This window comes from Sturnus vulgaris, chromosome 8 (genome assembly GCF_052056855.1).
Source record: "Sturnus vulgaris isolate bStuVul1 chromosome 8, bStuVul1.hap1, whole genome shotgun sequence".
In the NCBI taxonomy this organism is placed as follows: Eukaryota; Metazoa; Chordata; class Aves; order Passeriformes; family Sturnidae; genus Sturnus; species Sturnus vulgaris.
In genome coordinates, this window is record NC_142250.1 from 22,420,369 (window position 1) to 22,556,285 (window position 135,917).

General features: G+C 37.0%; 2 protein-coding genes across 2 annotated transcripts; one reads left to right on the forward strand and one right to left on the reverse strand.

Moving 5' to 3' along the window:
- Positions 1-3,821: 3,821 nt before the first annotated feature.
- Positions 3,822-16,820, reverse strand: CEP55 (centrosomal protein 55). The gene is made up of 8 exons (XM_014875388.2): positions 16,503-16,820; positions 14,413-14,700; positions 12,132-12,176; positions 11,227-11,365; positions 8,981-9,294; positions 7,929-8,000; positions 7,163-7,288; positions 3,822-6,703 (listed from the first exon to the last, which is right to left on the reverse strand). The coding sequence occupies exons 1-8, from the start codon at positions 16,683-16,685 to the stop codon at positions 6,497-6,499; spliced, it is 1,374 nt and encodes a 457-aa protein (XP_014730874.2). The 5' UTR covers positions 16,686-16,820; the 3' UTR covers positions 3,822-6,496.
- A 2,158-nt stretch (positions 16,821-18,978) lies between these two features.
- On the forward strand, positions 18,979-81,202 carry MYOF (myoferlin). Its single transcript, XM_014875337.2, has 54 exons — positions 18,979-19,186; positions 24,934-24,989; positions 25,856-25,947; positions 31,844-31,952; positions 33,164-33,248; positions 35,307-35,467; positions 35,928-36,056; positions 37,512-37,574; positions 37,687-37,737; positions 39,263-39,293; positions 39,692-39,807; positions 40,958-41,084; positions 41,582-41,685; positions 42,618-42,686; positions 42,804-42,847; positions 43,168-43,250; positions 45,424-45,462; positions 47,150-47,274; positions 47,734-47,850; positions 48,209-48,386; positions 49,198-49,322; positions 49,810-49,916; positions 52,184-52,376; positions 53,447-53,602; positions 54,940-55,071; positions 56,337-56,500; positions 57,832-57,946; positions 58,065-58,170; positions 59,722-59,864; positions 60,172-60,345; positions 61,570-61,681; positions 62,947-63,024; positions 64,768-64,949; positions 65,043-65,201; positions 65,354-65,452; positions 65,752-65,913; positions 66,429-66,594; positions 67,195-67,271; positions 70,747-70,758; positions 71,462-71,560; positions 72,193-72,318; positions 73,064-73,219; positions 73,329-73,420; positions 74,348-74,518; positions 75,048-75,196; positions 75,416-75,555; positions 75,834-75,922; positions 76,003-76,098; positions 76,669-76,810; positions 77,125-77,224; positions 78,090-78,283; positions 79,528-79,637; positions 79,961-80,108; positions 80,545-81,202. Exons 1-54 carry the CDS (start codon positions 19,099-19,101, stop codon positions 80,578-80,580), a joined length of 6,177 nt encoding a protein of 2,058 aa, XP_014730823.2. The 5' UTR covers positions 18,979-19,098; the 3' UTR covers positions 80,581-81,202.
- The last annotated feature ends 54,715 nt before the right edge of the window (positions 81,203-135,917 follow it).

Genomic DNA, 135,917 nt, shown 5'->3' on the forward strand with positions numbered 1-135,917 from the left:
TTAAAGCTGCAGAGACCTCTGTGGAACTCATTTGCCTAACCTAGCAGGGAAAAATCGTGTTCCTTTTTTCATGTGTGTTTTCTTCATCCCTAATGAAAGCCCAAGGTTTGACCTTCCCTGTTTCAGATAAGGGCTGTGTTACCTGATACCATTAGTCAAGCTCTGCTTTTCAGATTGTTCCCCTGGCAACCATGATCTGTCGTGACAGATGGGGATTGATCAGTTTATTTATATCTTGAGCATTAAGAAATATTCCCAGAGAGAGGGACCACTTGGGTAGATGACTCTGGGAGGTGGAAGTTCTTGTTCCATTTGGACATCATCTCTAGTAAAGGTTTTTGCCTTATTTATGCATCTTCTTGCCTGTAGATCGGTGGTTTAAGTCTTTGGGTGTATTTTTGTGCACCCGTATCACACTGGGTAAATAGCACTGACTTCTGTAACAGATGTATTGCACATTTAATATTTGCTAAGTGATATAAATTCATTTCATTAGAAATGTTGTCTCTGTCTTCACAAGAGAGGTTGCAAGCTTGTAGATGACTCATGTGTCTGCACAAGAAGATTTTTATCATAAGTTTCAACCAACATTAGCTTTCTATTTTCATTTTTGCTCTTACAGATCACGTTGCAGCTGTTCTGCTTCTAGATACTATGAATCCTGTGCTTAGAAGATGCTATACCATTGTAAAGTATGTCTCAATACAAGTCTGTTTTGATTTATTTTGGTTTTTAGGAAGTTTTCTAACTGCTCACCCATTTTATATTTTTCATATTTTCAGTGAGCTGAAGCACTTACACCGATGTGTGAGGGACATTTTTAAACTTTTAGTGCAAATATAAATGCATCTGTTTGTTTCAATATAGTAGCAAGCTCACACATTCCTGTGTCCACTGAAAATAGCTAGATGCTTCACTTATGTCATCATGTCAAAAACTAATCCCTGTTTCTTCTGGGACATGAGCAAGTCATTGCTTCTTCTGGGAAGTCTCATTTTGCTGTGGGCAGTACCCATCAGAAGCTGGCATGCTTCCTGGGATAAGTGCCAGTGGCGCTGTAGTTTCAAGCTGTAGGAGCAGCATTATTGACCAAGGCCTCAGCCAAAAGGAGAGCTGCCAATAATACTGTCAGATGTGCTTTCTAAGAAAAGCTGGGTCAGCTTTTAGTCCTCAAGACCACCAGAAGTTTTGCCAACATCAGCATTGTGGCTTGCAGTAAGAAAGGGATTTCTCTCTGAACCAAGTGCAAATTAAGAACATAATCTGCAACATAGACTTCCTCTGGATGGTCACATTTTCTGATTTGCTGCATGTTAACCAAGTTTCACCAGAGTCACTCAGCTCCAGTTAAACTCTTATAACTAAATGAGGTTGTTTCTTAACAGTTTTAGAAACTGTATTACACTTTACACATCTAGCCCATGGGTTTAGGGAATTTATCAGTGAACACAGAGTATCAGAGTGATTTGTTTGGACATTGCAGGACCTGGTAGAACACTATTCCAAGGAACTGAGACCCTGAGTGAGTTTTATACAGAGTCAGATGTGAAAGTACCACTGGATCTTTACTTAACTTTCAGGTGTGCATAAAGTTGCTTACATTCCTGCTAATGAGTTTTGATGCAGAGGCATCAAAACAAAAGCTGTGGTGAACGTCTGAAAGATTTACAAACTAATTTGTTACCAGCCTCTCATGCTCAGATGTACTCAGACATTCTCTGAACACATTGGTCTGTACGCTGTGCAGAGATCATAGATACCATTATTTCCTCTCATAGTCATGAACCCAGTGATTACAGAATGCTCTTATTCGTGAAGTTTAAGGAGAATCAGTCCTTTTCTTTCCCTAATGTCATCTTTGAAGAGTAACTTCTTGGGAGCAACAGGGATTCTTCAGCTCCAAATTGGGATAGCAGCTTTACTTTTAATATCCACATATTTCTGAAGAAAGGTCTACAGTGCCTGTCTGCTGCAAAGATTGTCTATATTGTCAGTGTTCTCCTTAGCCCTCCTTAGCTTTAAGCTAGGGCTGGAGAAACAGAAAAATCAATCTTGCAAAAGCAATGAAAGTTCAAATAATGCTTTAAATTCTGCTGTAAACCCTTCTGGATTCCCTAATGTAATGCTAATCATGTTATTTCCCACACTGTTTATGGTTTTCATTATCAGTGGCCATTTGAGATGACTGATAAGATGTGACTTTGGAGCTTCCTATAAACTGAGTCTGGAAAGCATGTATGCCTTAATTAGGCTGTAGAGTTTTTTGTAGTTGCATAAGATAATACTGACCCTATCAAGCTTGTTACATGGATAAAACTATCACTTTCACTGGCACCAGTTTTGAATAGATGAGGGAAATTAAACTTGGTTGCACTTCCATCAAGAGGCCAGCCAGATATCATCATGATAAGGTCCCAGGCTTCTTTCTTACAGGATATTTTGAAGCACCTTATCTTGGTGTATCTTTTTAGAACTATTAATTCAGTATAAAATACTGAAAATTTTGGTTGGTCATAGAGACCACCAAATGAGTACCTGTCCCTGACTGCTGGTGAGGAGCTCTGTTCCAGGTCATATGGGGGACTGGGTGTGAGGGGAGGTCTCACTTCATGGATACATGTCCTGTTTGTCAATGTCAAATGCATCTCTTACAAAAAAAAAAAGACTTCAATGTTAGAAGAGAATTTACATCTGTGACTCCTCTAGAGCAGTCATGTTTCTCACTGGCCAGCTTGGCCAGCTCCCACTAAGGACACCAGCTTTCTTAATCTTCCTGGAGCACCTTATGGAGGGGAGCCTAAATGCCCCAAATACCAAAGAACCGTGGCGCTGTTTCTTAAAACAATGTGGGAATGTTTCACTCACCAATAATCAAGTGAAATCAAGTTGTGCTTGTGTCATTTATCTTGTTTTTCAGCAGGATAGTGATGCATGAGTGCAAATACTGATTTGAAGCAGTATTCTAGGGTATTCCGTGTCTGCTTAGACTAGAAGTTCATACAGACGTAGGAATACCAGTAATTTTCCAGTTGAGAAACATGAGATTAAACTGTTTTAATGACTTCTGATGCAGTAGCTACTAATTTAGCATGTAGTTTAATAACACTACAGGCTAAAGAAGATGAAGTCTGTGCAGAGAACCATTATGGCTTTTTTATTTCAATCTTCTCGTGCCTTTTTTTCTTGCAGGTCTTTATAGGCCATCAAAAACAGGGCTTCAAGGCACTGTGGGAAATGAGTGGCTGATGTCCCTGAACCAAGGCAGCCTCACCTGTCACGGATGGTTTAGGTAGTTACAGAAGTGTCCCCATAGATCTCCAGTGGTGGAGATTTTACAGCCTCCGTAAGCAATGTGCTTCACTGCTCATCTACTCCAACCACCAGAAAGATTTTCCTTATCTTTGCAATTTTGAATGTGACTCTTCTCATTGAGCATTGGAAGATTATTTTTCTTTCCTCTATATGAAATCTTGTCATTTTTCATGTTTTTTTCTAGACTGGATAAGCCTGGTTCTTCCATGAATTTGATCAGAAATCTGAAAGACTTCTACTACGTTCATGTTGGTCTGAATTGTTCTTGAAGTACAATACTCAAAATCAACATAACCATGTGAAAGATGGTTAATAAAACTGAGACTAAAAGCTACACAAGCAAGTAGAGTATTAGAAGTTAATTCATGGATCTAAGAAAAACAACAGAGCCATCTTTCGGTTTTTATTTCACAAGCAGCTTTCCTTATAGAAAAAAGAAAATATGGAGTTTTAGCTGTCTTTCCAGCCACCCAACATTGCATCAAAACCATTTAATTTGCTGTTTAAAAAGAACAGCGTGAAAGCTAGAATTTATAAATATGCTGCTATTGGTAAACCATTGGATTAGCCTCAAAGCTTCCCTAGATCACCAACCTCAAATAATGCAGTCTTTCTGGTAGGTTGAAATTCAATTACTTGAAAGGGATATAACAGAAAAAGACTCCTGAAATTGTAAAGCCAAAGTGTTTGAAGTAATGAAAACGTTGCTTTTTTTTTCAATTTAAACATGGCATTGTTGCTTCCTGCCTTGCAAAGAACTATACTTACAGCTAATTAATTTTTATCAGGAAGGTGAGCACGTGAGGCACAAACTTCTCTTTTCCACATATAACTAAAGAGAGGAGCAGCAGATCTCCTTCATTAACTTTCAGAAGAAAGTAAATAATTCTGAGATTTCTTAAGCTTCTAAGGAATGGAAAAAAAGCAGTGATATGATTTGCATACTTTATGAAGCTGGAGTTTTATACTTGGTTTTAATTACATGTAGGTGATGACAATAGTATTTGTGGGTCTGCTTTCAAAGTGTTTTATTTCACTGGAATGTCACTTTGCTATTTTGCAACATATACCACAATAATGACCTGTAAAAATTTATCAGCAAGGGGCTTTTTGTGCCTAGGTGTAGTATTTATCAGGTTAAATCCATTGTTAAAGTTCAGAAAAAGTGGAATGAACAAAACTTTTTAACCATTACCGCGTTATGAACTTTCCAAGTCTCCCTCTACAGTACCAGGTTCTAATGTGGAAGTGTTTTATGCTAATTTAAGAAAGCCTCAGAATAACTGAAGAGTGCTGACATGTAGTAGGCAAGCCTATTTCATTTATAATACATACAAGATCAGGATTTCCTTTTACAGAAACTATGCTGAGTATGCAGCTGGGAATAGAATACTAGCTGATAAAGGTGTTAAAAGACAAACTTTCAAAAGTAATTTAATTAGAGATTAAAATTATTAGGCTGCAATGAAAAGCATAGTTATTATCCTGAACTATAAGATTTTTTAAAATATATGAAATTAAGACAATTTCCCTCATGGCAAAACCTTGAGATTCTGAAGCACAATTTCTATTTTACTCATTAGTTTATCATATCTTTGGTCAGAAAACCTGTTGCTAGCAATTGAGCAAATTGTCAGATACAAAGAGTAGCCTGAGACATAGTGAAATTGAAAAGTGGATAGAGAGTGGCTAATACAATACATCTGGCAGAGATATTTCAGATATAAAGATAATACCTTTTAATATTTTCTGTCTTATGAGAACTGGATTTAATTGAGCATAACATCACTTAATACTATCAGTTATTTTCAATAACTTGGAAAGCACCTTCATATTTAAGAATAAGATTTAACCATCAGCGATTAAGGTGAACATTATGGGGTAAAGGCACAAAGCACGTTGCAGCAAAGTACGATGGAGAAAAGCTGGTACCAGCTAGCAATCAGAATCAGCAGGCCAGAGAAAGATACACCTTGGGTGCTTGTGTGTCCTCAGCAAACCACAAACTTGTAAAATGCACAAATTTATTCCTAACTAGTGTATCTTTGTAAAATTTCCTAATTTTAATAAATTCCACAGAAGTAACTTCTTGTTGGGACTTCACTATATATGCGAGGAACAAAATGCTCACAACACGTTCAAGTTTACAGTAGGTGCTAGAGAAAAGTAACACTGCAATTGCAAATTCATTAGGGATTTTTTTTTGCCAGTTTCTAATTTGTTGCCAGACTTTGTCATTAACTTTGGTATTGATACATTGTTTTGTGTTAATACCAAAATACAGTGACACTTCAAACCCACTAGAGCAATTTGTTAAAAACTGCACTTTGGGACATTTGTCAGATCTAGGGTTGAATAACTGTCATTTCCCAACTTAAACCTCTAAAATACAGATGCAAAACAAGTTTAATTCAGCATAATTCTATATCCAAGTTTCAAAAATGGCCTCTGACATTGTCTGAAATACAAACTTTCTTTGGCACCAAGGAAGTTTATGTTTGCTAGGAAGTTGGTTTTTCTGAGATTAAACCTTGGTCAGCATTTTAGTTACCCCTGATGGTGGTTCAGGATAATCAGCTCCTTAAGATCGATGTTTTGAACATCGATCTTAAGCAGCAAAGATCTAACATGGCCCTCCTGAGTTTTTATGTATCAAGATGTTGATACATTCCACATATATATGATATATAATACGTGTATGTATATACTATACACACTACACATATATACACACACCATGTATAAATAAATATTTATATATAGTGCACCTACGAGGGCCAAAAATATTTTGCAGCTATTCTTGTCAGTTAAGGTACAAGCACAATCATCAGGATTCAACAACCAAGAACTGGGTATGCCAAAACTAAAATATAGTCTGATACAGTAATTGTGCTTTTACTATCCTTACATTTAATAGTGCAAAAAGAAAAAGTCAGTAGTTTACTGTTTAAAATCTTCCTAATTCTGAAAATATTTCTGTTTGCAACTAGAAAATGCAGTAGCTGTTTTGCAAAAACATGAGGTAAAATACTGAGGCCAAATGATAATGTTAATACTGTTTTTGTGGAACTGAATTATAAAATCAGCAGTCGTTTATTCAACTGAAAGAAAAAAGCTTTAAAAGGTCTTTTGCCAAGCTTATTGGCTGCATATATGAAGCTAAGATAGTAAGTCCATTTGGAGCTCAAGCTGTACAGAAGTCAATGTGTGCTAGTAATTCTCTGTGCTGGCTCGTTGGATATGGCACTTTACACTTGGGACACTCGAGAAAACTTTCATCAAGGCAGCTGGAATGTTTCAGGGGAGGACTTCTGTCATATGTGGTCAGCTTCTTGTCAAATACAGCTTGCAAATCTTCTTGTGATTCCGTATGTCCAGGTTCCCGGAGTTTCTGGAAAAGGAGGAGCTTCACTGTAACACTGGGGCATACATGCACTGATCAAATACTGTAGAAAAATATATTAAGGCTTGATGGCACACAAGCCTTGGGTGTGTTACAGCACTAAGGATTGTGCCCTGTTCACCAGCAACAAATCTGAGTGGAAGCACATTGCAGCTTTGTCATGGTGCAACAGACAAACCTGGGTCACACACTGTGATACAAATACAGAGTGCTCCCTGCTCAGCACCCTGACTGTTCTGGAGCTCCTGCTGCAGTGCTCCTGCTCCATGCTTGCTGCAGAGAAAAGCACTGCCTGCCTGCCTGGCACAGGGCTCTGCACCTTGGGGAAACAGACATAAAGGATGGAGGGACACTTACTCAATGCTTGAAATAAGATCCCAAAGCAAGAAGATGTATGTTTATGCAAAATGCCTGACTAAATTCACCTGCAAGTTATTCAGTACATACCAGAGGTTCCAGACGAGTTATTTTCTCCTTGGCCTTGCGCAGCTCCTTGAGAACATGGTTTAACTCATGCTTCAAGTTCTGGCGATCAAGCTTTCCATTCTCTAAGTCTGTGGTGCATATCTGGATCTGGCAGCCCAACAAAGTGAAAAATTAAAGTCAAAGTTAGTACGAATTGGGAGGAATATTTCCTACTTACATATTTAAAGTCAGATTTGCTCTGTGATACTATCTTAAAATGAGATTAAAAGGAAAATTTAAATGCAAAATTAAAAATTGCTGTTGCTTTCATTATAGTGAAATTCACACATACTCTGTTATTAAAATCTCCCTTAGCAGAGGTGCAGTTTAAAGTTATTTTGGTTGGAGGGTGTTTCAATTTCAAATAAAGAAAATAGAAAATTCGGTAATGCAATTATTTCTGTAACAGTATCAAAAATATAATACAAAAATTTAATTAGGTGATTACTTTTAGGATGTTACCTGTGCCTTATCTGAGGCTTTACCTGTTGAACAAGTGATTGTGGAGAAAACAGCATCAGGTTTGATCATACCCTCTTATCAGTACAAGGTTACAGATTTTCTCCTGACACATCCTGACAGATGTGTCAAAATTTTTGAAAGTATCAAGAGATTATGCACAGTTGAATAAACATGACTAGCATTACTTTATTTAATATACTAATCATTCTGAAATGTGAAGTTAGTCTGGAAAGATTTTGTGCCTAACAGAGATTAAATATCAGCACTTTAGCACATAATTGCGTACCTGTTGTTCCAACAAAGTTATTCTTGTGTGTTCTGCCTCCTGTCTGAGCAGGGATTTACGGAGAAGTTGCACCTTCAAGGTAGATGAACACTTGTAACAAACAACTTCCATATACAATAGTTCATAAGCTTAAAAAGAATTCATTTATAATAGGATAGAAGCAAACTCTTACATTCCAATGCCAACAGAAAATGTATGCCTGTTATGGAAGAGCCAAACTTAATTCAAATCACTACTTCCCCAAGGAAAAATATAGTGAAAAATTATTATTGCACTGAAAAGGGGGAATGCAGGATGATGTTATTGTTAAAAAAAGAAACCAAAAACAGAAGCCTCCTAAGTGACTGCCAGAATGCTGACAACAATATACTCACAAAACCTATATTTGCACTCACATGATATGATCTTCATAAAAACAAACAATGCAATTTTTTTTAATATAAGAGAACAAGTTTAAGGGTCAGAAAGTACTATAAATAAAGTAAATGCATGCATCAAAATATCCTCTGCTTTCAGCATGTATCAACTTTTATGATAATGCTGTTGCTCAGCTTCAAAAAACAAAATAAAAGAAACATATTTTCATCATTATTAACCAGTGAGAACCAGCCTATCTTTAGAGAGCTTAACTGTTGTTCTGGTTTTGGCCTACTTTGGTGTCCAGTAAATTTTATTCTCTTATTTCAAATATCAGTTGTATTTTAACTGCCAGGTGACAGCAAATATTAGTGGTATTCCATAGTTGGGAGCGCATGATAAAATGAATTTTTAGCTTTCTTGTTCTCATTTACTATCAATCTCAAGGATGAACTATATTAGAATAAACTTAATATTTTCTCCCTTCTCTTTTGTGTCCCTTAAGACCAGGGAAATAAATGAACAAAGAAGTTTCTTGTTTAAACAATTCAGTTTTAACCACAAGGATGTGAGTCCACATCTATGTGAAGAAAAATTAGCAGAGAGAGAGGGATGGTCCATTCTGATTAACTATGAATTTTAATCTCTCTTGATTCTTTGCTAATGATCTCAAACCTCCAAATCCATCCACATACCTGACATAAAAGATCTTCAGACTTTTCTTTTTCTTCTCTGAGCTGTTCTTTGATAGCTTCATTTTCTTGTTTTAGTCTTTGTGCTTTTTCTTTCATTTTATTTTCATTTTCTTGAGTCTTCATTTCAGCAACCCGTTGTGACTGCAGTAAGGCACTTAAACTCATCATTTCCCCTTGTGTTTCTTCATATGTCTTTTTAAGTTCATCAAGTTCAGATCTCAGCTGGGTTATCGTGCGTCTTTCAGTCACAGGATCACTCTTAGCAGTTAGTAACATCTGGTCATAGTATTCTTGCTTTTCTTCTTGTAGATGACCTTAATGAGTCAAAAATAATTGAATTAGTAATGTGAAAAAAAAAAACACTTAAAAATCAGAGCACTAAACCTTTAACAGCATTTTAAGGCTTATTGATACAAATTGACAAGGTAGGCTATTGCACAGCTCAGATTAGAACTGAACTTTGGTTGAAACAGCTTTCAGTGTTTATAATACATTAAGTCTCCTTACGAATATACTTACTGGAAAACACAGTTCTTCTAAGGCCTCATGCATTATACTGACCCATGGGAATCCAAAGACACTGGATTCCTACTTGCACTTTTAGGCTCTTTAGCCAAGCTGCTGGCCTTACTCCCTCCCCAGAGATACCCTTGGGCATGTGACAGATTCTGCTTCAACCTTGCTGACCAAAGTCAGACCTTCCAGTGTTTTTTGCAGACCATCTTTTCTAAATAATATGCCATAATTTACTTCTAAATAGCAAATAGAAAGGACTAGGATAGTTCTTCTGATTAAAAATGCTTGCTTCTTGGGTAGCAACTATTACTTAAACCAGGGTTAGAAGATTTCTGTTTGTTGACCCAAGAAAAGTATATTAAGGAGGAAAAAATTAAGAGGCAGACTGCAAAATTTCAGGAGCAATACAAAATACATCTAGAAGCAGAATGAGGGATGCAGAATTCCATGGGCTTTGCTGATTTTTGGCACTGTAAGTTTTATGACTTTGATACTTTTCCTATTGAAGACTTAGTCTAATTCTTCAAAGTGTAATTTATTAGGGAGAGTTTCCTGCTTGACTGCTCTCCACTCCCTCAGCTATGAACTAAGCCCCACCTTTTCATTAGCAATACTCCTTTATAGGGCAGTGACATCCTTAGAGATAGGCCAAGTTTTTCCTTGAAAAAAGTTTTCATGTATACTTTCAACTTGTATAGCTAGGTTCTTAGAAACTTGGGGTTCTGCTGCTGCCTATCTGCTTGAAGAGAGGTGTAATTTCTTACACCCTGACTTCAAGTCTCCTGGCTGCTCTTGGGGCAAAGCTTTGACTGCAGTAACTCTGGGGTACATTTCCTGGTGAGCTGAGTCTGCCTCCCTCTAAAAATACTGTTCATAGATTTCTGAACAGCATCAAAACAAGATTATGATGATATTTCACTGTTTTCCAGAAAGGTTCAAACAGCAATACAGAAACCAAGCCACTGCCCATTAATTACTAATGGCAAGGCTGTGGGTATGCTCATACTTCACACAATGCCAGTTCTGTTTAGTTAATTTACCTTGCAGGTCAGTTGCAGCATCAATGAAATTAATAAGTTGATAATAAGAAAAGTAAGTCAATACCTTCTGGTTCTTCTGCTCAATATGATTTTAATTTTATTAATACTTGAGAGGGAGTGCCTTATTGAGGAACTGCACAGCAAGGAAGTGAGCTGGAGGTGGCCAGATCCTTATTGTGAAACACTGCTTTGGAGAGATGCCAAAACCTATCACAGGCTTTCTTGCCCTGTAACAACTGCTCAGGTGAGTAAAGAACATGGCAATCTTGAGTCATTTTTATAATATTTATTTTGAAAAAAGTAAATTTAAAAAAATCTGATCCACACCTAGCTAGTAAATCCTTAATGCTTCCATTATGTCGACTGAAAGTGTACTTTGAAGGATGGGAGATGTACATCTATTTGCCTCAACACTTTCCACAAACAGAGAGGTTGCTAATAGAGTGTCAAGGCTGTTAAAAACCATCTTTGAAGTGGATAAGAACAGGAAGTACTGTTGGTCAAGTGACATAGGACAAGTAATATAAAAGGAAGCAGAGAAATATTATTTAATCAAATTTTACCATTAAGCAGCCAAAGTGTTGACAAAAAAGCCTTGATTTTAAGTGTGCTATAATTCATTTTCAGAAAATTTATTCTATAGATAATTATGGCTTGGGTCACTTGTGGGGGTAAAAATAAAGTTGATACCTTCTGAATTTGATTTAGATTCTTGCTGGTTAACTATTTCTGCCTTCTGTTCAAGTTCAAAGATCCTTCCAAGCAATCCCCTGACATATGCTTCCCGTTGCTGGTCATACAGTAGCCACTGCTGGTTTTTCTCAAGAGCCTTCATAAAAGGAAACAGAAGAACAACAAAAAAGTCTCTGGTAATTATTCAGCTTTGAAAATTATTTGTCTTATGTCTTCAAAATATTAGAAGTTCTATATTAGGCGCTTTAAAGATAAGCTAATTAAGTCTGTTGCAAACTGTAGTAATCTGTACAATAAATAAATTAATCCATCTTCATTTGGAAAGTTAATTCAACTTATGCTGAGCATAAGTTAAAACTGCAGCAATGGGAAAATTACTTAAAGAACAAAGGCTTTCATGAGTCATGCCTAGATTATGAAGAATTAACTTTGCAATCTCAAATATAAAATAAAATATAAAATAACGGACTTTGAAAATGGAATAAAATAAAACTGTATCACTGCAATTTAGTTTGTAAGAACACGGACATGGATTTTTTAGCTGCTTGGCTCATAGGCTTATTCAGCTTAGAAGGGACCTCAGGAGGTTTCTGATCCAACCTCATGCTATCCCAGGCAGTGACAGGTTTCTAGAGGCTCCTCATTTGTCAGCAACCACTTTGTTTGGATGTTCCAAACAAGATTTTTCAAAGTTGATGGAAATCTTAATTTTTTCTTTTGCAAGTTTTTGGGTTTTTAAATTTAAATTATTGCCTTGTCACAAAATAATTTTAGGGCTTATATTTTAGAGAGAAACATACCCCCTGAGGTCCCATACTACACAAAAATGTACATGATGATAATTTACATTCTTCTGCATCTCAATACACATGGTATGTGTTTGAAATTTACAGGAAACTTACATCTTTCAATTGTCTTTCAATTTCAGTGCTGTTTGTTGCAGCTTCCTATGGACAAAGAACAACTGGTTAGTGTTGTTGAAAATAGATGGCTGAAACATCAAAGCTACTCTTGTACAACTATTTATCTCACATAAATAGCAAAAGAGTATTTTTAAAATAAAAACATAAATGCCTTTTGTGTTTAAAGATCTTTATAGTTGGTTGCTGGAGTTTTTTTGAAGGATCTAAGTTATGTAGAAAGCCATTTCATATATTTAAAAAAACTCTTCTGCAAAATATGGGACAAAGATTTACATGGAATTTATTCCGTAAGTCTGCAACTCATAGTTACATTAAAATATTTCCTAAGGAAACCATAATGTATTTTCTGCTGAACTGCTGTATTGGATGTCCTGAAGGGTGTTCCACAAAGAGCTTTTGAAAAATGAAGATATTTAAGGGTATAATTTAAGTAGACAAGGAGAGGTAAATGTTTCTTTTATTTTTGTATCGTCATCCATTTGACAGTGACCCAGACATACAGGAGTTGCTGGGCAAAGCCAGAGACCTCGGTGCTTCCCTGGGAGAACAGGAAGACTGTAAACATCTGGGAAGTCATGCAGGGCTGTCTGGAAGCATAAGGACAAACTGCCTCATTTTATGTGACCTGATCCCCAGCACAGTGAGCATGACTTATGTACATGTATGAATAGGAGAGTTTTTGAGACCCATTTGAAACTGGAGAGCAATTACAGAGTCATATTTCTTCCACTCTGACATGTATCTTCTCTGCATGATACAAAGTGGTTATGAAATTGTGTAGGTATAAGCCAGAGGGAACTTCAATGAGAAAAAAAAAAGTGTAGATTACTACCCAAATCAAAAGTACATTTTTTCCAGCATTTTTCTATGGCTCTTGGAACATTATTTACAACAGAATTTATGGCTGAAAAATACAGAACTTTGAATGCAATTATTAAACTTAAACACTTCCTAACAAAAATAGGATTCACAGACACTGAACTTGTTTCTATGAACATCAGAGTCCTGCCTCAGTAAAAACTTTCCCAAAATTGTGTCATGAAACTGTTGTTTCCATTTCAGAGCTCCTATGCCACCTAGCAGTTTCAAGCAGCACTGCTAGACTTGTTTTCAAATTCTCCAAGACATCCAGTCAAAACATCATTGTCCTCTGTTGATAAATCAGTTAAAAATTTAAAAGAAAACTGTGGTTTTAAAGTAATACATATTTTTGGTGGTTTATTGACAAAAATATGAAAATCTGTTGACTTAATATAATCATTTTAACACCTCTAGTGAAGTTCAAAGTGTCTTAAAATTTAAAATAAATACGTTGCATTTAAAGTGGCATTTCTCAATAAGCTGCATTATTAGAAGTACTGTATATACATATGTTATCATTCAAAAGTAGTAGATGAAGATATTCTGCTATGTATCTGGGCTATAGCAGAATTTCTAGAAATTGCTCAACTCCCTTGCAGAGTGCAGGGAACCAGCACCATCTGCAGGTCAAAAGCTGGAAAAGAAAGACTTACCGCCACCTATTTTTGGGCATCTGTGCCTAAACAACTTCCCTATGCTCCCCATAGAGATATTACTGCATTTTCCAAAGAACATTAGAACGGGGCAGGGGGGGAAAACAACTGTAGAATCCTTAATGGACTTGTAAACACTGCCAAGGATAGGCACCATACCTCCTGACCACTTCACATGAGAGGAGAAACTCATTATTCCTGTTCTATCCTGTGTCACATTGAAGAATTTACCACGTGTGATGCCATATCAAGTAAAGAAATTAGTTTTAACAACTGAGACACAAATGAGGATTCCTAAGAGCAGAGAGAAGAAAGATATTGTCATGACTGAAGCTGAATTAGGTGAGGAGCTTAGTGTGTCTTTATTAGTGCCCCACATCTCTTATCACTGCTGCCTTCCCACTGTGTCTAATCACTGAGCACACAAGTCTGAGAAGGGCACAGTGCTTGCCTAAGCAACAGTGGATCATCCCATGTAGTATCACAAGTCACACTACCCGTGTGTGAACTTGAACAAGGCACCTTGCAAAACAGCAGGAGAGAATTCCCTCCCCAGTTGTGTTGCCTGAAGTGTGCTCTGTGACTGTTCCTCATTTAGAATTCAATGTGGATACCATCTCGCTTCATACAAGAATATTTCAGCATGCAACACAGCTTGTAAGAAAATTAAAAAAACATTCTATTTTATAACAGGCATTGTTGTGTACTGGGCACAATTCCAATTGCAATATTTCTTCAGTGCTTACCTGGGATGCCTGAGAAGTACTACTGGCTTTGTTCTCAAGATCAGAGCATTTTTCCATGACTGAAGATAAATTACATTTTAATCGGTTAATTTCTTCTGATAGAGAACACAGTAATCGTTCTCTCCTTTCTGCTTCCTTTGTTTTTTCCTCTAGCTGATTTTGTAGTAAGGAGACTTCATTATTCTTGCTTTTGGACCTAAGCTTGTCTTTCAGGTTTTGGATTTCTCTGTCCTTCTCTCCAAGAAGATGGTTGTATTTTTCTTTTTCCTTCTCAAGGGAAAGTATTTTCTAAATGAAACAGAATAAAAAATAGTAAGTGTTAGTCTATGCACCAAATGCATTAGCATGGTTACAGCAGTTTGAGATGATCTGAGCAGCATGGTCTAGTGGAAGGTGTCCCTGCCCATGGCAGAGGGGTTAGAACTAGGTGATCTTTAAGGTCTCTTCCTACCCAACCCATTCTATGACCTTATGATTCTATGATGCTCACTTTCAAAATTGTCTCTTAGCCTTTAATTAGCTGAGAAAATTACTTTTAACTCAAAGCAGATAATACTGGTGTGATAATCTAAAACATTTCAAGTGATAGTAAAACCAGTCTGAAATAGATGAAACAAAGAGAGAATGCAAAGAACCAACTTTCACAGGCTTGGTAGGTACTCTGTTTTGCATATGAATAAAGATCACTACAGCATATAAGCCTTAAAACAAAAGCAGTACAAGAACTCCAAAACACTTCCAGCACAGAGGTTGGTGCTACATTTCTTTGTACATTTCTTAGTATATTTGGTAGCTTCTGGGAAGCAGCAGAGCCTTCTTGCAAACTTCATGACAGTGAATTACAAAAGAGCTATAATAAAGCATTCAGGAGAAGGATCCTGTTTTCCATATTATCTGGCCCTGTATTTTCAAAATGTGCTTTACTAGATATTTTCAACACGCACTCTTTTTCCAGTAGGCCTCCAGCACAGGTAATCATTAGACAGAATTATTACTGCATTTAAGATGCCATGGGGCTCTGCATGAACTTCAGATGTGAGAGCATTTAATTCTGCTGAGAAAGGCTGATGTTGAAATCCTGCATGTTGACATCAAGTCATTAGAAAGAGAAACTGAAAGAAAGTGAATTTGAATCAGCCTCATTTAGGGAGTAGTTGAACATCATTGCTCACTAAAATCAGTGACACCAAAGAGTGTCTGGTATATCAGACACAACAGTGATTTTCCACCTGTTTTTCCTAGTTTATAGGAAAAGTATTAAGTAACCAATACCAGCAAACAGCAAACACCAACAGACTCAGCAGATACACTAAGGAATTTAGCCAAAACTGTGCATAAGCTGCCCAGCCACAGCTCATCCTTGGCTTAGGACTTTTCAATTGATGTTGTGGCACAGACACATGACAAGCCCTTTTGTTAAAAAGAGAAGTGACCTGGAAATATTAGTATGCCTAATCTACATTAGTTGTATCCTTTTCTAGAGACTATCTAAAGTTTCCCCATCCTTCTGGGAAGAGTGACAGCTTGTGACTAGGTCACCTATGAAGTCTTGAACATCTGTCTTTGCAACCACAGGTTTACCTCAAGTGGAACAGTCATACAGACATACAGATGCTTCAATACCTTGCAGTGTTTTAGTTTCTGCTCTTTAGCTGCAATGGAAGAATAACATAGCGACCCAATTACAGTTCAATTTACCTATAGCTAAATGGAAGTTTGACAATTCAATTCAAACAAACACTGCACTTTTTGGCATGTTCTTAATCAAATGTTTGCAAACGTAAAGTTCTTTGCAGGAAGTGCTTAAAATACTTCTCTGAGATGTGTTCTATTGAACACATGAGGACAGGTCTTAATGGATTAACTGGCACTTCTGGCCTGAAGTCTTTGTATTTACCAGCCTTGTCAGATGAATGCGATTTTATTAGCTCAGCTGTCATTGAAAAATATCTGAGAATGAGTGTGAAACTAAAAGTTTGTCTAAACTGTCTAACACTAATAAACTAGTCGTGACATCAAAAGGAAATGTGGGGCTCCTGTTCCCGAGGCCGAGTGCCGTATCCATGGGACACGGGGAGAGCCCAGCTCACCTGGAGGAGCCCGCTCCTCTCCGGGTCCGTCATTTTGCCTTTGCCTGTGACCACTTCTTCCATGGATTTCCGCGGGGCAGCGCTCTCCACCTTCCCCTTCTCGAGCCCACTGTCAGCTCTGGAGTTGTCCGACTTTAGGCTCCCCTTGCCAATAATTCGACCTATGGCGGTCTTGGCGTTCATCTTTAGGCGCCTGTACAAATCAAACGAGGAGCTACGGACCAGCGATCCCTTCTAGCGGGCAGGACGACGCTTCCGACAGCTGGAGTCGAGCGCAGGCTGCGCGGGCCTTCCCCGATCCCGCGGGGCTCAGAGGGCCGCGAGTCACGGTGCAGGGACACGGCCCGGAGCGGGACACGGTCCGGTGCGAGGACACGGTGCGGAGACACGGTGTCCAGTGCGGAGACACGGTGTCCGGTGCGGAGACACGGTGTCCGGTGCGGAGACACGGTGTCCGGTGCGGGACACGGCCCGGCGGCGGCTCCGTCCGGCCCCGGCCCGTGCCGCTTCCGGGAGTTTGAATCCCGCGGCTCCGGGCCGTCACTTCCGGGGTTTCCGGATGGTCCCCGCGGGGCGGTGGCGGCAAGGGCGGTGTCCCCTCGTGTGGCCGCCCCCTGGTGTCACCGCCCGGGCGGTGCCGTGCCTAGGCGGGGCTCCCAGCCGGGGGTGAGCGGCAGCGCTTGGCCAGCAGCGGGGCGCGGGAGGGCGGAGCGGTGCGCCCGGGTGCTTGGGACGGGTCTGCAGGGCCCGCTCAGTGCTGTCTCTTCCGTGTCTGTGTCCTCGTTCCTCCATCTACCACAAATCTAATAGTTTTACAAATTACAAAGTAAGCTAGCATAGGCGTCATTCGACCACTAGGCTGAACTGCGCTCACTTGTGTTATGGTGTTCTATTTTTCCAATTTATCAAGCAACAAGATTAAATGTAGCAGCGAATTTTTAGTAGTAACAATTATAAATGCAATTAAAGTATTGGAGATTAATACAATCAAAGTGCATATATTTGAGAATATACAAAATTTGGCAGTAAGTAATTTAGTATAATTGAGGCTCGCATAAAGCATAAGCAAAACCGACCGGGGAGGGGCTCCCCCTCCGACCGGGAATGCGGGGACGGACTCGCCTCTTCTCACGTACCAAAGCATCAAGGCCAAAAATCCTGCTTACATACTATATGCTAGTACAGAACTTTCTGGAAAACTCCTCCTACTTTCTAGTCCTAAAATCTACGTTACTATGTTGTATGGCGCATGCTCTACTAATGGGTTTGGGGTCTCTCATTCTTTTGAGGATCTTACTTCCGATGAAGGCTCATCGCACTATGTGACTGAGCAGATGTAATAAGACTTTTATTAAATTCCATGCCTGGAATCGTCCCATTTTGGCCCATTTCAAGGTTGAAACTCTATTTCTCGATGCTACATATCAGATCTACGTCCTTCTACTATTCCCTTCCAACATCCTTGTTCGACTCTCTTCCAACATCTTTCTTCGACTGGCAACATCTGGAAGATGTCCTTTGCCCTGTCTCACTCCTCTCCCCCCTCACTCTGTAACAATTGTCTTCTATTGATCTAAATACAATTTTGCTAATACAGTTACAATTTAATTAGCACGAATCACATTTCTCACACTTGTGACTCATTTTGCTCCATCTTGCTGGCTTCTCTCCTCCCTCCTTGGGGACACGTGTGGCAGTGGCCGCGTGAACCTCTCGGGTTTTTTCATCTGTTCACAGCTGAGAAAAACTAACGCTGGGCACGGAGGACCTCAGCGCTCCTGTGCTTGACATGTAAGTGTTACCTGCTTCATGTTACCGGAGTGTTGGTGCACGTGTTTGTGTTAAGACAAAACATTCATATACCTGCAAAAAATACAGAGGGTCTTGGCACTTTTAATTATTTTTTTTTTTGCCCGCATTCCCTTAATACTTCTAAAATTTTAGTTGTGGATACATATTTCAAGAATTCCTCAAGAAATCTACTATATCCGAGATGTTGCGTGGGGAAGCTGTAGTGTCGTTCCAGAATACAACAGGAGGGGGAGGACTTACACTGTGTTTTTTGGGATCATCGCCAGTTTGTAACTATGCTGGCACGGAGACAAACTAAAAGCATTTGCGAACAATGAAGTTCTAAAATTTAGGGGGAAAAAATAAAAGCCATCGTGAAATTTCATGCCTTTGTATACCGAGAGGCAGATGTGGTTTAGCTCGAGTTTTAGAGTCGTGCTTAATGTTCATGTTGCTTAATGCTTATTCTTGCCTTGGTATCTGACGAGAGATTTATCATGCATAATAAAAGCAGCAACAATAAATCCGAGTTTTTGCAGCGTGCCCTTTCTGTTAGAGGATTTCAATAGCGAGAGCTCTCTCTGAGCAGCAAGACAGAACCTGGTGTCAATTTACAGGACTCTTTTTTTCCCAGAGCTTTGAGTAGCTAGTCCGTCATAGATCCACCCATAGACCTCCTTTGCTGTAAACCAGTAATTCCCTGCCTCCTCTTCCTGCTAGCATTTCAGTCCAGAAGTTAAGGACTGTGAAACTGAAGATTTAATTCCTTCGGTAGCAGTCAACATTTAGGCAAAGACAGGAAACAATGCTTCGGGTGATTGTGGAATCTGCTACCAATATCCCTAAAACCAAGTTTGGGAAACCAGATCCTATCGTTTCTGTTATTTTTAAAGGTAAGCAAAACTGTCATAAATGTAGTCAGGGAAGAAGATTTTTAAAAGATAGTGCCCTTTGTAAGTATTTGAAAATCTGGGAAAACATGTTTTCCTGAAATTACATCTGATGTCATTTTAGGGAAGACTTTTTAATTAAGACAGGAGTTACCTGAATGAAGTTTGAACTGGGTGGAGCACATTGGTCTGTTCTGACCAGCTGTACTTCTGTTTCAGGATCCACATTTTACAAGCTTTTCCAAAGGATTAGCCTGTTGCTTTTAAAACAAATCTAATTGTGTAAATGAACCCACTTTTAATTCTGATATTGAAGATTACCTTGTTTTCCATCTGAAAACTCATTACTGTCTTGATTACTTTGAACAGGCACTGCTCACTGTCACACATTTACAATAAAAACGTGATTTATTGTTGTTACAAGTAGTATATTGAAAAACAGTAGTACTATTTCTGAAGGTATTTGATTTTGTTTTAGTTTGGTTTGGGGTTTTTTGGTGGTGGTGGTGGCTTTTTTTCCACAAACAGAATTGCGTATCAAACTTTTGCCTGTTGAGATTATTAAATTACAAGATTTTGGAAAGAAACTGGGTTTTTTTCCACTTTCATTGCTCACAATTATATATGGGAGAAGGAGAAGACGGTGATAAAATTAGCATTTTTATGTAAAGCTAATTATGTTTTACAGTGTACTTTACCTGTTGCCATCATTATTTCACTTGGCTAGACTAGAGGAACTTGATTACTAGTATTGATTTATCTTTAAGGTGTGAAAACCTTTAAGCAATTTTGGACCATGTAATACATCAAACCAAACTGTGACAAACAGGCATTTTACCTCCTGGTGACCTGGTTTCCTGACTGTGCACTGAAATCCAAATGGCATTTTAAAGTGTGAAAAATCCTTCCAGGAGTTTGTCACCTTTTGAAACCTAATCTAAAATCATGACAGCTGTAGGAAAAGGACAAAACACTGCACATGCAGAATCTTTACTTTCAAAGTAACAAGTTTTCAGATACATTTATTTCAGCATCAGAAAGATGTGAAATAGTTCCATTTCCTTTAGTTTCCTCCTTTTTTTCAAGGAGGTTGTTTTTTTTTAACTACCCTGTGTGTTAGAACAAGTGGCAGAGCCTGTCTCTGTAGCTTTTGGAACTTAATGATTCTTAAAATATGATTTTACTTGCCATGAAAAAAGTGAATATACTGCAATTTCCCTGGTTCATTTCACATTCTGCTGCTTCTTAAGTATCCATTTTCTCTTTCCAGTTCCTTGTCTTTCTTTGCTTTCCTGCCAGTTTTGCCTTTCTGTGTTGCCTCTATTCCTGCAGTTTCAGGCTCCAGAGCTGGTTATGCCTTCCATACTTTATGCTTAAGTATCTGTTTAATCCCTCCTTGTAACCTTTTTTCGATGTGCTCTAATGCAGTTCACTTTTAGCTGGTTACAGATGTTTTTTTCTTCATTGCTGGATTTGTTTTTCAGTCATTCAGTTATCCAAACACAGGAATTGGACAACAGACATTCAAGGAATTATTTTATATTTATCCTTTATGTACTATAATTGGGATTTTTAATGTTCCCAAACATGCTTAACCAGTGTCAGCTTCATAATTGTGACAGATTTTTAGTAGGAGATTTAATTTCTCATTATCCTGCCACTTCTATTTAGGTGATTTTACTGCATACCAACAGTCTGATTTCTTGCTTCCTGTCCAGAATGATTCAAGTGGGACAGAAAATACCAGGCTTTTACCAGCTATTAAGCAGCTCTGATTTAATTTGTAAGTGGAGTGCCTGGTTACCAAGTGCAAGGGCATAGAGTCATATCTGAAATATGTTCGAATTCCAGCAGTTTATGTTTATACATGATTTTTTTTAATGTATACACTGCTGGTTCCCCCCTCACCCTGTTAATATGTAGAGATAGGAAACCAGTCTTATTTTGGGAAGATTATGTCAAAGGGCATTAATCTTTAACTTTAGTCCCTACTCAGTATAAATCCTGGGGGACATAAAAAATACATTTGGGAGTGCTAGACTGGGAAAAACTCAAGCGTTTGCAGGACTATGGCATGGCCCTGCAGCACATTTTTATGTTCTTGTTTGACTCTGGAATATTCTTAGTAAAGTCTTAGTGAACAGCACTCATTTGACAGAAGATGGCATTTCATTAGAACAGTATTTTGTTCAAATTTTAATTTACAGGGCCTTTGCTGATGTCAAGTTCAGTAAATTTAAGCCTCCCATGGAAACACAGTCTTTTAGTCTCAGACCTTTACAGCCATGCTGTGAACAAAAAGCTCATGATCCTGCAGCTGTTAGTATGAAAGTGACTGCAAATGTTTTATATGTTAAGACATGTAAGTTAATATGGTTTCATTTATGGATAGAATAGATTTCATCTATTTCATAATTTCATTATATCAACTAGGCAGTTAGTATAATAGTTATAGTGATGTATATTAGCTGCATATTAGGAGGAAATGGGCTGCTGTTTCTGTTCTAACAGAGAAGTTTTGTGCAAGCATTTCCCTTTTTTTTTTTACACATTTGTGTCGAGTCCAATGGGATGGAACTTTTATTTACTTTAAGAACAGCTCACAGTTCAAAGAGAACTACACCCTGAGAGTAAATGAATATTGCTCTCTGGAACTGGGTGCTGTTCTTGCAGAATTATGGGTTTGTCACTCAATGTGAGACAATTCATTGGTCAAATTGATATAGAAAACTGGATTTTTTTAGCCATTTGCTAAACTGACACTAAGTAATAATGATTAAATCAGTATAATTGCTTTGGTTTGTTAGATTCTCATCTCAGCATGTAAAAATTGATTCAATTTCTTGTATGTGCAATCAATGCTAGGATATTTAGTGCTTTGATAATTTGTTTTCGCTGTCTCATTCCACTTTATGCAGTAAAAAGAGGTAAAATGGAATTTGATTTGATTGATCCAACTTGATTCCCTTTGTGCTTAATCTAAGAGCTTTTCAGCAGGCCTACATTAATTCAAAGCTATTTTAGTTTATATTTCAGTATGTGAAAGAAAATAGTTTTAGAGTATAATTATTTAAATTTTCTGTTTTGCAGAGAGTTAAATTATCTAAATTTAATTTCCAGGGTTTTGAAGGTCTGTCCATTTGATCCTGCAGTTGCTGCCACCATGCAGTCTTAATTCTCCTTTGAGAAGAGTTTTATGGGATACTTTGTTAATGGAAATACAATTCTCTCTTGAATCTTAGACTTAGGACTGTTGTAAAAGGTGATGTTTGCTTTTGCTCTTCCCCACTTGCTCATGTTGATTAAAATGCTAGTTATAGTAGAAAAAAATTAAGATGGAAATATTAAGTGTTTTGCTCTACTGTAATCTTTTTAATGATGCACAGTTATTATTTAAACAGCTCATCTTAATTTTTTTTGGACACTAATCCATTAAATTCTTATTACAGTCATTTCCACCTGAGAATATTAACTAACATGTTATAATATAGGATAGTCTAATGCCTCCATCAAGGTAAAGCAAACAGTGACTTCTACAGTACCACAGTTATTGTAGTGAGTTTTTAAAGAAACGAGAACAGAGTGTTGTACCTGCATCCACAATAATTTCTTGTTTCACACTAAAAATGGTGACTGGCCCTATTGCACAATTTGTCCTGATGTGGTTTAGTCTTGGTTGCTATAGCTGCAATCATTACCAGCAGAGGAAAACAGCCTGAGGACCTGAAACTTTTGTGAACTGGAACAACCAAGCAATCCACCTCACCCTGCTTGGCAAGAAAGAGTTCTGATTGGAAGAAGAAAAAGCTTTGCCAAGAGCTTAAAAACAAATACCACCACCACCCAATGCATTAAAATACCGATAAAAGTGTAATGAAAAGGAAGTCAGTAAAGAGACGAGAGTATATTCAAACTATTTCCTTGAAGAATGTGAATGTCACATTCTGACTAAAATTACAACTAAGACCCAGCATAAGCTGTGCTTCCCAGTGTTTTTTCATCCAACTTTCACACAGATCAATAACAGGAAAAGAGTTTTTTCTCAGTGTAATCTAGAATATGCATATTAGTGGAAACATAAATCTTGCTTTTGTGAACATGGAAAATTCAGAGTGGAAAATTTAGCACCTTGTCAAGAATTGTTCTGACTGTTGTTCAAGCCAGGACTCACCTTAGAGAGTTACATTTTAGCTTAGGCTGGGATCATAGGACTTTTATCCATTAGTTCCATCAGAATCAGGTCTGTAATTTACTATCATCTTTACGAACAGCTGTAACTGTTCATTTTTTCCACTGGCAGTGAAAACATCTTTTCATATCCCAACTTCTAGAGGGACTTGAAGTATCAGTGCCCAACCTCAGATATTCTGGGATACCCAGTTTTGAAAATGCTTTGTCTCCTATAAGAAAGCATAAAGTTGAATTTCTCTCACTAACTTGTTAATTAGTGCTTTGTTCTGCAAAATGTCAGGCCACAGTATGGTATGTTATGAAAGCTCTTTCCTTTGTCCTACAACGTGAGTCAATATCCTGTATGAATTGTAGACAATTCCTGTTACATAAATGGGAGTCAGTTCTTGCAATTTGCAGCATGAGCTGACTTTTTCAGTACATCCCACTCTCATCCAATAAAAAAGAGCCACCACAGTCAGCAGCCTGATAGTGGGTATGTGAACTTCCCCATTTGGCATTTCTTTACTCTTGCTTCCTAGACCTTTGCAACATTTTCCAGGTTAAGTACAGTCATAACTTCAAATAACAAAACTGCAATTATATTTCCTGGAGTCCTTAAAGATGGGGAGTGTGTCTGAAGCTTGGACTTCTTGTGGTGGCTGAGCATTTTGGAGATCAGCAGCTGCTTTACACCCTATACTTAAACATGCTTGTTTTATCACTAATGTGTGCAATGTCTGTTTAAAGAGCTGTGTGTTTGTCTGTGCTCTTTTGTGCTTCTGAGTGTCAAAAGACATCATCTATTGGAGCTGTATACATATATTGTGACTGAACAGGAAAAATAATGCCAAGCCATGTATGATTTGCACCACACTCCATATTCTTATGATTTGTAGCTTGCTCAAATGCAAATTTAGCCATGAAATATGGAAAATCTGCAATTTTGGTTATTTTTAGGCCATAGTAAGTTCAGTGAAGTCATATCTGCATCTCTGGAAACCATTTTTTTCAGGAAGGACTGCATTTCGTCTTACATGCATTTGTATTTCTTCTAATATTTGCTCATTTAAACCAGACAGTGCTAACACTGTAAGTGGATCTTCTTAAGATTTTTTTTCATGTGATTTTATTCCAGAGCTAAATATTCAAAAATATTTTGTAACTCAAATGTGGTAAAGATGTAACGTATTTTCTTTACTACTTTCAAAAGTAGTACTTTACTGATATCACTTAGAGGTTACTGTTTGGTTTGATGTCTCTGAGTATTTTAGTCTGTTTTTTTTCATGATTATTGAAGGTGAAGCTAGGGGTCATAAAAGGTTGCAAAACCTAAATATTTATTTTGCTTTTTGGAAATGCATCTAGCTATGCTTAAATGAAACAATAAAAAGCCTCAACTACTAAAATTGCCCAGGGGACTTTTTGATTGTAAAATATGCAACTTCTGGAAGAGATAAAAAGAATTGGAACATTTGGTTGAAAGTTCAAACCTTCTTTAGAAAAGTGAAAGGAAAAAATACTGTATTTTTGTAGTGCTTTAGCAAAAATAAATAATCACGCTTTGTTTGTACTTGCAGATGAAAAAAAGAAAACAAAGAAAATTGAAAATGAACTCAATCCTGTTTGGAATGAGGTAATTTTTTAAAAATAAATCCTTGCTCATTTTCAGACAATGTTTGTAGGGTCATTAATCAGTTTCAACAGCTGAGCATGTTGTTGGAAAGAGAATCTAGTGTTGTGTGTTCTTTCATGGTGTTAGTAAATACAGGTGAATGGATTCACCTTGTGCCATGTACTACAAATCATCAGAAATGTGTTAATGTAAAATTAGATGGATAACTGATGAGTTTGTGGCCTGGTTTTGTTCCCACTTTCTTTCAATCAAAATGATTCTCAGCCATTGTTTAGCCACATGTATGGGAACATAAGGGGATAATTTATTATGTACAAGGAAAAACCATACAGAATTAAAAGGAATTATGTATTGAATGTCCTCATGGTTTATTTGTAGGCCTAGTCTTCTGTTGCATCTTCAGTAATACTTTTCTTGGGGAAAATGTTTCCTTGGCAGTGTTTATTCACAACAATAAATGAAAGTTAGATTTTTCTTACATTTTGCAATCAGAATTATAAAGAAAGGGAACACACAACTATTGGTTTAAATTCAATAGCAACTGAATTCAGCCAGTATTGGAGGGGATTAATATCAGATATTATGAATGACAATACAATATGTATGTTAGTGCGAAGAAGTGGAACTGCAAAAGAAGCAATGGCTCACTATTAAACAATTTGTGTTATTACTGCTAGTAATTAGCAAATCAAATACATGTTATGAGCCTTTTTTACTTTACTTTTGCAAATGTAAGCTGGATTTGGTCTCTAACTAAATGCAAAATTTATTTCTGAATAATTTTGTCGTATATGCTACTCTGCTGTTAATTTTTACATAATTTGTCATTATAATTTGGGTTTGATCTGATTTTTTTTGTTGTTCAGATTGTTGAATTTGACTTGAAAGGAATTGCTCTGGATCATTCATCTTCCCTAACAATTATTGTGAAAGATTTTGAAACAATCGGACAAAACAAGTATGTTCCTTCTTTCCCTCTTCCTACCCACTCCCACCCCAGTATTAAACACAATTTTCAACACAGAAGTACAGGGGGAAAATGGAACTGGTGGCTGCTGTTTGCTGTGCTCTGTCTTTTCTATTAATGTCAAGTAGTATTCTCTGTTGCTATTCTGAAAGGAAGTATGATCATGTAATCTTCTTTCTTTTTTTTCATGGCAGATCCATGTGTGTTAGGTAAACATTCATGTTTACTCATAGTAGCCCAAATCCACTGTTAGCTTTTCTTTACTACTCTCTGCCTCCTCCCAACATGTGGATTCTGGTTTTTACAATACTCTAACAGCTCTGTTGTAAAATCACTGTGAATCAAGCCAGTGCCCTCAGGTCTCTCATTCTTGAGATTCCTGCAGGCTAGTTAGGCAGGAATATATTGTATGACTCTGACTTTAGGGAGATCTTAAAACTTGAGATAGGAAAGCTTATCAGTGATCAGAATTTTGTAATGGACTTTATAATGCATGAGAAAATAAAGGAAACTTATTATCTGAAGCACCTAAAATGTTTCATTTGGTACATGGGTTGAAAGTTAGCAGTCATGTGGTTGGTTTTCTTCAAATTATATTTGTAAATATCATCTAGACTCATATTTGTAACTCTTAACCCCCAGCTTGTGCAAATGCCTGTTTGTTTTGCTTGGGTTTATGCACAGAAAGTTGTTCATACCAAGGCCAGACTAACAACTTCAGTAATGCTCTTTGAAAACAGATCCTCAATAATATCCTCATATTTGCAATGTCTGATGTGTTTGGAAGGGATATTGGCAGGGAAATAGGATAAGGGGGTGAGAAGTGAAAAACACGTGAGCAGGCATCCTTATTGTAACATGGTAATAGGAAATAGCATTTTGTAGTTCTTTTAAAGACACAAAGCACTGTAACAACAGAAGAGATTTGATATTTATGAACATTCACATTTAGATGAAAGAGTACATGAGAGGAGGGAATGTGGATTAAGTTTCTCACCTACCACTTGATTGTATGCATAACCTGTATTTCTGTAGAGTTACTGATTCTATTTATTGAGTTGGAGAGAGATTTAGGACTACCATATCATAGATTTGCTACTTTTTCACAATATCCTCTTTTAATACTTAAGAAAAAGTCTGTAGTTAGATACACGTCTGAAGTACTGCAGCATTTCAGAACAGTGCTCAGTGGACAAGTGTGCAAATAACACTCCCATGGTTTGTCTGCAAGCTAGTTCAGGACTGGAAAAGTGGAGCACAATGCCTGTCTATGTAGCATTGTGTTTGTCAGCCCAGCCTCCCTCTCTGGCTGCTTACTCACGAAGCTCCTGGCCAATATACACTCTGCTGCTCCACTCACTTAGTCCTGACTAATTCCAGACATGTATATGGTGCTATGCCCAAGAGGTCACTACAGACAGAACCTGCAGTTCTACAGGTCCCTGTAGACTACAGAACCTGCTCTGTTGTCCCTCTGGAGCAACAGAGCAGAAGATTGCAATATAAGACATGATTTGTTCCAGCTCCTAAAAGCTGATATTACTGTTCATCCAGTCTGTTTTTAAACATGCAGAAAGAGCAGTACAGTGGATGTTATTCTGCTTTTACACTGTGCCAAGGCACTGAACTCATTGCTTTGGTATGTTTCTGTAAATTAACCCTGAAAGAACATTTGGATATTTTTCCATTTCTTTGTTTTCCTGGAGAGAAAGTTTACTGCTTTATTTACAGGATCACTAAACTTTTGCAGATAGGTTAATGACTGCTCTTCATGGTGAAAAGTCACAATAATTGGAAAAGATAAATAAAACCACTGTATACAGACCGACTATCATAGGAATAAACCAGAGGACTCGTATGATTCATGCTTAGTTAGATTTTCCAGCATAAAGATGTTTGAAAAGAGAACACATCTGTTTTCTATTACATCTAATACTGTTTGTAGAAAGATTTCAAATTCTCAAAGCACAATCTTTATGCAGTTCAAAAAAATCCCCAAAACCCCACAGGAATGTCAGTTGTCCCTGTGAAGTTAAGAGAACAAGCTGGGATTATGTGTTTCCCTGTGCCCTTTGTGTAGTTCGTAACCTAGTGAGACAGGAAAAACAGATTGGGCACACCCTTTGCTCTAACAGAAAAATGAACAGTGCAGCAAATTATTTAATCATTACTAAGGATTTCTCATAGTCAAATAATTCCCAGATTGTTTAAATCCTCCTACAGCTGTACCCTTTCATGTGGATTCTTTTCCATATCAGTGTGACTGTATGTAGGATTTCCTTGCATCCACTGTATGCAAGATCTAGACAGTTTAAGATTCAGTTTTGGGGTTTTCTTCCCTGTTCAAAACAGTATCCATGTTTTGTTCCTTTTCTGAAGTTTCTTCTTGCAAGGAGTATTATCAAATAAGTAAAGATAAAATAGAGGTTTTTCTTAGTAAAAATAATTTAACTTAGAAGGAATAACAGAAGGGAGGGTGTTGGATCTTGCAGCATAATCTATAATGAAATATACCCACTGAGAAAGAAAAGTTAAATAAAATAATTATAACTGCAGCATAGCATTAAGTTTGCTGATGAGAACCATAAATATAAACCTCTGCTAAAATAAATCCTTAAAAGTAGATGAAAAGCATTTAAATGCTTGACTCTTAATTAACTCGTAATTTAAACCTTGGGGCTTCCAGTAAAAGTATCATGTAAGCAGCTACAGGACATGGTAGGCTAAAGAATTTAGGATTATTATTTAGATTGCTACGTTCAGATCAAGAGGAATAATAAAGTGGTTGGTAATGTGAGTTAGCACTTCCTGATCCAGACATGGGTGTGAAGTTTCACTTCGCTTGGTTATTTAGGCAGCTAACAGGAAGTGTTAACCACAGCACTAACGGATTAATTAGCTTTGGCACAAATGCAACTCAGTTTTTAGTAGTTGGTCATCAGTAGTTCATTGATTTCATGCTTATAAACCAGGTATTTTCCTTTGATCACTGTGGGGAAACTCTCATAAGCCTGGTAAGATTCAAAATTAGCTTCTGAGTAGGGTCTTTGCATTTCTTTTTGGTGTCTTCTCCAGTGGTAGACCACAAAATTTAAACTGCTTGTGGGAGGACAGGGTTTTTGCTTTACTCCTGCAAAGCTGAAAAAGTTTAAGAGACCAGACTGATTTGGCATATACCTGTGGAAGTCTTAGGGATGGCCAAAAAGATACTTAAACATTTAAGAAACAATACTCATTTGCTTTGGTCTTCTCTTAAAACAGCTGATGAGCAAAAGGTCAGAGAATGCATTAAGCTATTGCAGTAGCAGAAACTGTCCCATTTGATGGTGTCAAGAGACTAGTGTGATCTGGAATTAAATGGGCAAATGTTGATCTGCTCAGGCAAGAGGAAAGAAGCTGAAATAGGTCCAGCAAAGAGCAGTGTCCTTTGACAATGAACAGGTGGTAGAAAGTCTTTTCAGCCGTGCTGGATGGAAAGGATCCCTTGTTATCTTGTAAGTCATGACTTTAGATGGAGATCACATACAATCCTGCCTGAAGGTAAAAGGTCTTCAGAGGAACCCAGCAACTTCACAGTAGCCATGCAGAGAACCAGGGATCTAATTACCTGTCAGAGGGAAGTACAGCAGCAGACCTTGCAGCAAAGCACTGAACATTAATGAACTGGTGATGGGTATGATCTCCTAACAGCTCCTGAGATCTCACTTTAGCTGACTTAGCACAAAGATTAGAGACCTGAGAGAAGTGTGTCAGAAAAAAGGCTTTCTCTAAGACTTGTACAAAAGTGACAAAGATGATACCTAAGGATGACTTTGAGGCATTCCTTGCTACTTTGGAAGGTATTACTTCAGTTGCTGAGTAGCTGTATGATCAAAACCAGTCTGGATGTAGTCATGGGGAACCTGTTCTAGGTGACTAAGCTTGAGTAGAGGCACTGGACTAGATGATCATGAGTGATTCCTTCCAGCTTTGTCAGTTCTGTGGTTCTGATAAGGGAGGGGTGAAATACCCCAAATCCAGTGAACAGGATGACTTTGGGAAAGGCAGAATAGTTCCCAAAGCTTAGAATTTGGCTGAAGTCTAAAAGTGGACTAAGATAGTTTATAGACTGATTATTAAATTTCTCAATCTTGTTAGATTGGAAAATAGACTGGAGACTGTTGTTGCCCAGCCTGCTAATGGAGGGGGAAATAAAGGCACATAAATATGCACATAAATAAATGCAGCTGGTTGCAAGCAAGAAGTCCATGTAACTGATTCCCTCTTCAGTCTGAAGGTGATCACTATTTTAAAAATGGTTACTATGAATTCAGATATGTGTAGTTATCATTTGTAGAGGGCTGATGAGGATGTAGAAATGGAAATATACAGTGGAAAATTTCAAAAGCACAGGTGGATAGCAATTCTTGAGTTAATGTCACCAGATAGGAGGGTGTGGTTGCTGTAACATTCATCCTGATGAGTTGAGATTACTTTGGATGGCATCTGAATTGATGATGCTTTTGAAGTTAAGTCACTCCAGCTCATATCAAATCAAAAGGAGGTCAAGTCTACATAAATTTTTTACAAATGTGCGTAGGAATGTATTTTCTTTCTCTAGAATCAGATTTGGTCTACACAATTGGGTAGTCTTGTTGGGTTTTTCCCTTGTATGGCACCTCAAAATATGTAAGTTTCTGCAGCTGAACAGAAGTTGTTATGTGTAATACCTGGAAGGTATATTTGCAGGAAATTGATGTTTTATACTTAGGTATGCTAATGTACTTTGCAAAAAAATTAATTTACATTCTCTTGACACAGTATGCAAGAGTAGCTATAATAGTGCTCTTGAGTCATGTCAAAAAATACCCTTGCATCCTTAGCTGCTCCATGAAAAACCTCTATAACTTTGGGGGACCTCAGTTAAATTCTCTGTGTATCTTTTTTCTGCTTTGGCAGCAAAGCTGGTATTTTATTTGTAACTAATGTTCTTTGAAATATTTACAGAGTAAAATTATCTTGGTTTTTTTCATTGAAAAAAATCTCAGTTATTCCAGTAATCCACTTCAATATGGGAGTAAACTGCTACTACATACCATGAGAATTAAATACAGTGCCAGGTATCATGAGACCAGTATCACACTAAGAAATGTTGCCTAAATTAAAAAGTGCATGTGGTTTCCATCTTTCTGGGAGAGGGTGGGAGTGACACATGCAGTCCCAAAGTAGGCAGAAGTAGCTCAGAAGAGTCTACCACATGTCAGATCCCTTTGAAACCTTCTTTTGGTAGACCACTCTAGAACCATTAGAAACATTCTGAGAATTTAGAAGTGAGAAGATGAACCTATTCCAAAATGCAGAGTATGGGCAAGAAGATGAAATTTTTGATTCTCTAATAAGCACATTGATTGCATTTGTTCTGTTTCACTGTTTTCATTACAAAGACATGGATGTGTCTGGTTTTGTGTCTCTTTCTGAGTTATACCTAGTTTATATTTGCTACCTCTCACCAGAGAGTTTGCAAATATGTGTAGTGGAAGAAATTTTTATATTTTTTAGTTTGCCAATAAGAATTCAGTGGTGGAAATAAGTGACATGGCTGTTGAAAGTTATACAGAAGATTATTTTCAAAAATATGTGAAAAATAATTTCATTTCTTAACCTCTTTTAGGTTAAAGCTGTTGCTGCCATAAAGAACACCAACACATTTGAGTGTAATGAAACAGAAATTAAAAATTAGCAGTACACAATAATTACATGACATTTGCAATGGTCTTTTGTTGTGCTTTGAGTTTTCAAGTCATGGCTGGAGTTACTTGGTCAACTAACAAATGCTAGCAAAAGAAAAAATGGGAACCTCTGTTTGATGTATACTTGCATTCTAATAATGATTTTTATTTAATTTCAGATTAATTGGCAGTGCATCTGTAGCACTTAAGGATCTTGTAGGTAACCAAAGCAGATCTTTTCCCTTCAAACTCATACCTCTACTGAATGAAAGGGGACAAGAAACTGGAGTGAGTGACTTACATTTTCTTGTTTTGCTGTATTCTTGGTCAAAATGCTCCAGCAACAGGGCTAATATCAATTTAATTCTTGGAAATTTCTAGCAAAAGCTTCAGACAGAGGAAATTTATAACCAGACATATATATACATATGTGTATATATATATTTGTCTATACAATTTTGTTTTCTCTGTATATATTATGTGTTTGTATATATGTGTCATAAATATTATGGGCTACAGAGTCTGGAAATCAGCCATTAAAAAAAATGCATTTTCCAAGTTCCATATGCACCTTTATGCTTTGGAACAGCTACCTGTGTCATAGCACTGATTCTGGAAAGCACATGGTCATACACAGATTCACTGCCAGCTCCCTTCAGAAAGTTACACAAGAACCTGCTCAACTTGATTTAGCACATGTTTAGATTTAAGTGTGCTTAGTTATTAATTAAGTAGTTTCTGGAGCCTGGGACCTTACTGTGTTTGTGCAGTGTAGCTGTTAAGGCACTTCATACTGCATTCTAGTACAGTTCAATAATGAGAGACTCTGAGAGTAATTTCAGTCTCTCATCAGCTGCAGTTTAATATCATGATTAGCTGGTCACAGGGTTGGGCTTTTCTTGCTGACTCCTCATGTTACTCTGGCAACTAGGAATAATAATGATTTGTTCAATAATCCAAAACCACAGTCAAGCACAAAAAAGACAATTCTATAATTAGAATGGAAAATGACGTAGTGTTTTTCTTCCAGGATGGAGTCAGATTAGAAAAGCCAGATAGGAAATTTTACTTATGGTTCAGACTTGTTAAGTTGTTGATGAAATACTGTTATTTCTCTACTGCTTTTGTTTTTCTCTCTACAAATTTAGGATGTCACCTTGTCTGCCATAAATATTGTGGAACTAAAATTAATATTTGTAGAACATTTTACATGCTTGTATTGTCACAGATCTTTCTACATATAAACACAGTGATTCCGTTTGTTAGATATTATTTTAGAACCTAGTCTATGAGCTGCAAATTATGTAATCTTTATTGTTCCTATGTGTATATATATCTAGCTTATTAATAGTTTATGAATTTACTAGTAGCTGAAAGTTTATAAAACTGTTGTGCCCATGAATAGCTAACTGTTCATGCACAGTGTTAGAGCAACTTACTGCTTTAAATCAACTGCTATGAATACTGTGAGCTACATAAAAAACTGTATTTCTCTATAGGCAACAATTGATTTGGTAGTAGGATATGAGCCACCAGCTGGACCTGCAAATCCAGCTGATCCAGGAGGGACCAGTGCACAGGAAGGTATTTCAACCTTTTCTCAGAACATTATTAAAAGCTCTAGGAGGTATTTAAGGTAAGGCAAGAAAGTGATTCAGCAGCACTGTTCGCCAGAAGCAAGCATGTCAAGACTGGTAGGTAGTGATTTTATAGAAACTGAGTATGATTCAGAAGCTAAGAAAAAAATTTGCGTTTCCTGACATAAAGTGGATTTTAGTATCATTTTCTCTGTTTGCTTAAAAACTTTTCAAAATGGCTTTTGCTTAGGAAAGAAAGGGTTTTGAATGTTCAAGGAAACAGCAATTATCTGCTGCAATTCTAGGGCTGACCAAAAAGCAGAGAAATCCCATCTATTACTTTCAATGACAGGGAGCTTTGTGAAAACATTTTCTTGAATAATCAAAGCTCTTTTCCCTTTTAGAACAATTAAGGTTTGGAAGACATAATTTTATATTAGGTTGATGTTTGACTATCTAATGAAATACTATGATCGGTGGGGAATATTCTTTGGTCTCTCTGTATATCATATTAATCAGGCTTTTGCTGAGAGTATTTTTGAGATCTGGTTTTCCAGACTCTTAAAAGAACTGTGAAATAACAAGCTTTTGCAGTTGATTGGAAAATTATAAGCCTAATATCAAGGCTGTGTTTGTGCAGAAAGAAGGAAGCTTAATAAATGTTTTGTGTTTGAGGAGAAGTAAATCAGTTTCACCATTATTTGGTGATAGATAACATAAGAAGGAAAAACTGAAATCAGGAGTCTTTTGGAGGGAAATTTTGATTGCATTGGCTTCTCTCAGAGGATAAGTAATATAAACACAAAAGCTGTGTGTTAAATTACTGCACTTCAAAATAATTTTATAGAAATGTGGACTTGAAGGCTAAAAATGCAATTTCACTTCTGTGAGATTATTTTGATAGCTTTTAAAATGTTTTTGAACTGTAATATAGAGATAGAATTTAAAATGGAAGTATTTTAGTATTCAGCAACTGCATGAAAATTATTTCAGTGTGAATTATCAAACACAGCTTAGTTAGTTATTGTAAATATCGATTTCCCATGAAATGAAATCACTTTTCCTGAGATAGCTACGGCTCAGTTTCAGAAATTAAAAATTAAGTGCTAGAGTATGTGATCAATTAGCTGCATGGATCCATTCAAGCAAATGCATTTGAGAGATGTTAAAGTGGTGAGTCTTTATTTATACTATGTATAAAATACATAGTATGTCAGTCTCTCTGGTTTTATACATCTCTTACAAGGACCATGAATGACTTTTTTATCAGCCTGTAATTTATGAAGTTAGTATACATTCTTCTGTTGATGCCAACAACCAGAGATATAGCTCATTCTTCCTCTAAATTTTACCATAGTCACTGTCCAGTTAAGAAAAGCTGGAAAGACAAGGAAGTGACCACTTTTGTGGTCTAAATATTTATGGATCCTGTTTTGCAACACTGGAATCTCAGAGTATGATTCAGTATTGTAGTGTCATGTGGTTGTAGAACTGTCTCCCACAGAGGTATGCTGATTTCAGAACTGTCAAAGAACCTTACTGAAAAACTTCTTCCACACTTAAATGTTGTGGAGAAGGATTCAGTTTTATTTTGGATGACAGACCCTAAATGTATTCATGCACTCAAGATTCTGAACTAAAACCCAATGTTGTGCTATTGCCTAGTCTTGCTGACGGGAAACAGCAGGATTCATTCAACAGCAATGTTTATTCAACTGGAGTAAAATGAATCCTTGTGGTGAATTGTGAGCTAGTTGGGGGGTGATTACAGCTCAACTTTGCTTCAATCAGTTGATTTTAAAAGTGCATGGGAATCGTATTAGACATTCTGTATCCAGAAGAGAGACTGATCTAGAGTTAGTTTGGTTAGGATATAAACTTGTTCTTAAGCAGGCTAAAACAACTAGCTTTCAAAACGAGTTGGAAGAATGTAGCTGGCAAAAAACATTGTTGATGTGAGCTAATAATAGAATTTTAGTGGAACTCTTGGATATCAGACTCTTACTCCTGTAACTTTAACAGCAAGCTATTTATTTATTAATTGTGCTGTTTTTTGCTATGTGAGATGGAGAAGATGATGGAGGTTACGAGGATGGGTTGGATGGTCCAGTTGCTGGTATCACACCAACAGCTCCAAGTGGCACAAAGGAAGCCCAGCTGGCAAAACGCATCACCAAAGGAAAGAAAACACGGAGAATCCTCTCTAACAAACCACAAGATTTTCAGGTACTAGACTTATTAAATATTGCATATTCCCTTTTTCTGCTGAGCATAACATTGCTCCTTTTACACAGCCTGAATATAATTTAATGTCAGCTTATCTAATGCACCACAGAGATAATTACCCTCTTCATTTGAAAGCCAGTATTTCAAAATTTTTCCTCAAATGTTCCTGTTACTGAGATGTCTGATTTTGTACAGTCCTGACTGAAATAGGGATGAACCTTATTTAAAGTATAGTTGTACAGATTTCAAACTACTGTAGCAGCTTTAAAAATAAATGCTAAAGGCAAGTGAAAAAACTCTAGTGAAATGATGAGCCCTAATTTGTCTTGTAAAATTAGTTACCATCATAACTAAGCTTGCAAAGTCTGGTTCATATCTGCTATAATAAGGAATTGTTATGATCAAGATCACAGATAATATAGAGAATGAATTAGTACAAATATTTGATTTTTTTTTCCAGATTCGTGTTAGAATCATTGAAGGTCGTCAGTTGCCTGGAAATAACATAAAACCAGTAGTCAAAGTTCATATTTGTGGTCAAACACACCGGACAAGAATCAAAAGAGGAAATAACCCATTTTTTGATGAAGTAAGTGGTGTAAGAACACCCTAGCTGAAGTGTTGAGGCTATCAACTGTAGAGAAATAGTTAATACAGCTTTCATTATGATCGATTAATAAGAATTTACTAATATTTATGGGTAATTATGGCTAACATGCATGATGCCATTCCCAGTCCCTTTCTTTATGTATTCACATCACGAAACACATCTCTGTCATGGACAGTCCGAGCAGATAAAACTATCTAGAAGGAAGTCAGACTTCATATGAGACATATGGAACATTTTCTTTGGTGCAGTTGGCCATGTGACAGAATCACTTTGAACAGTTGTGTGCAGGTTATAAAAATCACAGAAAAATTAATTAGAAATCATTGTAGACCTCTATGGTGTGTGCAGACGAGTGCTCAGTACAATGCCATAGGACTGCCCCAGAATCTGGAAATGTCACTGCCTTGATTTGTAAAAACACAACTAGATTTCTCTGTCCAGACAGGGGGTCTGTACATCAAACACACTGAAATACAGGAGAAAATTCAAAGCCATCTAAGGAACACAAGAATGATCCCATAGCTCGAAGACTAATGTTGCAAAACTAAAATGTAATAGAGAAAATGCTGAGGATAACTCTCTGGGCATGTGTGGAAAATTCAGAAGATTTTGGAACTGCGTGGCAAGCATGTTTAACACACACAGGCAAGACCAAGAAATCTGTAAAACTTGGAAACTCGAACTAAGCTATAAGTAGCAGTCGAGATTTATGAAAAAAAATTTATGGAAAAAGTAGGAAGGGCAGAAAGTAGGTTGCACCTTATATTTAAACAATTCCTTGGCGGTCTCAATATCCATAGTAGTCCAAAACTGCAATAGGAGGGACCATGTTTACATACCCTTCCACTTTCTTGTATAAAATACTGACTGGAATATAGCTGGGATCAAAGACCAAGCTTAGTGAGGCATGATCTATTATGAAAACAAGCTAATAAATAGTATATATATCTTCATGCTATCAAACTATCAGTTTTATTACTCTGGCCTTGAGTTTCAAAAATTCAAATCATTACAATCACTATCACCACTAACCCTAAACAAGGCCTCTTTGACAACTCCAACAGAGATGGTTCGACCAGGATTTAGTGTTCTGGCAAATAAACTTTATCATTTCTGAAGTTGCTTCCTTGAGAAAAATATGAAGTGCAGAGCAAGGAGCAAGGGGCTGTTTACAGCATAGTTATGCTGACAGTGTTTATTAAAATTGAAGTTGTGACTGTCTTGTCTGTGTTGTACTGAGTCAATTTACTAAATTCGGTTTTTCATTCTGCACTAAATTACCACATAATATGTTCAGCAAGGAGGTGGGGTAAAAGTACTGTACCAGGCATGCTTTGTATGCCTCTTCAAATAATGCTTTTGCATTTCATATTCAAGTAATTACATGTTTATCGTTTTAATACTGGATTTTTTTCTTTTATTTTACCTTGACAGATATTTTTCTACAATGTCCACATGACTCCTCTAGAGCTGCTTGATGAAACAGTTAGCATTCGGGTAAGAAAAACCAGTGCATATTCACAAGGCTGCTGGATCCCTGGAGCATCCTCTGGCCATTTCACGAGGTTGTTTAGGACCTGTCCTGTTTCATGCTCCTCTGTCTTTTTAGGTGTATGATTCTTACTCCCTACGAGCAGACTGTCTAATGGGTGAATTTAAGGTGGGTATGAAGTAAGCTCCATATCTAGACTAAATAAAATTAAATTGGAGAACCTTTTAAGTACTGGTTTTAAATATTTAAATTTATATTTCTTTTTCATGAGGCCAAAGAATGACCTGATGATATCTTGCTTCTCGAGCTAGAGAACATTTGCTCAAAGCACTAGTAAGCAGTTTCTTTTATTTGAGTAGAAGACTATTGTTAAAGAAATTTGTGTGGTTTATATACCAAGTTCTCTAATTTGCATCCAGGTAACTTTTTCTTCTTTTGTGGTCAGGTGATTGTTTGGTATGAGGTAGGGTTTGAAAAGATAATTTTATTAGGTAACTAATAGGCAGAATAGTGATATGTATGATGGCATAAAGATACACATTCTCAAATGATGTGGAGAGGTATTCCTCTGGTCAGAAGTTAAGTAAAAACTATGCTGAAAAATTCACTTAGTTAAGGTAGCTTCTGTGGTTCTGATGATATTAGTGAGATGGTCTTTATTTGGATTTGTTGTGATCATCTCTGGGAAGTAGACATCTGCCTGCCAAGAATTCCCATGGCAATTGTAATGGCTACTGGGATCCACTTTTACAACATTTCCAGTGTCTGTGCTGGCTGTCTTTTCTGCTTGTTTATTTGGTACTGCATAAATTCAATGGGTGTCTAGACCTGCTTTTTACAAAATTATGCAAAGAGGGAAGAGTGCTCTTTTCTAAATGTAACACTTTCAGCCACAGAGCTGGTTGCTTTTTGCTTCTCACTGCTTCTTTGTGATTTTCTTTGTGATTTCTAGTGATTGAGTCAGTGGTGTATTGCTCTGTGGAAACCTGATTATTCACTAAGCAGGTGACAGCATGTCACTCAGCTTCTTTTTGTTCCTGCAGGCACACATTCCAACTGGAAACCACAAGGGTAATTCTGCCTAGAAAATCGCCCTTTCAGACTTTACCTGCAAGGAATACTAGCCCTAAATCCATGAGCAAACATACTTACATTCCTGAACATGTTTAAAATCTGATACAATGAATGAGGCAATCTTGTCCAGGTTTGACACTGGGAAAAGTAACAGTCATATTCTTAATAAAGAAAATATATGATTCATTAAAAAAAAACAAGTTTCACTTCTGGAACTGAAGGATGACATGTTGAGCAGGAACAAAGGAACAGAAGTGTTCTGAAAAGCTTGTCTGAACATAAGATAACAAGTGAGCATAGGGAATTCAAGGAGCAGTAAACCAGCCCCATCTTGTATCTCTGGTAAATGAAAAATCCGGGGATCCAAGAAAAGAAGAAAATAACTACATGTGTTAGTTCTAATACATATTTTCTTGCATTTTCTTCTTGGCTGCTTTATCCATTTGAAATCCCTCATTTTTCAATGTGAGACATTTTCTCTTTCTCCTCCTAGTAATACTCTTGTAAACTGTCTTCTGTTTGTGACAAGAGAACAATTAAAACCATGGGGGGAGAGTTGCCCAACCATTCTTCTGTTTTGGTATTTCTTCAGAGGTAATGCCTTTGTTCTTTATTTCAGATTGACATTGGCTATGTTTATGATGAGCCTGGTAAGTAATGGTTACTTCAGAACTTCTTTCCTTGAAACTACAAGTTGAAACATTTCATTGAATTTCTAAAGTAAAAGAAGAAACTTAGTGTAAAGTATTTAAGTTTGCTGCTTTAAGCATTAACTTCAAAATATCCAACAATATATAAAAAAAAATAGAAAAATAGTGCAAAAATATTTGATAACTGTGTCCTTGAATTAGTATGACAAAATAGTTTAACAACAGATTTCTTGTCTTGGATGGCACTATTGAGACCTGTCTAGGACAGGATTATTTTGTTAAATAATTAGGGTCATTTAGGATAAAACATACTTTTGAAATAGCTTGCTGCTTATATGATATCTGCCATTTTGTAATGACTATTACTGGGGCTGGTGGTGATGTTTGTTTTATTTCAGGCCATGCAGTCATGAGAAAATGGCTTTTGCTGAATGATCCTGAAGATACAAATTCAGGAGCCAAAGGCTATATGAAAGTCAGCATGTTTGTCCTGGGAACTGGAGATGAGCCGCCAGTAAGTTTAATTTAAATGTTTTTCTTCCCCTCTCCATCCCATGGATGTTTATTTATATCCCCCCAACATTGTTCTAATACTGTATAATTTGCTCTCTGGGCAGTATTTATAGGTAAGACAGAATTTACTAGTGGTTTCAAGAGCATCCTGTAGTAAGTGGCTAACTCAAAGCTTGTTTTGCTATTCTGCTCAGTTAAGCAACTTCTACCATTTGTGGATCCTGCCTCTTGTACTGGCAATAGAGATGTGTTAGCCTGGTTTTGCATGCAAGCTAATATGTAATTCTCCTTAGTATAGCTAAGCAGGCAGAGTAACACTGATACCAGTTCCAGGACTAAGTCAGAAATGTCTCCACTACTACAAAACATAGACAAGCCCATAGAGAAACCAGAGTACCAGAAAGCTCCTAATTTTTCTTGGTGTAGATCAGACCCCTCAATAATTAATTCAGGCACAATTAATTTACTGCTTTTATAGCAGTAGGTAGTTTTAACAATCCAATCCTTCGCTGTCTGCTGTTCTCTCAAGGTGAAAACAGGCGATTTTTTCCTTGTAAGGCTTTTCGTACCCGACCATTGCCTGTAATTTAAATTCTGTTTTTCTTCCTGTCTGATATTTTGGCATACTGTTACTCCTTAGGTAAATACAATGTGGTCCCCAGAATCATGGCAGATTGCTTTTTAGTTTCATATTAACTATTCATCTCTGCTATCCTCATGATTCTTGAAATCCCAAGGATATGTCTAGTTATTTGTGGTGTATTTATTTTTAAATGAGGAGCAGTAAGTTCTGGTAAATTATATCAGACGTGTAAGCCTTTTCTAATTGTAGTAAACGCCTTCTCTTGACATGAGTGTGAAATTTGCATGGCACATTGTACATGTGCCAAAATCATCATTGTCTGATGATGATGATTTTGAAAGTGTGATTATAATGGGCTCTTACAATTGAGTACTTTAGAGATAAAACTGAAAGTAAAATAGTTTAACTAGAATTAAATTTTTGTGGCTTGATTATTTGATATAGTCTCATTCTTCATCATGAAACTAACAATAATTTTTAGCTAATCAACAGAAGTTTAGCTAATCACCTTAATTCTAATTCTGTACATTGCCTTGTCTTTTTTGTCTACAACTGTGTTCCCTGACAGGTTGAAAAAAGGGAGAGAGATAATGAAAGTGATGATGTGGAGAGCAATCTTTTATTACCTGCTGGGATTGCACTTCGATGGGTCACTTTCCTTCTCAAGATCTACAGAGCTGAGGACATTCCACAAAGTATGTAGCTGCTCCCTACTTGTCCCTTGGCGTTTGAATACCATTAGAAATAGTTATTTGTGTTAACTGTTCAGAATAGAATATAGGTGACTTTTTATCCTTTACTGCTAGCATTTTCTTTGCTAGCCTATTTTCTCACCTATATCTGTGCCAAATAGCAATGTCTTCAGATACATGTATAATGCTTTTCAAATACAGTGATGCCTTTAAATTCAGGAGCTCATCAGCGCTTTTTATGATGTTGAAAAATGTGTAATCTTACAATCGCTCCTAAGCCAAAATTCTCAGTTTTTACCTGCAACACTTCAGAATTTTGCTTATCAGGTTAAACTTTACCCTTCCTAGATCTGTGAGCTGATTGATTTTGGTAAGATTGCATGGGCAGTTTAATATTTAGGAATAGTAGTAGTAATAATAATAATAATAATAATAATAATAATAATAATAATAATAATAATAAAATAACTACCTTAATTTAATCTTTGACATCTCTCCAGTGGATGATGCTTTTGCACAAACTGTCAAGGAAATATTTGGAGGAGAAGCAGACAAGAAAAACCTGGTAGATCCATTTGTAGAAGTTTCTTTTGCTGGGAAAAAGGTAATTTAGTAAATATCTGAACCTTTGTATTCTAATTGTAGTCCCGAGAACAGATTTCATATGCCAACATGAATTTTTAAATTTACTGAAATTATGGAAATAAAAGAAAAGAAAAAAATAAAGTTAACTTTGTAAAATGACAAACTTCAAGATACAATAGGAAGGGTGTAAAACTGGTGACTAATGAAAGGAATGTATGACTAAAGGCTAGACCTCACATATGCCAGATTGCTTGCCTACCAGCTGTTCCTGATTGCTTTTAGTAATTGGTGATACAGATCTTTCTGGTCAGATTAGCTGCATTTGTACGTTTAAATAATAATGTGTTCCTTAGAATGCCAAATGTGATCTGGAGGACAATTGCACAACTTATATTCATTACTAGTCAATTTTTTTGTCAGTCATTTAATATTCTACTTAGTCAGGTAACCACACCCAATAGTGTAGAAGATCTTTAGAAGACATGACTAGCAAATAATGCAGGCTCTCCCCTAGGTATATTCTTCATCTACCCTAAAATCTGCATAAAGAAAGCTGGAATCAAGTAATTCCTTCATCTCATTTCTCTGCTGTGATAAAAGCACGTTGAGCTGTGGCTTGTGGAAATAACAAGCCACAATAATTTCATTTAATTGTAGCTAGTGAAAATAAAAAGTAGGGCAACCCAAATCTCATGTTTAAACACTGTTTCAATATTTTCTTTTCCTCCAAAAGTCATTAATGCTGCATATACAGATTACTCTAACAGTAGTTATCAGTGGAAAACTCATTGAGCATCAATGGCTCACTGCAGCATTAATCCAGGATTTATTGACTACTACATTGAATTTTTCCAATCAGATGATGATGTGTCCTAAATCATAGTAAAGTAAACACTTTGTTTTCTCTATTTTATCTTTGATGTGTTGTATATTTGATTTCATTTTTGGCAGGTTTGCACAAATATAATTGAGAAAAATGCTAATCCAGAATGGAATCAAATTATTTATCTTCAAATCAAGGTTAGTATTTTTACCCTTGTTTCTTTAGTAAACAGCCATTTTTTTGGAACTCAGAGCATTAACATTACAGGTGTGAAAAAATGACTTATTTTACTTTCATTGCTTTTTTTCTTTCAGTTTCCCTCGATGTGTGAGAAAATAAAACTTTCAATTGTTGACTGGTGAGTTATGACTTTTGATCAAATTATTTAAGCTAAATGATAATAAACAGAGAAAAGTCTGGTTCTATAGATGTCAGGTACTTTTACAGTGCATGAGAGTATTTAAGCAAGTCTTTCCTTTATGGTTTCTTTACAAGAGATCTGATTAGTGTAACAAGAGATTATTTTTAATTGTGTGCAGTGAGAGCTGAGCACTGCCACTGTTTAATGATAGTGTAAAAGTCAGGTGACATATTCATGGTCTGCAACCCACTTTTGTAATTTTTTATTTTCATTATAACCAGCATCATATTCAAATTTTTTTTTTTTTTTTTTGGTAGGGATCGACTTACAAAAAATGATGTAGTCGGAACAACTTATTTAAGTCTCTCAAAAATTGCATCTTCTGGAGGAGAAATTGAAGGTAATTGCTTGAGCAGTGTGTAACACACTATCTTCTCTTGTGTTACACACAGTGGCAAAGATCAGTATTCAAAGAAAGCATATATTTACCTATAGTTCTCAATTCCCTTGCAACAGGTTTGTCTGTTCCTGAAATTTTCAAAACAGTGCTCCTAGAAAATATTCTATGGGACTTTTAAAAGTAAAGTATTAAAATTGTAATGACTAAACCATGTCATCATGGAAATAGCAGTAATTCAAGATTTGGTTTTCTGATATATATATATATATATATATATATGTTAATGAACTAGTTTAATTTGTGAGTACTTTTCCAAATTCAGAAAGCCATGTGACATCACAATCTACCATGTGTAAGATATGCAAATTTACTTAGATGCTTAATAAGATACTTAATTTCAAGACAATCTGGAGTCACTGCTTCAGAACCACTTGTTTTTTGGACACTGGTAAACAAGACTCCTTTTGGTACCTTATCTGTTGTATCCCTGAGAAGAGAACCTAAAAGCTGTGGAATGTTCCTGAGTAGCTGGCCTAAAGGAGCTATCTAGAGCCACATACTCATTTCCTGGACACCACGAGGCTGCTTTCAGGTGCTGGGGGAACTTGGGTCAGTCTCTGCTCTGATCAGTAGCTGACCAAAAGCAGGCATTGCATCTCATTGCATGAGTGCTCAGTATTTCTGTTTTGTAACTCTGATTTTGATTGCACTGCTATGATTGCAGACAATTGATTTACATGCTTCAATCAGTAGAGATGGCTGGATATGTAATTTCATACTCAAAACTATTTCTTATTAGATTAACTACAAGAAAACAAGTTAGGCAAGATATAAGGTGCCTAACATTGTTCCCATTGGAAACTAGCTTTGTAATAAAACTCATCTTGAAAATATTATAAGAAATACTATTTGTGCCAGTATTTTGGAAAATATTAGGAAAAATAGTTACATTTATATTCTGATATAATCTTGTGATTCTTGATTATTTCTTTGTGATCTATATCTGTATCTATATCAATAATCACCTCTTTTTATAGCAAGATCTTTCATACAATTGGGCTGGTTTCCAGACTAGGATTCTTTATAAAGTTGACAGAAAAATTGTTTTATCTTTTTAATGAACATAGCTTGGCATATAAGTTATCCATACAGAATTATAAAGCTCAAGGTTAAAAAGGCTTAGCATGTGTTTATCTGACTATCTATGCTAGTTTGAAGGATACTGTCTCAAAACCATTTTCACCATTGTCACAATAAGATCCTAAATTATTACTTCTTTTTGTTGTATTAATAACATCTATAGTATATGTTCTTGTCTGAGACAGACCAATTTATCCTTAAGCTGATGGCTATATCAGGTGTTTAAAAATAAAGTTAGTGGCTCCAATCCTGTATTGACTTCAGGCAAGAATTGGATGGAATTGTATTTTCAGTCACATAAAAGCTTATAAAGTCATCTTCTTAGAAGGACTGCTGTTGAAGTAAGACTTCATGCAAACATTCTTTTTATATATCCCATGTGCAGCCAGGAGCAAAATAAAAAGGCAATGGGAAAGCCAAGAGAGAAGGGTTGGGTTGTAGGGGAGAATTCAGCACTTGTACTCCCCAGATGAGTGTGTCTCTTGAGCTGCAGCTGAGTCAAAGCACATTTACACTTCAAACGCAGGCACTTAGGAACTGGCGAGATTCCTGTGGTTTCTTCTCTCTGCTGAGGTACTGACACTGGAATAGCCATTTCTATTATCTTTAGTGCTGGCTTCTAAAGGACTGTGAAACTGAACTAGTCTATAGTCCTCAGTAAATGTAAATGTAGATACGCTAAGGGGCCCTGAAATGTAGTGGGTTTTTTAAATGACCTTAAAAGTAAAACTTTTTAGTTTTAAAACTGCTTTAAAAAGTAGTTTTAAAAATAAATCTGTATTTTGTGTGGAGGAGAATTGTATAAAGCTGAAAAAGATATTTTGTCAGATATATGCTGTTTTTTTCCCCTTAATAATTTGTACAGGAAGAGTAATACCTTCATGTATTTAACAGAAGCAAAATTCCAGCCCATATGAACTTTATTTTTTCTCAGGCTTTCAGCTTTATTTTAAAAGAAAGTTGCTTTGTGATGTGTAGTTTTTTAAATGCTATTGTCACTCATCATATAACTACTTCTCTTTTCATAATATAGATTTTTCATCTTCGGGAACAGGGGCTTCATCAAATGAAGGTTTTTATCTTCACCTGTTACTGATTTTGTGTTCCACTGCCCAAACTGAAGAGTATTGCCTAAGATACTCCATCAGCTTAAAAATAGTTTTAATAATTGTCTAAAAGATTTCACCATTGTGATTAAAGAGTATCAAACAAAACTAACTCTATAATCCAGTTTTGGCACTGGAATTGGTTTGAAAATATTTCCGTTTGGCTGGTGCTTCAAGCTTTGTGTTAGAGATGAGCATGTAGTTGCTTCAATTACAGGAGCAATTCAGTTCAGTTGCTTGGTCTAACAGTCTAACAGTGGCTTGACATTTTTAACTTAGCTATGAGATCCCAGGTATATTTGCACCTGCAGAGCCCTGCAGAAGTAAATAACTGCTTAAAATAATTAGTAGCTGTTTTGCTTATGCTTAGCAAGCTATATAAACAAAATCTGGAAAATAAAATCTGATTGTGTTACTACTTGGACAGGTGACTTTTTCCATAACTGTCTAGGTTGACATCCAGGTTTGAAAGACTTTCTGGTAAATATTTAAATAGCAAGAAATAAATACAAGTGGAGTGCAGTTGAAAGGTAATCAACATTCATCCACATGGTACTTCATTTACTGTCCTCCTTTCTTAACAAAGTTAAAGGCTGAAATAATTTCTCAGAGGCTCTTTCTATTGTACATGATCATTAGAAGTAAACCATTGAATTCAAATTTAAAACAATAGAAAATAATTTATTCCAGTTTTGGGAGGCGTTTTTTGTTGTTTATATGTTTTTAAATTTATATTCTGTTTAATTTATTGGCATCAGTAAGTAGTGAGTGCATTAATTAGCACATATCTGGATCTTAAACCTCGTCATACTGAGGTCTGATGTGAGCAGTTCAGTCTTAGAGTTTTTTAAAAATTGGACATTATTCCAATGATTTTTTTTCATTCAAATTTTGAACTGTTTCTTGTTCAGAGGTAAGGGTGTGAAAGTAGCCAAATGCAAAACAGAGAGCTGCAAATCTTTATTTTATATTGTGCAGCTTATACTTGACTTTGTGCTGACAGGAAGTTACATCAGGACATCAAACTCACTTTTCCAATGCACTTGTGTCACTCAGCAGAGGCACAGCCACACAAGGCACAGCCCTGCACTGGCACTGTCTAACCTCAGCCTTCTTTACCTGTGAGAAACAAGTGCATCCCTGGCTGTGCTGCACATCACTCCAGGCAATTTTGGTTGCAAGGTTGACCTGTTTCTCATCTTTTTTTTTTTTTTTCTAGAGAGTGCATCTTTTCTGTGGCTTAGTTTGATCATTGGCCTGTGCATTTAAGTTATTGGAAATGTTGTTTTACTCAGTTTTATTTTTCTCTAGAAAAGATGTTTGCTGTTAGTATAAGAGCAGATTACCCTTGCACATAAATTAAAACCATATATTTGGAGTGGGACATAAATTCTTCTTATTCTGTGGAATTTTTGCTGCATGAAGAGTATTTAGTGTTGTTGTACAGTGAAGAAAGAAGTTAGGTACAAGTACAGTCAGTGGTGTAATTACTTTAAATTCATATGGTATATCCAGAGAATAAAGTGTTCTTGTATTACTAATACCTAACTAATATCTAACATTGCTTCTAACGGATTTGATAGTAATGTTATTTGTTTATTTCTGGCTCAGTATGGTAATTAACAAAGATATAATGGTAATGTCTTCTGTTAGTAAACTCTGGAGAAACTGAAGTTGGCTTTTTACCAACATTTGGGCCTTGTTACCTAAACTTTTATGGAAGCCCAAGAGAATACACTGGATTCCCAGACCCATATGATGAATTAAACTTTGGGAAGGTAAGTTTCTTTATTAATTGTTTTTCATTTAAAAATTAACCCGATTATTTTTAAACAATTAATTAATTCTAATTTTTTTTACATTACACACATCTTGCTCTTTATTTTTGAATAATATTTTATATTTAATATTAATAAGGAAGTGTGATAGCATTTTCCATTCCTATCTGGTTTTGTTTTAAAGGTATTTTTGAAGGAGCAGCAATGATTTTGATGATTTTCACTAACTGCACATTTGCATGCATTTATATTTCTTCTTTCTTTGTTTGCATAAATATGTTTTCCATTTCTAGCCTTAAGCCAACTGCTTTATTTCACTTGTTCCAATATGTACATCCATGCCTCTGCAGGAGTTTTGAGAACACTCCAGTGAAGCCAGAATCATGTACAGCTAAAAAAATTGTATGCTTCTTTAGGGCAAATATGTAAAATTTGATTTGATATGTGTTTATGTTACAGGGAGAAGGAGTTGCTTATAGAGGGAGAATTCTGGTTGAACTCTCTACATTATCTGAAAGCAAGCCTGTTAGTAAAAAATTAGAAATGATTCCTAATGATGACTTACTGGTTGTCGAGGTAAATCCTTGTTTTATTGTCACTGTTGGTAGTGGAGAGGAGCCTTGATTTGTTGTTTTTAGAGTGATCTAATTCACTAAATCAGTACAATAGAGTTCAGTCTCCAAGTTAAGAGAGGTGGCTACTGGTGGCTGAGGAGTAGTGGCTACAAAAGCGTTGTGTCCTTGGAGCAGGAAGTGTTAATCTGAAACATTTTATAATATCAAATACACCAATTTATTATACACGTTATATTTTTTGCTTTCTTATCAGAAAACAGTAAAAATATAAAAGTTGCTATTTCCATTTAGATATTGCTATTGTTTTCTATAATTGCGGATCCTGTTTTGAAATACGACTGAGAAGGTTGTTTTGGCAGAAATACCAGCGCAGACGGAAGTTCTGCTTGGCTGCTGTGTTTCATTCTGCCACGATGCTGCAAGACACGGGGGAGCCCATCCAGTTCGAGGTGAGCATTGGCAACTACGGCAACAAGTTCGACTCCACCTGCAAACCTTTGGCATCAACCACCCAGTACAGCCGTGCTGTGTTTGATGGTAAGGATGCTCTGCTCTGGGGATGAAATGCTCTCAAATTGTCTTTTGGAAGTGCTGTCCATAGCTTTGGAATGGCAGCTCAAACTGCACTGAATGCTTCCTGAAAACGGGACAGAACAGAGCACGTGGCTCCTCACAGCTTTTGAGATGAAGTTGCATTTATGGAATATGGGCTGCAAAGCCTACTGAGGTTATTAATGAAATTTTGACAGAATTCAGTGAAATCTTTTAACCGTGTACTAGGTATGCACAAACTTTGCAAGGAAAAGAAATCACGTTATTTTAGAGGCATCTAGAATTAAGTAGGGAAAACACACTTTGAATATTCTGATTTAGAATAAAATAATAACTTGTTTTTAAACCGTACATCTCTCAGCCTAGAAAGAAACAAATTAGCTAGATCACAGGAAAATACATTTGGTCTATAATTTTTTTAATGAACTGCAAAGAGTAGTTCTTTTTTTTCCCTTGCATATTAAATGAAGTACTCAGACTTAATTTGAGTATTTTATTTCAAAGATAAAATTATATTAATGTGCCATCTACATCAGCATGTTATGGAAAGAATATGTTCACAGCTAATTTATTTTTTAAAATCCGTTGGATTTTGAAACAATTTGAAGTGAACGTTTACCATTCAACAGATGTTATAGTGGCTTGAAAGATTTGAAAATACAAATCTTTTTGTGAATTTGGAGTAGTTTGTATGTTCTTAATGATTTGTAGTACATAAATGATGTGAATGTAGCAACAGTGTACAGTATGTATTCCTGAATGAATTCTAAATCTTACATACAAATGTTTCACACAGGTAATTACTATTACTACTTGCCATGGGCAAACACAAAGCCAGTTGTAACGCTGACTTCTTTTTGGGAGGACATAAGTCATAGATTAGATCCTGTGAATGTAATCCTAAACATGGCTGAAAGACTGGTAAGATATTTAAAATCTTTCTATTTCTGATAGGCTTTTCATTGTTACCCTTTTTCATTTAGAGGTGTAATCAAAAAGTGACACTTTGAGCAAATTATGGGCATTTTGTGATACTTTCTCTCTTTTTTTCTTAGTCAAAATTAGAAGTTGTTTGGTGTAACAAATGGCACTGTTAATCATAGGCCTGCATTTTAGCAAGGCTCAGTACACTCCTTGAATGCACAGGGAATTCCCATGGGGGGGTAGAGTCCTCAGTGTTGGTTAGGGGTATGTTGAGTCTGTGGAACTGTTTGCATGTTTTGTTAAATATAGTGAGGAGAACATCAGAATTGTCCTGTTAAATAAAAATTAAGTTTAAACATAAGTCTTTTCTTGGTTTGGCTTTTACACAGATGAATAAATAAGATCAATATCTTGAAACTCCTACTGACCTTAAAACCACAATGGAAGTTTATAAGTGCAAATTATTTTCTTTTAAATTCCTCAGCAATCCAACTTAGCCACCTTAAAATCAGGAATGCAGGCTAAAGTGTCTGAAAACCAATTAGCTGAGATGTGGTTGAAGCTGATTGATGAACTTACAGAAGATATAAGGTAAAAGAATTTTTTTTTTATCTCTTATGTTATGTTATCTCTTATGTTATCATTCCAGGCCTGCTCAAAATCTTCATTATCGCCTCTGCTAAGTCAGAAAACAAATTCTGAGGACTATAAAACTGACTAATCCCATGAATTGACCTAAGAACTGAAATTCCAAAAGTGTCTGAAAGTGGTGAAACATCATGGATATTGCCAATCAAATAATCCATCTAGTTGTGTAATTCTCCATTATCTCAGGATAGCTTTATTACTGACAGTGATAAGACCAAACAGTATCTCTTGAAAAAAATCTGAGGGAGGACTGTTCTGAAAATGGGTATTAGGCCTCTCTGCTGCCTTTCTTCCATCCACCCTTCTATAGAATTCCTCATGTACCTTTGGTTTACCTGTGTTTCAATATTATTTCTGAAACTGAACAGGGAAGAAAGTCTAGTACTTTAGTGGTAAACTCAAAATAAAAAAGTCAAAAGGTATGCAGGGATTATGGGCCATAAATATAATATTTTTGAATAAGCCTCTAGTCAATATGTCTGTATGTAGGGGCGTGTTCAGAAAAGGCAACAGGAGTCAGCATTTAGAGTTTTGAAAGAGAATAAATTCTAAATAGAGAGCAAAGAATTGTATGAGAAAGAGACATTAAAAAGGAGATATTGAGATGAGGAGAGTGAACCAGGGGTGATAAAACAGCACAGGAAAAGAAAAATGACAGAACAGTTTCCATAAGAGGAAATAACAAAGAACATTAAATGAGAGAAAAAAATCATCAACTTGTAGAGCCAATATAAAAGTAAGCAGAAGAAAAACAAACAGTGGAGCAAAGAATTACGTGATAGAAAGCTTAAGCAAAAATATAAACTAATAACTTCATAGAATGCTGTGATTTGAAAGGAAGCAGAGAGAAAGGACTGACAAACTCTAGGAAAGTAAAATGTGAAGGGCAATCTATTGTCACATGGAGCCGTGTAGTCAGTGTGGAAACTTCAGGTCAGTTCCTCATCCTGACACGTATTTGCACTGTTATTAATTCAGACCATTGTTTTATAAAGTATCACTCTACAATTATGGAGCAGTAGCACTTAGATATAGCCCCCAAATGAACTTCCTGTTGCTCATGGGATACAATGCTCTTTTTGGGGTTTTCTCAGCAAACTCAAAAAACCTCTGCCAAAGACATATCTCCCTTTTTTTCCTGTGATAAGATTTTTCCTTGCTGTGCTAAGGTTTAAATGAGTTAGGAGTTTGAGAGAGTTTTCAGTGCATTACTTAAACCTAAAATGATGTGACTTTCCGAAGATTCTGATCTGGTATATTTGATCATGTCTAAAGTAGCTGCCATGGCAGACAGCCCTTGCATTTAGATTAGTAGAATTAACTGTAGTGGAAGGCACAATAGTCAGTATCAAGGTTTTACAAAATCAAAACCCTTAAAAGTTCATAGCATGTAGGTCAAAGAAGAGCTGGTCTTTTCAAACTAGGCAGTGTCTTTGGAAATTTTTAAACTTAAAAAAATATCTATTAAAGAAATTTTAGTGAACTTTGCTAAAGAGATACAGTCACTGGTATTTGAAAAGCTGCCATTGCCTCAGACCTCCTCTCATTGTTCCGACAGAATTGGACAGTATTGTCAGACACATGGTGTGATCTTATGGGGTTGTTCTGTGCAGAGGCAGGGCTAAATGATCCTTAAGAGTCCCTTCTAACTCAGGATTCTATGATTTCTTGGTTCCATTGAATAGTTACTCTGCCCTCTGCTGACTCAGAAGTTCTGTGTCACGGATTTTTTTAGAGTTCTTTTAGAGTTTTAGAGTTCTTTGATCTTTTCTTGCCAGAGGGTAAGATAAATCTAGTCACAGCCATGAGCCATATTTTTATATTGATTTTCTTAGAATATACAGTTTCCAGTGAAGGAAAGAAACCTAATCTTAATCTGAAGGCACTGGTTTCAGTTTTGAGATGTACATTCTGAGATGATAAGTTTTTTACTGTGAATATATAGAGAAATGGATTTTCCTTGGTTGGATTGGCAGCAATTACATTAAAGCAAGCACCTCAAGGTGTTCTACCTTGGTGCTTGTTATAGAAGTACAGCCTTGATTACTATAAATCTTGCAGAAATAGATGCAATAGCATTGTTCCAGTGGTTTTCAATCACAGGAAATGATGGCACTCAATCCGTTGCCGTTGTTTACATATCTGCATTTAGAGTGTAGTTAAATAAAATCCACTTAAACTATTAACCATAACAAATATTCTCTTTTCAGTAAACCATTTCCCCTCATAGAAGGCAAATCTAATATAACAGTCCTTGACACTCAGATAGAAAAACTGCGCCTCAAGTCTCTCAAACAGATTGGAGAAGCAGCAGCAAGGATGAGAAGTGAAGCTACTGATGTGAAAGCCACTCTGACAGAAATTGAGGATTGGTTGGAGAGATTACTGCAGCTGAGTGAAGAGGTTAGTGCTTCACAGTACTGGGGATTGGTTTAGCAGTACTGGTTATTTAAGCAATACCTGTCTAACACAATTGGGTGTAAAGTTCTCTGCTGATCAAGCAATATCCACTCTGTAGAATAGTATTTTTAGATGGTGTGGAAGTAAGCATGTTCCCCTCTAATTGTAATTTAGTTAAACAAAACTCATGCGTTAGCTGTTCTCACTGAGAATGTGTGTTGGGAAATGATCACTCTGTGATTGGTAGAACAGACCTTATTCTGTTTAAGTGACTATTTTGTCCTTTCCTTTCTTCCAGAATTGCAAGTCACTTTTCTGGTTCAGGGACTGTAGGGCATATGTTGTATTTCCACAGATTGTTACCCATAGTAATCAACTTGTAACAGAGTTAAATGTGTTTCTGTGGATTTTTTTTTTTTTAATTTTCAGCAATGTTTTCTGTTTTCATCTTGGCTATCTCATAACTGGTTTTCACAACATTTTAGAAATGGTTTTATTTTTAATTTGTTGCTTCTGCTCTGTAAAGCTACTGATGCAAAAAAAAAAAAAAAAAAGAAAAGAAAAAGAAAAGAGCAATTAATTTGTCAGACTTGCAGCTAGCTCACAAAGGTGGGCACAGAACTCCAAAAAGGTAAGTGGTGATTTCTGTCTTCTGCTAAAAGTCTTACAATGACATACCCTTTATGTGGAAGCATCACAAGCACTTTAATATGTAGCAGGTCAGTCCAAAGCATTAGCATTTAGCATTCAGTCATCATCACCATATGGGAATCAAAAGATACAAAAAGCCTCTAGAAATATTTATATAAGATGTAAGGATAGGTGTTTTTAATTAAACTTACTTTGCTTTCCAAAAATCTCAGTGGTATTTTTTATGATTCTTTCAGAACTATATATTGGTTTACTTGCAAAACAAAACAATTCCCTCTATTTGTCGTAAGTTTGTCGTGATTCATGATTCTAAATGATAAATCTTTGACATAAACCCTTATTTATGTTTCTCTTTTCTAGATTTGTTTATTGTTCTATTAATTACTCTTCTTAACTCTCCTTTCCCCACAAATAATCCTCAGCCACAGAACAGTATGCCTGATGTGATCATATGGATGATCCGAGGGGAGAAAAGACTGGCCTATGCTCGTGTTCCTGCACACCAAGTGCTGTACTCCACTACAAGCCCCGAATCATCTGGGAAATACTGTGGAAAGACCCAAACAATCTTCTTAAAGGTATTATTTTTTTTCTCCTTAAGAAATAATTAACTCCCTAAATAGAAATCCTGTCTGACACGAGTGTGAAACATGCAACAGACACAGGACAGATTAGAAGCCAACTGCATATAACTTCAAAATATCACAGAATTTCCCAATTTATCAAAAGCCAGTTAGAACCAGTATTGGCCCCTATCTCTGAGCCTTTTCTAAAAGAGCTCAAAATTGTGATAGAACTTTAAAGTCTTACTGGAGTTGGTATTTGGGGATTGGACATGAATGGAAACTTTCAGAGGGAGTAATAAGTGTAAGTCAGAGAAGTTCCAAAAACTTACTCAAAGTGTTGGATGGTTTTCTGTAAGCAATAGAGCATGTCTACACTCAGAAGTTTCCTCTCTGAATTGAGTCTTACTTTTGAATGGGAATGTCTTTCTCCATCTAAGTTGACATTGTATTCAATTGAAATAAACTTAACCAGAAAAAAAAGCAATCTGACAGTAAAACATTAGCATTTACAGAGTTTGTCATTTTACAAATAATTATATTCATGAATGCCTCAATGCAGACAAGCCTGTATCTTCGTGGTTTTATTCAAACCCCCATTGATTCTGCTTTTACTGAACCATCCCTGCTAACCTCTGCATTTCCAGAATCTCCCAACAAGAAACTCAAATCAACACTGTGATGCCTAGGGGAACTGGAATAGAGGCTACACACAGAGTTAAGGGGAATAAAATGGGTATTTATTGAGAGGCCTACAAAAGGCCACACCCTGGCAGTATCAGTGCCACAGTCGTGGCCCCTGCCTGGATGACTCCAGGATGGAAGCAAAGGAGAACTTGGTCACAAAATCTCACACTTTTATAGGTTTTGGTTCATTTGCATGAACCCGCCCTCCTCTCTCCACGTTTTTTTGCTTAGGGCCTGAAGTCTGGAGAAACTGTCCTTGACTTCTCAGCTGGAGTAGGACTGTTTTGTCTTCATCACCCTAGCTGATCAGAAAAGCACATCCAAGCAGAATAGAAAAACTAAAAACTAAAGGCATCAACTGAAGTTTTAAGTTATTGTAAAAACTAAAACTCATTGCTGAATGAAACTCATCAGGGAGAGACTATACAGGAGCAGGGATGATACTACCATTAGTGTGTTTGGTTTTTATATGCTCTAGGCAGGTATCATTTAAAGAATGTTTTCCTCCTGAACTACTTATTACTGGCTTTTGAGAAAAAGCAGTACAGGAAGAGATAAATAAAGATGTAATGTTACTCATGTCTCTTTGTTATTATATATCTTTTACTGAAAGCTATGATACCTGCACAACATAACAAAGAATAACATTTTTGTTTGTGTGCCAGTACCCACAGGACAAGACGAAAGATGTCAAAATGCCTGCAGAGCTGCGAATTAACATTTGGCTGGGGCTCAGTGCAGTTGAAAAGAAGTTCAATAGCTTTGCAGAGGGAACATTCAGTGTTTTTGCAGAAATGGTATGTTCATCATTGCTTTCTTACTTTAAACTTGGATGTGAGTGTTGGGAATTCAATGAAGTTGGAGCTCTTTTGAATTTCTTTGTGTGCCAGACAGAAAGAGAGAGTAAGTGTTAATTATAAGGAAACAAGTAGAACCCATTCAAGGCAATTAATGATAAAGCCCATTGTGCCTACCAGATGAACTTCAGCAGACCTGATTCTGAACTGGTTAGTCAGGTACAAATCTGGTTAACTCCAGTGGTTTCAAATACGTTTATTTTAGATTTTTATCAGTTTAATTAAGATTAAGATCTAAACGATTATGTTTTGGCATGTGAATAATCCATTTTTTTTTAATTACTTCTTCACGTCTACAAATTATACTTGCTTAATAATGGTTCTTTTGTAGCAGCAGAAAATTTACTGTTGCTGACAAAATGCTATAATATGATAACATTCCAATGAGAAGAGTTAACAGATTCAGAATACAAATGCTTGAAATAGTCCCACAGCATAAAACATAAGTTTTGGATGGTAATTGTAAGTAGCAGGTGTGTTTTATATGCCACATCACCTAATGGTGCATATAATCCAGTATCAGTAAAATAGCTAATAAAAATACATTTTACAATGATTTCATTGTTGCATCTATGGTTAAATATTTAGTAGTGCTGTACTAAGTGACAATGGGCATTCAAAGCCATTATTTAAGTATACAGTTTAAGAGGCTATTGAATGTCTCATCTGTTGGTCTTCAACAATCCAACAATTTTACAGGAATAAGGGCAGAAAACTCAAGACCATCATAAACTACAAATCATCCCAGGAGGAGAAATAGACAGACTGACAGCAGAATCATGCCCCTCATAGCTACTGTGATTAGATTTTGATTCAGTTCTACATGTTACAAAAGAAAATATTTTAAATAGGAGATTTGACATGGAAAAGAATGACAGAATCATGCATTTAGGGAACAGAAGGAACGTCTCTGAATAATGTAACAGAATTTTATCTAAGAGAGCTTTTATTTTGAGAACATTTTACTGTCGTCGTAGGGAGGCATTACACTGAGAAGATTGTTTACCAGGCAGCACAGAAGAAAAAAAAGAAATAAATTAATGATGATATTGCAGAGTAATTTGGAAAGGGAGTATTTAATTTCACTGGAAGTAAATTTATAGTAAAGTATTTCAGTTATAATAGTTACATATATATATTTTTCCTCCTAAAAGCTGTTTATTATTCCTAAATAATAATTGGATTTTTGCTTTCTTCCCACACAGTATGAAAATCAGGCTCTCCTTTTTGGAAAGTGGGGTACCTCAGGACTTGTTGGTCGCCACAAGTTTTCTGATGTTACAGGAAAAATCAAACTGAAAAGAGAATACTTTCTGCCCCCAAAGGGTTGGGACTGGGAAGGAGAATGGATGGTTGATCCTGAAAGAAGGTCAGATTTTTTTTAATTTTATGCAGGTAGGAATAAAGGCATTTGTCGTGTTGAGTAAAAGCTTCTCTCTGTTTACTTGGCTGAGAAAGGGATTTTAAGCTGAATCTTCCAGGACAACAAAAAACAGCTAGTCAAAGCTAGTTAATAGTGCTAAAATGAATATTAACCTTTTTAAAAAGTAAAACAAAACAGGCAACAGAAAGAAAGCATCCATTTCTAAGAACTAGCTTATGGTTTTGCAGTCCCCATGTTATGTTGGCTATTGTGGAAGGTTGTGGTGCCATGTGGCAGCTCCTCCCCTGGCAGAACAAATCCATGAAGTGTCAGACCTTCCTCAGCTCTAGCAGGTTCAGTCTTGCTCTTCCAGAGGTTTTCAGCTCTGGAGTTGTGTCACTCCGACTGTGTTGCCACACTTTAAACCAGACTGGGAACATTATTTGTTTCATAAACAAACACCAGCATGAGACAGAGACTGTTTTCTTTCTTCCTAAAAGAAAATATTTGGCCCATTTTAAATTCTTGTGAGCTAATGGTGAAAAAGATACAGAACTGTTGCTATAGAAAAACTGTGCAGGAAAAATATGTACTATTATTTGATCCATTAAAAAATTTATCAGTTGTAGGTATGAATGGATGGGGATTTGTTTATATTAAATCAATAGTTTTCTATAAATAAGATGACATTAAGAAATTGCATCAAATCCTGTTGAAATGCATATTTTTGCCATGCAGCTGCTCCCACTGGGAGATGATCTGTGGCTCGATTTGGCCAGCAAATGGCAATGTGGAACACACTTCAGTGCCTTTTGAACCACACTGAACCACCAAGGGATAGCAAAAGGCTTTTATCTGATTTAATGTTCTCTTATTCCTTTTACTTGCAAATTAGAAAAATATTAGCCAACCCATTTTTTGCCTTGTAGACAGCATAAATGGAAAGAAAATTAAGTACATTGCCAAATTCTAGTGTATGCATAGATGCATGTGCTTTAGAGACACATATAATTCATTATGACACAGTCCATGTCACCTACACTTAATTTTATGATGTGTTTTTCTTTTTCCAAGAGGATGTATTGAAAGCAGATCCTGAATAAAACAGCAGTTATAAATTCCTGCTAGTCACTCATATTTATGAGTAATGTTCCTCCTATTGCTTACTCCTATTGCTTACTATTAGTTACTTCAGTGTTTTTTCCTAAGTTTCCTTCATATAGCTGGACAATCCAGAACACCCCCATGTGTGCACAGTCTGTGCTATGTTTCTGTATGTTCTCTGTAGTGAACTAAAATGGGGTTTATTTATTATTGTATTTTCTTTGGACATGCAGTCTGTTGACTGAAGCTGATGCTGGTCATACTGAGTTTACTGATGAAGTGTATGAAAATGAGAGTCGCTATCCTGGAGGAGAATGGAAAGCATCTGAGCAGAGTTTCACAGATGTGGTGAGAGTTAAATTTTTCACTGGATAAGTGAAGGTTTAAGAGAAGGAGTACTGTGTTTTGCTGCACCGTGTATGTACCCTACTAATGCAGAAAACTGTTATCTTTCCCTTACTAAAAGAATGGAGAAAAAGCCCCACCCCCACGTGAATTCACATGTCCTTTTGGATGGATGTGGGAAGATGATGCTTGGAAATCCGATTTAAACCGAGCAGTGGATGAAAATGGTAAGATTTACTGTTTATCTGCTGATATTAGGACAATCTGCTGTTGTTCATAATGAAGGAAGACAATATTCTGGGCGTGGTATTGGTTGCCCTATGGAAAAATACCAAGGAAATACTTGGACAAAGTTGCTTAAGGAATCAGATAATATGACATTGAGAAAGTGTTCAGTCTGCAGCTGTTTCTATTTCCATTTTAATGGATTAGTAGCAGCAATTGAGGGATTTTTAGAGAAGTTTGAGACCTGAAAGCTCTGTAATTGCACCAAGAATATGTGGCAAAGCCAGGTTTGGATCAGTCTGGTAATTTACCTGTGAGCATTTAGCCATGGGATGAGTCACCAAATAATGCTACAAAATGAATCAGGAGGTCTGGGGACTAAAGGAAGTGGGGAACCAGTTTGTGTTGGCCACACACCACACAAGTATAGGAAGGATTCCTGAATTGCTGAGAGCAGAATAGCAGCACTGAATTTGGGGGAAGGGAGCCGTGCAGGACTGATCAGGATGAAACATTGGTTATTAGGCAATTCTGAAATTAAAAAAACTTCAAAATCTTTCTGTGAAGAGTCAGGTGCTGCTAGACAGAGGTTTTCAGATTATATATATTACTAACATGATTAGGTTAGAAAATCCTAATGTGCTTATTACTTTCAGTAAATTAAGACTGTTGTCATCACAGAAAGTTGTGATATAAACAAGCTCACAAGACCATAATTTAGATTCTACAACAATAGGAAAAAGTAGTTAGTGTCTCATAGGAAAGTATTTACAGGACATTGGGTTGATGGCTTGAAAACAAAATAAATAATTTTTTACAAAAAGGGAAGATCATGGCAGATAATGGAAAACCCAGAAATTTGTAGAACTATGAGAAATTTTGTGTTTTGTTCTAAACCAAATGAAAACTCTCAAATAGTTACTGCTTCTAAATAAAAAATATAGTTTGCTATTAAAGTAGAAAAAAATCTTATATTTGCCTCGAGTACTGATAAGTGTCTTAATTGGAACTTCTGGTAGGAGTCTGCAGTAAGTTTTTTATGAGATTAATTTAAATTAAATTCTGAATCTTAGATGCTCGCCAAATGAATTATACATAGACCAAAACCACAGTAACAGGCTTACCAATTCTTAAAGTTTTATGATCACAGTTCATGTGGTTAGTGTTCCTTTAAATGAAAAGCTGCTGGAGTCACAAGAGTGCACAGAACATTTGACTCTTATTTAAAATTAAGGGTTAGATTTTCCTGCAGTGAAGTGTGAAAATGTGACATCAACATCTGAGAAAATAAAAACGCAAAGAAAAGAACTTGGAATTTATTGTATCTGTTGTAATGTTGAGATTTTTATTGTCACATACATCACAACACAGCATCATTATAAAATGCCATCAGTGGTCCCCTGGCTGTTGGGTGTAAGGGTCTGCAATGCTGAATAGTCTTGTGTGGTAAAACTTCATGCTCTGTAGGTGCAGTCACTCTATTCCCCATGCTTTTCTTCTTTGTATCTCACTTGGATTTCTGAAAATATACCAACTCAACAATTCTGTTTTAGGGTGGGAATATGGAATTACTATTCCTCCAGACACTAAACCCAAGTCGTGGGTTGCTGCAGAGAAAATGTACCACACACACCGACGACGAAGACTGGTGCGGAAACGTAGGAGAGAATTGTCTGAAGGAGTGACAGCAGGAAGGGTAAGAAAAGACACATCCAGTCAGGGACTTGCACATTGTAACAGTCTCAGGATTTTGGTTATTTGTTTTGGTTTTTTTTAAGCTGCATGAGATTACTCATTACCTGAGTGAAGAAAAAAGGTAATACCAATCAACCAAAATCTAGAACAACCTTCTATATTTTCATTAAATTCCCTTTCTTTATCTTTTTGTACATTGATGTTTCTAGCTTTGGTTTATGAGGGGGTTTTGAGGCTTGCCAGAGGAAACACTGCTTTATTTCACTAGTTACACAACACTGTGGATAACAAGAATTTATATCTTCAAGGGAAGGTCATCATATGAAGATCAAGAAGGATGGGAATATGCTTCCTTGATTGGCTGGAAATTCCACTGGGAACAACGCAGCTCTGATACTTTCCGCCGAAGACGATGGAGACGAAAAATGGCTCCCTCTGAGACACATGGTGCTGCAGCTATCTTTAAACTTGAAGGTGCTTTGGTAAGGGACAGTGTCAAAGACATCTTTCAGAGGTCACCCTGGTAATTTGCAGTCAATTAAAAAAATGTATCAGACATTTAGCCCCTGAATTGTTAAGCTAGTGTATAACTGAGAAGCTAATACAGTGTATATTGCTTAAATTATTTAGTTGGGAAGGGACCATTAAAGTTGAGGTAGAGATTCTTGTATTATTACTAATTTTTAATATTTTTATTACATGTGCAATATTATATATCACATTATATGTAATTAATGTTTTATATTTTTAAAATCTTACTTATTACTTTATTTTACAAATTATTTTTATTTTTGCATTATGTGATATTTACTAGATTTATAAATTACTGGGGGGGTCTCCTGTAAGTAAAGTGAAAAGATAGCTCAAGCTTTTCATGCATGTAATTTAGATGTTTTAACATCAGCACAAAAGACAATAGGCTTGGAAAAAGCCCCTGATGAATATTTGCTTGTATAAACAACAAAACACAAGAAAATACAAGGAGAAAAAAAAAAAAAAGAAACACAAGAAAAGAAAATAAAGTGTTGCCAGAATTTCATATGACACAGATAGATGAGCAGAATGCAGTTATTCCTCAAGTTTTGAGATTAACACAGCCACGAATAACCTCTATTTACCAAAATACAAACACTAGCAAATAATGTGAGAAGGCTCCTTTGTTTCTATAAAATATATAATAATTCTGAGTGTATAGAATTAACAGAACTTCACGCTTTTTTCTTGGTTTCTTTCTCTTTTTTGCACCAAATGTTCACCAAGGATTCACTGATAACATTTTCTTTCTCCAGTTAATTTGGTTGCTTCGAGTTTAATAATTCCTATTTCAGTTTTGCTTACAGCTATAGCTCCTGGGCTAGTGCTGGGCTAAAACCTTAGAGCAGTTGTCTGCCATAGCACAGTGCAGAAAACCTGTGACTATTCCTTCACTAGGAGCTGGCAGGTAGCTAGTACATCTCCAGAAATAAGATACTCTGGAAGTAAGATGAAATGACTGCATATGATTTCTCCAGAGCTTCAATTGACAACAGGAAATGACCTCTGGACATGAGTAAACATCTTGTAAAGCACCTTTACTCACAGAAGTGAATTTCTCCTTGTGCTGGAAGAGAGATGGAGATCCATAAATTCCCCCACATAGTCCATTTCTATCAACATCCTTCTATATTTGTAAATACTCAATACCTTTTCTCTGTGTGTAATTCCAGGGAGCAGACAATAGTGTTGATGATGGAGAAGGGAAGAGTTCAGACAAAACCAAGGAGTCAGCTACAACAGTGTTTGGTGCCAATACACCAATGGTTTCCTGCTATTTTGACAGTAGGTTCTTTAACAATTCCTTTTTCAAAAATGTCTGTTTCATTTTGGTCTCAAACAGAATCATAACTCTTTGTGATTTACTTCTAGTTTTATATGCCTTCTGTAGTAATTACTATCAGACCCTTGATTGGGCCCTATTTAAGTTATTAAAGAAAAATTCAGTCATTTTGGTATGTCAGTCCACTGTCCCACAGATATTTTAAACTCTGTATGGAGCAGAAATTTTAATGCTAAACTTAACTTTTTTGGTTTTTAACCAGCTCAGTGCAGGATCAGACAATGCCTGGCCCAGAGGAAGCAGTACCATGTGGTTGAGTTGGCAAAGTGAACAAAACTGTAATTCTGCCGACCTGAATGGGTTTTAAATTCTTTGTAATCACTCTAATGTGAATCACAAAAGCAGGGATGTTGAGATGGGAGCCACCAGTGCTAGAGGCCAATCCTGGGACTTAACATCCTTTTTGAAGAGCTCTGAATGGAACACTTGTCTTTATTTGAACTCTGCACAACTTGATCAGCCTGCTGAGAATGGATGTCTAAATCTTAAATATTTCAGAACCTGGAGAACATTGTTGAAATTTCTTTTTAATAATATAACTGGAGGAAAATGGCACTTTTTCTTGCTAGAGGTCAGAGGTTTCATCCCAATTAGGCTATATAGTGGCTCAGATTTTTTTCAAGGGTAGAAAGGGTTACACTTGACATCTTTTAAAGAAAAGCTGTAGTAACTTAGCCCCACAAAGTCCTGAGTTTGGGCCACTCACATCTCCTTTTTAAGCTATACCACCTAACATGTGGTTTATTTTTTAAAATCTTTTAACCAAAGAGACAGAGTTGCAATTGCGATAACTTTCTAGGCTAAGAGCTAAAAGTGTGAATCACCCAGGACTTCGGAAGTGCTGTAGAGAATACTTAAATTAAGCAAAGGAGTGCCCAGTTCTTGATTCTCTTTGGATGAGCTAGATTATCACACTGTTTCAAACAGAAATTTTTGAATAGAAGGATTTTTAGATGATCATATGGTGAAAAAAGCCCAAATAGCATAACTGATTTTTTTTCATTTCTTTTTTGTGTTGGAACAAATGTTCTCAGGTGCTATCTCAGTGATATTAATACACTCATCATGTGAAAAGTAAAAATACTACTACAGTGCTTGTGTTAAAATGTGTAAGGCATTTGTATAAACTCAAAGTAGCTCAATACTCAAAATCACAGAAAAGAAGGCTGTATAATGCAGTTGAACTGGTTTTATTTGTTTGATACAGGAGTATATACTTACCACCTTCGCTGTTACATCTACCAGGCAAGAAACCTCATGGCTTTGGACAAAGACAGTTTTTCAGGTATGGATAAATCCTACTAAAGGTGCAGAAAACCAACTTTTGCCATGAACTTGTACCTTGATTTATTTGGATGTAGAATATCTTAACTCCTTAAGGTCGGTGTGTAGGTTCCAGCCACTGAAACTATGCCTTAAAGAAAGTCTCAGCTTTATTATGTATGATCCAGATTTGGTTGCTACTGCCCCAGAGGTTGCTGCCAACAAAGTACTCTGTGTGTCTTGTACCAGTTGCTGCCAGTGAATTCTCAGTGAGGAAATTAGATTTCAGATGAGGTCTGAATTTCCCACGACCAGGCACTTCCTTTTACCTTGGATGCTCCTTCTAACCAAAGCCTACATGCAGTTTTGTCCTGCAGGAAGCTTGCACAAAAGCAAGGATGAAGAAAGCTGGATGGTTTCTTCATTAGTTATGTCACCAACTGCCTCTCAGTGTTCAGTGGTTTAAATTAATTAATTTCGGAAATGAACTTGCAGAAAACTACACTGTGCCTTACAGATAAGCATGTCTTTTATTTGTTTATACATGTTTATTTCCAGCTTTTAGCTATTCCAACAGTGTTGTGTCCATCCGGCATTTCTGTAGTCAGGCTAATACTCAGTTTTCAAGTTTTGCTAATTGTCACCAAAATTTCAATGGAAAATCACAGAGCAAATTGAATTTAGATTCTGTAAGAATATGACTTTACACTTTTTTTAAGGAAGTTCAGCAAAAGACAAAACTGAAATGAATTTTCTTTCTCCATTACCCTCTGTTTGCATCCTTCTTTTTTCCTTGTAATTGAGTAAGTGTAATGCCTCTGTTACAGAAGATACAGTGCTTTACAAATTTTAGTGTTATTTTCTAAAATGAGGAGAGTTTTGTATGGCTGTGTGAATTTGGTCTTATTTCAATATGCAGCACAATGCAAAGAAACAATTACAAATGCCTCTAAATTGCATATGGATCATTCAGGACAGGTACCTCAGATGCAGTCATACATAAACTAGCTCATCTACATTTTATTTTCCTTTAAAATTAGTTTGAAGATTTAGACAAATTTTGTATAACTCTGATCATGTACCTTGTCAGAATCTATTGAAACTGACCTAAAGATAAGCTTTAAAATTGCCTTTAGTCCTTAGTAATTGGAATTTGTACAGGAAACATTAATGATCATCATCAGATACCTTCTACAGAGCTCTTGATGATTTAAAAGCCTGCCAAATAATGGGCCTAGACCACTTCAATCATTCAGCTGTTTCACAACAAGAGGTTGCTAATAATAAATAAGCATATTTGAAAGCTAACCATGATCTGAGCAATATAGCTTGGGAGAATTTGTTGTTTGGCAACTAGTCAGAACTTGAATTATTTCTTTCTATTATTTATGAGGCTGTACAGTTGCATCTCAATGGAGACAATAAAAAAGAGTTTCTACAGACAGGATTTAAGACAAGATAAACATTTCATTTAAGTTTTCTGGTTCTCTTTCTGCTTTTCAAGATATTTTATCATTTTCATTTATTATTCTGTTAATCAAGCCTTGTATGAAGGAAATGATTTAGTAATCAAATCAAAATTGCTCTATTAAATGTAAATTATGTATATGTGTTCATTTTTGTTTTACATAGAATGGCTTATAGAACTGATAACAACAGTAGAAAAATAACATATTTGATAAAAAATGTGCTTGTGTGCCTTATGGCTTGATGTGGTTTTGTTTGTCTGTAACTCTGTGCTTTCAATCTTTCTGTAATATTTCAGATCCGTATGCTCACGTTTCTTTCCTCCATCAAAGCAAAACAACTGAGATCATTCATTCAACTCTAAATCCTACATGGGACCAAACTCTCATATTTAATGAAATTGAGATATATGGGGACCCACAGTCAATAGCCCAAAACCCACCTAATGTTGTTATTGAACTTTTTGACAGTGACCAAGTGGTAGGTAAAATCTTTTTACCCTGATTGCTTTTTTTATTTATTTATATTAGCTGATAGTACTTTAATGGTTATTTTCGCTACTTTTGGTTGCAGGGTAAAGACGAATTCCTTGGAAGAAGTGTTTGTTCCCCCATGGTCAAGTTAATCCCAGAAGATGACATCACACCAAAACTGCTCTGGTATCCTGTAACAAATAATGGCAAAGCTAGTGGAGACATTCTTTTTGCTGCAGAACTTATTTTGAGAGACAAGGTATATAGTTCTTTTTTGTATTTATGTATAATATAATAAGACACAGCATATATTCTTTCATGGTGAGACATTATGGGAAGAACTTAGTCCTTGCAAGGTATTTAATCTAAGAAAGATGAGAGATACTAATACTCATGTTTGTGTCTTAACAGGGTGGTACCAACCTTCCAATTCTTCCATCACAAAGGGCCCCAAAGCTTTACATGGTCCCTCAAGGAATCAGACCAATAGTTCAACTCACTGCTGTTGAGGTATGGCTGCTCTTAAAGTAACTGAATACAAGTGCAGTCTTCTCATCCTCTAGACAGAAAGTTTGTGTATTTACTTAAAGAAAACAAAAGAAAATTCATAGTGACAAGTACTCTTTCCTCTAAGTGTTTGTGAATTTCACTGTTTCCATTAATTTTCCTAGAACTAGAACCTTGAAATATTTTGCCAGACATATATTATTATTGAAAAGATTTAATTTCTTCTTTGTTACTTTTGAGTATTATATTAAGCATATTGATATCCTTTCCCACTTTTGCTTATATTGGATTTTATTTTACAGATTCTGGCCTGGGGGTTGCGAAACATGAAAAACTACCAACTGGCACCTGTTATGTCTCCAAGTCTAATTGTGGAATGTGGAGGTGAAATGGTGGAATCTGTGGTGATCAGAAACCTCAAAAAGACACCGAATTTTCCATCTTCTGTTCTCTTCATGAAAGTTGTACGTTACAAAAACCTATATGCCAGCTATCTATAGCAAAAAAAGTTCCTCCATAGTTTTAAAGGTCAAGGATTTGTTCTCAGTAGAAAAACTCACACATCCTTTTTTGATTTACCATAAGCAATTTATGAGCCTGAAAACTGCAATAAAGATCATGTAAACATGTCTGTACAGTCACTGGTAGGTTGCAAAATTTATATGCTCAATCCAGTGCAGTATATATTTTTTATTTGAAAAGGCATCAATTTACCTATAAATGTTTGTCTGCTTTCTTATTGCTAGGATGGGCACTGGGCAAGAGTCAAGAAAATTCAAGATCTGGGGCAGTTATTCTTACTGACTTTTATTGACTGATAAGATTAGAAATTTTCATTCTCCATACAGCCATAGAAGATAGTAGTTCAATATTAAATAAATTAATAAATAAATAAAGCTCTAATTTAGAGGGGAAATCTTTATTCTTTCTTTTTCTTCTGTTTGCATTGTAAAAAAACTCTCTACCTTTCTACTTTTAGCTTTTACCAAAAGAGGAGTTATACAGTCCATCTCTTGTTATTAAAGTAATAGACCACAGGCCGTTTGGAAGGAAGCCCATCGTGGGACAATGCACTATCGATTTACTGGAACGCTTCCGCTGTGACCCCTACACAACTAAACAGGACATTGCACCACAGCTGAAAGGTAGAAAGCTGGAAAAGGAAAAGTTCTCCTTTCTTGTGAGATGCTAGAATTACCTGCCTGCTTACCCTGCATGCTGTACTGATGAATAGCCATCTCGTGTTGTGTACTTAGGTGGAGATTCTGTTAGATGTTTTTCCTTTCAGATAACATTGAGTATTAATTAATGTAACATTCTGTGAACCATAAGAGGGCATAATGCAAAGGTGAGTCCACTCCTGGACTTGATGTGCTCATTCCTTGAAGTTCCTCTTTAGTATCAACTTGGAAGTTAACTACCTGCAGACCACCTCAGCACTAGTGCCAAAGAAATGATCCAGTATTCCAGCAAATATAATGAATACAATGGTGACATTTCCTCTATATTTTTCATGTTTTAATTTTAATCCTAGATATTTGAGAAGTGTTCGCATATCCTGCAGAAAAGTATTTTGTGTGTTTTTAGCAAAAAGTGGCAATGAATTGCTTTCTTTCGAGGATCAGACATATAGCCAATGAATTATTTTACATCCTCTGTAACTGTCTGGATTTAAATCTGATGAAACTGTTTAGTAAGATATTTTTCCTACACTATATTGCCTTAATAAAACCTTTGGCTTACAGTTAGTCTGCTCTCTGCTGCACCTCGCCAGGATACAGTAATTGATATGGAAGACACACAGCCACTGCTAACAGCTCAGGTAACCTTTGAAATTTGATGCTTGACTTTGTTCTTAAGATCTCTGATTTCTGAGGAACTTTCTAGACAGCAAAATTGCCAGAAACGTGTGCAACCCTCTGGAAAGCCAGATGGAAGAAAGTTACTTGGTAACAGGAAAGCGAAGGAAATTTGTTGATAATTTTAATCTTTGTTTTCATATAGCAAACACCAAACTCTAGCATTTCATCCTTGGTCAAATTCACCAGTAACTTAAGAATTAATTCACTTATTCAATAGCTACTGAAAGCATGTGATAGAACATCACCCAGTTCCCACTGATGGTGGTTAGAGCAGCCTGATTTTGCACAGACTGAGCATTCTAGATAAAGGAGTTAGAAGTAGGTGTATGCTCTGGTCCTTCAGCCCTTCATTTTATCACAGTCACAGCTTGGCCTCTCTTACCTTGAAGCCATCCAACCCAATTCCACTGAAGCAATTTTCTTCTGCACTAACACTTTTCTTCCTTTTCTGTTGTGTCTTGTCTCTTTACTGCTCTGATTCTTTTGGGGCCACCACAATACAGTTTTACTTTCCAGGTAAAAAATAATTCTGCTTACTTGAAACATGACTGAAGACAGAATTCAAGTAGTACAATTTTAAGGAAAAAGTGTAAATTCTTTTAGGACTGTAAGATGTTTCCCTTGCCTAGAAGGTGTTTTCATAGATTTCTGATGGTCTGTTACATTAAAGGAGGCAGAGAAGTTATGCCCTTTAATATACAGCAATTTTGCAGGCTCTTAATCCACAATTTTGACTTCTGAAAATGTAGAATATTTTACGTTGTTACAGCAGTCCCAAAGTAAATACTACTGAATTTAAACTTTTGAACTCTTACTGCTATTTTAGTATTTTAATGATTGCCTTGTTCTTCCTTCATCTCTTCTTATTATCTTCATATTCAGACTCTAATTTAAGTATATCATAGACCATGATCTTGTGATTAATGTCATCATACATGTAAATTGTCATTAATATTTAATTTAGACCAGTATCTAACTTTTATCTGAAATACTTTATTTCTTCTAATATAAATAATATATATTCTAATACAAGCTGGAACAGACAACTATTATTTTAAAATTTTAAGGAAAAATATTTAGAAAATAAAGAAGTTTTAGCACATCAAAGTCACCAGTAAAACTGATTATATTTGTGTAGTTTATTTCACTTTAAAAGTGAAAATTTTAATATGCTACACAAGCAGAAACACAATTTCTTTTATTTGACATCACCCAAGCCAAATTAGATACATTATATATATGTTTTATATATATATAAAATAAATATATTATGTAATATCTATTATCATTACATAATGATTATATATTATAATTATGATAATATATAAAATATGAATGATATATTATATATATAATACTATATATATAATGTTATATCGTTAGATACAGTGAAAGCATCCCTATTAGAGGAATGAAAACTCAGAACAATCCAAATTGAAATAAGTAAAACTGTGGGAAGTGTAAGTGCTATGCAGACAACATCCTGAGGACACAAAATGCCAAAATTTCATCAATTACATTCCAATTTCCAGTGCTTAAGCAGTATGTCAACAGCACTCAGCAAAATGGCTTCTCCAACCACAGTGCATGTAGGTACCAACCTGATGCATGCAGGTGACCAGGAGTGTCAACCCTTGGGGCCTTGAGGGGATTCTTCTCTTGGCAGTTGTGCCAGAGAGATTTTGGAGGAGATGATGCTCACAAGTCCAGTGGGATTAGTTATATTTAAGTATCCTTGTTCTGAAGCATATACAATATGTATGAACTACTAAACACTTCTTTTATGTGTCAACTTACTTAGAATCTGTGTGATAAAGGCAAGAAAATAAACAGGAATTATTTCACTATGCTATTAATATTTAAACTTTGTTTAGAAGTCTACTTCCAGGAAAATAAAATTAAAGTTTAAAAAAATCTAACTCTGACTTTTCTAGGGATCCACTGCATCTCTCAGATTTTTTTCTATAATTCCAAATTTTCAAAAAGATAATTGTTAAATGTTAATGTCTTGACAACTTCGTGTATAACAATCTACAGTGAAGTTACTGGATATATTTTTAAAAGGACATTAATGTTTCATTGGTTTTACCATGTGACTATTTCACTCCAAAATCTCTAATTTATCATATGGCATTTTATTCTGTGTTTTGGCATTCTGTGAGCACATCCTGATTACAACTTTTAATAACAATAATATCCAAGTATTCAAGACTATTATTTGCTCTGGGAATTTTTAAAGAAGATCTTAAGGTTTTGATTTCTTTTTCTCCTTAACTACTTTGTACCAAATGCATTATTTGAAGAGACATTTGGAGGTATATCAAGGGAAAAAAATTACAAACCTAAGACATAAGCCCTGACTTAAATTCTCCCAACGTTATGCTTTGATGAAAGATTCAGAGTTCTACACAGTATATTTTGTGAAGAGTTTTAAAATTTGGTCTTTAAATTATGATTGTGTAATTATGCAAGCTAACATTTACATTGTCAACATTACAAACCAGAATTTAAACAAAGTGACATTTAAATATGGCAAACTATTCAAAATTACCTCATGAATTTTGCCACTAAGTTTTGCAAATCACTAATGATATTCTTTCCACAAAAGAATCACTCCAACTGCCTTTACAAAATGACAGTCCCAATCTAATCTGATAAGAATATGCTGAATTTATGATTTGAAGGTAGACAAGACTAGTAAAATAAGATAGACTTGAACATCCCAGTGAAATAATTACTTAAGAGAACAGAAATGGGAGTAAATGAGAAGGATATACCTGAGTGATGTACTCAACTATTGATGCATTTGGCTTGTATTCATAAAATGTTTTGCATATTTCTTCTGCTTTGCACAAAAATTCACTGCTAATGATTTTAAATGAAAACACAATGTATAATGTATAAAAACCAGCAGGAATGACACTTGCTAATCGTGGCTTCCAGACGGGATGCATGATGCTGGCTCTTAATGGACTAGTGGGTCATAATTACAGTATCTGTGATCTAACAGGTGAAGCATTTTGGATTGTGCACATTGTTTTTACACTTATATGGATAAAGCTATAGACACAAACTTTTTACATTTTTTTATATGAAGAACAAAGTACAGGATAATAATAATAATGTCTTACAGTCCTGAAAACCCGCTTTCTAAAATGTGTATGTGTGTGTATATATAAATATATATGCATGCTCCAATTCAATATCTAGAACTTTTTTTTTTGACAGCATAAAAAAATCAAGTTAAACACATGGTGTCTGAATATTCTTCAAAAGCATTTCTAAATTATTAATGTTAGTAACTTACTTTACACACTTAGTTTATACAAATTCCTAAACATTTAAAGCCTGTTTAACTGTATAAAATTCTACAAATCATATTCTTACCATTGCTTTTATTTTGCTCTTTTTTTATGACTTGATCCTCATGAGCAGCTCACAGAAAAGGTAAGGTATACTACTTTAAAAAAATCTACACATTGCTTTCTCCAGTTGAAAACCAGTATATCAATATTGCCTACAAATTAGCATTTTAAGCATGTGGGTGAGAACAGTAGTCTCTGAAAGTGTTTGATATAAAACCTACAAGGAACTTGTAACATGGTAAATTTAGGAAAAATATGCAAGACTGAAATAGGAAGCCCTATATATAAAAAAAACCCCCACCAAACCCAAAACAGCCCAAGCAAACCCTCACCTTTAATGATCTGCATCATACTTTAAGATTCTCTGTAAATCCAAAGAATCTTAAAAAAAAAATCAGATTTACACAGTGGATGAATACTACTCGTTCTGTTCATTCATAGAGAATGAATGCTATTTATTACTATTGGAAGTTTGTTTTCAGAGGTAAGTAATTATATTATGCAAACTCTGAATACAGATAATAGCACTTTCTTAAACAGTGATTATGAGACTTAAATAAAAATAGAAAAAAAAATAGAAATACTGTATTAGTAGAATGTATCGATTGCTAGTATCTAGGTGATATGCTGCCTTAATTGTATTCTAAATTTCTTTCAGCTAAAGCTTTAATATTACTTAACTGATAATAAGTTTCAGAGCGTATTATATGTTACTATGCTTACAGTATGTCAGGAGAGAGGCTTTATCTCCCAATAAAAGCTTTTTTAATTTTCTTTTCTTTAAGGAGGAAGAAATTGTTGACTGGTGGAGCAAATTTTATGCGTCAATAGGGGAACATGAAAAATGTGGACAGTACATTAAAAAAGGATATGACACTTTAAAGGTATTCCTCAGGATAAAATAAGTTAACATGTTTCAGAGTTTATAGGCCCAAGACCTGATCAAAACTGTCCCTTTTTTTAATGATCTGCAAAATTTAATTATACATAATTTTCTATAAAGGTTCTTTACTAATTCATATGATTTTAAGAATTTAAGAATTTAGGGTTTTAAGAAGATATCTTGGCTTCTCTTCTACTGAACTACACTTACTAAAAGATGTATTAATAATTTAATCTCACTTTCGGTCAAAGGAAATTTTACTCTCGACTTCCTTGGGTTCCAGGCAGATCCTAAGTAAACATACACATTAAGAAAGTATGAGCACAGAGAATCAGTGCTTTTACTGTTTGTTGGCTAAAATTTGAAGTGAGGCTACTTTAATTTCTTATCTAATGCTCCTAACAAAGAAAGTAAAGATGAGCTTGTGGCATGCTACTTACTCTGGTTTTAACCAAGCCTAGATCAAGCTTTATCACATGTTCTCCAAAAAATTGCACTTGTTCCCACTTTGATATGAAAATAGTTGCAAAAACTTTGGTTCCCTAAAATATTCCATCAAACATAAAATACTTTGTGGTGCCACTATGGTGGAGCTGATATATATGATAATTTCTAAACTTTCCTTTTTTTAAGGTGTATGACTGTGAATTGGAAAAAGTACCTGAATTCAATAACTTAACAGACTTCTGTGATACATTTAAACTATACAGAGGGAAATCTGAGGAGAGTGATGATCCATCAGTGGTTGGAGAATTCAAGGTAAATTTCAAATGATGGGCAACAAAAAATGCTAGTTGCAGTCTTTTGTATGTAAGTGGTTATTTAATTAGATCTACATGCAAGCTTAAATATGGATGTGCATTAGTAGGGGCAACAGATATTTGTAGATACTTAGCTACAGGCCCATCTTTTTCAAGGAAAGTACAGCTACACATTGCTCACATTAGATATGCTACATGTTAATTGAAAATAAATATAATTCCTGCTAATGTAACCTTCCCCAGTAACCATGGAACAGAACTTTCCCAGATAACTTCTCAAACAGGAATAAAATTCCAAAGAGCATATTTTTAGAATGATTTTGGAAGAGGTATTTTGTACTATTTCTGTGTTACTTTGTCTTTTATAGATTAATATAATGCTAATATAGATAAATCCAACCAACGACTCAAAAAACCTTCAAACCTTAAATGATGTTTTTGGACAGAGAAACAAATACAAAGTATTTGTTACATATTCTTAGCTGGAGCAAAACTGAGGAATTGTGTTGACATCAAAACAGCTGAATTGAGTTAAACGGGCAGAGGATATAACCTTGTCTTTTTAGTCTTATCATCCAAAACCAACTAAAACAAAAGATTTCTAAGTCGTTGTGGATCAGGCTATCATTTTGCTAATCCTATATAAAACAGTGTGTATGTGTAGGATAAATAAAGAAAGAGCAGGCTTAGCAGAGTGACTTTTCATGCTTTTATCTTGACCAAGTGTCTGTACAATTTTTCAGGGATCCTTTAAGATCTATGCCCTGCCTGAGGATCCTGCGGTTCCAGCCCCTCCGCGGCAGTTCCGGGAGCTGCCGGACAGCGGTCCCCAGGAGTGCATCGTGAGAATCTACATCGTGCGAGCCCTGCAGCTCCAGCCCCAGGACAACAACGGGCTGGTGAGGCTCCCTGCTTCTGTCTGCCACCCCACTGCTCTCCTGTACTTTCAATAAAGTTAGTCTTGAGAGCTATTTCTTAACAATATTCTTTTTTTCTTATTTTAAATAGTGTGATCCTTATATAAAAATATCTCTAAGTAAGAAAGTAATTGAAGACAGAGATCATTATGTGCCTAATACCCTCAACCCAATCTTTGGCAGGTAACATACTTTTCTGTATTTTCAATTTACTGTATTTTAGAATGTTTTCCAAATTTTTAGGGAGCCATTACTTGAAATATTCAGTGCTCTATTCATAGTTATATACTGACAGTTAATTGTGAATAAAATTGCATAAGGCATTCAATCATTCCAGTGATTGAAATCATTGAAAAACACAGATATTTGGCTAATCCATAGATTTTTTTTTTGTCATGTGACTAATTTGCAAAAAGTAAAACACTGTATATGTATTAAAACCAGTGGTGTTAGATATGCTTATGGTATATGGAAAAAGTTTTAACTCTGAAAACTAGATGGATCTCACAAGTAATTGGCTTAACATGCATTCCCAGGACACTGGACTTTCCATCAAAGGTTAATGACATCATTGAAATATATGAATACAAAATACTAGCTAGTGAAAAATTACATCATCTGCCCAATTACTCTGAAATTCTAGGTCTAGTTTAGAGTTGTAGGAGGATTTTGATAACTTAAAAAGTTCAGAGAGGAGGAATAGAAGGATTATAAAGGGTTTGAAAAGCATAATTTGCAATTTTGTGCTACAGGTTTTTAATTGTTCAGATTATGCAAAGAAATAGACAGCAAAGATACTTGATTACAGACACAAAGTAACTTCCTTCCTCAGTCCCAATTCAAACTCATGCACTGAAAACATCTAAGTAATACATTGAGCAGAAAGGAAGGAGGTAATATCCAAAGGAGTAAAAATGACATTATTTATAAGTGCAAATAGAAATTGGAGCATGAAAGATAACAGCTGCTGGAAGCATCCTTTTAATACCTTCTAGAAGCTATTGCTCAAAAATAAACTAGCAAGCGCTTTTTTCAATTTGTATTTAAGTTTAAAAATAAGAAGCATTTCTCAAAACAGCAATAGCCCTAACAGGGAATTTTTATGTTTAGAATGTATGAACTCAGCTGCTTCTTGCCTCAAGAAAAGGATCTGAAAATTTCAGTGTATGATTATGACGCATTGACTCGTGATGAAAAAGTGGGTGAAACCATAATTGATCTGGAAAACAGATTCCTTTCTCGTTATGGAGCTCACTGTGGCATCCCCCAGCAGTACTGGATGTAAGTAATTTTATCTGTTGAAAATTTTAATCTGTAAGACCTAGTACCCAATCTCTAAAAAAACCTTAACTCTATGATTAAAAAACAGTGCTGTGGCTTATCAAAGGTATTTGTTGTGCTTGTTCTATCATCTAAATTCCAAATGAAGCTGTAAGTCTTCAGAACATCTTTCAGCCTTCATGAAAACCATGGTATCAAATATCTTAATATTTTCTTAATACACTAATGTATGTTATTTCTGTCCAGAGAACTCACACTTAACAGAATTTTTCTGACCCACTGTTGCAAGTAAATATGAAAACATCTATGAGTGTAAATTATTTTGATACATAAAGAAAAAAACACTCTGTCTTGGAAGGTAAATGAGCTGATAAAAAATTATGTCACTATATCAAGCTCCAGAGCCCTCAATCTAGACAGTTACAGTGCTGCTCTTTCTGAGCTAGTTTAATAAACATCTTTTACATGATGTGTAAATGCCCTGAATGGTGAATAATTTTAGGATATGTTTCTTCTGCTTTCATAAAAGTTCAGGTGTGAATACCTGGCGTGATCAACTAAAACCCACCCAGTTACTGCAAAATGTAGCCAGGTTTAAAGGCTATGCTCCTCCTGTCCTCTCTGACAATGGCAGAAAGATTAACTACGGGGGTCGAGCCTATACTTTGGAGGAAGCTGGTGAGTTGGTTCACTTACTTTATATGTATGTCTTAGAATCACATTGATAAAATATAAAACTTTCTGGTTTATGGAATACTAGAAAAATATTTTGGCGAAAAATCAAAGTTGAACACACTTTTATGCTCAGTTTTAAATATCTGGGTTTAATTTTTTTTAAGTTCAAATGCAAATTCCAGTTCACAAGCCCCTGTTTTTTTCCCATTTCTTTTATTTCAGAGGCTAACAAAATCTTGCATCAGCATCTTGGTCCAGGTGAAGAGCGGTTAGCCCTTCATATCCTCAGAACCCAGGGTTTGGTACCTGAACATGTGGAAACAAGAACCTTATATAGCACTTTCCAGCCCAACATCTCCCAGGTACTGTCAACTGGCTTGGTGATGGTTTCTCGAAAGCAGAAATGGAGCATTCCAGAATTTATGTCATATTAATATTGTGGTATCTCTCAGGGGAAGAGGGCTACAAATCATTATTTCTTGGCTTAAAATGTAAAGCAGGTTAGTCTAGACACGTAATAAAACACAACTTTTTAAAGACAGTTTCTGTAGAAGCCAGAAAAATTTATCTGAAAAATTAAGGGGCCGTGATAAACCTACATGCAACAAACAATCCCTTATCCGTCTCTTCACTGCTACAGGGAAAGCTGCAGATGTGGGTGGATGTTTTCCCCAAAAGCTTAGGCCCACCAGGCCCTCCATTCAACATCACTCCCCGAAAAGCCAAGAAGTGAGTATCCCCACATACTACAATCCTCTGGCAGCCTTGACAAAACAATCCAAATCTCTTGCCCCAAACATCTCTCTTAGGTATGTCTTGCGTGTGATCATCTGGAACACCAAAGATGTCCTTCTGGATGAAAAGAGCATCACAGGAGAAGAAATGAGTGACATTTATGTGAAGGGGTAAGAGCATTCTCTCATGTAACACTTAAAATGAATAACGAATGTCCTGGGAATACTTGGACCATGGGTTTCAAGTATTATTTGGTTCAGCCAAGTCAAATGCTACCCTCAGAGAAGTACAGAAGTGTTATAAGATAAACCATAACCAGTTAATGTGTGGTGAAAGATCACAGAATTTCATCTCTTGAGATGGACAGCAACTAAAAAGGCAGAGAGTTAGCTTTGGTGCTGCATAACTTGGGTTCTTAAGTTTTACAGTCCCTAGTATTAATATTAAAAAAGCAATAGATAGCAAAGAAATATACTACCAAGCAGATCTAATTCCTCATTAAAAAAGAACTCAGCAACTCACCGCTGATACAGCACTGGTCTTAGATCGGAAATTCATTTCAGATGTTCCTATTTCCAGTGCCAAATTGTAACCAAACTGCAAAAGGGTGTGAACAATTCCCCAGCCCTCTGAGCAATTCTTACAGCTTGTCTGCAACCCCTTAATGACACAGTTCCAGTACAAACAGGCACCACTGTAGTCCCACTGCAAACACCAGACACATCTCTCCATATTTTCAGATGGATGCCTGGTAATGAAGAAAATAAGCAGAAAACTGATGTTCACTACCGATCATTGGATGGAGAAGGGAACTTTAACTGGAGATTTGTTTTTCCTTTTGACTATCTCCCAGCAGAGCAACTCTGTTTAGTTTCCAAGAAGGTAAGTATTTCTAAAGATTTCAATGCTTAGAATACAGATTCTAGTTAGCCTGGTAATTTGTACCTACATATTGAAAGAAACAATTGGCTCAGTTCTGCATACTTTCTCACACTGCTATTGTGAACAGATTCATTTTGCCTTTGGGCCAGGAACAACACACTGGCAACAACAGCAGATTGCTTTTAGCAAGGAAAGATTAGATCTTTTAATACTTCCACCAACCCCAAAATTCACAAGTACTAGCAGACCCCCAGCTTTGAATTTCCATAAGTAATTTTTAAAGGTGCTTGGTATTTGTTTTTTTTAAATTTTAGGAACATTTTTGGAGTCTTGACAAGACAGAATTCAGAATCCCACCTAAACTGATCATTCAAATATGGGATAATGACAAGTTCTCCTTGGATGACTATCTGGGTAAGATTTTGAATGAAAATAGTTACTATTGTCTCAAAGCAGGATATCAAAGTAAACAATTTTAAATTATCACATAAGGATTGCATTTACAATGAGACACTGACCTTGGAAATATACTCCAGCTTTCCTTCACAATACAGGCTTACTGAATGAGTAAGTACTCACTCAGTAAAGGCCTACTGGCAGGTAAACCAAGATAGTTTTCATTCAGGTAAACGTTCTTAGAGGGCACATGAAATGATAATGTGCATGAAAATTTACTTTGCTTCTTTCTTTGAGTAAAATTACTTAAACAAGGGCACTTCATTTCTAAGTAAGAGTATTGACAATAGCACATAATTTAGGTTTAAGCAATCTACTTCACTGTTATTAGTCCCTATCTTTTCTAGAGATACTGCTCTGCACAGGATTCTCTGCTCTGTATCGAATGTTCCAAAGTCTTTAGCTTACATGCAAATTATGTAGGCCTCAAAACCTGTAAACAAGTATTTGATTTATAACCATCATTAAAGTTTGCTAAATTATGCATTTAACTGTCAGAAATTACTTATTGCATTGTTGTAATTGAATATCTTCCGTTTAGATGTGTGGGGGAAAAATACCTCTCTATAAAAAAATCAAACAATATTGCATTAAAGAAGGGGGAGTCGAGCTTGCGAAATCAAATTCATCAACACCAGCAAGAGGGGCTTAAACACAATGAGTCCCACTTCCCTGCCTCACAACATCTTTAGACAAACAAGCATATAATGTGTCTGTTGATAGCCTTTCCTGTATTTTCTGTATGTATATGTTTAGAGATAGCAGGGGTTGATTCGATGGTTGGTTGTGTTATGCAGTGTTTACTTTTGTATCTTCCTCCTAGGCTTTGTGGAACTCGATTTACATAAAACAATCATTCCAGCAAAAGTTCCTGAGAAGTGCAATATAGACATGATTCCAGAATACAAGGCAGACAGTTCTCAGAAGGCTCCCAGGACTGCCTCTCTCTTTGAACAGAAATCCATGAAAGGATGGTGGCCATGTTATGTTGAAAAGGATGGCTCCCGGATTTTAGCGGTAAGCTTATTAATTCTTTTAAAAGCACTTCAGACGTGGTCACCTTACTTTTCAAATTACAAAGAAAGACTGTAAAGAGCCTCTCACTTAGCTGTTAACTTTCAGTGGGTAGACAGAGGAAGGGGAAACAGGACATTCCATACACAAGTTCAGGAATTTGGTTCAGCAACAATTTTTTGTTTTAAAATGTGAGTTTAATACTTGATTTATGTAGTTTGTTGCTAACTTTGTTTAACGTGAAAGACCATGGTGCCAGGTTGAGTCATGCTATCTTGACAAAGCAGCTGATGAAGTTGTGTGAATGAATGCATAGCCTCAAATTGTGCCAGGGGAGATTTAGTTTGGACATCAAGAAAAATTTCTTCACAGAATGGATTGTTAAGCACTGGAATGGCTGCACAGGGAGATGGTGGAGTCACCATCCTTGAAGGTGTTCAGGAAAGGACTGGACATGGCACTTAGTGCCATGCTGTAGTTGACAAGGTGGACTTGGTGATCTTAGAAGTCTTTTCCAACCTAAATGATTGTGTAATTTTTTAGTTATTATTGTTAAAAATATTTAGTTTAGTTACATTATTGCTCAAAAGAACATCAGAGGCATCCCAAATGCATTAAAGATGAAAGGAAAATGTTTAAATCCAAAGGACTTTTGTACATAGCAAACAAAATCGCTGTACTGAGAATTCAGACTAGCTTTGTGATTATGTATGCAATCAGAAGACCCAAAACATTCTAACTTGTTCTACAGAGAATATAAATGTATATTTATCATTTGCAGAATATTAAGCCTTTCTAAGGTGTCTTCTTTCTAATGTTTTTGCCTTAAAACTTTATTACTGGAATTTAATAAGTGAGGAAAAAATATTCAGAAACATTTACAAGCCACAGCAGTATGAAAAATGAGATGCATGGTCATTTGGAAAATATGCAGTCCTTGGGTTGCTCTTGAAAGAACTGGTTTTGTTTTGCTAAATTGGAAAAATAATTATAGCTTAGAACTATAGATGAATTAGCAGAACAATTTTATGTCCAGTGATTTGTTTTTTTCTATGTGTCTTTTCCTGATACCTGTTTTTTACCTGTTGTGACACTGTCATAGTACAGAAATCAGTATATTTTGAGGAGGAAATCAGAAACACAGACGTACACCATGAGCTGATCCCAGCTATTCTGTATAAGTACCAAGCAAGTCCTATTAGTGCAATTTCACTAAGATGCTTGTCTCGTGCCACTTTTTTCTGAAGGGTAAAGTTGAAATGACATTGGAAGTTGTCAATGAAAAAGAAGCTGAGGAAAGGCCAGCTGGTAAAGGAAGAGATGAACCCAACATGAACCCCAAACTAGATCTACCAAAGTAAGATATTTTTATCCCACTAACTTTAGAAATACCCAATATCTAGCTACTCTGATGCGTGCAGTAATATATTAGTCAACAGCTATCCTTTGCAAAACTCCATTTATAAAAACCAATCCTGTTTCCTCCTGCAAGCATTAGGATTAAATGCAAGGTGGTTTCAAGTACTAATGGCACATGTTTACTGCAGCTGCTACCTTGCATTTCAAAACTGTCTATTTTCTTCAGCCTCCAGACCAACATGTTTTAAAGTGTTATAATCTCATGCTTAAGTATTCCCTGGTTTTAGAGTATAAATAACACTTACTTCTCTCAAAATGCAGCCGGCCAGATACCTCCTTCCTTTGGTTCACAAATCCCTGCAAGACCATGAAGTTTATTGTGTGGCGCAGGTATAAATGGCTCTTCATAGGCTTCATCATCTTGCTGATCCTCCTCCTGTTTGCAGCAGTGCTCCTCTATTCCCTGCCGGTAAGAATTCCTGAATGTTACTGTTCCTCTGCTGTGGGATGAGCTTAGACAGGCGTCATCGACAGGATACACTCCTGACTCACACAGAGTCTACCACCTCTGTTTTAGCAGGAGATAAGGATTGTATCCTTATAGCTGTAAAAAAATTCAACTGATTTTTATTAAGAAATAATTAAAATTTAGGTTTAAACTAACCTATTAACTAAAGATGGAACAAGGAATTGCTTTAGAAGAATTAATAACCTAACACAAAATAGCCAACAGTTGGCCTAGAGTCCACATTAATCTGAAAAAAATTACATATTGTCACGGTATTTTAACTGAAATTACCACACCCTAAACATATTTTGATCCATTTTAATGTCTTTTTCAAAACTACACTGAAGTATTTTGTGTACATCATTTTACCTCTCGTTTCCTTCCTTGTCCCCAACAGAATTATTTGTCAATGAAGATCGTGAAACCAGTTTAAGGAAGATTTTTTTACCTCATCATTTTAAAATAGTGCTGAAATTTCACCCCAGGCTGTGGACCAAAATCAGCAAGGCTCTCCATCCTTTGTATCTGCTTGTATTTAGAACGGTAAAATAGATAATTAAGACTTTCAATAACGTTTGCCAAGGTTCAAGAGGTCATGGAAGACGTTATATAAAAACAAGGAATAACTCACAACCACCATTTCTTTTACCTCAGTGGTATCCATATATGGCAAAGTTCTGATTTTGCTTTGAAAGTGGATTTTTCATAAGAATCTCTGAGGAGCTGCCTGCTATTGCTATCTCTGTTTTTTAACTGATACTTCCTTCTGAGAATCCTTTTCGTTGGGCACACTTTGAAACTCTGCATTTTAAATTAAACAACCACTACTTACAATTGTGTCTACCAAAGAAACATCACAGTGCAACCAAAGGGTCATACATTATTTCTAGTTCCAAAGTTTTCATCATCATGCTGCTTAAAATTCTTATTTGCCATGCTGTAGACTTGACAACACTATACATGTATCCTGACAAGTTCATAAATATAGAAATTAATTATACAATTTTTTTTTAGTATAATTACAAAGTTTTAAATAAACTTATCCACAAGTAAAATGTAAGTTTCCAGTTTTCTTCAACTATTACAAAACTACAGTGTATTAGGACTTGTGTAGTGTCTATCAAAGGATGTAATGTCACAGACCTGGAATTTAAGGTATTGTACTGTTACCTGCACAGTGAAGAATAAGGAAATACTTCTGCACAAAGTTCTCATTAATTTTTTCATTAAATAGGAAATTTAAAAAGAAATCTGTTGACTAGTTTCACTATACTCCTTGTATTTAGAGATGATCATGAATCACAACGAGGATACATGACCTAGAATCAATCAACCCTTGTTTGAAATCTGATCTGCACATGGGAAGTATCTCATTTTGCCTCAATCTCCTCTCCCAAAGCAGAGTAAAATATAACTTGCACTAAAAATCAAGTTATAGTCTGTGATTCTAGCTCATCTTTAAGGAAGGCTGATGCAGAAGCACCTCTGAACATCCTCTGGTCCTTGAAATAAAGGAAATCTGCAGCAGAACCTGAAATCAGCATTTGGTGTGATTGTCACATTTTTGACTGGATAAAGACTTCAGCTATCTTTAAAATGATGTAAAAAATAACTACAAAAATCAATTAGGCTTTAAAAACTTCTGTCATTGTATTTAATGACATACTTAACACTTTCTTATAACACAGTACTGCAAAATAATAAGCATGTACTTGTCTGCCAAAATAAGTAACCTTATTCTGTTGGAGGAGTTAGGGTAAAGGTCTAACATTAAATAGCTTCCATCATGTGAAGTCCCAGTGGCTAGAGAGGAGCAAGCAGCAGTCACCCTGTTGAAAACGTAACACCACTCTTAGTTTTTTGTTTTCAAAAAACTCTCAAGTATCTTGACCCTTGAATGAGAGCTTAGAGCTGGAACTAATCACTATCCAGATGGATTGTCCCTCCACTAATGATGAAATAGCACTCCAGAAATAACCAGCAATTTGCATGAGCTACTGTTTGATCATCCACTATTAAAATCTGCCTCAATCAATGCCATAAATCTGACAAACGGTAAAAATCACAGCAAACTTATTTTCATGCAAGACAAGAAAGTGTGTTGCTTCTAAGAGTTGTAATTAGAAAGCATTTAACTTCAAAGAGCATGGAGCAGAGATCCAAGCAAGCCTGTTCACAGAACAGTTGAAGAGTGGCAGGTACTGCCCTTCTGAGTTCACCCTCTTCCAGATGCCTTTTTGTTCAAGCATGCATAGGCTTGATCATTTCACTTCCATTAGGCAGTGCTATTAAAAACATAACTGAAAAGTCTGAGAAGCCATTCCATCTGCCAGCCTCCCACTGCAACAAACAAAAGAGAGCACATCTTCACAAGAAAGAAAAGGTGATCATTTATATTTACATACAGTGCTAGTCAAATCTGTAATCCCTGGTGCAGCTGCTGTGCAGGACTCCAACGTGCAACGGGTTTTTGTCTAGCTGGAACAGTTACCAAAGATTTAGCCTTGTGTCAGGAACAACTTGGTGCTGCTCTCACTGTGCACCGATGACTGGAATGTTCACTTTGGCCAGTCCAGCTCTGGACCACTCTAGTTACCAGCAGTTGAGGCAAATGGCCTGTGAGGCCAGAGAAAAGAGGGCAGAACGTAGATGTGCCTGATACCACTCCTCCTCATTACAGGAAATTACTCAAGCCCGGGAATTCTTCCTCCTGTGAGTTTCTTTTGCCAGCCAGCTGGAACAGCTAGGAAAAGGCTAAAGCTAAATTGAAAGTGCTTATAACAAAAAATGGGTAACTAGCAGAAGTATGTCAGAGTCCTCCTGCCTCTGCCATCACATAGGTTCAAACACCAGTGGCTGTACTCTTTGATGGTTTCAGGTATCCAAGCAGCATATGACTTCCTATCCCTGCTTGCTGTAGTCACCCCAAATCCTGACTACTGGCATGGGCTGTAAGGAAATTAACAGCTACTGTCATGTACTTTGCAAAGAAAGAGCCATTGTGTAATTCAAGATAAAATATTTGGAGAAACTTGCACCAGGCTCAGCGTAAAGAGGCAGTAAACTCAGGCACACTTACAAGCTGTTCTTGCATTTCTGTGAACAACCACAAGATGACATCCCAAGTCTCGTGTGTGTTCACAAAGGCCTTCCAGTACTTCTGTTTTATACCTATCCTAAATACATCTCACATATGGAGATGAACATGACAAATTTAATAGTCAAGGGAAAACAGTCCCATCAAGTCCATGGCTTGGGTATTTGAAAAACACAGCTGTAAGCACCTTTGGGACCTACCTATTATATACAAAGTGACTCCAAGTCTGGTCCTTCCTGACCTCTATGCTGTTGTATCCCCTCCCTGCCCCTACATGCTTAAGTATCTATTTAGCAACTTGAAAGTAGTACTAAAGTGTGAAATGGCAGCATTCAGAGCTGCATCTTGTGTCAGTGCTAGCTCAGCTAGTAAATACCATGCGGCTTTTTACACAGTGCTTGCCATTGCTCAGAGCTGCCATGTCACGTATACAGATAGGGACCTGAATTAGAAAGGCAATTCTTTAATGGAAAACTATCAGCTTCTTTAAACATTCATATTAAAAATAATTTTTAAAAAGACACATTTTATCTGTCGAGTCTGACCATGCTCTAACCACGAAGTTACCCTTTGAAAAATTTATTTCCCTTGTAACCTTTACTGTGGCCAAGAGATTGCCTTCACTGACAAGTGCAAGATGAGGAGCACTGTAGGGAAAAAACACTTTCCTGAAGGCTGCAAAAACTCTGAATGCGCTGTAGGTACTGATGAAAGACTCCGAGACAGTTCTGTTCCTTACCCAGACCTACAAGGTGTCAGGACTTGAAGCAAAAAGCAGCGGGGCATTGAGAACACAGCAGGAGGTACACAAACACCCGGAACGAGCAGTGGGACTACCAGCCACCTCACAGGGATCCTGGAGTACCAGCACAGAAGGGGGTGGTGCTCACTGCATTTAGGAGAGCCAGCCCGAAGTGGTCAGTGAGCGACAATGAGCCTCCACACTATGTCTCACACTTGCTGGATGCCAGCATCCACTTGGGGTCTGCAGACCAAACCACTTCCTCTCCATTCCTTTCTGCAGCAGTGGTGCTACTGAAGCTGTGCACGTTAGGAACAGCCCAGCACACTCAGCCAGGCACCAGAGTTAGGTTTAAGCCTCTCAGGCAGAGAAGTGAACTGAACCTTCTCTTCCAATCTCCTGTGTAATTCCTGTCACTGTTAAGCAAATACGGTAAAACAAAAGAAGATGCACTTGGCACCACCTTCTAGGAGAAACTGTGAACCTGTCAACCTAGGCCTTTGGACATACTGAAGTTTTTGGTCTTGATGCAGGTTCAGTGCCAAGCTGGTTAGCTGTAAAAACATACACCTACTTCCAGAAAGGAAAAGATGCAGAACCAGGAGAGACTGGAGAGTTTATATAAACCTGAAGTGCTGTTAGACAGTAATGGAACAGTTACAGATTTGCATCTAAGCACCTGAACTCCCAGTAGTGCCTCTTCACACAGCTGTGTGTCTGTTGGGTCGTGTCACTGCTCTCTATAAAACAGCAACTAGGAAAATTAATGGAGTTAGATGCATCATCAAACAGGAAACAATTAATAAACCCAGGATATGTTAGCAGTGTTCTATCAATCATAATCCTCTTATGTTCAAACCCTGTATTTTTATTTTGCTACAGGTCTCAAAAAAAGGCACATTATAAATTAATAAAGATTCAAATGCGAATAATGAAAATAATCAAGAGCAAGCAAGTAGGATAAGGCTTCCTGTACAAGAAAAGTGTGAGACATCAGCACTAGCCTGGAAAGTGGCAGAGCAACAAGAAAATAACAAGTGTCTAAAGTAGGCTACAGAGAGGTAGAGAACATAAATCAGATATATTTCTTCAAGGACTATATTAAAAATATGCACACGTGAAGACTCTTCCCCTCTCAAAACCTTCAAACTAAAAGCCAAAAAATTTAAAAGATTAAAGGAGACATTTTAGTGCAGATTTTAGGTGACTGTTGGAACATACTGGCAAGACATATTATTTAGTTTAATAAGGACAGAGAAAGCCTGCAATGCCTCTCTGCATTTACATATTAGGACAATATTACGAAATAAACTGGGTCTGATACTTCACTGTATCCCATCCTCTCTGGAATCCCCAGAATAGTATTCCACTCTAAAATAGCACTGTGCTTCTGAGAGGAGGATTATGCACTCACAGCTGTGAAAGATGTCCTTCTCTGTTGAATTCCCAAATTTTCTAGCCTTTACTGCCTACTACTTACAATTCAGGTTGTCAGATCAAATACCATGAAGAACTGATCGTGGACCAGCCTCAGAGACCGTTCCAGTTGGGCCATGGCTTCACAATGCATTGGCACCGGTGGCATGACTAACTTGAGGTATTTATTCCCATTCACTACCGTGCTCTTGACTAACAAAATCAAAACAAAAAGAAACACTACCAACTTTCCTACACCCTGAGTTTTTGTTTCATGTGAGACAATGCTCTTATTTGCTTCCAGCCATAGTACTATGGTGTATTGAAAGAAATCATGGGTTATGGCCTTGAGAAGAATATCTTAAGCTGGTGTAGTCATCAAACAAAATATTCTCAAACTGAGTCATCAGCAAGTTCCTTTGCCACAAAACTCCATTTCAGGACTGCAGGCAAACTCAGGGAGACAAGAATACATCAGCAGCACAGGAGAGACCCTCAGAAGAATTTATTCACTCACAGGAGGACAAATATAATAAATATATGATAAAGAAAATTAAATAAAATATAAAATTAAGGTAACAAAAAACGACTCAGCCACCAACTCACATTTGTATCAAAATGACAATGGACACTGCAAAGAGGGCAACTTATCAGTTGAGAAAAAGAATGCATAAGAAGGCCAAGACTTACTCTAAATGTAAAAGACATGTTAATATGTGCTAAAACAGTGAAGGCTCCAGTTAGCAGCAAAACACTAGATATCTTGGAGGAGAGCACCAGGCTTCTACAGCAAACTATAGATTTCTCAACACTCCATGTTTTCAAGGGGAGAAACCTTGCAGAAGTATTTTTTATACAATTCTGCTCTGCTTTTACTCCCAGAAACACGAAGCCTTTGTTTTAACGGAGAACTCCCTGGCTGAGAACTGATAGCACGGTTAATTAGCACCTTCACTACAGCCAGAACACCTCCTGGCAGTCACACTGCACCCTCCAAAGGCACCTCTGGGACCATCCATGAGCTCCTGCCCAGGTGCCCTGAGGCTCCCTGGCCGGGCAGAGGAGATGCATTTCATTGGCTGCTTTCAAAACTGAAGAGTTCCTGTTTTGGAGTAGGTGGCAGTCAAACTTTTAAAACAAATCCTGCCCATGTCAGAGCAGTCTAGCCCCAAATCTACACATTCTTCTACATAATCCACTTGCCCTCATGCAAAAACCTGCATGCACTATATATGAATAACTGCTACTGTTAGACTATAAAGAAAGTTTAAAAAAGAAAAAAAACAAACCCCAGAGACAATTATTTATGCAAGAAAGACAGGAACTGGAACACCTGGCAAGATCATCTTCTGGTGTTGCCATACAGGGACTTTATTACAGAGGATTTATTCCAAGTTTTTGTTATTTCTTGCCTTGAAATATCCTGAAACAAAATGGGATGGTCCCACTGTGCTGTGAGCTTAATCACACACACACACACACACAAAGTAGACAGGTAAAAGCACCAAAAGCACTAAAAGCAATCCGTTCTGAGAAAGGATTTACTTTTACTTCAGTTGCACAAGTATATGTGGGTGTGTTTTTAAATAGAAATGTCTCCACTCATCTTGCTCTGATCCATGCTGTGCCAACTTAAGCCCTGCCAATGCATCTGAATAGTCAAACAAACGTCTGTCCCTCCCCAAACATCCACCATTCACATTAAATAAAACACATAACAATAGAGGGAAAATAGACCTGAAAAGAGCTTATTTCCAAATGCAAAGATCTAACCTTAGGATAGCCATTTTAATGCAAATCTGAATTCTCCTTGCTCATCTACATGAACCCAGAATTATCTGTTCAGTTAACATTCTTAGCTTCTCTTATGCAATTAACAGGGAGGAGACAATTAAAGGAAAAGGGAATGGAAATCCCCCAAAGCAATGAAAGAGAACCTTAGCTCTGTTGCTCCCCACTAGCAAAAGACCTTGAAAACTTTGCTCAGGGCAATAAGGAGAGGAGAAAACGGATTGAAACCCCAAAAGTCTCTTGCACAGCAAAAGCCAGGGCAGCCTGCCACATCATGGGAGAGTCCTGCTGTCAGCACCAGGTTAGTGACTGATCTGCTCCTAGACCCTTTTGGAGCATGGGGGAAATGCCTTCAATTCAGCCAGCCTCCAAATCAGTCTTACCTTTGCAAAGGTCAGGCAGTACAGATGCTGATGCACCACTGAAACACCTTCCCACAGCAATTGCTCAGCGTGTGGCCACCTGCTCCGTGAAACTTCTCTCTATTATAAATACCCACTGCAGCATGCCACTACTGGCTCAAAAGCTGAGTTTCCAGTTTGGAAACTGGAAATACCAAATTTTTATTACTTTTTTTAAAACCCTGTGAAAATTTGCTGTGAAAGCAAAAAGGGGTAAAGAAAAAAATCCATTGCCCATCTGTGAAAACACACACTTTTGGTTTTGCCATGAACAGCAGTTCCAGTGAAAAGCAGGAGAAAGCTACCAGAATTGCCTGTGGTAACAGCAATGACATCTAAACAAGCTCAGGGCAATGCTGGAGCGGTGACTCTCAGAGATACAGGCCAGGCTGTAACAGACCCTGTAACTGTATAATGAACAACACCTCAACTGAAATGTCAAGATCAATGAACTTCTGTTTTCTTTTAATGCATAATGAAATTATTTAATTTTACTCCTCTTGCGTTTCTTAGTTCCTTTAGGTAAGTACATGTCTCTGCAAGATAACATGTCTGACAAAGGTGACAATTTTTAACCGATTTTAAAGCAAAATGGTGAATTTCAAACAAAACTCAGTTCTAAACTCATTTGTCTTACCTCATAACTCAGAATTACCACATTAAAATTAATTATTTGGCATAGGACAGAATCACTAAGCAGCTGAAGGAAGGATGTGTGGTTTAGAGAGGACTTGAGGGAAAGGAAGAATTTGGCTAACAAACATTTGTAAGAAGAGCCTTCATAAACAACGGTGCCATTATGCTACCAGAGAAAATAAAATTAAATCAGTATTTGTAAAAAGCGTTATTAATTTCCTCCTTTTTTTTCCCCCTTTTATTTCACAGAACAGAATTTCTAACTACACATAAAGCTAGGCCAGAAAAGGTCTTAGGAGGACATCATTACTCCTAAGGATGTTAAGGGCAGGCACAGTCAGGGTAAGAGGAGTTACCAGGTCCCACACCCCACTGTTAAAACACCAGAGTGGAAGAATGACCTGAGCAGGTCCCCTCATGACCAGGCTTGTCTCAGCAGCCTCAGCTGCCAGGCAGCTCTGTCTCTACAGAGCCTCCACTTCCCTACACAGTCTTTGAACAACAATTCTCTTGTATTAAATGCAGAGAATAACAGTGATAGCATGATGTATACCCGCTGAGAACAAAGAGCTGTGTGGCTAAAGTTAAGTAGCATTTCCTCCAAATGTGTCAAACAATCCTATGCTTTCATTGTGTAAACCATCTACAGAAAGCAGTGCTACACCAGGTAAGGAATCTCTTAAACATGTTTCAAGGTTATTAATATATGTTACCTTTGCTGTGCTACCTGATATTTATAACAAGCAAGGTTACTTCAAACTCCGTGTGTGCTCCAGTTCACAAACCTAAAGGGATTCTTCCTTCACTTCTCTGTCCTCTGACATGAAGACTGGAAGGGTCACCATAATAAAGAACAGCATATGGTAAATCCGCATTCCTGTGTAATTTCTCTCAAAAGTTATAAACACCTGAATCATGAACTTTACTGAAATTTTTCAGAAAATAATTTTGTCCAACACAACCCAAAGCCAGTGAAATTTTAGGAGACCACCTTTTACAGTGGATTATCTTACCTCTTGAAAAATTGCAACAGAAGAGCTAAACCATGTTCATAAGTTCTCCTAGTTATGCATCTGTTGAGTTTGGAAAGGAACTTTTTATCAATTCAGAATTCTGCCTGTGAAAGGCCTGAAGGGACTCTCAGGATCCTTTTGGTTTCATCCTGAGTGCAAACTCACAGGGAGACTGTCCCAATACCAAACTGATATTCAAGTATTTCAGCTTTTTGTCCCCAGGGCTCCCTCTGCAAGCCCAGTTCCTTTGGTCTGGAAGAATGGATCGCTGGACCCATTATTATCAGTCAGGTGTTCTCTTATCACCCAGCTACCTCAAGATAAAAGCCTTGCTGTTTAAAATGTAATCAGCATCCTTGTCTGAGCCCAGCCTGCATGCACTAAAAAGGGTCGGAACTCTATCAGTGCCAAAAGCAGTTTTATACTCTCAAGTACTTATGGCACATAAGCAAGTACTCATCTCTGAAGATGGAACATTCAGACTGGATTCATCACCTCCTACCTCTCTTCAGTAAAATTAGTCTGCAGCCTCACCCCGAGCATGTCAGGCACAGCTCGTGATGCCTCACTAAGCATCCTGGGAAATTCTCATCAACAGTTGCCTATGGCAAGCAGAGGCTCATCTGCTAATTTTGTTCCTTCTACACAAACGTTATCTATGATTTCTGTTCCACAGGATCCACTCTGCACTCTCTGGATTTTAGAAAGCTAACAGTCATTCCATTTTGTCATGAAAGGAAAGCATCATCATTAGAATGTGCTAAGTGCTTTGCTAACAGGTAACTGCAGGCTTGATCTCACTGTCAGTGGAAATGGGTAAGACCCTCCTAGACAGCATCAATAAATAGCTTGATATGTGTATTTTACACATATCAATGTGTATTTTATACATTTTACAAGAGCACTGTTTGTCAAATGAAATATATTATGCTTTAAAATTCCATTATATGTATTTCAAGGGGAAGAAATTTCACTGCAGCAAATATACTACTAAAATGTTTCTGAGGTACAAATAACTCATCCCTAGTTCTTTCAGAAACTGCAAACAAGTAATTAGCCCTTCTGAACTCCAGAGTCTGTAGCCTGTAGCTAATGTGATGTTACTAATGCATTTATAAACATCAGGCTCCAAAGCCAACACTGAGATATTCCATCATAATTTAGATCTCTCATTAACTTCACCACCCTGACCAACATGCTGTCACTGGCAGAGTGTTTGACAGTTTACATTACCTGCAGACATGAGTTCATGTCAATTCAATTAAGAAAGATTAATTCCAGAACTGACAATGCATAAATATTTTTAAATTACACCTGGCCTTGTTGGCACTGCTTATCCCAAGACTGACTTTAGAAGAGAGAATTCATCTTTAGCCTCCTGGGCAGAAAGGAAAACTCGAAGGAAGGTGAAAGAAATAATTTATCATGAATTCAGTATTCCATCATACTGTCCAATCTAGCTTTTGTGATTCCCCCTGCCCCCCACCCAATAATCAAACAAGCTTATCTCTCACTGTCTGTTACAGAATGAAAGGAAATAGGAAAGATTCGATGTAAACAGGCACTGCCAGAAATTTGTCAGCAACATCTTTATGATGATCATTTGCTGACTGGTTTAGGTCTAATTTGTGTACATCACTGCTTTGGAAGGCATTCAGATACCATGGTGATAGACACCATGTGAGAATGTAGATAGATAATATTTGACATTTATCTTCATGAACAAAGATCTGGGTAACTCCCCACTGATTGCACTTCTGATGAGTGAAGATAAATGTCACATCAGACTAAGCCATCCAGCATTCTAGTGAAACACTCTTACTCTTGGCTCTGATGTGTAAAAATATCCAGCTTCAGTGCATGTGAACAGGTTTAATTAGGTAAGCATCAAGAAGTGATAAAATTTTTTACTCACGGTTATCAAACTGGTCACAATCCTGAGTAGCCAGATTTATTAAATTCTGGTCCAAGGTTTAATCTAATGGAAACGTTTTCTGAGATCTCAATGTAACAATTGCACAGCCATTGCCTGAAAAGTGCATTTTAAGAAGAAAAACTCTCCTGCTCTAGTCAAATCTGTGCCATACCCAAATAAACAAACCATTGAGAAAGTGAGCAGTCCCTCATGAGCATCACAACTCATTCTGCTTTAGGGACCAGAGCTTTGTCTCTGTCCTAAATTATGCTGAACTATGCAGAGCACCATCTCCAGTGCTATTAGCATTGGCTGATGCTAAACAAGGCAGACGTCCTTAGGAATAGGAATCTCTACTAAAACATCAACTGAGAGCACAATGGGGAGCATTCAGACAGCAATGGGAAAGGCAGGGAGAGGTAACACACTTTTACTATTTATAACCTGATGGCTCATCCCATGGACTATTTTTTCTGTCCCATTGAGTGAGCTTGGTATTAGGGTTAAATGAGACGGAAGTAGTCATGGAATCCAGAGCTACCTGACATAAGCATTCAAGATTTTAATGCTTTGACATGACTTTTAATTTTTTCTGCACACACAGGTTGAAAAGCTGGATTGAATGGCTTGCAAGGTACCTTAAACTCATCAAATTCGAGTACTTCTGTAATAGCCAAGACGAGGCAGCATAAAAAAGAGACAAATATAGCAAGAGAAACAAATTCAGAAAGTCAGAGTGTTTTCAAATCACTTCTAAGGTACAGGTTTGAGCAGATATTAAAGACTGAACCAAGTGTGTAGAAGTGGCGCTCTCATGTTTTGTTTTGTTTGGTGTTTTTTAGTATTTTGTTTCATTTTCAAATCCTGGATTGTATTTGCGAGAGTATTAATTGTTCAACACTTCTGTTATCATAAGTCATATAAACAATAGATTTCCATATTCTTATCATCTTATGGGAGAACTCTAAGTTTTAGCTAGAATTTTAATTTTTTCAAAGGCTGATGATTTTTAGAATGTGCCAGGAGAAACAAAATGTTTCAGAGGCTAGACGTTTTTAAAAATCCCTTCAAAATTAAAAAAGAGAAATGCCAAAACCCAAACAAATAAAAAAAATCCCAAAGTCTTTTAATGTATTCAACTGCACCCCACCTCCCCAGAACCTAACACAACTGGGGAGAGGGAGGAAGAGCAGCTCATATAGGGGGTCTTTGTATGAACCAGAGATGCTTCAGGGTATCTGGAAAACAACACATATATACACATATCACAGTTCTCACTTATCCAATCAAGCTTTACTATCACACACTACATCTGACCTGGTCACTGCACACATCAAAGCTTTTTCACCAGACTCTGTTATCCTGTCTGACAAAGGCACCCACCTGTGGGCTTCCTGTTTGTGAGGAACATAGATTTGGCCTTTTGAGCACTGAAATTCATTAATCTTGGCAAAGCAGAGAGAACTACAGCTGAATACAATTTCTTTAGAGGTCTTTCATTTGAGCAAGACTTAATTAATTTGTATTCTTAATTCCAGAAATGCACTAAAGAAACCTGGACTTAGTGAAATTTTGTGAAAATATATTTGAAAACAAAACCACCCAAGCTAATAGGTAGTGCCAAATCATTAGAAATATGTAGCTGTATTAGGGAAGAAAAATAGAATTAAAACCACCATTGTGATCCTAGGAAATACTGTCCTTCCATGGAAATAACATTTCTATGTGGAGTGGGGAAAGACAGTCATAAACTGCACTGAAGCCATAGAGGGAAAAGTTTCAGCTGCATGGAGGTTATTAGCCCAGGAGTCACACTCCAGAAAAACAAGTGACAATTTCTGCAAGAATTTTTAGTTCAGACAGATAAATTTATATTCTTTCACCTAATCTCCTAGGTTAACACAACAATTACTTCAAAATCAGCACTAAATTAATGTGAATTTCAAATCTCTCTAAATAACCAGTTTGTGAACTAACTGTTGCTATTTTCTCTGATATCAGCTTTGGAGGGGATGGGTTTCAGATTGAATAAAACTTTGATGATATGCTGAATAAATATTTTGTCTTTTTTGAAAATTTTAACTAGATCACCTTATTTTTCTATCTCTCTCTTCTTTTTTTTTTAAGTCACTTTTTTTAAAAAAAAAAAAAAACACTTCCAGTGGAAGGACAATAACCTCGGGAACTAATGTACAAACTTTTGAGGTCACTTTTAGGGGGAAGTCAGAAGAACTATTAAAATAACACTTCTTTTTAATTTGAGAAGACATTCCCTATTCTCACTTTCTTCCTTTCCAACCCATCCAGTTTTAGACAGCTGACTTGCTCAGCTATGCTATCTTTCCCTGGAATATTGCCTTTACTGGAGCAGAGCCAACATCATCACTTGATATCTCCAAGTGAGGGGTGCTTACACTTGATTTCTGTCAAGGATCAACAACAAGGCAAAACTTGCACCTCTATGGAGTTGAAAACCTGCTGTTCTGAGCTTTAGGCCAGAAGTCTTGACTCATACCAAATTTCTCTTATTGCTAGTAAAGTAGGATGCTTAATAAATTTCTTCTTAGATTCAAAATTTTAGGAAATGGGTTTTTTTAAGGACTTAAGAGTTCTAAGCCCTTTTGCATGTAATTTCCATTTACGCTGCTCCTTCCACTGCACAGTCTGTTGCAGGTCACACTGTTACTGTTCTTGCAGCCAAATGAAAGAGGTTCCAGGCTGCAATAGCCTGGGACGAGCAAGCACAGAGTAGATCAGATGGAATAAGGACAGCACGGTTTTCATTCTTGCTTTAGGCTTATCTTTCATGATCACCACGGAGATACCCAGTGGCCCTGGCATAGCAAGATCACCAGCAGCATTATCAGCAGGAGCCTATGTGCTGGGAATTGGTTTCTCCAAAGGCCTGTGACAAGCAGTTTGAAGCAGAATACAGACTAATTTTGTTTTACAGCTGAAAGAAATGTAGGTATACAAGTGTAAAAAACAGAAGAAAGCTCAAACAAAATGGAAAAACTCGTAAAAGTTGCATGATAGCTTAAGAAAGAGTTACACAAGAAACAACAAAGCATGTGTGAGCAGTTAAATCCCCAGTAATAACAGGAAGCAACTAGAAAATAAGAGTAGCTACAGAAAACAGCAGAATGGGCAGAACAAAACAGATTTTAAAAGGGCGGAATATCTTCCCTCCCACTTGCTTGAGATCTCTTGGCACAGTGCTACCTCCTTATATGCTTTTAACACCTATCCTGTAGCCTAAACTTTCAGACACTACAGAAATAAACACTTCATGAGAATCCCAGTGTAGCATGTGGCAGATGGTGCAGTACCAGAACAAAGAAGGCACTGAAAGGCCAATACACTTCAGGTGTCTTAGAGTTTGGTTTTGGTCATGGAGGGTGGTTTTGCTCTGACTCTCTTTGAAAAAAAAGTAACCTGCACTCCTGCATGAGCAGCCTCTGCATCAGGCAACAGAAGAACTCCCTCTGAGATATTTAGACCCCTCTATGTTTTCCTGAGTCAATTCAATACAACCACAGGGACATCTAAGTTCCCTAAAAAGAGGTCATGAATGACATCAAGCAGCATACTTCACTGCTAGCTTTGAAAGCAGTTATTTAAATTCTCTATAGGCTCTATCCTAATAGTTTGGTTTGGTACAGATATTTTTTTTGTTTTTTATTATTAACAAATCACTGTGGAGAATTTCGTGCATTTATGTTTTTAAAATCTCAAAATATGAAGAAGTTCCTTAAATTAATACTGTCCCTCACATCTTAAACTATTTCTCATCTGCATGAGCCATATCTAAATTGCATCTTCCAAACACAGACGATCTTTTTACAAAGTCCATTCTAGGCTATGTTAAGATAACCAGGTTTGGGGGTTTTTTTTAAATAAGAAAATAAATATTTTGTTCCTTGTACTTCTCAGTTTTTAGTAATTTTCTTTCTATACTGCAGGCTCTTGCCAGAGCAAGAGTCAAATGCAAACAGCTGCATTAAACTATCACACTGATTAAATAACACCAAATGACCTGGATTAAATAATGCCAAAAGACCTAGCCTAAAAGGCTAGGAAAAACAGGCAGGAAATTAAAAGCCACATCTGACACTTCATCTTTAACTCAAAGGACTGAAAGAAGATTTAAAGGACAAAGGTTCTTTTATTTATGAAATTAATCTGATACACTGAAGAGTGAGACAGAAGGTAACAGACTGTCTGCAGGTTGTACCATCTCAGTCACCTAAAGAGTTTACTGTCAGCCTGGACAGGCAAGAGAACAAACAGGGCAATCCAGGATGCTGTAAGCAATGGAACCCTACACTCAGCTACAACAGGCACAGCAATATTCCTGATCACATAGGCCATTAAATGTTTCAAGGCATTTAGAAAGGTAAATGTATCTGTTCCACTGCACAGTTCTACTCACTCTTCTACTCTCCTTACAGCACCACTGAGTGCATATCCTTCATGCCCTTTGTTGGAAATGGCATGGCTCCATTTTAAGAGCAGATGATTTCAAATGAATTTATAAATCTCTTCCAATTGAAAAGCACTGTCCTACTTAATGTCCAGCAATTTCTGTCTGATGTATTTTGATGCTGTTGAATGGAACATCCAAAACTTGGTAAATTTTAACTGCTCTTAGAGAAGCAAAAACATAAATGGAAATTACAAGACAATTGACAGATCTAAGACCTGTTTTTTAGAACATTCCAAAAGAGATTCTGAAATTAGCTGGAGCTCTCTGAAACACCACCATGGTATCCTTGGTTTCAGTGTACTAGAGGTTTGGAAAGCACTGATGACCAATGAGCTGGTGCTCAATGAACATCCAAAGGTCCAGTAATCATCCAATCATACCAGCCCAAGAGAAACGATCACTTATTAAAGGCAATTAAAAAATTTGGGTCTTTATGTTAACAGTCAAGATTTCTTAGATACTTCTAGCTGAGCAGATAACCAAATAAGAAACCAGTCTCCCTAGTGGAAAGCTGATACATTCTGCTGACTCATTTCATAGTGAGGTGACAAGAGGATATAATAAACCACAAGATGTTGCCTTGAACCATAAAAGCTTTGTTAAGTGGAAGTGTTGCCCTAACAGTTAACGAACCATGAAGAAATATCCAGAAGGTTATGAATGAGCTCAACTTTCTCCTTAAGTGGAAGACAGAAATCGGCCTTTGCACTTTTCTTCGGTAGGAGCCCCCCATCCAGAAGTGGAGAAGAATACAGACACATGGATGGCATTAAGCAGTTGCAGGGGATGCAGTGGACACACTTCTGTGGAGATGAACAAGGAGGCACCACAGGAGTATCCATCCATAGGTGCTTTTACATTGCTGATAGCTGGATATGCTCAGTACTGAGTGGTGTCCTCTCTAACAGAGCAAAGGTTCTGATGCAATGCTGCTGACAACCACAGAACTCGGTGCACCTGAGAAGCAAAAAGTGCTCTTCTTGGACAGAAATGTATCTACCCCAAAAGCAGAGCACTTGGACTTACCTTCACCAAAGATGAATTAAGAAGACTTGAACAGATGACTGACACAAGAGAAGATTGACAACCAAAGCTATTAACTGAATTTTCTCCAGGTTTTGTGTTTGGGGTTTTGTTTTCCCAAGCAGACATTTACATTTACTAAAGACTGATCATAAAACAGCAGCAAATAATAATAGGACCAAAATCATCATGATTTCTCTACATGAGACTTATTCAGCAGAATGTTTTATCCTGCATGCAGCCTGAGAGGAAGTGGAATTGTGATAGATATACTCCTCCTGCACCTTAATGTGAGGGATAGCAGAGCATGAAAAAACCCACTATTTTCATGTGAAGGCAAAAAACTGGTCAGTCTCAGGAAAAACAGCACTGCACACTTGCAGTGTTAATGTACTTACAAACTATCACTTTGAAAAGAACATAGTTGAGTCCAAGTATCAGATATGATAATAGGATAATATGATAATAGGATCCTGTATTACGTAGCTATGACCCCAGTGCCACTTGCTAACAGTTAAAAAAGATGAGATCTAAAATATTATCACTCTCACAGAAAATATGAAATGAGTAATTAGTAACACTGTGACCAGACAGGAAACAAAACCAGAAACTCTGTCTTGAAAACAGAGAAGTAAGAAGTTCAAAAGCAGAGAAGAACAAAGGCCTGTTAAGAGTGAAGACATATAACACAAGCAAGAAAAGAGGGCACAACTGTCAGGAGTGAGAGGCCAGCAGCTAAATGAAAACAGGCTGGGTAAAGACCCACTGAAAACAGGATACATGAAACTTTTGAAAGAGATTCATCCCCAAGAGTCCAGATAGAGAGAAGATCAAGAGTCAGCTATGGTCTGCGTTAAGGATGACTCCATGTCATACAGTAGAGTCACAGCTCAGCAGCTGCCCAGTGCTGCCCAGTGAAAAAGAGGTAAAAAAAAAAAAAAAAAGAGGCAGTCTAGTTTAGTGGGATTCTGACCTCTATCACATAAGGCTCCTTGATCCCCTGGCAAGCAGGCATGAGTAATCTAACAGAGTGATGGGATCAAACCAAGCAGTGGAATAAGGAGAACTGAGATGTCAAGTTGGGTGGCCTCCTGTGGGTTTCTTTATAGGAAGGGCAGGGGCAAGACCTGGATAAAGATGACATGCAATTCTGTGGAGTAGGGAAGACACTGGATGCACGGTACATGTCATGAGCAAAGAAAATACAACAAATTTAAGGAAATATTTCTTAGAAATGTGAAGTTTTAGCTTTTGAATTATCTTCCATCAAAATACACTTCGACAGAAGTACTCTTTGCTTTCCTAACATTCAAAAACTAGACAATTTACACGAACCTCATCCTCTGTAAAAACACCTCAAAATCTGTGGGTAAAGGAAATCAACAGATTTTATGCAGATTGGAAGTCAAACTCCATGAAGGCTTCAATGAATGAATAAGGTATAAGAAAACTATCAATGGAAGATAGGATCAGTTTATCCCAGAACAATATTACACATCTCCAGCCAGCAGACTTCAGAGTATAGGATAACAGTTTTTTTCTTTCATTTCCCCCAGCAGTATCTTAAAGCACTCCCATAATACATTTTAAGAGCCCAGAGACACATGCCCATTACTAAGATTTTAACAACCCCACAGGAAATTTAGGTCAGAAAGCAAAAAAAATTGTCTGAACATACCTATAATGCAGTGAAGATTTTTGGTTTACTGAACAAGTGTCATTAATATTGCTACTCCTTGGTTCATATTATATTCCACTCTGGCTCAAAAGTTTTTTGCCCCAAATCTCTGTAATTAAATGTATCATGGCAAACACACACACATTCATAATCTCCTATTTGTATTTGATCATGAAATCTTAGGGACTCTGTATTTACCCCCAGTAAATGGTAAAGGATCTTATCTCTGAGTTTTGTTATATGGGTCATGAATAATACTAGAAAGCAGGGCTGTGTCTCAAAATTGGACAACAACAAACAAGGGAGCTACAGAAGAGGAATAACAAACACAATAGACCAAAAGAGAGAAACATACATCCAAGGCACTATGTAACTGCCCTACTTCATTTATAAAAGAGTTGGCTAGTAATGAGCATTAATTTAGTTTACAGTTTTTAATGGTATGACATTATTCTAGACATACATCTTCAAAACTGAGTAGAGGCACATCGGCTACTTTTGTTACTTTTACATCCAGTCCAAAATTAGCTAAAAAGCACAACAATTTAGGAAAGATATGAAACTCAAGTAAGACACACACAATGAAAATCTGTTTTAATCGCATGGCTTACCCAAACAGAAGTGGGAAATCAGCATAAACAGGTCCATTTTCATCTTGACTCTCTGTAAATGTTTAATGTGAAAAAATGTGATAATTAACGTTTCTATACTTTTATGCTTAAGGAGTCATTACAATCAGCCTTTGTTTGCTACAGAGTTGGCAGCACAGACCTGCTGCATTTGAGAAGGGAATGTTTTAGGGTCATTTAACATTATATCACTCTTGGTGATCCAAAAGCTGCTATAATTCTGCCAAAGAGTATAGAGGGTTTCCCAGTCAAGTTTCATCCTGATTTTGATTATTGTTTATCTCTAGTCCATGTCTGAATAGTTGTAGTAAAAAAGAGGAAGTTTTACTCCTGAATTTGAGGTCAGCTTGTAATGAACCATGGTTTCAATCGCATGAACAGCTGCTTCTTTTATAAGCAAAAAGGGTTCACTTACAGTTCAGGGTAACACAGTAATAATTTAAGGAACAAGGAAGCTTCTATTCATTTCTTTATTTTTTATATGTTTTTGAAACATTTTGACATCTGAGTGCCTGTAGTGGACTTGTCTGAATAGAATGTAATATTCACACTATTCTGCTTTACAAAAAAAATGAACAAAGTGAATTTTAAAACCAGAAATACAGTAGACCTATCAATCACCATATAAAAGCCTTTTTCATTGAGAACTTCATTTTTCATCGCAAGAAAAACTATTATTGATCTTCTAAAACTTTGCAACTCAAGTTAAAAGGGACATAGTAAATCAGATATGCTCTCTGGAAACCAGACCAAAAATATCTGGAAATTACAAGAAACCAAAAGGGAAAACATCCTAAAACTAAGACATCATTAAAGTCAGTGGGACATAAAATTTCTTACAATTAACCAAGATCTCATCAGAAATAAAGGGGTTGGTACTTTTTTTTCTTTATCTAATTTGTAAATTTCCTTCTGGATGAGTAGAAATAATTTCTACAAATTACAGAACTAAACAGAAGAAGATTAACAATGAAATTTTCAGTTGTTGTCTATTGCTCACTTCTCCAAGAAAGCACACAGTCAGGCAGACACAGGAGTAAGGCATTGTCCCAACTCACAGCTGTCCTGAAGAGAACTTTACTCGTTCTTCTTTCTATCCTTTACAAAAGATTTGACCCTCTCTGCTCCAGCCACTGTGACTTCAATTCAGCTTGGACTTTTCCAAGTTATTCCATACCTGTGCAATGCTGTTCAGGGCATCAGTTCCTTACCTGCAGCAATAAAAAGGTGAAAAAAACCTGGTGCTTTTTCTTTACGTGACACATTTCATCACTCAGCCCTACACATCTTTTTTTCCAGTGTTATTTTACTAATATAGCAAATGCCTTGATTTTCACCTGTCCTATTAAACAAGATTTACCTTGCCAGTACCAGCACACTCACTTGCACCAGGCTTGCCTACTTAGGGGCATTCATTTAAATTTATCCAATTACTTTACAATGCACTTCAATTTTTGTTCTCTTCTCTGTTTACTAAATAGCCATCATCAAGTGTGGCATATGATTTCACAAATTATTAAAGTTTTACTAGAAGTTAGTGGTGGTAGGATTGGCTTCTTTGTAATGCATTTTAGCATGATGATAGCAAGGAGAATCCAAAACCAAAACTCAAAATTTTATTTACCTGGGAGACAAAGCTGTGTCAACTTCCAACTCACCTGAAGGATGACTGTCACAAGAATTGTAAAACCTAAATTCAATTCTAAATGGTCCTGTGTCCTGAATTTAGAGTTGAATTGCTTCTTTACCACTTGGTAAATACTCAGCTGTTCACAGCAGAACTGGAGAGCAATGAGAACTTCAAATATACAAAAGAGTACATGACTATCACAGTGTGACTTTACTCCTCTCTCATGGTTACTTCTCTGACAACTCAAACAGGCTCTTGGCTCCTTTTCTGAAGTGCCTGAGGTAGAGATGAGCTAATTCAGGATTTTATGTGACCTAATTCAGAAAACACTCAGCTATTTCACTTCAGCATACACTGTTCTGCAACTATTTTTATTCATGTCTATGTATCTCCAAGGCTTTGGAACTTGCAAACTTACATTTCTGAAACCTGCTGCTCTCCACATGTCCTCCTTCCTCCCTAACATTTGCTGTAATCCACCTCTTTACCAGATGAAATAGTAACTGATTGGTCAGAGTACACTAACCTCAGATTCCTTGTTGGACTGGCCATTTTTAAAATGTCACAGCAGAACAGCAGGACACATTTCCTGACACAAGGAACAAGAAGCATGATGAAAGCAAAATTTCCACATCTCCTGTCTGGGCAAAATTCTTGCCAATTCTTGGAGCACTCATGTATGGCTGCTGGTACACTGGATTTATGCAAGTTCCATATTTGAAATCTTATTTATTCCTTCATTTTTGATGGAGAAACGGTCTTACAGCATGTTGATGTTTTTAATTCACAACATTCCTTCTTTTCATGCCCAATTAGATTTGTTCCCATTATTCTTCTTCCTAGCCTCACATTTTTCTATTTTTGACACTTCCTAAAGCAAGGATGACTTCCTGAAGCAGAAGCATGACCAGCAAAGCAATGCTGCTCATCATTCTCTTTTAACAGCTCATACTATGCATTACTTTTTTTTTTTTTTCTTTCTCACTATGCCAAACTAAAATTTCTTGGTAAGGTAAATGCTCCACCCCACAGGTCTGTATATGCCCTTTTATTTAAAATTTTGCTTGGGATTCTTGGCTTGAACTTAGAGCAATATATACTTACATAGGTTTGCCATCCTTAAACTACAAAGCATACTAGTATTGACTTATGTAGCAAGTTTTTAAACTATTAATTCTTAATTTCTTCTGGTAGTTAAAGTAGAGATATTTTACTTTGTCAGCCTTGAACACACAAAACCTAAATCTAAACCTGGGGTCAAGCCCTAAAGAAGTAATTAATAAACGAGTATAAACAAAACAAGAAGGAAGAAAGCAGTAGCTAATTTTATTATTGAAGTGGGCCTACTTTGTAGTGTGAAACAAAATAACCTTACATTTGTAAGGTTGGTAAACAAAATAAGAGAAAAATTCACCTCTAGTAAAGGTTATTAGATGCCAGACTCCATGAAAGGCTTGATAGTCTGTCTCAGAATTTGATTAACAAACTACTCTGCCACATTTCCCAGCAGTAATACAAACCATTTTACCTCCATGTTCCCATCAAGAAATAAATTCAAGATAAATTATGGGGTGTACCTGGGCCCAAATCTGAATTCTAGGAAAAAAAAAATCACATTTTATGGGATGCTGCTTCCTTTTTACGAATATTACCTGTACCTCAGGAGATCATTGCTTTTAGGCAGTAAGACCATACCCTCTAAAATGTTCAGCTCTCACATATGTCAATTTCTAATATTCTGAAAAGGGGAAATATAGAAAACACATTTTAGATGAGATCTGTTAAGTACATCTAACATTTTTAACTCATAAAACAACAGTTTATTTGTCAATTATAAATATCATACTATAAGCTGGCAAATAAATATCCTTGTGATCCAAAGTTTAGTGACTTCTTTTTATTTCCATTTGAATCATTCTGCATTTTTGTGCTGGGTTAAATGCTCATGAGCTTGTAATAATTCCTGCTACTACAGCTCAACTGGCAAACCAAAACACCTTTGCAAGTAGTTCCCTACTTAACTAATTGCAGTTGTTATAAAAGCCAGGGAATCTAAGGCTTTAGCAGATACATTGTTTCATTGAGATGTTTGTAATGGCAAGTCATTAGCTAAAACCATTGCATTCACATTTAAAACAGTATTAAGACTCATCACTCATCCTTCTTTTCCTCTTCTACCTATTAAGTTTACTACTCTCTTTAGTTCTACTTTCATTGCCATTTGCTTTTCAGATTAATAGTACTTGGGTTTAGCATTGCCCCAAAGTCTGTTTTTCCTAAAGTAGCACTGAGGTAGATACCTATTATTTTGAGGATGCAATTTACAGTCAGGATAAGGAGTCACAGAAGGGGACAAAGCAAGTAAGCCCAAAGAAACAGAATGAAAGCTGATCAAAACCTGGGATACTGTTGGTGGGTTAGTCATACAAAGCAACGTGACAGAATGCTATTACAAGTACCTAGAATAAAACACACGTGAAATTTCAGGTTCAAAAATGGTGCAAAGGGACACTATACTGTGAGTTCTGCTGTTGGAATTCAGAAAGCTTCACTGTATCCTGCTCTCAAAGCACATGACAGGGTTTTAAGCAGGAGATGCACTTAAGTGGCACAGCAGGGAGCGATTTTTTAACTAATCATAGCACTTTAAACAATATTTAGACACACAATACAATCCCAGAAGAAAGAGAGCAGTGCTAAGACGTAAGGGTGAAAACGAAACTTTAATAACGTTCTGTATGTATAATAATTTTTATGAAATGGACAGCAAACACACACCCACATAAAAGAATGGGAATGTTTTAATCACACTTTAAAAAGGTGCTGAAGTCTCAAACTTATTGCAGTGAGTGAAAAAGTAACTACTGTGCACAGGGTTTGCTTTCTAACATTGGAAGTTTCCATCCTAGTTAAAACTACCGTTTGTGTAAAGCCAAGGAAACAGCAGCTCACTGACTTTCTGAGTTTAAATCCATAGAAGAGTTAACAGGAGTTACAGCAGCCCAGCTTGTGGTGCTTTCAGTGACATTGGCTAGACATTCTATAGAAAACTATTTAAAAACAAGCAAGCAAACAATCAGAAAACAAAACTTCCAAGTATTACAGAGTTTTCTTAGTGAATCAACGTGAACATGCAGACCACTCTTGGCCCAGTATAAACAATTTTTCTGTCAGATGATGTTTTATTTATATGCCTCCACTAAAGAGGAGTTTCCTTTATACAGATAAGACTGCAACATGCACACGTATGGATGTTTGCATATGCTCAATGGAATGTGTCTCAGCCATGGAAATCCCATCAAACTGTAAAGGTTTATGAATGAAATCCAAAGGCTACACAGAATACCATCAATGATGAGCTATTTTATAAACTGGGAAATAACAACAAGACTTTAAAAACCCTGCAATCTGTAGCCAGAGACGCACTAATGTAAAACAGATTGCTTCTTGAATTGTACACTCAATAAAACCACTCTGAAACTTTCTCTTGATGGATCCATTCACAAACCGTGCTCAAAGTACTACAGCACCTGCCAGAATGCCATTATGCAGCTATTAAAGTTAAAACAGACAAAAACCTCAAAAACAAACAAATAACCTCCCCCTCCGTCCCTCCAAACTAACAGCAGCAAAACGCCCACGCTACACCAGAGGTTCTGGTATTGCCATCCTTTGCCCTCCCAGCCTGCCTAATGCCATAAAGCTGCAAACTGTGAGCAAAGGGTGACAGTTTAGCTTCTGTGGATACACTCGGGCTATCCAGACCCACTTTTCTGCCAACATATTTGAGTCAGTATTGTGTCAATTTGAGCATTGTCCCATCACTCTGACCTGTTTTAGAAATACAAAATTACTAAACCAGGACTCCGCTACAACCGTCTTTGAGTTGTAAAGTTACATAAGGAGGAATAGAGACACTTGATCTAACTAAATATTAGCTGAAATAAATGGCAAGCTGCTTTGTTTAAACAGGTCAAATCCCATGGTCAGCATTCAGAAAAAAAAAAAAAAAGTCAGAGTGAAGTTAATGGGATTCCTCCCTAGACAATTGTAGCAAATTGGCCCCATGATAATGAAAATAAATTAATTCTGTAATTTCAAAGATTTGAAGCAGATTAGAACAATCAGGACACCGTTTTGTACTTCCATCTTAATACATGTCTGACTGCATTATATTTAGAGGATAACTGCTTCTTCAAAATTATGGGAAAACACGACAACATTGCCTGTTCCAGTCCCTAGTCAAGTTACTGCATTCTACATTGTTTACTGCATCCCTATGATCATATCTTTCTTTTGACCCCAAACCTTGAAAAAAATACCACAGACTGCTAAAATACTTACAGTAAAAGCATCTATCTAATCTACTCGAGCAAAACAGTATGCTCTATCAGGAATGAAAAACTGGTTTCACTGAGGCTCACTTGACATAGGAATGAACCCATGAGTATGTAAGGTAAAGACAAAGGGTGTTAAAATAGGAGTGAAATGTTGCAAGGAGCGTTTCCCCTTAATGAATTACTGGGAGATTTGTAGCAGGCCAGCCAGGGTAAGTCTTTCAGCATGTGTATCCAGAAGTGTCATGGACTTGCTGCACTATATCGTTGCTGCCCTTTCCATGAACTGGGCAGTTTCCTTTCACCAGTTTATTTTCACTTCTATTCTGGCAGCTGTCTACAGCAGTAGGCATTTATCTTAAATAATTTGCTACTTGTTGAAGAATTCATGGAGGGTGGGGGGAGAGGGAAATAGCCATTCTCGGTGCACCATGTCATAACTGATTAAAAGAAAAAAAAAAAACAATAAAGATTAAACAGATTTCCCCCCTCATTTCAGAGGAAATCTTACACATAAAGGTATCTTCCTCCTCCCCCAAGCAAAACACTACTAGAAATTGCTGAATTTAACTTTCCAATTATTTAAAGTAGCAAAAATTCACTTAATTCAAAGTATTTTCCTTATCAATCAAACAAAAAAGCTCAGTGATAACTGCAATAAAAATTAAACTTGGTAATAAAGAAAGTGAGTGTTTTCACATTATTAACCTTTTTCAATAACAGGGCAGACCCTTTGATGCAAACTAGCTCTTCCTATGTGTGGCAACTAACCTCAAGAGCAAAGTTTTTGGAACAAAAAGATTAGGTAGTGGAAATTCAAAAGGTAAAAGCATAATTTATTAAAGACTGTTACTAAAATGTACCTTACATTATCTTAATCTGTGCCATGAACAAAACTATGATTTGCCAAGTTAGCAGAATACTGTGTAAGAAAGAAAAAAATGTCATTGTTGAGTGCCATTGGTAATATAAAGGGCTGATTAAAAAAAAAAAAAGACAATAAAGAAAAGAAAAGAGCAAACATTTTAATTCTCCTTATTGGATACAGTTACAGGAGACTGGCAAAGTATATTGCAATGTCGACTTTACAAAGTGTTTGGTAATTTTTATTAAATGGGAGCAAAAGCAAAATGGGAAAGAGTGAAAGTCAAATTATATTCTTGTGTTGCATATATGAAACCCAAGGGAGCAACTGGTATTTCAGTCACTGGTAGCTACCAATGATTTGATGAAAGACCACTAGCTGTAAAACTTTAATGCTTTTCTAGGCTTTACACAAATTCTGAGAAGTCAGAAGTTCACTGCAGCAGGTGAAAAACCAGGCAAGCCTCCCTAGCCCTCATTTTCTCTCATTTGCATGCAACAGTTTACACTGCAAGTTTGCATACTATAGCCCCACAATAAAGCAAGCAGAACTGTAATTTGCTATTTAGAGTAACCTATCTTTTCAGACAAGCTTGCACTAAAGCAAAACATTTTTCAGTTACAGAGACAAAAAAAAAATCATTTGCATAACACATTCATCATATTTATACTTCTACTCCACTATCCTAGAAAAGTTTCAAAGGCAGAAAAACAACAGACAATGTTGAAAACCAAAATATTTTCTTTTCACCATAAAGTCTGAGTAATAACTAAATGGCATTCTTCAAACGGAGATTAACAATGTTGAACCAGATGCTCTCCATTTCATAAGTGTCTATGCCTCAAAACTACCCAAGACAGATATTCTTTGGAAAATCCTACATCCAGAGTTCAAATTCAAGTCTAAACAAAACAAAATCAAGTGGAACCAACACTGCCTTCTGCAGTATGTGACACTTCCTCACTCTGCATATATCAGTGTAAACTGATAGACAAAATGAGTTTAAAAAGTTGTGTGCACATGATTACATGAAGCTGGTTAGAGAGGCATTATAATCAGAACCTTGACTGTAATGCCCTGATTCATCTAACATTTCTGAAAAAAATTAGCTATGAGAGTCAGTCTCCTCAAAGTTGTCCAATACTGAAAGAACAGCTTTGACTTCAGTTAAAATCAAAACCAGACAGATTTTCTTCAGTTCTGTTAGGAGTTGGTTGAAATTTTCATGAGAATATGAATTTCCATAAGGATCAAATTTCAAAGAGCAGACATCTTACAAGAATTGCTAACTTTGAAATATTTCCCTTGGAATCTTATGGAATGTGGATGCCCTTTCATCTGTGCCCATTTTTTTCAATGTGACCTTAAATTACACTGGGCCCAAACCTCTTTACTCAGTATTTTTTGGAAGCAGCAATGAGAGTGCCGTTTGTATTTTCCCCCCCTTGTATAGAGATTTACAAAACTATTCAAATTTTTAATTCAAAATGAAATTAAAACTTAGCTGGTTAATTTACATGTATGGAGGAAGGGTCTCAGATCTGCTACAGTGATGTTTACCTAGGAGAGATAATCTAAAGGGAAATAAATATCAGTACTGTGTTACAAATTCCAATTGTCAAAAAAACTTGATGTAGGAATCAGCCATCTCCAGAACTTGCTTAGCTGATCAGAAGCACAGAATCATACAATTATTTTGCACTATAAAAATATTTTTTCAATTGCCCATAATTTCACTACTCTCTTTCATCTGAACATTCATGTTCCTTGGACGTTGGAGCGTGCTCTGAAAAGCTGCAGTGCAACTGTGCCACTGCTCCCGGAAACGAGAACACCTTTGCCCCACCTATACATTCAGATGATAATGCCCAGCACTAAAATGCTTAAGAACAAAGGCTTAAGACTTGGCCTGGGAGACCACCATTAAGTCAGTTTGGAGACTAGGATGAGGAGTAGTGGAAAGGGAAAGAAAGCAAAAAGGTTTGATCAGACCTCAGCAAAAATTTCCTGTCTGCAGAAGATTTCATGTCATCTTCACTGAGTTAGACAACAAGCTATAGGGGCTTGTCAGTCCAAAACCTGTGACAAAAGTTTCTGTGGGATCGGCTCTGTGAAATGGCATCTTGTGGAAACACACAGATCTTGTTCACAAACAAGTCATTTTTGTATTCAGTTTTTACTGAATACAAAAATATATTTATACTTCCCTGCACTTTTGTCATACTTCATAAGATGAGGGTGTATCCTCTGCACACTGTAGAGCTGCTATGAGAACAATGTCTTAATTAAGATATTAGCTAAGCATTCCAGAAGGTATCCTTGAGGAAACTCAATATATATCACAAATAAAGAGGAGGACTTAACCTCGAGCTATAAACAGCAGTATACTCTAAATAAATGGAGGAGGCACTCAACTGCAAGCAGCTACAAAAAGAACCAGTCTGTCCAAAATATCTGTTAAGTCATGGCCACTGTTAGGCCAAACATTTCTAGATTTCTTCCATTTCATGTTTTGCTTCCTGTACTAGCTGCTGATAATAAACATTTTGCCACTGCTTAGCTGGGCAGAGAAAGAGACAAAACCAAAACCCAAAAAGTTGTTACACGGTTTATTTACTAAAAAAACCCCGTGTTTTAATTGTAATATGAACAAGGCTCAATAACTACATTCTGGGAATTAAAGATTCAAACTCAGTGTTCTTAATTTGTATTTTTCCATAGAGCCAATCCTTTCAGAGATGCTGCATGGTCTAGTGATGGTCAGAGGAGAAGACTGGGAGCCTTTAGGATACTAGGTACTTATCCAAATTCACAGCACTGACTCATAGTCTGGGACAAGTCACTTGACCTCCTATGCCTCAAACAGTCCAGCTGGAAAATACAGAAAGAAAAGCAGCAACCCTGAATGAGAAACAGTTATTATGACTAAGATCAGCTCCTGGATAAATCCAACATCAAATAAAATGTGTTTTCCATATGGAAGCTGCTTTCCTAAAGTGGAATAAAATGTAAATGCCTGTCAATTATAATGATCTGAGAGGCAAGTGGTGAGAAAAGCAGCTCTGCAACAGACCAACAGGAAAGACTCCACTAGGAATGAAGGACACTTCTTGAGGTGCAGAGAGAGGGGAGATGGAAAGCAGTCAGGCATCTGGCAGCAGCAAAGGTGAAGCCATGATTTGAGGAGGTCAGAGACAACAATGTGTCTGAGTCAGAAAAGGTCACTTATTCAATATTCCAGCTGTAAGATGAAAGAATGCAAGTGCAGATTTTTCAGAGCAGAGATCACAGATGCAAGAACATCTAAAATGTGGACTATTTGAAAGTGCCACTGACAGAAATGATGCATCCATCTTCTCAGGTCAAACAATTTCTCAACTCTTGATTTTACTTTTTCCTTCTCCTCTCCTTCTTCTCCTCCTCTAAGCAGCCATCTCCCTTCCCCAGAGTTTCTCTCCCACTTTCATTCAAGCAAGCCTGCTCCAAGCATTCCAAGTCTTTGTGAGGAGATAACCAGCTCCCGAAGTGGAGGTAGAAGATGACATTCCTACTCTGCCTGAGCTGTGCTTTCTGTGCATTTTCGTGACAGCCATTCCATTAAAATAGAATGTTACTGAAAAAGCTTATTTCCTCTACTAACAGAACACCTGAGATAGCTGTGTCATTCCCTATTAGTATTTATATGAGGCTCATGTGAGATAGAATAAAAAAAGAAAATGCTAGTAAAGTAGATGAATTTTAGGGAATCACACCTGATAGATTCATACCTTGTAGAAACACATGGAATCTAAACTACAAAAGAAACAAGTACAGAAGTATTTGACCTTGGAATAGATACTGATCTCCAGCATGTCTACAGACTTTCAGATTCATCAGGTGAGATCTCTTTATTTCAGAGAAAACAAAAAAACTACAAAAAATTCAGATGTCCCTGATGTAGGCTGAAAAACTACTAAGTGACAGTAGGGAATTGTGAACCAAGGGAAGGAGATAGTCTGAGAGGCAGTCATCTACAAATTTCACAGTGAACTGCTTGAAGAAAGAAATTTATTTCCTTGGACTGACTTTACAAAGCCAAAACCAATGATGGAAGAGTTGTATGAACAGTGCTTTCCAGTTCAAGATGGAAATATGCCATCAGAAAGTCCACTTCTTCCACAGCTCCTGTGGAAACTGGTAAAGCTTGTTCAAAGCATTAGAACCAAACACATGCAGAACTTGAGTTTAAAGAACTGGCCATATCAGAAATCGAAGCAGTGGATGCCCTGACTGTTTCAGCAGCATTGGCATTACAATGAAGTAATGAATCCTCCTGAGTGGGATAACATCCTTGGGCACAGGACAAGCCAGTAACAGTTCTGGCATCCCAATGTGGACACAAACAAACCAGCAAGGAGGCCACCGTACTGTGTGGCCTCAGGCAGGTCCACAGGGTACAGAAAAGCACCCTGGATGTTTCCTACAATAGTACATTTTCCAAAATACTGTGGTGAAAACTATCAATAGCACAGAGTCTTTTATGGGCTGTGAAGCTGGTACTGACAGTTTCTCACTTCTATCTAGCCAGGAGAATATCTAAGCTAAAAAAAAATGCTTTTAAGCAGTTATAGTAAAAGCAATTTGAAGAATAGGGGAACAGAGGGTAGCAGCTGAGCAACAGTCTGAGAGGAGGCAGTCCTGAAGGCTTACACAACCTATAGTCTGGCAGTCGGCAAACAATGCAAAGAATTCGACCTGCTAACCACAACTTGCCCAGATACCTGATCAGATGATGAGGAGGATATGAAACATATGTTAATGTATGGCTAGCCTGCTGTCAGTGACTCTCCTTTGACAGGAAAAGGAAAAATAAGTTCAAAACAAAGACCTCTCTTGACAGTATCTTTAACAGGGTGTAAAAGTATCTGAGAATCCCAGTGCAGGCAAAAACCAAGACAGAATTCTTGTTGGAATTCTTACAACTAACATTCCCATTTATTCCCTGTTTTTCTCATAATCGACTTCTTTGCCATTCACAAGTATGCTGCTGTGCATTTCATCCCTCCTGTTAAGGCAATTAGAGGCACAAACACTTGGGCAATTCAGAGAAGTAATACCTCACCACTCCTGCAGACCAACGGCAAAACTGGAATTCCTGCAGCCACTGTCTCTTTGCCCAAACTAGTGCAAGACTTGACCACACTGACTTAGAGCTGCGACTGCAGTTTACCACTTCCCACTTCCCTTCTGGGAAGGCACCTTACTACCAAATTATTTTCAGACTTCTGAGCAGTCAGAGGATCAGGTTCCTGTACCTTTGATGTGTTTTTTGTTAACACAGTAAAGACATACACTAGTGCTCTAGCCTGGTCTCTGTATTGTCAGTGCCAGTCTCAGCTTTTTGTTGTTCAGCCCTCAGTTTAAGTGACTTCACTTTAAACTCCAAGTCAGCCCCCAAAAGACCAGTAAATCTAACAATTAACCAAAGTAACAATGCGTTTATGAAGTAAAAAGGTAACACTAATATTTACTCTTAAAGGACACTATTTGAAAAAGAAGTTCAAAGCCTCTACTGCATTGTATAGATAAGCCCAGGAACGACTGAATTAGTAATTGTTCAAGCACTCTGGGAAAAGGTGTACTAATTTTCCACCATTGTCATCCAAAAATATTTTAAATGTTTTTATGTCAAGTCTAAACAGAACGTTTCTGAAATCACCTTAATGGTTTTTCAATATTACTTAACTTGCAAGCAGAGCCAAAAGGATAAAATACCACTGAAAATTCTCTTTCCCAAATATGTGCAAAAGGACCAGTAAGAGGTTAGTATCTGAAATCAACTTTTTGTTTCAGGTTTTCAAGTCAACATTTGAAGTCTCAAGAAGCTTGAGAAAAACTGACACCATTTTAGGTGCTTAAATCAACAAAACCCCAGATTCTCAGCATACTCAAAGCAGGCAATGTGCTTTCTTTCTGTGCTGAATATGAGTAACCTAAGTCAAGTTATTGATACAATTATAACTAATAGCAAATCTTAGTAAATGTCATAGTTGTTAAAACAAACAACAAATTTTAATTAACTAGAAAATCTAGTAATTCAAGCTTTAATGAACAAAACAATTCTTATGCCCATCTTTCTCCCATCCTGGACTTATTTCCAGTCACTAAATAATTTGATCACTCCCATTAAGAGCAGTCTGAATAGAAAAACGCATTGCATTTATCACCACTATTATTCTACTTCGGTCAAAACAATATGAGATGAATGCAGTCTAATTTATGAATGGTACTAGAGGAGTCTGACCTTTTTCACACAGCTTTAGTAATTAACCTCAGTGACTATCAGTTTTTTGCTCTTCATACCCACACAGAACTGAGATGACCTAGAGAAAGAAGCATCTAACAAAAAAGTGAATTTCACTTTTTTTTTTTTAGGATTTTGACTTTCTCAGTCTGACTCTAAAATACCTTAAATGCACTGCATAGCACTTACCACACATTTAGGAGAAGGGATGATAAAAACAGGATCCCTATTTAGCTGCCACCTATTAGAATTCACCACAATGAATTAGATCCTGAACATCTATTTGTGCAAGAGATACCTAGAAGTAAATAAACATTGTTCTATTATCTCACTAAAGTTGAATAAAAGAGACAATACAATGAAAAGTATGGTGTTGTGTTAACATTATCCATGTTGCAGCCTGGTTTCAGCAGAGTATTTTTTCAGTCAAGCTCATGTTCCCAAATGGAAAAAGAAAACTCTGTTTACAGTCACTGACCATGTTCAGAATAGAAGAAAAGTAGCCTATCCTTCCTAGCTAATGAACTGCTATACCAGCCCCAACAACTGCAATCAGTGAAGGGCCACCTCATCTTTAGCTGACTTTCCGTTCAGTCAGAAACTTATGGTCTAAACTGCACCTTGCAAAAACAAACCAACCAACCAAATAACAACCACCACCACCACGTCTGAAATTCTCTTCAGCTTACAAGTTATACAGCAGCTTAGGAAGGCTGTCCATATGCTGCACCTCCTCTACAGAGAGCTCTCACAGAAACGACAGAATGCTCAGTTGGCTTAAAGCCATCTCTGAAGCCCGTCTGTATCACAGTTGCTGAGGTCACTTGCTGACCATGTTATGGAAGGCTGCCCAGATGTGACAAAGTGACTCCCCTACTACCAACCCATCTCCAGAAATGCTGGAAGACAGGGCAGGAGAGCTCTCAGAAGACAGTCTTCCTCACCTAGATATAAAATCCTGAAAGCTTGTTGTACTGCTCTGTGATTTTTACCCAGCATAAGGGGACTGAAAAAAGACTTGCATGCATATATAAAAATTAGGTTATAATCAAAACTTCTGAGTAGGTTTGTGGCTCATGCTGAAAATCACTGATGTATTACATAAAGCTTCCTGCCAGCACTAGTAGGAAGCTATTGCCACAGAAATGCATGGCTTGTATTCTGGAAATTCTACTTTTGTTTCTCTGGCGTTTTCCAGAGCACCCTGCCAGCAGGAAGAGAGCTTGTGCCTGCTGCAGCAGAGGTAGCCCAGGAGTGAGGTGTCACTAATCCCTGGAATTGGTGCACTTGGTCATGATGCTGCAGCAGAAGTGCCCAAGAAAACCAACACTTGCAACTACCAGACAAGACAGGCAATGCACTCTCTCACAATGTGCATTTTTCCATTCAGCAGACATAAACCTTCAGAAAGAGGAAGGAGATGGAGTAGTGATCCTAGGAGTAACCACAGCTCTCATCACAAGCTCAGTCACAATCTCTACTACAAGCATGGGCTTAGCAGCACAACTGGTGAACTGTTGCAGATATCCACTAAATGTGACATTTCCTCACTCTCTCTTTGCTGTTCACAAAGAACATGATTGTTAATTTCTTCTCTATGTCCATATCTGTTCTTTGCTGAGTAACACAAAGATACATGAATTATTTCAAACAATTACTCCTTCTGCCTACAGCACGTGCTTCATACAGAGACCAAATTTTATCAAGAATCTGTAATTATTTTGCTTTCCTTAAATGAGAAGTTCCTAGAGTGTTTTGATCAAATGATAAGCCCCCATATGAGGTCTCAGGTCTTATACAGCATCAAGAAAAGTTCAAAAATTCAAAATTATTGTAACACAAAAATAAAAAAACATATGTGATACTGAAAAATATATTTCAGATAACATCCTATTGGGTTTGGAGGTTTTCTGTTCTGAGCCTTGAATTGCAACTTACAAACAGTCAGGGACAACAGCCTAAAGTTGCTTATAATTCCAAATTGAAGTCTGGGGAAAAAAAAAAAAAAAATCTGCTTCTTCCTGATAGATCGAGACTCCAGACCTGCTAGAAGGAAGAAGAGAGTATGCATAAGGAATTCCTTTTCATGGAAAAGAAGCTGAATTTATTACAGGCTCTTCAGTTTCTGGTAAGTTTCCACATTTAAAAAATAGTTTTGCACAAACTGGTTTTGTCCACACAGTTTTATATTCTACCAAGTAAGTGAAAATTGCATTGACTGATTTTTCATTCCTACCAGTCTTATACTTCACATAGGCTTGTAAAACTTTCTCAACTCAAGACTATATCATGAGATGACATAGATTCAAACTTTAAACAAATACATAAAGCCATGACCCATTTGTTTTGATATTCTGCAATGTTCCAGACAGGGAGAAAAGCCACCACTGAAACCATGAGACATACAAGACTTCACAACTTATTAAGAAGATTAGCTGGGTTTAGTTTGTGCAGTAATGATTAGTCACTGAATATGTGTTGGTTTGAAAGCCTAAAAGGTCAGGGATCAAGGAATTATTTGGCTTAATTGTGTTTAAGTTTTTTTGTCTTTTAAATAGTTAAAAGGTTTTTTTAAGTCGAGCAGAACTTTACAAATGCGGCACTCCAAGTATATTCCACACAGAACAACAAACTCACCTTAAATATACCATGTTTTTTCACTTTCGGATTATATTTGTAGAACTGCCTGCTGTGAAATGACAAAGTTCATGGTTCATCTGAACTTTTGAACTCAAGTGAGTATTTGACACAGCAAAACAATCTAAATGAACCTAACACAAAGTTTTCATAGTTTAAACCTAGCTTTCAGGCCTTTGTCTGGGGCAATTGGGTAGGAAAGTTCTTTATTGATGTTGTAAAAACTACCAGTTTAATAACAGGCAGAGAGAGTGGAGCGATCAGTGGAAAGAGCACCTTAGCATTTCTGAAATAGTGCTGGTTTGGTAGTTCATTGAACTTTACCTGACCCCATTACGAAGGCTTCCCCAGGACAAGTTGTAGCTGCATTTGTGACAAGACTGAAGCTTCCTATCTTATTTCAAATAGGCTCCAGGGCTGGGAGTTCACAGATAAAGTCAGTTAAAAAAAAAAAAAACACAAAACAAACTCTGCACACATGAGTTCACTTGGCTCCTTGCACTGCTGTTTCATTTTTGATGTTTAGGCTGTATTCTTTTTATTATAGAGAAGTAGAGATACTTTTTTCCAAAAGAAAAAAGCTTGTTACCTTCACTCCTGATATATACCAGCAAAAGCCTTTGAAAAACTGAGAAAACACAATGCATTTAAGATTCCTATGCTGATGCTCCTCCTAAATCTTGGCCTGCATGTACATGACTATTACCATCCCTTCTTAATGTTATTAGAAATTCTACAGCAGTCTCAATTCATGCTTTATCAGTTTTAGACCTATCAACCAACAAAACCTGGAAAATATTTTGAGGCTTTTAGAATTAGTAAGACTACAGAATGTTCTGCACTTCAAGTTCACAAGCAGTTTCATAACTCACTGGTGCATACGAATGACAAATATTTCTGACCACATTACTACTTAGAGTTCAAACAAGCCTTACAATATCCAAAAAAGAGTGATAAACTTCTACAACTGTGTAAATTCCGAGTAAAAATAATCATACCACACAAAGCCCTGTATTTCACCAGCCTGTAAGGCTGGAGTTACTCATTACTTCCATCCAAAAGAATGAGGAAAAGCAACCCAGAGATTACTTACAAAGAGCAGCTGTAGCAATCACTAACAGCCTTACAGTTAACATCACCTCTCTGCTGCAGCTCACTAATGCAGTTGTATGTTTTTAATCAGCTGAACTATGACAGGAAGACAGATCCAAGATTTAGAAAATTCTAAAGCAATTTCATGACAGTTTGCATTACTAACTTTCTTTTCTAACTAGGTCTTCCAAATTTACCATTTAACTCCGAAGCCTACTTATACAGCTCTATTTCTAGCCCTTCCACTTCCTTTGCTGACAAGTTTTACATCCAAGATATCTGGGGGTTTTTTTGTTGGTTTTTTTTTTTCTTCCTATCCACGGAAGAGCAGAGCAATCAGCAGGAATGAGGAAATATCTATCTCGCTGCATTAAAAAAAAAAAAAAAAAAAAGGAAAAAAAATGGTGAGACAAGGGTGTGGGAGCTGGGCCGGCTGTGCCGGGTCTCGGCCGGGGCGGGTCCCGCAGGCCCGGCGGGCAAAGCGCAGCCCCAGCCGGGCCTTCCCGCTCCCCTTCCCGGCCCGGCTCCAGCTGTGGCCTCGCCGGGGGCTTCGCTTTTCCCGTAAATCCCGCAAGCGTCACCCTCCGGAGTCTGGTTCCGCTTCTGACCGGGCAATTAGCAGCGTACACTGATGCAGGTAACCATGAGGAAGCGCCTCAGCTGGGCTCCCAAAGCCGACTGCGGACCCGCTTCGTCCCAAGCAGCCAAACGCAGGGATGCCCTGAGGTACCTGCGAATCGCGGCATCGTCTCACAAAGACACTCGCCTTTGCGCTCGCAAAGGCACCGAACCCGCCGGGCTTTGGCAGCGCCGGCCCGCGGGCACCGGCCGAGAAGCGGCACCGGCCGAGAAGCGGCACCGGCACCGGGCCCGGGCCCGCTCCGCTCCGGCCGCCTCTGCGCGCCCCGAGGCCTGGGCAGCCGCGCCTGGAAAGGAAGGATTGTGCCACCTGCGCCTTTAAACCAGCCCTCCCTCATAACCGGGGTGATGGCTGAGGGTCCTCTTTGTTATTATTATTTACTTATTTTCTTTTTCAGAACTCACCTGTGCTCCTAAAATATGCGAAGTAACTGACAGTGAAGCATTATTGAAGGGCAACACTGAACTGAAATTCCATATAGGGATGTGATCTAAAGTAATAACATTTTGTACACACCACCAATTAGAATAATCACCTGAAACACCACTTGATTAATTCTATATATTCTCTGTGAAGTATCCAAATTGACACCCCAGATGCTCTATGAACTTTCCAAGGAATAAAGCTGAGTTTCTCCCTGTCCTGTTTCTGCCCTGCCCGATTGTTGAACACTGAGCGTTCCCTGTGAAGAAGCACAAACCCTACCAAGCCTGGGCCCCAGGTTCAGTATGCATACACTGAACTGTGCCATCACAGATTTACCCCATAGGTTTTCAAGCTGGCTCTGCTAAGTGAGCCTTGCTGGGCATGGCTTTCCACTCAAGCCTTTTGGCATACAAGAAGGAGAATTTCTTTTCATCTCAAATATATGGGAGTGATTTTGCTGCTTCCTGCCCCTCTCTGAACTGGCAGAGTGGTTGTTGGCATCCATTTTGTGACCCAGAGAGAAAGTTAGCTCTGGCATCTGGAATGTTAATGGATAGGAAAGATTTTGTTGCCAGCACCCCTGAGGCTGCTGTTACCTTCACAATGACAGGTGTGGATGACCAATATGTGTTTAATCCCTCAGATCCCCACGTCTTTCTTCTGGGAAGTTCAGAACAGTATATCAAACCCATTCCCCCACCGAAACACTGAATCCTCTGTGAGACTTAGGAAGTTGACCCTTGCTCCGTAGACCCTGTGTGTGCCCCTGCTCTCCCATTTCTTTCTAATTTGTTGTAGGACTTGTACTGGCAACCTATTACAGAAGCATCAATCAAATCAATTCCTAAAATGGTTTGTCAGACTGCTGTGTTGATTCATGCATTTTTAAGAGATTTGGAGGGAGAAAGTTAGAAGCAAACAGTGCTGCTGAAAGGCTGGGACCAGTTTTATTAATTCTGGAGTAAGCAGAAGCAAAGTACCTAATGTGTGCAGAATACAGTGTTTGGAACTATGCAGCAAATGCCACAGGCATTTTAAAAGTCTGTGTTTAGATATGACATTAATCAAGCAGAATCTTCCTGCTTGATGCTGAAGAAAGGTTGGGTATACAAGGCAATTCAAGATAGCCAGTAGATCAGGCAAAAGTTAGTATTTCCATTTATGGGCTGTTCTATGTACAAGTTTTGTACAGGTGTTATTAATTGTTCTGTTGGCATCACTGCAGGCCCTAGCAATGCAGCATAAATGCAAAGCAGAAAAAGTTCCTGAGTCCCTGCCCCAAGGAGCTAAACCATTAAATCAAAGAGCACAAATTATAACAGAGCTTTACAAAAGAACACCAGAACAATACTCATCAGCTTGAAGAGCAGGCATCTCAGGACCCCAGCAGTCTGTTGTTGGCAATTTTTTTGTAGGCATTGTATCTAAGGGCAATGAAGATAAATAGGTTGCATGTCTTTAGAAGTTCTCAATGGAGCTTCTGCCAAATATATGGATGAAAGCACTCCAGTGCTCTTTTGAACATGTAACAAGTGGAAAATAGACACTGGCATCATTAACAGGTTAAAAATAGGAGTCAGCCTTTAGATGCTGAATGAGAAGATTACATAAACTATGAAACTCCAAAGCATAAGTCACTTCTGCTGTCCTAGATTGTGGAGAAAATTATTGTGAGACAGGTAAATGAAATATCAGTATAAGAAAACAATATTTTAGCTATCTTTCTGAGCAGAAATTAATGGGAAAGAACTGAATTTGTGAACACCAGACAAAAAGATGTGTTAGAAACTGATATGAGGGAGCAAGAGTTTCAAAAGTTTTAGATGTGCAGGCATCTGGAGGTCACAGATTGGGAAGAATATGTAAGTTAAATATAGCACCATGGTTAACCCTGGTACTAATTTCAGCATGTAGTGTTGTGCAGATAAATGGGCAAGGGTTGATTACATGGAACTCAGCTGTGTACATGGTCTGTAGACCAGTTCCTTGGACCAGACTCCAGCTGTGATCATCTCTTTGGCAGCTAATCCAAATGATTTGTTCTTCAGATTGTATGTTGCCCTGGGCATTTGTTACTTCTCTACCAGTTTTGAACTGTTTCAGGCAGTAGTAGAAGTTAAAATGTTAACACAGGTAGAAATACAGACCTGGCACTGAAATAGTTCAAGGCTATAAACTCCAGGGCAAAGAATATTATGTTTTATAACCATAAGGATGTTTTTATGGCTAGGATTTGAAAGAATGTTTGGTCTGTGCTCAGACTTTTCTGAAATATAAAACTCTGAAAAATATTGTGTGGAAGCTAATTATTTGGCTCCTCCCACTGATCTCATCACACTTCTTGAATCACCAATTACACCTTTTATTCAGTTAGGTTTGATGTACCTGAATCATGCTCTAAGTCAATTATTCTAAAGCAAAGAATCAATACTTTAAGAAAGATGTAAAGAAATGTACTAAAACCATCCACAGTTACCACAATAACTACAAAGATGTATTTCTCATACATTTAAACCAAAGGATATTTTTTTTATCTACTCTCTCTGGTATTTCCTGTGGTGCTTTTATGTAATCAGTACCAGCTGTATTGTTAATACCGTTCACAGCAATGTAGATTTCCAGCTCAAATAATTGACAGCTTTCTGCACTGACCTCATCCTCTATTGAAGCATCATCTCTAAAACACTTTCCACAGACACAATCCTACTGTTTGTTTATTCTGAACTCCTGCCTCTGGTTACTCTACTGTCAAGTTACATTTGGGCCTCTCTCCATCCATTGTTCTTCTGAAGTTTTAGAAAATTAATGGGATGATGTTGATAAAGTATTATGAAATATTTTCTTGGTCATCCTGACATCCACTGTAAGACCATGATTTTTGAAGTGCATCCTTTTTATTTAATGTTCGTGCTTTTTTTGTCACTAGCTGTCCTTCCTCTGTCAGTACTAATACTGCTCTTGCATAACAATCTTTATAAAAACTCAGGGATTTTTATGGGTCACTAAGTTTCTGGTGAAATCACCATTGACTTTAGCCAATTTGTGGTCTTGTATACTGATTTTGTTCTGTTTTCCACTTTCTTAATTTTCTCAGGAGTATGATTACTCTCTTAAGGACATATTCTGCTGACCAGGGTCTGCCCTGCAAATGAGTTTTCAATGGAAAAGGTACCACTGGAGTCTCTTCAAACCCTCTATTTGTGGTGTCAGCCCTGCCCTCGCTGTGACCACACTGCCCTGATATGCTCTCAGATAAAACTCTTAAGAATAGATGAGGTAGCACAAATAGTTTCTCTGCCTGATCATTCAGCAAAGATTTCCCACAAGATGATCTTGCACCTTTTATCTGTGCTGATACAACTGCCTACCCACTTACTTGTAGCAGTACCTTTTCTTTTAGGGCCTTTGGCTTACACATTTTATCTGTTTCACATTTCTCCATCTGATCATGTTTGTTTTCAAATCTGTGTGCAATCTTTAGAAGTTGTCATTAAAAGCAGCCAGTACCAAACGTTGTTAACTGCTGCCTCATTTTGCAATGAGCCATGCTGTGCTGCCTCTGGATCTATTGCCCCAATAAACATCACATCTGTGACCTCAGCTCATTCTCTTCTATGGACCTCTGTGTTTCTCTCTTGGGAAGCACATTTTTTGCAGAGGGGTTTTCTTTACCCTCTGAACACAGTTTATTATAGTTTACCCTGTGCTGGCAGTTTTGATTTTAATGGGATGATTACTTGCACCAATTCATAGATATATGCCAATCAAATTAGTTTTAGGAGCTACTGTTTAAGCATAATCATCCACCTGGCCTTTCTATCAGATATCCCTATCTAACCTAAGTGAATCCTGGATTGGTCTTCTTAGTATGTAGTAATTAACCTGATCAAGTTGGATTGTATTTTGCAGAGTAGTTGAAGAAACAGTTTTCAATGTTTTTTTCCTACATAGTGGAAAAATAAGTTCTACTTTAAGAGGTTTATTCCAAAAGACAGTCACAAAACCAAACTTTATCCTACATCTTTCAAAAAGGCAGAAAAAACCAAAACCAAAACAAAACAAAACAAACAAACAAAAAAAAAAAAAAAAAAAAAAACCAACAGAAAAAAAATTCAAATCCTTCTGTGAACTGACCTGTGAAAGCTGTACTCTTCGTATTGCTTTTCATGTAACAGAATTCACTTTGATCCATGGATTTTAAGCTGTCTTGGCACAACTGAAGCAGGACTTTGTTGTGAAATCAGTGCCTGAAATACAGATTACTTTATGCAATAGCATGAACATCTTGCCTTACAACCTATGCAGTGTTGCTTAAAGATAGCAGGAGTACATTATGGCATTATCTAGGAACTGCTACTTGAACTTTTGCAAACTTCCACTGAAGTGAGTGGGATTACTCACTGGAGTAATGTAAGCAGAATTCATTACCAAATGAATGTTTTCAACAGATTTGTGTGTAGACCTCACAAAAGACTCACTATTTACTTTTCAGTAAACATCCATCCAAAACTTTGCATATTTTGCTCCTGAGTTTTCCACTTAATTTTTGAATTCAGTATTTTACCATTTTTAGTCTATCCAAAAAAGTAAACAAAGGAAGAGGTGAAGGTGTTTCAAAGACACAGTTGCTTCAGGCAACTGTCAAATGTAAAATTCAGTGGAAAACTTCAGCGTGTCTCTAGTTTAACTCAGTTGAGGAATGCTGCAAAAACAGGTGTTGTCTGACACAAGCAATAATTATCTTTCACCTTGATGGATGTTAGTTTAATCTGTTTTTTACATGGTAGCTAGGTCTCAGCTGGGTTAATGCCAGAAAGCAGATGAGATGTTTTGCGTACTTTATGTATGACAATATTCCAGACTCTTTTTACTTCCCTTTTTTATTTATTATATGGAACAGTTTTAATAATCTCAGTGGTTTATCCATTAAATTTTAGTTCTAGATTCATTTTGTTTTATATTATCCATGTATTTTAAATGAGTTTAAAATTAAACTGCTTGCTATTGAGTATTTTACTGTGAGAGAAGAGACCAATGAACAGAATATGCCTCTAACGTATAGGTGGTTACCTATGCAATATTAACAAAGTAAAATAGATTCAAGAACGAGATTAAGGGAGCAAACTTCATAAAAACAAACAAACCCCCCCCCCGACTTCTTGTCATTCCTTTGCATACACTTAAACTAGAAAATAAAAACATGTAAGTTTTACCTTTAATCTAAAATGCTTTATTACTTTCTAGTATCCAGTACTTATATCACATCCTGCCTCATATTAAGTCACTCCAAACTAGACTACACTTTTCCTATGGCCTTGGGCAGAATTTCTAGCCCTGTGGGCATGGGAATAGTCTGTAAGGCATGCTAGCATTGAACTTGGCACACAATGTCAGGGATTCTCTTTGCATAAACAGTGCTTTAACAGTTTCTTAAAGGTGTTAGGCAATACATACATCAAGTTAAACAAAAGGCATATGGGGCCTCCTGATTTGGCAATGTTTTTTACAAAGCTTAAAATAACAGATATGTGGTACACCACCCCACTGTAAGATTCTTGCTGGTAATTCTCACTTGTGCACACACATGGTGTTGAAATTATTTCAAACTAACACACATACTAGTCACTGCTGACTTCTATCAGAACATATACAAGTAAATTTCCACCAGTTCCTCTTGTTAAGTTTACTCTTGATAGCTCTTGTCTGACACTGAATTTCAGCATGACAGGAGCCTTGTGCACTGAAAATGGTGGGTTAATATCAACAGCACTGGTTTCCTCTGAAAGTACACTGTACTTCCCCCACTGTGCAGAACAGCCAATGGTTTAAGTACATTCCTTGCCTACGTTTCCTTGCCTACATATTCTTCTCTCTACAGTCTGCACCTGAGAGTCTCATTTATTTCCTCTTAAGACAACTACTATTACTATTCTGTTATGGCACTAGGTTAATACAATAGGAATAAACTGTTTCAAAAGGACAACACAAAGCAGGATTAAAAGACATTAAAGACTACCTGAAAACGTATCTTGAAAGCAGACTCTTCTGCAGAGCTTACAGGTACACAGGGGGAGATTGTCTCAAAGTCATATTTCAGAAAAAAAAACATTAAAAAGGATTTCTTAGCCCCCACGAAAGAAAAACACTAAAGTAACATGGAGACTTTCTATTAAGAGTTACCAGTAAATTTGAACTCTCCAGGCCAGTGGTAAATTTTGTAACTTGCATTTTGCCTCAGGGAAAAAAAAGGTCAGGTAATATAGAATAAAAGATGAAAGAGTGTGGAGAACATTACAAGAAAGACCTACACAGAAAGGCAGAAGTCTATCCATTCACCATATAATAGAAAACCAGAAAAATAATGAAGCAACCTTCAATGTTGATAAATTTGATTTCATTTAGGTACTTACATGTAAAAAAATATGGAAGTACCATTAAGTTATTTCAAAATTCAATCCCATGTATGTTTTCATTCCTTATTATTAAAACATGGGTATTACTTCTTCGCTAACATACTCCAGCAGGAAATGATTCTATGATTATGTTTTCATTTCTAGAGAGCAGCACAAGACAAATAAAAGAGAAGTGCCTGCCTTTTATGTGTTGGATATACAAACAGAGTTTCATAGTTTTACATCCATTTTTTTTCATCTTTCTGGTTACCTATTTCAACATGACCCCCAAAACACAAACTTTGCACAGAGTAAAATACTTGGCAGATGATTTTACACTCTGTGGAAAAGAAACAAAAGATAAAAAGAGATGACCATGTGTGTTTAGGTATTGAATAAAAATACTTATGGATATCTTTTAATTAAAAGTGAAGAGTAAGTCTTATAACAGGTGCCCAGGAATTTCTGTGAAAGACATTCATATGAAAGATTGGCCAGCTTTCAATATGGAATCTGGTTTTATTTTGTAAATGTTTTTAAGATGGCATTATGATTTATTTAGCAGCAGCTGGAGATATCATTACTAACATGTGTGCCCCTCCCAGGGTAAGTGTCGGAAATGCTCAGCAGGCACCTCAGATACAATATTAATGTTTTGGATGCTGCTACAATAGACATAGAAAGTCCATACATGCAAAGCCTGAGAAGAAAAAAACATGCACCTGTATAGATTGAAAATATGACAAAGCAGAAAGACTCCAGTTTGTAATAAAACGTGTAAGGTGATGCATCAACATTTTTAATCAAAAACATCAGGAATTTCAGACTATGTAGGATCCTATATTTTTAGGAGTCCTCCTTTGAAAGGCTGAGTTAGAAAGCACACGTAAAGCACAGTAACCATACTAAAACTGCAGCAGCTGGGACATGACTTGAGGAGTTGAAAAATCTGTGTTGAAGTATGCAGGCAGTCATAAACTGAAGCATGCTGATCAATACGTGAAACAAAAATAATGACAATTTCTTTCCTCATTAATAAAAACATAACGAAAATGCATTGGGACTGCAGTACTGAGGTATTACATTCATAATGGCTCCATGCAGACAGACTAATCTCAATCTACATCTCAAATAGGGCTGCTCAGGAAACCTCCTAGTTTGGGAGTGAAAATTGCAAAAGGATGATTGAGGTCTGTGTAGTCATCACCCAGAAGCACAGCCTGCTCACTGAATTAATACATCTTCAGGTACAGATGGCAAATGTAGAGGAGTTGAAAACCTCTCAAGAGCATATAAAATATTTTGCTTTAATCAGTTACCAAAAAATTTTGTCTAACCCTGGAAAATGCCACCCTTTGTGGAATAATGGATGAATAAAAGACTGAGCAGAGTCAGTGAACTTTAGGTAAAAAAGCAAATAAGGAATAACTCAAGGGGACATGTGGCATCTTTTCTTATATGTTTTTAAATAAAAGTTAAAGACCCAAGGAAGAAAGAAAACCAAATACCACTCAGAGCTTGGCACCACTCAGGGAGCTCAGAATTTATGGTAGAAATACATAATCATTAAAATTAATGAAGAGTGGGGAAAAAAACAATCTGAGGGAGAGAAAAATATATAAATATATATGTATATAAATATATATATATAAGATTATATATATATATATATATATATAACCACAAAGAACTAGAATATATTGTCAAGCTAATCCTACTCTGCAGACTGTTTAAAGCAAAACACAATAAAGCCTTTATTCAAAATGAGTGAAATTAGAAGGGGGGGGGGAAAGGAGAGAGTAAACATTATTTGTAACATTATTATAAACAGTAGGAGAACTATAAAAAGTAAACAATAGTTAACATCTGTGACAAGAAGCCAGAAGTTGATTTGCAAAAAGAAGTTTTTTTCTTTTCCTCTGCCTCTTCCTCAACCAGGTCCAAAGGAGTTGGAGACATGGAGATTTCTGTTGGGAGATGGGGATGAGATAAACCTTCCCAGGGCAGAAGTAATGAGACCAGTCCTGGCTGCTACTGCATGTTTGGATGCACGTGCCCTGGGAAAAGCTGACCACTATTCCTGATTATATCTTAATACAACTTGACTGCTGAATATTCGGATTTTAAGTAGATTTTTTGAAGTGATAAACCGAATGAGGTCTACAACCTTCTCTTGTTTCCCACCATTTAAAGAGATACATGGTAATGAAGAAAACATTTTTAACTACATGACCTTGTTTATTATAGTTTAAAACCAGCAATCTTTAAAATGTAGCTGAAATATAATAATTTCTAGCATTTTTTCCTTACTATTATTATTGATTGCAGATCACTCTAAAAACTGAAGAATGTCATGTAAGAATGAAAAATATCTATAATCATTGCTTTTAATAAATATATTCTAATGTTTCATGTTTGTTCTGCCTAAACAGCACATTTTTACCAGAAACAAATTCTTTGCTTATTTAACAATCTTCATCTATCTAATTAACATGACTGGCATTTTATTACTGAACAAAGCATACAATATAAAAGAAGAAAGATTTTTCACTTAAATGCAAAACCCCAAGGGGAAATATGCTTTATGTCATTTTAAAGGAGGAGCTGCAGCATTACAAAAGGAACACAAATGTGTGAAATCTTTTTCTTCCCTTGCCTTGCAGCTGATTTACTTAGATGGGTCATTTTGGCATCCCTATGGTATGAAAGGTATGAAACCCCTGCATCAGGGAAATTGCCTATGATTAAGGGATAATAAGAATGGATGTTTAACCTTTTTTTTAACCCAACTAATACATTATTGATCATCAAGGGTTTTTACCTTCTTGTTAGAATGACAGACAACACTTTCTGTTATTAAAAATAATTACCTTATCCAGTATTCTTTTTACATTTTACTTGAAACACAAATGTGTACACAAACCTAGAACAAAATATGGAGTTTATCCGTTTATGCTACATGAATTTATTAACTATTCAGAAATTACTTAGCAGTGATTTGTGATTTGTGTTTTATTGAAAGAACAACATGTGCAAAATCAAATTGCATACCTGCTAAACATAGGAAATGTACACAGCTGAGACTAACACTGTTACAGCTTTATATCTGTAAGAAGTTATTTGGTGTTCAATTATTTTTTAATTTCTGATTTTGACTACAAAATATCAATAGAAAATTAATAAGAGGTACTATTTTACTAGAGGTGCTACCAAAAAAAGTATATTCTTTTTTTTCATGTTTTGCCCATATCCTCACAATTGCTGGCAGCTCCACTAATTTTGAATCCACTCTACTGAACTCACCCCACTATGGAGCAAGTTTATATAGGTTCACTTATTGTGTGGTTGCTGAACATGAAATGTGTATATAAGAGTTTAAATTATCTTAAGCTTTTGTCTGTGATTTAATTTCATGTATCTATCACAGATCCAGTTGCTTCATGTTTTTAAAACACAGCAAAAAATACTTTGTAAGATTTTAAGAGATAACAGGACAGTAGCTCAGACTGAGCTTCTAAAAATCAGTGGAAAACTGTTTCCCTGACAAATTCTGATATTAAATGCTTGTATTGTAAAATATGATAATGACTGGTTTTGGATAATGATTTATGTGTCACATTCAGCAACATGTAACAGGAAAAGATCAAATTTCCTTTTACAAATGCCTAAGAAGAAAGCTAAGGTTGGTCACTCTAGATTATGTAGTTAATCCTTTAAGGAATTATGGAAAAAGATAACTATTCCTGCAGCACATGCAGGTATTGAAGATGAATAGTAAACAAGATGCTGTTACACAAACATTTGTGTCCTCAAGCAAGTCTAACAGTGCTATTACAGCATTGACATACTACAAGGTTTCTTCTCCCTTCTTTATGGAGAGAACATGCAGATTGAACAAAATATCCCAAAAGGCCTCAGCTGCCTTTTAAATTATTAGCATTCAGTTATGTTATTAAATGTACTGCCTCCTGCAGTAAGTGAAGCTGGGGCAGGCAGATATAAAACCTCACCATTGCTGTTTCATAGGCTTGGTTTCAAATGTCCCTGAGTTTCAGAAGCAGGACGTTTTAAAGAGAGCCACTCATTCACTCCATACTAAAGGCGTAAGACTAATATTTTGAAAACCTCTAATTCAAAGACCTGTTATCTTTGCTTGACCTTATTTCCTGTCATTGGCAACAAGTGAGTTGCTTCTATTCACTCTAATAGCCATATAGTATAACCCTTGCTGTGAACAACTGCTATTTATGCATCCCTTTGTAGAGAGCTGCAGTCTCGGGCAGTCATACCCTGCCTCAGAAGGGTCATTCACAAACAGCCTCTTGTTTGACCTAAGGGACACATCACATTGCCTTGCCCTGTACTTTTTACCTTCTGCGCTGTACTTCCTTCCTCTCGTGTTTGATGCTGCACAGGTGGTTCTGTGCTGCAAAACCAGGTGTCTGAGTCTGAAGTCGTCTGCAAAAATGTTTACCTTCTTATAATTTTTAGCTGGATTTCAGTAGTTATAAATGTGCTGTTGGGATTTTTTGTTTATTTGGGCTTTTTCTGTGGTTTGATTTTAATTTTGTTGGTTGGTTTGTTTTTTGAGGAGGAGAAAAAGCCCATTTATCATGGCTTCTTTCCATTCTGTAAAGAAAAGATTTAGCCTCGCTACATGTATTTGTCATCTGACCAAATATGAGTCCAAACCACCTAGTTATTCCCTTTTCCAAATAAATATTAATTAAATATTCATAAATATTAATTAAAAATATATAGGAATAAACAAGAACTAGGAACTTATATCTGAGAATTATAAATCTTTCCCACTATTAAACAAATGGCTAATATACAAATTACAGAAAGTATTTTACAAGAGATTTCAAGCATGAAAACTTTTTGAAGCCTTTCTACATTTAATTTCTATTTTTTAAATATAACTTTATATATATAACTATATCTGCTTGAAGTTGTCCATACCAGAAAAAGAGAAAATCCCTCTTTTTCTTTGTACATTCCATTGTGCTTCACAAAGATCTAGATCTCAAAAGAATATAAAGTCATAAAATGGTACAGTATTGAAGGCATTCGTTTATACATTAAGAAGTTAGTATATACATAATCTCTGTGTAATCAGGAGAATATTAATATTTCTTGAATCTTGTTTTGCTATTAGGACAGATCAGCTATGCCAGGTCTGTATTTTAAAGATTTAATCAATCAATAAATTATGTTGATTTTTTGCACCACTGTAGTCACAAAAATGTTTTTCACCCACTTTGAGAGAATGTAATCATTTTGATTCTCAGTGGAGAAATAAATAGACAAAAAAAAGCAACTCAGACAAGCATTTAAAAAGCATTATCCTGCTGCTTCTGCATTCTATCCCCTCTGTTATGGGAGGAATTAGCTATTGAATATTGCAGTCATGTATCACAAAGCTGCAGCTGTTAACAATACCATCTCCATATTTGAAATGCATACATTTTAAATTTTTCCTGACAAGTTAAGGATTGTTTCATAGGATGTTGTACAGAAATAACATATGAGGCTCAGTTCTACCAGTGAGAATTCTTGTTAAATATATCAGACTGGATCAGGCATTTCATGGTGGTTTGTTCTGAAGGAGTAACAGAATTTCTGGGCACAGAAAAAGCCTGTCTTGGAGCACTTGGTGCTGTGTTTTGTAGGTGTTGCTAAATAAGGTAGGGAAGGTAGGAATTGAGAGTGGTGAGCTGGATGAGGATTTTGCTAGGGAGAAGGTTCTAAAAGAAGTAATATTTGGTCAGAGGTGGTTGGGTGAGAAATTACTACTGTAAGTTCACAGTGATCAGTTTTGTGACCATCTCATTTCAGAAGAAGGCAAAAAGTCAAGAGCATGATAGTGTCCGAAAGAGAATGGCACTCAAGAGTGTGCTAGTGACATGAAAAGTAATGTATAAAGGGAATGTTTAGTATCTAATAGCAAGAATTAAAATTAGACTAAGATAAGACCAATAATTCTCATCAGCTGGAAACCACTGAAGGAAAAATAAAAGGTCAGGAGGTATTACCTGATCATGGAAAGACTGAGTTGCCAACATGATATGGCTGTGAAAAGCCAAAAGTGATCCTGGAATATATGAGGTGAGGCACTTCCAGTGGAAATAGGCAAACATTCATAACACTGGAGAAGGTGTTGTTCGAGCCTCATCTGGAATACTGTTCACATTAGCCCATATTTTAAATTCATCTTTGTTCACAATTGAATGGCTAAAGAGAAAACTTGCTGTACTGACAGTACCCTGGAGAAGAGAATGAGAAGGTTTGTGTGGTGCAATAGAGTGAAGCCTGCTAGAACAGTTCTCTATACTCAAAATGGAAAAACCTTTATTAATTTAAAAACCAAATTATAGCTATCTAGTCTTGCACTAATCTAGCTCTGAGTATTTTTTTTTCGGGATTTAGAAGAAGGTTTTATCTATTAGAAAAGGGACACTGAAGGAGAGTTTTCCTGTAAGAATAGTAGAAGCAAGTACCATACCTATTTTGACGGCCAAGTTTGATACATTTTGAGAATGGGTTTTGTGACTAGATAGCAATTACCTGCAACAACAACAGTCAAAGAAGGTATTTTATAGAGCAGTGCCATGATAACATATATTGCTTCTGATAAAAATTACTAGCTCTGATATAAAAATTACCACATTGTTGCCAAAGTAAAGCTATCTGTAAAATAATTCCTGCAAGACATAGACATATGAATATAGTTTCTCTCAAAATTAAAATTTAATAGTGAGCTCTTTCTCCCTCCACTTACTCCCCCCACCTTGCATCAGCAGATAGTAAACTTTGCAAGAACCACTTCACCAAGCAATAGTAATGGTAGGAATATATTATACATTACTTCCAAAAGAAAACATACCTTAGGATGTGGTGAAGTGTAGAAAGATATTTTTATGGTCAGTGTGAATATTATAGTTTCTAGTTTTTGTGGCACATGATGATATTATGTTAAGAAGTTATTATTCTGCAGTGTATGACTTACTGCCTGGTCCTGCTGTTTTAACTCAGACCTTTCACAACTTGTTTTCAGACAAGGGGATTCTTTTACATTAATTGTGCATTTGAGTAAGGAATGCAAAACTGGATCTCCATTTACTACATTGAAATAAAATGAACAAACCAAATAGGGCATGAGAGAACAAGGAATTTGTATTTTGCATTGATTCAGTTCATAACACAGCTGTTTTCCAGATTTAACCCTCATATTGAGAATTCTCCTACTACTTGATAAATCACTCAGAAAGGTTCAGGTCTATGACTATCTTTTATTCAATTCCTCCTTCCAGACAGAGATAATAAAGTGGACAATGTTCACATTCAGGCACAGAAAAGCTGATAGTCCATTAGGAAATCTGAGCATTTCTGCAGTAAGTCAGTGTTGCTGTTTCTTGCCTCACTCTTGTTTTAACCTCTATCCCCAGGACTGCAATGGGCAAATAGATTCCCCAGTGCACTGGCCTGGATTGTCATCCCAAGAAACAATTGAACTACATTATGGAGGGTAAAACCTGAGCCTTTGAAATTAGGGTTCCTAGGAGCTTAACTTTCATCTTTCAAAGTATTCCTCTCTCAAAAATCAAATTATACAGAACTAAGGTTGCAGGTGGCACTGTGAAAAGCACAGTTGAACACACCAGCTCCACACTCAAGTAGCCATCTCACCAATATGACACCAAACTCGGCCTCAGCCCAATCAAGCTTTCTTCAAAAGATGTACAACTTCATTTAAGGTACAGCCAACCCCCTCACTTTCAGAGAAGCACTCCAGTTCCTGTGATAGCATCCTGCTTCCTGACCAGACCAGTGAATATTTATAATCATGGTCTGGCACAATTCCAGGTGAGTTCAAACTTCTGCCCTGGAGCTGAACACTCCACCATGCTGCTGGAGGCTCTGTGGTTAGGAATACCTTCCCAGCAAGAGGGTGAAGTGTGTCACCCAGCCAAGATATGACTCATGTTTCCTATGGCTTGGATGGCAACTTGCATTAGTAGGCAATTAGATGAAAGGGAAACATAATTGCTATTTCCCCTCTTCTGAGTGACATCCTGAGCATATCTAGTAAAAAATTAATGTATCTAGGGCCCTCAAGATTTGTAGCTTATTGAGAACAAAGATGTGTCAGAAAATGCTCTTTTAGACTCCTAGTTCATGCTACAGATTCTTAGATGCTATGACATTTTAAATAGTAATAAAATAAATAAGATAATCTCTTTATAGGACTCCTGCCTAAATGGGTTGCTAGAGAAGTCTTGCAGGACGTTTTGGCTAGATACAGCCTGATTTTTCAAATTCCAGTGGAATTTTGCATATCAACTCAAATGATGTTGTCGTCTGAATTATACCTTGCTTTTATACAAAACATTGCCTAGTCCCTGCGTTAGACAGTGCTATCTTGGTATCATATCACTATCATCATTATTTTCAATGTGGTGTGCAAAAGCCTCCTGCATGGTGTAAACACTGCACAAGCATGCAAAATCTGGTCAGGAGAAGGATGCAACACCCTCTGTGTTGCTCTGCAATGTGTTTGTATGAAAAACCGTGGCTTCTTGTAGATACTGTCAGCCTGGGGAATGGAAGTGATACAATTCCAATAACGTAGAAAATAACCGCCCTCTCTGTGAGGGAAAAGGTCTGATGATAAAAATGCTTCCTAAGAATTTAACACTGTTAAGTTATCAGGATGCTGAGTGGATACCACTGTCATGTAAAACTAGAGGGAGTATTTGTCCGTAATGTACCCCTAATATATCCTAAATTAAAAGCTATCCTTAATCAGCCTTTCACATATTTCTAGGTTCAGGTAGAACACACCATTTCTTTAATAAAAACATGCAATTCTTCTATTGAGTGTTCAGCCACCCATAATTCTGAACATAGCAGCCTACATCATGATTGGTGTGTACAAGACGGTATGTCCATCTGGGAAAAATATATGCCACAAATTACTCATAGCATGCTGACATTTTTCCTTGCCTTTCCATGCACTTTGAATTGAAAACAATTAGCCAGCTAAACTCCTAGTGATAATGTTGCCTAAATACTGAGTATGCTACTGGTTGCACAGGAGCTCTGAGAAACCATTCTGCCTTTTGTCTGGAAAACCCGACCCACTGACATCTTCTCTTTCTGCTACCATAAAATGCTTCTGTTCTGGAATTGCCAGCCAAAGTCAGACCCTGTGCCTCCATAGTTAGCAGGCAGAAGAAAACCTCCCTCCAGGTGCACAAAGAAGGGATATATGGGATATATAACACTTCTTGCACAGCCCTGCTTACAACAGGCTGATTGTGTAAGCCTAGGCACCTTCACTTCAATGAATCCCATGTATTACTCTTCTGGCAATTTAAGGGGCAGCTGATATTGCTACCATAATTTTACATCCAAATTAAAGTACAGCATGTGTAAACACGGGTTTGGGGGGTTTTTTTTGTGATGACGTGTAAAGGACTAACAGAAACATGAGTTTCACTACAAGTTTCACCATCCCCAAAACAATTCAATGGCTCCATTTCTTTGCCTGGTGAGAGGAAAAGCTCTATGAATCCAAGATGGGTGCTAGTGTCATTGTTCAATGCACTTTTGGAAGGTGCTTAAAGTGATTAGCACAGCAAGGAAACCTACAACAACATAACAGATAACCTAGCACAGAAAATTAACAGAGCTCTGGACTCAAGCAGCTAACATGATAGAGCTGCTGGTGCAGGTTTGCTGACAACAGTGTTTTGGTCATTAGCTTGGCCTGCAAACACCAATCTCTTCTTCCTAGTATCAGTACAGTCTGATAGCAACATTGGAAAGAGAAGGGTTAATGGTCAGGGACATTCGAATAATGGTTAAGACCCTGTTTTAGTCATACGACTGTATTTTACACCAATGATAATGATGCCCACCATCCAGTTACTTATCTTCATAGGTCTTAGGCTTTCCAAGGAAAAAAACATTTTCTGCCAGGGCACAGAGAGAGCTGAAGAGCCATACTCAAGGTGACAAAGAAGGAATCCACAATCCCAGGAAGGGAACTCAAACCCCAGCTGAGCAGTCTGAGACCTACTCAGAATATGTGGAAACCTTTTTTTCTGCAGTAAAGAATGGTGAAAAGGGTACACACATTTGTCAATAGATAGTGCTGCACTCCATGTCATAATGGTGCTATAATTGGCATCCAGCAGCCTCTGCATAAGGCCACATGGTTAGGAGAAATTGCTAAATTATTTGACTTGTAAGCCCAGTTTGAAATGCTAACTGCAGAGTTGTCTGAGTGATAAACTCTTTAAGGAGAAACCTTTGATCTCCAGTCAAGTAAAGACCTTTAAAAGTCCTGAAGTCTGGAGTAGCCAGCCCTAAAGACCTTTGTTTGCAGCCATCACTGGAAGAGGGGGAGGGAAAAAGCATTTTGCAGTGATTGCCCAGAAGTTTGGCTTTGCTTGTAAAGCTGGAAGGTGAAAGGCCGCACAGCTCCATTCCCTTCCCCCTAACAAACTAAAGAAAAGGTTATCCAGCTTTATGGTATAAGGCAGTCCTTAAGTTTAAGCTAATGAAATTGGCTTAACAAAGAAGATTGCAATCATCTGGGGGAAAAAAATTGTTTATAGACAGTGAATTTTCTTGTTCCTGCAAAAACACTTTAAAGATCAAATTTGAAGTGGCCTGTGGCAGCCTTTAAGCAGACCATGTTGCAATGGAGTTTTGGTTTCTAGCACTGAAACAGGAAGGAGTTCAGTCTGCACACAGTTTCTGCTAGAGGCACTTACTCACATTATCACCCAGTTCAGCTCCACAGGGCCGGGGTTTGCACGTGTGCTGGCCGCCATCCTTCAGCATCACTCCAGCTAAAAGCAGCAGGGTGTTGGACTGCCACTGCAGTCAGGGGACACTTGAACCAGATGTGAACTCTCTCCTGCCACTGCACAGGCAACCTCTAGGAGAGGCAGGAGGGGTTACTAACCTTTTCTTCCTCACGAGTTTATTCGTGGATAATATCCTTCATTGCCAACATTTCTTCTGACAGAAAGAACTAGAGTTAAAAAAGCCTGACCATAAATTGGTAAGGCCCAAGTGTCACTCCCCCTACTTCCTCCTGTGTCCTTTCACCACCATCACCCCCTGGATAAAAGTTCACAGCTCACTAGCAGTGTCTGTAAATGGCAGATCTTTTACTGCTAGCTTTAGCCTCTGCTGAGCTCCCAGATGGGATGGTGTTGCTTGATGGGGTCATCTGTTTACTTAAAACAGGACTGGGATCAAAAGTTCATTTTCATGGACCATTAAAGGACAACGATAACTGTGCCAGCCACTGCTGAGTTGAGCTGTATGTGACTGGAAGGGGAATAACACCATATGCCAGCCACCCTGTTTCTTATAAGATTTATTTCAAGTGCCTTCCCTGTACCTATTGGGGAATATGGAAAGGGCCATCTTCCATACCAGTCTACAGAATGTCTCTGTAGGCAATCTCTGACACATTATCTTCCCCTCAGAGGTCACTAGTGATTCATTACAGCATATTTACCCACATTCCAACAGCCACTTGGATTTGTTTCAATGAATCAGTAACAGTCAATTTCTGACCAGAAAAATCTTACTCATCTTTCAATTTTTTTGGTCACAGGAAAACTCTGAGAGACGTACTGCTCATGTTGAGCATTAAAGTCAGCACTTGTGATCCAGAGAGAGGGTGAGGCAGAAAGAGAAAAGAATGGGAAAGGGTGAAAATCTAAGTAACTGTCAAGTCTCCACACAGCAGAACTGAAAAACTGAGCCAAAATTCACATTGCCTCTAACAGGCAGCCCCATGAAAAGTAGTAGTATGACAATGAATGATTTTTGTTGTAAAAGCTTGAGCTATTTAAATTTTTTAATTGACAGTGGTTTTGCCTAATAATCATAAAAGCTCCCCTTCAATCATGAGCTAAGCCTAATTTCTGCAGAAACACAAAGGAAGTCTTCCTTAATAAAGTAAGGACACTCAGACCATGCAGCTGACCTACACGTCTGCTGAAGGCCGAGCATCTGCCTGTAAAAAAAATATTTTCTCCTGGAAAATGGGTTGGGTTTTTTTTCTAATGGTGTGTTTCAATGCTCAGGAGAAAGTTAAGGGGCACAAAATCCCACCCTCTCTCCACAAAGCCAGCCCATGCCCAGGTGGCTCTGGGCAGAGGCAGAGGGAGCCCTGTCTGCAGCTCCATCCACCACTTTATAGAATTCATACAAGTCCTTCCCATCCAGGACAGGGCTGCCAAAAACAGCCTCAGGTCTTTGATAGCAGGCATATCATAAAGCCTTTTCTCACCTCCAGGGAATGTTTCTCCCTCTGTAGTGTGGTGTGGTTTGACTACCCCATCAAATCCATTAGAAAATGCCAAGGAATGGTGCCAGACCAACCGGACTAAAATTTGAAAGCTGAGAAGGGAGAAGTGGGAAATCCTGGTGGCCTGGGCAGTCCCAGCGCTGCTTTAGGGACTTCTGCTACGGTCTGTAGGTCGCACAAGTGTCTGGTGGCACCCATTAACTGCTTTCAGCATAACAATGGCCCTTTCTCATCCCTGCCCATCCTCCCTGTCCCAGTTAAATGAGCCATTTCCCAGACAAATAAAGACTGGAGAGTCTGC

Coding starts and splice junctions, on each gene's coding strand:
- CEP55 (XM_014875388.2), bottom strand. CDS start 16,685: ATGAACGCCAAGACCGCCATAGGTCGAATTATTGGCAAGGGGAGCCTA. Junction 14,701..16,502: donor AGAGGAGCGGGCTCCTCCAG/GTGAGCTGGGCT, acceptor TGTTTCATTTAG/AAAATACTTTCCCTTGAGAA. Junction 12,177..14,412: donor GTACTTCTCAGGCATCCCAG/GTAAGCACTGAA, acceptor CTTTGTCCATAG/GAAGCTGCAACAAACAGCAC.
- MYOF (XM_014875337.2), top strand. CDS start 19,099: ATGCTTCGGGTGATTGTGGAATCTGCTACCAATATCCCTAAAACCAAG. Junction 75,923..76,002: donor ACTCCCCGAAAAGCCAAGAA/GTGAGTATCCCC, acceptor CATCTCTCTTAG/GTATGTCTTGCGTGTGATCA. Junction 76,811..77,124: donor TCTGTTTAGTTTCCAAGAAG/GTAAGTATTTCT, acceptor TTTAAATTTTAG/GAACATTTTTGGAGTCTTGA.